This window comes from Megalobrama amblycephala, linkage group LG13 (assembly GCF_018812025.1).
Source record: "Megalobrama amblycephala isolate DHTTF-2021 linkage group LG13, ASM1881202v1, whole genome shotgun sequence".
NCBI lineage: Eukaryota > Metazoa > Chordata > Actinopteri > Cypriniformes > Xenocyprididae > Megalobrama > Megalobrama amblycephala.
Window position 1 is genome coordinate 39,011,614 of NC_063056.1, and position 144,179 is coordinate 39,155,792.

General features: G+C 38.9%; 7 protein-coding genes, 2 long non-coding RNA genes and 1 pseudogene across 10 annotated transcripts in view; 3 read left to right on the forward strand and 7 right to left on the reverse strand.

Moving 5' to 3' along the window:
• Positions 1-4,271: 4,271 nt before the first annotated feature.
• On the reverse strand, positions 4,272-14,039 carry LOC125243165 (leukocyte elastase inhibitor-like). The gene is made up of 7 exons (XM_048152575.1): positions 13,659-14,039; positions 13,339-13,515; positions 13,020-13,169; positions 12,816-12,933; positions 12,345-12,487; positions 12,076-12,243; positions 4,272-4,749 (listed from the first exon to the last, which is right to left on the reverse strand). Exons 2-7 carry the CDS (start codon positions 13,504-13,506, stop codon positions 4,339-4,341), a joined length of 1,158 nt encoding a protein of 385 aa, XP_048008532.1. The 5' UTR covers positions 13,507-13,515; positions 13,659-14,039; the 3' UTR covers positions 4,272-4,338.
• Positions 14,040-19,156: 5,117 nt separating this feature from the next.
• Positions 19,157-27,361, reverse strand: LOC125244228 (autotransporter adhesin BpaC-like). Its single transcript, XM_048154276.1, has 4 exons — positions 26,275-27,361; positions 21,926-22,057; positions 21,602-21,709; positions 19,157-21,518 (listed from the first exon to the last, which is right to left on the reverse strand). Exons 1-4 carry the CDS (start codon positions 26,462-26,464, stop codon positions 20,359-20,361), a joined length of 1,590 nt encoding a protein of 529 aa, XP_048010233.1. The 5' UTR covers positions 26,465-27,361; the 3' UTR covers positions 19,157-20,358.
• A 1,263-nt stretch (positions 27,362-28,624) lies between these two features.
• On the reverse strand, positions 28,625-33,803 carry LOC125280824 (annotated as a pseudogene).
• A 749-nt stretch (positions 33,804-34,552) lies between these two features.
• On the reverse strand, positions 34,553-40,838 carry LOC125244032 (putative uncharacterized protein DDB_G0282133). The gene is made up of 5 exons (XM_048153947.1): positions 40,744-40,838; positions 40,531-40,662; positions 36,147-36,269; positions 35,834-35,941; positions 34,553-35,750 (listed from the first exon to the last, which is right to left on the reverse strand). Exons 1-5 carry the CDS (start codon positions 40,790-40,792, stop codon positions 35,230-35,232), a joined length of 933 nt encoding a protein of 310 aa, XP_048009904.1. The 5' UTR covers positions 40,793-40,838; the 3' UTR covers positions 34,553-35,229.
• Positions 40,839-47,058: 6,220 nt separating this feature from the next.
• LOC125243453 (leukocyte elastase inhibitor-like) lies at positions 47,059-50,181 on the reverse strand. The gene is made up of 8 exons (XM_048153134.1): positions 50,056-50,181; positions 49,722-49,898; positions 49,009-49,164; positions 48,720-48,857; positions 48,516-48,633; positions 48,140-48,282; positions 47,866-48,033; positions 47,059-47,521 (listed from the first exon to the last, which is right to left on the reverse strand). Exons 2-8 carry the CDS (start codon positions 49,887-49,889, stop codon positions 47,129-47,131), a joined length of 1,284 nt encoding a protein of 427 aa, XP_048009091.1. The 5' UTR covers positions 49,890-49,898; positions 50,056-50,181; the 3' UTR covers positions 47,059-47,128.
• A 6,380-nt stretch (positions 50,182-56,561) lies between these two features.
• LOC125243813 (uncharacterized protein C1orf232) lies at positions 56,562-63,045 on the forward strand. The gene is made up of 5 exons (XM_048153651.1): positions 56,562-57,117; positions 58,578-58,580; positions 59,566-59,643; positions 59,869-59,972; positions 60,979-63,045. The coding sequence occupies exons 1-5, from the start codon at positions 57,037-57,039 to the stop codon at positions 61,325-61,327; spliced, it is 615 nt and encodes a 204-aa protein (XP_048009608.1). The 5' UTR covers positions 56,562-57,036; the 3' UTR covers positions 61,328-63,045.
• Positions 63,046-63,151: 106 nt separating this feature from the next.
• Positions 63,152-78,426, forward strand: LOC125243760. Of its 2 annotated transcripts, none has more exons than XR_007179114.1 (4): positions 63,152-63,411; positions 73,741-73,936; positions 76,618-76,781; positions 77,582-78,426. It is a non-coding gene; the product is annotated as an uncharacterized LOC125243760 (long non-coding RNA). The 2 variants fall into 2 exon arrangements; XR_007179113.1 differs by having other exon boundaries at positions 77,634-78,424.
• A 3,270-nt stretch (positions 78,427-81,696) lies between these two features.
• On the reverse strand, positions 81,697-100,322 carry fam110d (family with sequence similarity 110 member D). The gene is made up of 2 exons (XM_048153684.1): positions 100,169-100,322; positions 81,697-85,551 (listed from the first exon to the last, which is right to left on the reverse strand). The coding sequence occupies exon 2, from the start codon at positions 84,883-84,885 to the stop codon at positions 83,599-83,601; it is 1,287 nt and encodes a 428-aa protein (XP_048009641.1). The 5' UTR covers positions 84,886-85,551; positions 100,169-100,322; the 3' UTR covers positions 81,697-83,598.
• Positions 100,323-124,347: 24,025 nt separating this feature from the next.
• On the reverse strand, positions 124,348-128,742 carry LOC125244206. Its single transcript, XR_007179249.1, has 2 exons — positions 128,318-128,742; positions 124,348-124,506 (listed from the first exon to the last, which is right to left on the reverse strand). It is a non-coding gene; the product is annotated as an uncharacterized LOC125244206 (long non-coding RNA).
• Positions 128,743-139,013: 10,271 nt separating this feature from the next.
• slc9a1a (solute carrier family 9 member A1a) overlaps positions 139,014-144,179 on the forward strand; it is a 48,307-nt gene continuing 43,141 nt past the window's right edge. Inside the window, exon 1 of the mRNA XM_048151752.1 lies at positions 139,014-139,991. Coding sequence (XP_048007709.1) covers positions 139,742-139,991 — 250 coding nt within the window. The 5' untranslated portion in view covers positions 139,014-139,741. The remainder of the gene's footprint in view (positions 139,992-144,179) is intronic.

Genomic DNA, 144,179 nt, shown 5'->3' on the forward strand with positions numbered 1-144,179 from the left:
TTTCATTCGTTATGTACTTATCCATTCCGAGAGAGCCCACCCACGTGCTCTTCTGATTGGCTGTGGTTTTTGATCGACTTTATCATGTCTCATAGTCGTGTCATATTCAGACTTTTTTTGTTTTTGTCGCAGGAATCTTATTGCATCGCATCTGGTCAGGACACTATGGAGCCCCGCACATGACATGCAGGAAAAAAATAGGCTAAATCGTGCGCACAACTTAATAAATCGAGGGAAGGAATTAGTAAATAAATGTCTACCCACTTGAAATTAGCTCAGTGCTTCCCACAGGTTTGAAATATACTTGCGGTTGCGGTGGTAGCCGGGCGAAAAATCCTCCTATTACCCACGGCACAAAAATGGTCTACTACATGTGACAAACAAATAATGTGTGATTTTTAACAGTATTTTTATTCATTGAAATTAATTTTAATTACATAGCATATTACATTTAATAACATACTAATATTATGCATTATTATGCATTGTAAATTATGCAAAATTACAGCATTTAAATGGTTCACCTTTTCCTATGTTCTCCTTGCTGTCATATAGTGTCTCTCTCAGTGAATGGGACACAGACTTTACTAGTAAAATTTATAAAATGAATAATAGGCTGTATGTGTCAAATAATGTTCTTAGTCTTTTCTTCCTGTGGAAGAGACTACAATAATTTAATATGAATTAAATGGAAATCAAATTAAATACAATTTATTGTGTAACCAAAATACCAATATGCCTAAAAGAAAAAGAAAAAATTTAGCGTGTGACTTTTAATTATAAACAAGCCCGAAATACACCGGGACTCTTATTTTGAAATGTATGTACTATTGCAGGCTGATCCTTCAGATTCTTACAATCGTCTAAAACATTTTATATAAAGGCCATAAAGTAGACTTTGTAATTATTCATTAACTTGAGTTCATTAGCAATCGCTTGGCATAAATCTGCGCTTTTCATTGATTGAGAATCACTTTGAAGCAGTCTGAAGCGCTGTTGCGCGAGCTTGTAGAACGCGCAACAGCGCCCCCTTGTGACTTTGCAAAATGCAGCACCTGTGGGAATGTCTGCGGGAGTAAACAGTTCTGACGCACACGTAACGAGCAGGTATGAAACGACTAGTTTATCGATCGCAGATGGTTTCATTATCTTGCGCGGATATAAAAGTATAAGAGGATAAAAATAATAAAAGCAAAAATGTGTCTCCAAATATACTTGGGCGGCCATTATACGTGGGCGGCCCGCCCAAGTAAAGTCTATGTGTGGGAAGCACTGGAGCTGCTTTTATCAGTATTTGAGAGATCTCTACAAACCTTTTCACTCTGCCACAATCATGATCTGTTGGGATCCTCTGGATGTTATCAGGCTTTCCATTATTCAATCGTTCTGAATAAATCAAGATTTTATTTTTTTGCCATATCACCCAGCCAATGTACATATAATACAAAATCCACATTTGTAGGGACTAGGAGCCATTAATTAGGGACATTAATAGCAATATCCTTTTGAGAAATATCGAGCTAAACAAAATAACAAATAATGCACATGATCAAAGACACAATAACGAATGAATTCCTGTAATATTAGAGGGGAAAAAACAGTTTTATCCAACAAATATTGAACCCATAGGATCCTGCCCTGACAGTCTTGTCTGTGTTGTCTTTGTTTAATGTTTCTTTGTTTGTCTTGTGTCTGAGCATATGGCTCTGTCTTTGTTGGTGTTGGCCATGTGCTCCTCTTGTCCCGCCTCCTTGTTTCCTGTTACCACGCCACACTAATTGTGCTCACCTGATCCTCACACACACACACACACAAACAAACAAAAGTTATGTAGTGTACAGACAGTAAACCGAACTCTCCCTCCATCTAGTGATGAAAGTGTGATTGAACATAACTCACTCATCTCTTGGTTCAGCATGCACAGGCACCTTCAAGTTACAGTTTTTCTCAATCAATTTGACACATTTCTCCAAACTCGGATCACTGTTCTCAAAACAGTTTACTCAGTGATCGGAACACTTTGTAATTGTCCTAAACAGATTGTAAGTTTGAAAAATGTGCAGTTTTCATAATAGTTCATACATCCAACCAAAACTTTAATAGCCTATCAGGAAAAAAACAATCACATCTATTTTTATTGTCTTTACACAAATCTAGCATTTGTCCAAACACAACAAACGAAACTCTGGAATTTGTCATATTATCAAAAGCACATGGTATGTTTTCAATTATCTCCAAACTGATATCTTCTTGAATAATAATACATTCTGAATTCTTTTTTTAATAAGAAATTATATTTATAAGAAATTCAGGATAAAATACTGTGGCATAATGTTATGTTTGAATATACATATAAACACATTTTATAAATATCTGTAGTTTTAAATCTGTTGAGATAACTGAAAAACTTTTGCCTGGCAATGTGTATATTCTCAAATGTCAGGGTGGCACAACTGCAAATATTTTATTATCAACTGAGAAGGTAATAATGGAAAGATAACATCCAGAGGATCCCAAAAGATCATTGTGGCAGAGTAAAAAGGTTTTTAGAGATCTCTCAAATACTGATAAAAGCAGCTAATTTCAAGTGGGTAGATGTATATTACTAACTCCTTCCCTCTATTTATTAAGGTGTGCGCACAATTTAGACTATTTTTTTCCTGCATGTCATGTGCGGGGCTCCATAGTGTCCTGACCAGATGTGATGCAATAAGATTCCTGCGACAAAAACAAAAAAAATGTCTGAATATGACACGACTATGAGACATGATAAAGTCAATCAAAAATCACAGCCAATCAGAAGATGGGGTGGGTCGGCTCTCTCGGAATGGATAAGTACATAATCCAATTCATTAATATTACACAATTTTAACAGTATTACAAATACATATTGAGCTACTGAAACAAACTCTGTCATAGAATACACTTGTCTGTTCATTTATTTTGAAGCTCTGATCAGGTGAATGTCCATTGTTGCTTTCAGTAGCCTACGGCTATAAAAGACACACAAAATTATTTCAAACTCACATTAGATGCTTTTAACATAAAATAAAGCACATAAACATTATCATTGCCATATACTTTGTGTCCATAGCCTACTGAAAGCAACAATGGACAATTCACCTCAGATCTTCTAAATAAATGGAATAAAGAATGTTGAACAGACAAGTATATTCTATGACAAATTGTTTCAGGAACTCTGTATGTATTTTTAATAATGTTTAAATGTAATATTCATGAATTTGATTATGTACTTATCCATTTGGTCCATTTTGCCCTGGAGCTCACAGAGAGAGCCCGCCCACGCACTCTTCTGATTGGCTGTGATTGCCAAGAACGTTCAGTATACTTAAAGTTATGGAGGACAGAACTATATCAGTAGCATACAAAAAACTAAGGACCAAAAAACTCCCAAAAAATCACACCAAAAAACTCTTTTTACTTTACTAAAAACTCGCGCCAGCGCAAACTCTCTTTTGCCGTAAAAAAAAAAAAACTGTTACGATTTACTAGACAGTGAAAAAATAGCGCTGAAAAGGCATGGACAGGGTTATTTTTGCGGCTGACCTTATTGCATATGCATTTGTAGGAGTTTCCCTTTCAGAAGAAAAAATGATGGCAGGAGAATATTTAAATTAATCATGCAAGGTGATTTACTAAAGTTTGCACTAGTCAATTTACTGGTATTTGCACCAATATTTACTACCCAAAAAAGCATGTCTTAAACCAGACGCTAACTTGCGCTGCTCTCTGTAGATTGTGATGGTCATTATGGAAATGATCCGTCTGCGTCTGTTCATTAATTTGCGTGTCGTCAGTAGATCACACGCAGAAATGGGAGCTTTAGCGGAAGTTCTACCCGGAAGACTCTAATGCACGTCATTGCTCATTATCTAACCAATCATTGCACATCACCTGAGTATATAAGTTCTGTTCCCACCCATATTGTGTTCGCAGATACCATCACCGGCGTTCACCCCCATCCTCCCCACCACCACCAGGTCGGTCCCTGTCATTTATCATTGATATTTACATTCAAACTGTTGAATAAATCGTATTCAAACGTTTCTTTGCTTCCCGAGTCTTTCTGGTAGAACTTTCCACTCCCATTGGAATTACGCTTCCACGCTAATTTGCCCTGTTTAGTAAATGTTCAACAGATCAATCCAGCGTAATTATTTTTACATTCTTGTACAGAAAAATATCTCAAAAATCTTAAATGACTTAAATGACTCTAAAAGTAAATGCATACAGACAATTTCACTCAATTATTTACTAGTGACTTTATTTATGAGAGGAACACAGTCATCTAGAATGATCACTTTATCATCACTATCTTCAAGGAGAACTCAAGCGTCCATAGAACAGAATGGCTTTGGAGGGATTATGCCGGATGAAGAACAGGAACGGGTGGTCTGCAGTAAAGGTTTTTGGGGGTGAGGGTAATGAGGCTGTCACATCAACATTGGCAGTGGCTGCAGACGCTTCGGTTCCTTCCTCATTGACTTCAACAAAGGCTTTATGAACCACCTGCGACAGCACCAGGTCGTTGTTGGAGGACATGCCTGAAAGGTTCACCTTCAGCGGGTCAAAAACGTCCTCCATTCCCATGCTGATCAGAAGTCTCCTCATGTCGTCATAGGTTACCTCAATCTTAAATTTGGGCAGAGAGACTTGAACTTTCTCTAGATTCATCTTGCTGGGTTTGGTCCACTCCATGAGCTTCTCGTAGGTCACTGCCTTTTCAAGCTGGATAATAACAGAGACATGTTAATGTTTGTGTATTTGTATAAACTGGGGTCTGTTTGTACAGCATCAATGATGTGATGATTATTTCAGCCATTTCATTCAAACTTGAATACACCTCTTCAATGGCTTAGATGTATGCAATATATACCCTGTAAAAGCTGATATATGAAATAATTTTAAACGGAACAGTTTATTGACATTTATTAAGAATATTTTTTTAAATAAAAAAGGTTTCATCCAAAAATAAAAAAGTGCATATGTGTGAGTATCATAATTTGATACATCAGGCTTTTATGGCTCATATGATATAGTGAGAATATGGAGAAAAAACAGCTCACTTTTATTCACAGGCCCAATTATGCAAAAATATGCCATTTGGTGCAGATGCTGATATTTATATGGCCAAAAAATAAGATGAAATTTTGATGCTTGTAATGTAAATCAGTGCGATCTTTATAAAAGTACAGCAGACTACTGACATGAAATGCATTTAAATATCAGTCATACTCTACAATATGTCTTAGTAGGATGATATTTAAATGCATAATTTTATAATTAAAGCTCTGTAGTTTCAAAACATAATGAAATGCAATACAATGACTGAGATGAACAAATAAACGCTCATCAAAAGCTTGATGGATTATATTTTATACTTGTATGATTTTTTCAAAAAAATAAAAGAGAGAGAGAGAGAGATTTATGGATAATCAAGTAAACCTAAATTGCTTCAGTCCAGTAAGTGTTCATCGAAAACGTCTCGGTTACGTATGTAACCCTCGTTCCCTGAAGGAGGGAACGGAGACGTACGTCAGTAGTGACCGACGAATTGGGATATCGCTTAGAGAGCCCTATCAGCTTCGTGTGAACTAAAACAAGCCAATGGAATTGGCGTGCGATATTTGCATAATGCGCACCGCCCCCGACAGGTGTATATAAATAGGAAGCGGATGCAATCGCACTCTGTTTTTCGCTGAGGAGACAACTGGTGTCCGCACTACAGCGAGGGTACAGGAACTGTGGCGACGGGACGTACGTCTCCGTTCCCTCCTTCAGGGAACGAGGGTTACATACGTAACCGAGACGTTCCCTTTCAGTCGGTCACGTTCGACGTACGTCAGTAGTGACCAACGAATTGGGATCCCAACTAAAGCGCCACAGTTACGAAACCCCTTCCAGTGCCCAGCGCAAGCTCGGCTACCCATAGCACCAGCTGGAACGGTGAAGGGGCGAGCTTACGCCGAGAGAGTTTACTGCTGTCTTACCGAATACCCACTAAGTAAACTAGACTACACTGGGGAAGCGAACCCGTAAGGGACGCTGCGGAGGCCACTACCTACCCAATGGGGGAGGAGTTTACGTGGAGAATACACATATGGACTGGCCCGGGGGGCAGTACGCATATGGGGTCCCTGGGATGGCTCCACCTGGGTAGGGGGAGACTCATCTGACAGGTGACAGCAGAGCTGGCTCTGCTAAGGGAAAGACACGGGCTCGCCGTAGGGAGTTTAGACCCGTGGACAATTACACATATGGGACCGCTCACGTAGAGGAGTCACGACATATGGGCCCCAGCCAACAGACAGCGTCAGCGACGGATGTAGGCCTGGCATCAGACACTCCGCAATGTCCGAGCCGAAGGGGGAGGCGGAGGAACTCGACAGGGTTCGCCAAGCGGGGAACACGACTGGAGCAAAGTATGCACGTATCCGGCCCAGGGGGCGGGAATGGCATTGCAAGCCGACACTTAGAGCGGGTACAACACGTCTACCGACTAGTGGCTGCGAGTACACGTGAAGATACCGGCTCTACACGTAGGCTATAAAACCTAGCGAACGTGTTAGGTGTCGCCCAGCCCGCAGCTCTACAGATATCTGTCAGCGAGGCGCTATGAGCCAGCGCCCAGGAAGAGGCCACCCCTCTGGTGGAGTGGGCTCTCAACCCGAGCGGGCAAGGCACGCCCTGGGATTCATACGCCAAGGCGATGGCATCCACTATCCAGTGGGCCATCCTCTGCTTGGAGACAGCCTTTCCCTTCTGCTGGCCTCCGTAACAGACAAAGAGCTGGTCTGAGGTCCTGAAGTTTCGCGTTCTGTCCACGTACACACGCAGAGCGCGGACGGGACAGAGCAAAGCTAGGGCTGGGTCTGCCTCCTCCGAGGGCAGCGCTTGCAGGTTCACTACCTGATCTCTGAAGGGAGTGGTAGGAACCTTGGGCACGTATCCAGGCCGGGGTCTCAGGATGACGTGAGAATCACCGGGCCCGAATTCTAGGCACGCTTCGTCGACCGAAAACGCATGCAGGTCCCCTACCCTCTTCAGGGAAGCCAATGCGACCAGAAGGACAGTTTTTAGAGACATTACTTTCAGGTCGACTGATCGCAAGGGCTCAAAGGGATGACCCCGGAGAGCTGAGAGAACCAGGGTCAGATCCCAAGAGGGTACGGAGGAAGGGCGAGGAGGATTCAGTCTCCTCGCCCCCCTCAGGAACCTGACGATCAGATCGTGTTTCCCCAGGGACTTACCCTCAACTGCGTGGTGATGTGCAGCGATAGCGGCAACATACACCTTCAGGGTGGAGGGAGACAGCCTTCGCTCCAACCCTTCTTGCAGGAAGGAAAGCACAGATCTGACCGAGCATGATTGGGGGTCCTCTCGGCAAGAGGCGCACCATTCGACGAACAGGTTCCACTTCAGCGCGTAGAGACTCCTAGTGGAAGGAGCTCTAGCGGAAGTGATGGTGTCTACGACCGCTTGCGGGAGATCACTCAGAACCTCCGCATCCCGTCCAGGGACCACACGTGGAGGTTCCACAGATCGGGACGCGGGTGCCACAGGGTGCCCCGTCTCTGAGTCAGGAGGTCCTTCCTCAGAGGAATCGGCCAGGGAGGGGCTGTCGCGAGGAGAATGAGGTCTGAGAACCAGGTCCGAGTGGGCCAGTACGGAGCCACTAACAGAACCTGCTCCCCGTCCTCCCTGACCTTGCACAGGAGTTGTGCGAGAAGGCTCACTGGGGGAAACGCATATTTGCGTAGACCCGGGGGCCAGCTGTGTGCCAGGGCATCCGAGCCGAGCGTGCCGCCGGTCAGGGAATAGAACCACTGGCAGTGGGCAGTTTCCGGGGAGGCAAACAGGTCTACCTGGGCCTCGCCGAAACGCTGCCAAATCAGCTGAACCGCCTGGGGGTGGAGCCGCCACTCGCCCGCAAGTGGAGGCTGCCGTGACAGCTCGTCGGCCGCACGGTTGAGCACACCTGGGACATGAGTGGCCCGAAGGGACCTCAGATGCTTCTGACTCCACAACAAGAGATGGCGGGCGAGTTGCGACATGCGACGGGAGCGTAGACCACCTTGATGGTTGATGTACGCAACGGCCGCAGTGCTGTCCGAACGGACCAGTACATGCTTGTCTGACAACAGCTCCTTGAAGCGGGCCAGAGCAAGACGTACTGCTAGCAACTCGAGGCAATTGATATGCCAATGCAGCTGAGGCCCCGTCCAAAGACCCGACACTGCATGCCCGTTGTACGTGGCCCCCCATCCCGTGGCAGAGGCATCTGTGGAGACCACAGCATGCCTGGACACTTGTTCCAGGGGTACTCCGGCCCGCAGGAACGAAGGGTCCGACCACCGGACAAGGGTGCGGCGGCAGCTCGGTGTCACGGGGACACGGAGCGTGCCGCGCTGCCACGCCCATCTCGGGACCCGGCCGCAGAGCCAGTGTTGAAGCGGTCTCATATGGAGCAATCCGAGCGGCGTGACCGCGGCTACAGATGCCATATGCCCCAGGAGCCTCTGAAAATCTTTCAGTGGAGCCGCTGTCCTGCGCTTGAGCGAGCTCAGGCAGTTCAACACCGACTGGACGCGCGCCTCGGTGAGACGCGCAGTCCGTGCGACCGAGTCTAGCTCGAGACCGAGATAAGAGATCCTCTGCCCGGGGGCGAGTTTGCTCTTGTCCCAGTTGACCCGAAGACCCAACCGGCTGAGGTGAGCTAAAACCATGTCCCTGTGTTCGCACAACTGCTCTCGCGAGCTGGCCAGGATCAGCCAGTCGTCGAGATAGTTGAGGATATGAACGCCCTGTTCCTTGAGGGGAACAATGGCCGCCTCCGCAACCTTCGTAAAGACGCGGGGGGACAGGGCCAGCCCGAAGGGTAGGACTTTGTACTGATATGCCCGACCCTCGAACGCAAACCGCAGGAAGGGTCTGTGTCGAGGCAGAATCGAGACATGAAAGTACGCGTCCTTCAGGCCGATTGCTGCAAACCAATCCCGGGGATGGACGCATTCGAAAATGCGCTTCTGCGTGAGCATCTTGAACGGCATCTTGTGGAGATACCGGTTCAGGATGCGCAGATCCAGGATTGGCCGTAGCCCACCGCCCTTTTTCGGTACAATGAAGTAGGGGCTGTAAAACCCCGACTTCATATCGGCTGGAGGGACCGGCTCGATTGCATCCTTCGCCAGGAGGACAGCAATCTCCGCCCGGAGAACAGGTGCACTGTCCAACGACACCTGAGTGAAGTGGACACCCCTGAAGACCGGGGGACGCCGGGCGAACTGAATTGCATAGCCGAGTCTGATAGTGCGAATGAGCCAGCGGGACGGGCTGGGAAGCGTGATCCACGCCTCCAGACTCCGAGCCAGCGGGACCAAAGGCACCACAGACGCACCGGGGGTGGGGCAGCAAGGTAGAGTGGGACCCAACTTGGACGGCATGGGAGCGGCCCGGAGTGTGGTCGAACTCTGGGAGGCAGCAGTGCGTATGGGAGACGGCGCACGGGGCGCGGGCTGCACCATCACACTGCCACCTGCTGGCGAAATGGGAGGGGGCTGCGAGTGGCGAAGCGGGGCCTGGCACACTGGCAGGCGCACCCTGTTGTGACCTGGAGTTTGAGGAAACTGCTCTTTTTGTGATAAAGTGGGTACCGCTGGACTCCGGGGAGCCAGCGGCGGTAGATGGACAGACATCACAAATTCCCCCCGGCCCTCCTCCGGGGGTGGGAGAGAAGGTGGAAAACTCTCCCGAAGAGCAAGATCCTTCCCCTCCAGGTTGCCCGTCTCAGGGCCGTGACTTCCTTTTGCGTTTGCCACCTGGCTTGGCTGAGACGGGCTGGGCACCACGTCCCCGACCGGCACCCTGCTGCTTGGCTGGTGTAGGCTGCTGCTTTGCCGAACCAGCAGGGGCGGAGGACGACGCAGGCGGGCGCCCTCGGCGACGGGCGGGCTGAGGCTGAGCCACGGGCGGGTGGGTGGAGGCAGCAGCGGACCGCCGTGGCATGACGTGTTTGATAGCCTCAGCCTGCTTCTGTGCGGCGGAGAACTGTTGGGCGAAGCTCTCCACCGCGTCGCCGAAGAGGCCGACCAAGGAAACCCGGGGGAATTCAGGAACCGCTGCTTGTCGGTTTCCCGCATGTCCGCCAAGGTCAGCCAGAGATGGCGTTGCTGGACTACCAGGGTAGACATCGCATGACCAACAGCGCGTGCTGTCACCTTCGTCGCCCGGAGGGCAAGGTCGGTGGCAGCGCGCAGCTCCCCAAGCAGTTGTTGGTCAGGCCCTTCCTGGGGCATCTCCGACAGCGCTTTTGCCTGGTAAACCTGCAAAAGGGCCATTGCGTGCAGGGCTGAGGCAGCCTGCCCACAGGCGCTGTAAGCCTTCTCAGTCAGACCGGCTGAGAACTTACAGGCCCGGGACGGGAGACGCGGCTCACCACGCCAGCCAGTGGCCGTTGGACACAGCTGCATCGCAACGGACCGCTCGACTGGCGGGATCCTCGCATACCCCCTGGCTTCCCCGCCGTCCAGGGAGGTGAAGGCGGACGAGGGACCGGGCCTTGCACGAGCACTATACGGTGTTTGCCAAGACCTGGTCACCTCATCGTGCACTTCCGGGAAGAATGGCATTGGGGCGGGACGCTGGACATGACCAGCGCGACCCCCCCCAAGTACCAATCATCCAGCCGAGATGGGCCGGGACAGGGTGGAGGGTTCCATTCGAGCCCGACACACAAGGCGGCCCGGGAAAGCACAGCCGTCAACTCGGGATCCGACTCGGCCACCGCTACCGTCCCGGAGGGCGGCAGCGCGTCCGGATCTTCCTCCCCCGAGGACCCTGGCTCACCTTCCGATGCAGAGATCGACATCCGGTCCGCCGCAGGCGCACCAAAGGTAACGGCTGGACAGTCCGTAGAGGGCCCAGCGGAAACCAACGGCGGCACGACGGGTTGCGGTGCTGATGAGGCGGCAGGGGCCCGTGGAGCGTTTCCGCTCGGCGGGGAAGCTCTGACCGTAATCCTCAGGTCACCCTTCCCATACACCGCCGAACCGTCATTCCGGCCCGGGCCGGAAAAAACGGTCGAACGGGGCATAGGAGAGGGGACCCCCGCTTCCTGAGACCTCAGGAAGGAGAGTCTAGACCTCAGCACCGCGATAGTCATATTCCCGCAATGGGAACATGAACCATCCACAAAAGCTGCTTCAGCGTGCTGAACGCCCAAACACGAGATGCAGCGATTGTGCCCATCAGCAGGGACCAGGGAACGACCGCACCCAGTAACGCACAGACGAAATGACATACTGTCAGGGTTCGTCTGTAAAGCTCTTTTAGAAGGGGAAAGATCAGCTCACTTGTGCTGAAGCACACAGGGAGTGACGCGATGTGCTCAGGTACACCACTCCCTGAACACACCGAGGAACCAGCCCAAATCGCAACACGCACACACACTTTTAGAGTGTTGCTGTTACAACAGCAGTTGAGAGCTTATAGCTCGGCTCCTCGGAAGCTCGCGACCTCACTGGAGTGCCTTCACTACCAACACAAACAGCGCGCTGTTAATCCTCTTCTGAGGCAGTTTTAGTTTCAGTTTAAACAAAGTCTGAAGCAGGACACCAGAGTATGGCTCCGAAGCGAAAGACAGAGTGCGATTGCATCCGCTTCCTATTTATATACACCTGTCGGGGGCGGTGCGCATTATGCAAATATCGCACGCCAATTCCATTGGCTTGTTTTAGTTCACACGAAGCTGATAGGGCTCTCTAAGCGATATCCCAATTCGTCGGTCACTACTGACGTACGTCGAACGTGACCGACTGAAAGGGAACATATGACTTTATAAAAATCAGTAAAGATTTCACAATAAAAGACACGTGAACCACGACCTGAATGATAATTTTCAGCAAATTTTTGATCATGTTGGTCATTTAAAGGCCTAGAGGAAGAAATTTGCATTAGAAATTTGCATTAGAAATATGACACAGCACATTTTACAGGGCTAAACGGCAACTACAAATAATGAAACACCCCATACTAGCAGAATCTGTGCTGTCTCACCTTCTGAAGGCCAGTGGTGTCGTCTTCCATCTTATTAGGAAGGATGATCAACATACTGAGATTCTTCCCAACATACGGCAGCTCCAGAACCTGACTGTTCATCTCTGGGATGAAGGCCAGAGGAAACTTTTCCTCTTGATGCATCATCTTCACTGGTTTAGTTTGAATCTGCCAAACATCAGTGGAAACACTTTATAACCCCTCAGACTTCATCATGACTGTTAAAAATATATATATATATTTTTTTTTTTTAAATCACAAAATCTCACCTTGTTTATCTTAAACTGCCCATCTCTGGTGGCTTCCTTTGGGAATTTGTTCTCCCAGTTCCCCTTGAAGTAGATGGCGTTCACCAAGACCAGTTTGGTCGATCCATCGACGCTTCTTGGTGGCAGCAAGTCCTTGATCTTCTCTAAATTACAAATGGACATTGTTCACTTTAAGCAGTGATTTGAATTGATTCAGGACTAAATGAATTAAACACTATATTGTTACTTAAAACTAATTCAATAAACACCTTTAAAGCATCCGTCTCAAAGTTCTTATGGAAATGTAAACTTAATGGCCAAATAAAAAGTGTATTAAAACTTTAACCTCCAAAGAACTATATAGCTCAACTCAGGAATAATATAAAGCTGAACATGGCTCTTGAAAAAACATTTTGCTTAACTTAAAAAGCAGCAAAAAACAAAAAACAAAACAAAAAATTATTTGTAGATTAAGTTCATGCTGGATTTCACCTTGTGTTTTTTTCTCCACCCATTTGTTGATGGTGACACGAGCAGCCTCTGATTTGGTCTTGAAGTCCACCTTCTCCAGTCCGGCTTCATAGTATCTTTTTGCATCATTGAGGAATTTCTGTAATACAGCAAATCGATTGAGGTGCAAATGATATTAGAGCTGAGAACATTTCCAGAACCTCCAGTGAATAAACTGAGTCTCACCTCAACAAACTGGTAGGATTGCTCTCCGTAGAGGCGGTTGGCAACACTCAACACATACGGGACTCCTGGTTTGTTCAGCTCACTCATAAACTTGTTGAAGCTGGAATGAATTTGGTCCTCTGAATGATGAGGATTTTTAAAGCCCAAGACCTGCACAGCATTAAGATAACCTCACTCTTCTGTTACGTTCAACATACAGTAGTATTAAAATACAGCATATAATAGTTTACCTTTACTGAACATGATGATGCATCAAACATGCATAAATTGTGTTTTTTGAATTACCAGCCATAAGAAATGTGCTTAAGTGTGAGATCACCTTAAACATCTGAGCTGCTGTGTTTCCTCTTGCACCGAGCGACACCATGGCCAGAGCCGAGGAGATGCTGACAGGAGAGTAGAACACATTTCCTGATGCGTTTCCTCCGCTGATCTTCTTGAACAGGTTGAGGGAGAACTGAGTGTTTGCTGCAGACAAAACCTCCATTTTCACAAGCTAGAAAAAAATAGTAGGTGGACATGCCTTCAACATCATGACACACAATTTACTTCTATTAGATCTGTTTTAATCAACAAATTTTATTACTGTGTGGGTTACCATTTAAATTGCATGCATAAAAGTACCTCAGAAAGCATTACCTAGAGTAATCTGTAGAAACGATGAAGCTTCAGTGTGTCCGTCTGTCCGAGGTGAATGAAGCGATGGTTATGTGTGTCAGTCTAATAAATGATGCCTCACCCTAAAACGGCCAGCCTTTAGGCCAAATCAGCTTGTAACATCCCTTAAAATTATTAAATGAATGTTTATCCACCAGGAAATGCATCAGACTAAAATTACGTGATTCATTCTTCATTTGTTTATTATAAGTAAAACAAATAAAACTGTATGTACCTGAAGGCACTAACCTGAACTCAAGAGAGATGCATGATAATTGCACTAATCATACTTAGTCATTCTTAATGTGTACAACCCAAAAATGGATTAGCTGATAAGGGTTGGAAGTAGGTGTCAGGTACAAAAGTAGGTACAAAACATAATAGGAACATAACAAAAATAATTATCCTCATTGCCACACACCCAAAGTAAAAAATACTTGTCCAAACAATGTTTGAGTTACAGTTATTAGGTGTTCATGTCAGTTGGTTGCATAAAACAGGTCATGTATAATATAACCCAATAATTATGTATAAATAATGTGAATATATATATATATATATATATATATATATATATATATATATATATATATATTAGACTATATAATATATGTATTATATATATACAAAGATCATGACCACGTTCCTAATGTTGTGTTGGTCCTGGTTTTGCTGACAAAGCAGCCCTGACCCCTGAACTCCTCTAGACCCCTGAAGGTGTGCATCTGTAGATGTTAGCAGCAGATCCTTTAAGTCCTGTAAGTTGCGAGGTGGAGCCTCCATGGATCGGACTTGTTTGTTCAGCAAATCCCACAGATGCATGATTGGATCGAGATCTGGGGAATTTGGAGGCCAAGTCAACACCTCAAAACTCGTTGTTGTGCTCTTCAATCCATTCCTGAACAATTTTTGCTTTGTGTCAGGAGCATTATCCTGCTGAAAGAGGCCACAGCCACCAGGGTCACATGGTCTGCAGCAATGCTTAGGTAGGTGGTACGTGTCAAAGTAACATCCACATGGATGGCAGGAGCCAAGGTTTCCCAGCAGAACATTGCCCAAAGCATCACACTGCCTCCGCCGGCTCGCCTTCTTCCCATAGTGCATCCTGGTGCCATAAGCTACGCGCACACACCCGGCCATCCACGTTATGTAAAAGAAAACGTGATTCATCAGACCAGGCCACCTTCTTCCATTGCTCCGTGGTCCAGTTCTGATGCTCACGTGTCCACTGTTGGTGCTTTCGGCGGTGGACAGGGGTCAGCATGGGTACCGTGACTGGTCTATGCAGCTCCATACTCAACAAACTGATGCGCTGTGTATTCTGACACCTTTCTATCAGAACCAGCATTAACTTCTTGAGCAATCTGAGCTACAGTAGTTCATCTGTTGGATCGGACCACACGGGCCAGCCTTCGCTCCCCACGTGCATCAGTGAGTCTTGGCCGTCCATGACCCTGTCGCCGGTTCACCACTGTTCCTTCCTTGGACCACTTTTGACAGATACTGACCACTGCAGACCGGGAACACCCCACAAGAGCTGCAGTTTTGGAGATGCTCTGACCCAGTTGTCTAACCATCACAATTTGTCTGTCACGGTTGCACACAGAAACAAGATGGTAAGATCCAAGTGCAGTGATGTTTATTAAAGGGAACTCCAAACACGTAATCCAAGACACAGGCAAAGGTTAACTCCACAAAAACAGTCCATAAAACAGAAAGCCAGAGAACTAAAGTGCACGTAACATTAAAACAACAAACCACAACTGAGGACAGAAACAACTGAGATTAAATAGACAGACACTGATTACAAAATACATGACAGCTGGGTGTAATGTGATAAATGGATAATGAGTCCGGCAGTGCGTTATGGGTAGTGTAGTCAATGGGGTGAAAACAGTCCAGGATGGAGTGCCCTCAAGTGGCTAATTCGGGCACTCTCACTGACGGTCGTGACATTACCCCCCTCAAAGGAGCGGCTACCAGACGCTCCACCAGACAAAACAAAAACGAAAAACACAAAAACTCAGGAGGGAGGTGGACAGGAGGAGGATCAGGGGGAGGGATGGTGGGCCAGGACCAGAGTCTCCAACAGAAGGCCAGGGGGGAGCCGGGGGAACAGTCCATGGAGACTCTAGTGGGGTCAGGGTTCTGGCAAGTTGCCAAGGCGGTGCTGGAGGAACTGACCAAGCGGGTGTCAACAGACCTGGGGTCCTGGCCGACAGCCAGGGTGGCGCTGGGGGAACCGACCAGGCTGGTTCCAGTGGTTCTGGAGTCCTGGCTGAGTGCCAGGGTGGCGCTGGAGGAACTGACCAGGCTGGTTCCAACGGTTCAGATGGCCTGGGCAGTGGCGGCAGGGCAGAAAGCCTGGGCGGCGGCGGCGGCAGGGCAGAAGGCTTGGATGATGGCGGCAGGACAGAAGATCTGGGCGGTGGCGGCAGGGCAGAAGGCTTGGACGGCGGCAGGGCAGTAGGCTTGGACGGCGGCGACAGAGCTGGCCAAGGGTGCTTCGTGGCCGTATCAGGGAGAACGAGCAGCTCGGTGACGGCCTCCGTGGCCGTATCAGGGAGAGCGGCCAGCTCGGTGACGGCCTCCGTGGCCGTATCAGGGAGAGCGGCCAGCTCGGTGACGGCCTCCGTGGCCGTATCAGGGAGAGCGGCCAGCTCGGTGACGGCCTCCGTGGCCGTATCAGGGAGAGCGGCCAGCTCGGTGACGGCCTCCGTGGCCGTATCAGGGAGAGCGGACAGCTCGGTGACGGCCTCCGTGGCCGTATCAGGGAGAGCGGACAGCTCGGTGACGGCCTCCGTGGCCGTATCAAGGGGAGCGGACAGCTCTGTAACGGCCTCCGTGGCCGTATCAGGGAGAGCGGAGGACTCAGGGACGGCAGCGGGCTCAGACTGGAGCTGCTCAGGGACGGCCGCGTGTTCGGGCTGGAGCTGCTCTGGGACGGCCGCGTGCTCGGGCTGGGGCTGCTCTGGGACGGCAGCGTGCTCGGACTGGGGCTGCTCTGGGACGGCAGCATGCTAGGGATGGGGCTGCTCTGGGACGGCAGCGTGCTCGGGCTGGGGCTGCTCTGGGACGGCAGCGTGCTCAGGCTGGGGCTGCTCTGGGACGGCAGCGTGCTCAGGCTGGGGCTGTTCTGAGAGCATCCTCCAGGCACGTAAGACCGCCAAAACATAGAACGTGAGGACAGCCCTCTTGGCCATCACCGGACTGATAGGGAGAGCATGCCGTACTGGAGCGGACTCACTGGCTGGAGCGGGCTCTGGAGCGGACTCACTGGCTGGAGCGGACTCACTGGCTGGAGCGGACTCTGTAGTGGACTCACTGGCTGGAGCGGACTCTGTAGTAGACCCACTGGCTGGAGCGGACTCACTGGCTGGAGCGGACTCACTGGCTGGAGCGGGCTCTGGAGCAGACTCACTGACTGGAGCAGACTCACTGACTGAGGCGGGCTCTGGAGTGGACTCACTGACTGAGGCGGGCTCTGGAGTGGACTCACTGACTGAGGCGGGCTCTGGAGTGGACTCACTGACTGAGGCGGGCTCTGGAGTGGACTCACTGACTGAGGCGGGCTCTGGAGTGGACTCACTGACTGAGGCGGGCTCTGGAGTGGACTCACTGACTGAGGCGGGCTCTGGAGTGGACTCACTGACTGAGGCGGGCTCTGGAGTGGACTCACTGACTGGAACGGGCTCTAGAGTGGACTCACTGACTGGAACGGGCTCTGGAGTGGACTCACTGACTGGAGCGGGCTCTGGAGTGGACTCACTGACTGGAGCGGGCTCTGGAGTGGACTCAGTGACTGGAGTGGACTTACTGACTGGAACGGGCTCTGGAGTGGGCTCACTGACTGGAGCGGGCTCTGGAGTGGGCTCACTGACTGGAGCGGGCTCTGGAGTGGACTCACTGACTGGAGCGGGCTCTGGAGTGGACTCACTGACTGGAGCGGGCTCACTGGCTGGAGACTTCTTCCTTCTCCTCCTCCTCCCTTTACCGGGGTGAAGCTGAGGTTCAGTGCCCATCTCCTCAATGCCTTCTGAAACAGAATTATGGGCTGGAGCATGCAAACTGGCTGGATGATTCAGTGAGGTCCATTCCCTCCGACGGCGAAGATAGGCGGCGAATCTCCAGAAATCTAAACTCCGTAGCCCTTCCATCTCACATTGAGGTAGAGGATCGTCGAGGCAGCAATTACACAAATCCTTCAAAGCCGCGTCATTGTAACCCAGCCCCACCGCCATCGTCCAAAAGACCTTAGCGAAGCATCCTACCTCCCACCCCTCCTGGCGTAGAGCCCTCAACGCCCGTAGTTGATCCCAGCGCTCCCTGGTAGTGGCTGGAGGAAGGATTCGGAACCCCACACTGCTGGATCCTTGCATGGGTGGTTTGTTCTGTCACGGTTGCACACAGAAACAAGATGGTAAGATCCAAGTGCAGTGATGTTTATTAAAGGGAACTCCAAACACGTAATCCAAGACACAGGCAAAGGTTAACTCCACAAAAACAGTCCATAAAACAGAAAGCCAGAGAACTAAAGTGCACGTAACATTAAAACAACAAACCACAACTGAGGACAGAAACAACTGAGATTAAATAGACAGACACTGATTACAAAATACATGACAGCTGGGTGTAATGTGATAAATGGATAATGAGTCCGGCAGTGCGTTATGGGTAGTGTAGTCAATGGGGTGAAAACAGTCCAGGATGGAGTGCCCTCAAGTGGCTAATTCGGGCACTCTCACTGACGGTCGTGACATTGGCCCTTGTCAGACTTGCTCAAATCCTTACGCTTGCCCATTTTTCCTGCTTCTAACACTTGCTGCCTAATATATCCCAATCACTAACAGGTGCCATGATTGGGATATATCATAGAGAGATATATAGAGATAATCAGTGTTATTCACTTCACCTGTCAGTGCTCAAAATGCAATGCCTGATCGATGTATATATAAATACATATATATACACACACACTGAATGTACATACAAGCCAAGTCAGAAAGTCAACTTTATTTCTAAAGCACTTTATACAATATAGATTGTTTCACAGGAGCTTCAAAATAGTAACAAATTCAAATTCTGCTGTAAAGCATCTCTAGCAAGCCAACAGTGTCATTATACAGCTCAAGTCAGTTCAGTTCAATACCTGTGTAAAATTAATCAGTTGTGCATACATACTGTATATACAGTGTATTTGTGCAAATGTACAAGTGAGTGCTATGACAAACTCATGTACACAATTGTTTTACCAAGTTCAGGATTATGTTTGAGGATAATTCTCAGAAAACTGCATTTTCTGCAAGCTTTTTTTCAAGGCAAATTAAAACTACTTTTTTTTTTTTATGAATACAGTGCAACAGCATATATATATATATATATATATATATATATATATATATATATATATATATATATATATATATATTTAAAAAAATTTTTTAAACATTCTTTATCTTCTGGTTACCAACATTATTTAATATCTATCCCTTTAAAAACAGGGAACTATCCCTTTAAAAACAAACGTTACATCATTTTAAATAATAACAATTAACTCTCACTAACATACTTGTGTGTCACCATAATCATACAGACTGTTGTTCTTAAAACGCACAACAATTGGGCAATCAAAGGGTTAGTTGACCCAAATATGAAAATTCTGTTCCAAACCTTTTTCTTTAATCTTTTATCACCAATGAAGATCTTTTTGATGAAATCTAAAAGCTTTCTGTCCCTCCAGACCACCTACATAACTGAAACTTTGATGCTTCAAAAAGTTCATAAGAGATTGTAAACGTAATCCATATGAATTGAACAGTTTAGTCCAAATGTTCTGAAGAGTCTTGATTGCTTTATATGATGAATAGGATTTTATTCACAAAATCATTCATCAACTCACACATCAGTTGTGGTAAATGGAAGCTCAAGCATGATTGCTTGATGCGTGCGAGAACCAATGAGGTTCCTTCTCGTGTTGAAGCACGTTTGAGCTTCATCAAGTTTTGTTCTTGCGTGTCAAGCAGTTTTGGTTTAGCTTCTGTTTATGTGAGTTGATCAATGTTTATATGTGAATAAAAGCCTAAATTCAATCTGTTCATCAGTTAAAGCGATCAAGTCTCTTCTGAAAACTTGGACTAAACCAGTTTTACCATCTCTTATGAACTTTTTGTAGCGTAAAAGTGTCTGTTCCGTAGCTGTGTATGGAGGGACAGAAATCTCTCAGATTTCATCAAAAAGATCTTTATTTGTGTTCTGAAAATAAACGAAAGTCTTAAAGGTTTTGAATGACATGAGGGTGAGTATAATTAATGACAGAATTTCATTTTTGGGTGAACTAACCCTTTAAGGTTACAGATGTTCTTGTTAAATGGGCTCTGATGATTTGGCCTTTTTGGACATCTGACAAGTCACCCATTTCACACATGGTTTGTACTAAACACTACTGAAAACCACTTATATGGCACTCATATACAAACTAGAGAATTTAAGAAAAGATAATTGCAATGTTTGTGTTTTCACCAAATTTAACCCTTATAATAATAGGTGTTCACATTATTTTGTCCAAACACCGTATTTTAATTTAAAAAATGACACATCAGAACACTAAATGTAGTTTAGAGAAAATACAAGTTATATATTCTGTACAGCATATAACAACATAGAATTTGAAGAGCTGCTGCATTCAGTGCAGCAGGAAGTAGGAGAACAGAGAACAGCAGAGGAACAGGAAGCTCTGGGTGACACTCTGAGCACTGTTATGTGTGGTGTGCTGGGTGACACTGTTATTAACGTTATGTGTGATGTTCTGGGTGACACTGTTATTAACGTTATGTGTGATGTTCTGGGTTACACTGTTATTACCATAATACGTGGAGCTCAAGGTGACACTGTTATTACCGTTATACGTGGTGTTCAGGGTGACACTGTTATGACCATTATACGTGGAGCTCGGGGTGACACTATTATTACCGTTATACATTGAACTCGGGGTTACACTGTTATTTCCGCTATACGTAGTGTTCTGGGTGACACTGTTATGACCATTATACATGGAGCTCGTGGTGACGCTGTTATTACCGTTATACATGGAGCTCGTGGTGACGCTGTTATTATCGTTATACATGGAGCTCGTGGTGACGCTGTTATTACTGTTATACATGGAGCTCGTGGTGACGCTGTTATTACCGTTATAAGTGGAGCTCGTGGTGACGCTGTTATTACCGTTATACGTTGAGCTTGGGGTTACACTGTTATTACCGTTATACGTGGAGCTTGTGGTGACGCTGTTATTACCGTTATACATGGAGCTCGTGGTGACGCTGTTATTACCGTTATACATTGAGCTTGGGGTTACACTGTTATTACCGTTATAAGTGGAGCTTGGGGTGTCGCTGTTATGACCGTTATACGTGGAGCTCGGGGTGATGTTATCACCGTTATACGTGGAGCTCGGGGTGACGCTGTTATCACCGTTATACGTGGAGCTCGGGGTGTCGCTGTTATTACCGTTATACGTGGAGCTCGGGGTGACGCTGTTATTACCGTTATACGTGGAGCTCGGGGTGATGTTATCACCGTTATACATGGAACTCGTGGTGACGCTGTTATTACCGTTATACGTGGAGCTCGGGGTGATGTTATCACCGTTATACATGGAGCTCGGGGTGACGCTGTTATCACCGTTATACATGGTGTTCAGTGTGAAATTTGTATTGGCAGCACCGTTACACAGGTTCCCCTCACAACATCTGATGACTGTAACATTGCTAACCGATGTTGAGAAATTACAAAAAGATTTAGAGATACAGCCTTTTCCAACAACTGATTGGTTTCCGGAAGCCTCTGATGAAAAGAAAGAAAACAAAGGTTAGTCTGAGCTTTACTCGTCTTCTTTGTTCAGTCTTCTTCCTTTTCCAGATTCTCACCTGTTTGTGTGAAGCAGTGGTCTTCACTCCCTGAACAGTTCAATATGTTTGTGCAGTTCTGCCCATCACAAAAGAAACATATCTTTCCATTGGGGACATTAGAGGGATCTACAGGAGGGGGAAAAGTATTTTTTTTTTTACGTTATATTCTGTACAAAATACAAAATATATCTGTTGAAACACCACTCCTGGTCACTGCTCCATTCAATCAATACACGGCAAACAAGAAACACTCTGTATTTTATTTCCTGATTGAATGTCCTTTTGAAGAACTTTAGTGTTGACTTTAAAGAAGATAGTCATTTGATTAGGAAAGCACAATACCTGGAGCATCGTGTTCGTTACACCGGTCTGTGTTACAGCAGGAAGAAGTGTTCTTTACAATGCCTGTGTTTATGGATCCACTTTGACAGTCATCAGCACAACCTTTAAATTTCAGCTCTGAAGTATTATTACCTACAAACATTAATAATACAGGAAAGACGAGTTTAATTGCACATTATTTTGATGGAAAATGTACTTATATATACACTGTAAAAAAAAAAAAAAAAAAAAAAACACTAGTAAATTCTGCTGAATTAACAAGGCAAGTTGGTACTAATATCTATTTTGTACTATTTTCATATGCTGACATCCACCATAATAACACTGGTGGTAAAGATGAAACCACAGGATAAACCAAAGTTCCATCAAGACAACTCTCGAAGTGTTTGGCATGGTAATGTCATGATCACCAGCTGGAATGCCTGTGAATGCCACCAGGGGGAACTCCACCAAGGACTTTCACCATTTCAACAAGGACTTCATTTCCCATCATCCTTTGCCTGGACTCATCTACTATTATTGTTTTTCACCTGTGTCTCATTTTGTATCATTACTGTATCATTACCCTCATCAGTTCTGCCTATAAAATCCATGTCAACTCAGTCACTCTTTGCTAGATCTTTTGCACTCTTTGCTAGTCACTCTTTGATATCCGGTCAAGGCGGAGCCAGAGGGACAAGGGAGCCCGGTGAGATTTGAACAATACAAGCCAAGTGTACTGTACGTTATAGAAAATCCACCATCATGCATGAGGCAAAGAGATGACGATTCAGCCCCCCTCCCCCATCAGATCTATCACCAATTCATGTGTACTGATGCTGCTCCGAAGAGCCATAGGAACCGCCCACGTATATATGCTATCTATGTGTACCTGACCCTTTAGTTTTGTTTGAGCATAAGAAATGGGGCATATGCTTGGTCTTGGTGGACTAGATCTGCCTGCGCAGTATTCCCTTTAGCACAGGCACGCCGTTGGCACGGAGGACGGGGGGTCAGGACCCCCGCAGTTTTGAAAAGACAGAAATCGACCCCCGCACTTTTGATAAGGGCTGCTTCAATCAGTCACAATATATCATCTTTTAGCTTAGGATATTTTCTTTCAAATGAGACCATTTTCACGTTTCTGTGAGCTTTTGTTCGTAAATAATCAACTGTTTTGTCGCAGATGTGAACAGGAAATGCGCTCTCGAATGGATAAACGCAATCTCCAAGCAATCGATCACAGCGTGCTAACGTTTTAGGACAGGTCGATGGTATATAAATCGTGGCCGAACGTTAGCGTTTGTCAATCAAGCCGAACCATCCATTTAGAAACCTAGAAATTTGACACTTTAAGGTAATGAGGCTGCTCAGGTTGACGCGTGAGCTGGCTTGTTTTGATTTCGGTAATTACATCTAGAAAGTTAAAAGCATATGGCATCTATAAAAGAGATATCTAAAAGCGAAACGAAAGTTATTGCCTCGACCGGCAACACAGTGGGGAGGACGCACGAGAGGAGACCTGCGTGTTTAATTGGTGTATACTGTAATACTGTAATTCGGTAATTGGAGTTCGGTATGCACACGTGCACCGTCCGTGTTCATAACAATCTCAATCCCCCCCCCCCCCCCCCCCATTTTTTTTTTTTTGAGGGGTATCCCTAGTGATCTACCAATGTGGTGTTATCTACACAAAGAGTCTGGGGAACATAATACAATCCATGGAGGAGTGGAAGGTGGGAGGAGCCAGTAAGGAGCCAGGAGCTGGAGGAGCTGGATGTTGAGCCACAGGCTAGCTAGGACGAGGCCCCAGGGTGGAGTCGAAGGCAGGAGGATCCATGGTGGATTCGACTTGATGGAATGACCGATGGAGATGACGGCCCAGATGATGGAGACCCAGGTGTAGCCGATAAGCCAAAAAGCCCACGTGACACTGATTGTACTGGAGACCGAGATGGAGCCGCAGCGATGAGTGTCCGAGGTGGAACCGGTGAACAAGAGGATAGAGGTCGAGTTGGTGGAACAGAGGACAAAGGCAGAGGCGGGGAAGGGCATAGAGCCAGATGGAGCCAAAGGAGCAGGCAGGACGATGTCCGGCCAAGGCAGAGCCAGAGGGACGAGGGAGTCGGTGTAGCCATATGGCCGATGGTTTTCGGTGGATCCGAGGGAGGGAGAATTAAAGGCAGAGTCGATGTGTCAACAGGCCAAGGTGGAGCAATGGGCACGGAGGCTGGAGGCGGAGCCAGGGGATCCTCTGTGCTGGATGGAGCTGGTGGCCTGAAGACACTGAGCCGGTCTTCACAGTATGTGAGAGATGCAGAGGGGCTAAAGGGCACCAGCGGAGGTGGGGCTGAGGAACTGGCTGTTTGAGGAGGCGGGAGAGGGAGGCTGGATGGGCATTCTGGAGATACAGGGGTCACTGGAGAAACAGGAAATGTTGGAGATACAGGGGACACTGGAGATACAGGAGCACTGGGTATAACCTCTCCTACAACCTCTCCAAAAAAGTAAATTAAATCCTCCCCAAAAATGTCTTGGAGTTTCTCAAAATAATTACCAGAGGCCATGTTGAGCTCACACACAGCGGCGAGGTAGTGGGCGGGGCTATCCAGAAGCACTCCCTCTGCGATTTGCGGTGTTGCACCTGGTCAGAAACATGTTCTGGAACGGGTTCCGGGGTGATAACTACTTCCAACATCTTCCTCGGTTGGGGCTCGTCCATTGTGGCAGGCCAATCTCCACAGTCTCCGGTGGGCATATGTGTTGTCTTGTGTCGCAATGAAAAAGTTGGTGAAAGGCTGTTCTCTGGCGGTGCTGGAGTAGGGCTGGTGGGGATCTCATCCTCTATGGGGCCGATGGAAAAAGGCAAGTTGTTGTAAAAGCAAAATCCCGCTTAGGACCGTCCACGAGAACATGTGCCTTCGACCGCTCACTCAGACTGGCATGGTAGAATACACAGTATAGTACTAGTATACACAGTATGATAATAGTTTCCGAAAACATCATGGTTTCACGGTATACCGTATTAAATTAAATTGTTATTACATCCACCATCTGGAATGCCTGTGATCTTCTAGACTCTTGTACTCTTCTAGACTCTCATTACAAACTTCATTCATCCTTACTCCCAGGTGGTGGTGGTGGTGGTGGGGGGGATTCATCTCAAAATTCATCATGGGCATACAGCAAAAACAACAACAACAGCAGCAACACAGAGGGGTTAGTGTAGCCCCTCCAGTTCGCACCTGCGTGATCCAAGCGGGATGCAAACCCTGGCCCGTCCGCATGGGAGTCGGACACTCTAACAAGGAGGATAAAGGCTGCAACCTCTAGTGTCAGTCGCTAGAGCATCTCTTGAGATCAGAGGAGTGAGGTTTATTCACACAGTGACTACTAGCTGGCCTCTGTTACACTTACTCCCCTAAACCTCACTCCCATCCGGGTCACGGCACCAATGTAGCCCCTCTAGTTCGCACCTGCCTGCTCCAAGCAGGACGCGAACCCTGGTCTGTCCACATCGGAGTCGGATGCTCTAACAAGTAGGCTAAAGGCTGCAACCTCTAGCGTCAGTCATTAGAGCATCTCTTGAGATTAGAGGAGTGAGGTTTACTCACACAGCGACTACCATCTGGCCTCCGTTACACTCACCCTCCTAAACCTCACTTCCATCTGGGTCACGGCACCAATGTAGCCCCTCTAATTCGCACCTGCCTGCTCCAAGCGGGATGCGAACCCTGGCCCGTCCACATGGGAGTCGGACACTGTATCAAGGAGGCTAAAGGCTGCAACCTCTAGCGTCAGTCATTAGAGCATCTCTTGAGATCAGGAGTGAGGTTTAGCGACTACTAGCTGGCCTCCATTACATAAGCAATAAAGATGTTGTCTTATTTACAACATGACCGCCGTGCTGGAATACTGTCTCTTCTGAGGCAGTGTCAAAAATGTAGGAGCCTGGTATGCATGGCTTTATTCCATCCTGTCATCTCCATCGGTCTCAAAACATTGTGATTTGGAACAATAGAACAATAGAACTTTGTTTCTGCAACAACTTACACAACAACTCAGCATGTTTTGTATAACAACATCTGACATGTTTGTGTTTTACATGGTTTGAGAAAGTGACATAGGTTATACCACGGAAAATTTGATCAGTGCAAACTTAAACGGATTTCCAGAAATGTGATTTGAATAAATATATAATTTGAAAGCAGTAATCTATATAGAATATTCTGTGATATTTTTTTAAAATTCTGCCAGCAGTTACTGTGTGTAACAAGTTAAATTTACTGTGTTTCAGCACCAGTAAATAATACCAGCATCTCCATCAGTCAAATATAACAGTCCAATTGAATTTATCATACTGGACTTACCATATTGTGACACTTCTGTAGAACTCACACACTGAGATCCATTGGAGCATGTTTGTACCGTTTGAATTGCGCAAGTACCGTTCAGACTCGTGCAATTATAACAGCTGAGAGAGTGTCCTTCAGGAATAAAACAGACACAGTGAGACATCAGTGATCTGCATTTGTACTTAAAAAACATTACAAACACCATTTGTCTTTGTACCTGCAGTGAAAAGAATGAACAGAAGAAAAACTGAGATTTGCAGATCCATCTTTGATCAGGAGGTGAATGAAAAGACGCTTCTGTTTCAGTGTCCAATTTATAGCTTACCTGAAGGGGAGGGTCTTCGTGAGAAAATGAAAGTTACATATTTCTTGGAGCAGAAACCTCAGTTTACATAATTTACTTGCCAGTAAAGGTAAATAACACCCTGGGGTAAATATACAGATTTTCAAGGTTCAATGTTTAGTTTTTACCTATTCAGTGGTGAGTTATTGAGAAACCAGATTTATTTATTTATTTTTTGAGTGAGCACTTTAACCATACCTATAACCCACTAGGTCCCAGAACCCAGAGGTGGAGCTGGTTTAGGTCAAACTCCATCCATTAAGTCCAGAGAGGGGGATCTGGATGTCATTTGGCTCTGCGGTGAGCGCCACTTGTTCCTGTTTGCCAGATCTGGACCACAAGCAGGCCACAGCAATGCCACTTGTCAGTCAAAAGCAAAGCAAATAAACCAGAGCTGGACCTTATCTGAGCCACAACACCTGTGTATATTATAAAGTAATCTCAGCCTTAAGCAGATTCGCTTAAGGAATGAAGAGAACAGAAAAAAGATATGAGCAGAAACACAACAACTTCCAGCCACACAGCCTTAGTTCAGGGTTAAAAAAAATCAGTCGGTTCACTCTGAGGAGAATCACTATTTTAACATTTCTATTAAAATTCATGCATTTCTTCTGTAACATTATCGTTCTCAAAATGGCTTGATTAGGAAAAACAACGGTTAATAACATTATTTTTTATTATTTATTGCCTATAGCTTGAATTGAAGTTTATATTAAGAGCTTGTGACTAAACCTCGTAACTCAAAACTGTCGAGAAAACAGCAAAACTCATACAGAAGAATAAGTACAGTGTTTTTTATTCAAAACACGATATTTGTAAAGGTTAATGTTTTATGTATTTGGGGAGCAGAGAAAAGCTTCTTTGGTATTTGCCGTATAGTCATAGCCAATACAGCTTGTGCGTAACACTTCATCTTTTTTAACTCAAGCTTTTTGCCAAATATTGAATGACAGTAAAAATTTAGTGCCCACTACAATAAATTTGGTAACCTCTAAGTTGAACTCTAAGGATAAGTTCACCAAAAAATTAAAATTCTCCTTAGACAGCAATATAATCACCACTTTCAAGGTCCAGAAAGGTACTAAAGACATCGTTAAAACAGTCGATGTGACTGCAGTGGTTCAACATTAATGTTATAAAGCGATGAGAACACATTTTGTGCGCAAAACCAAAACAAAAATAATGACTTTATTCAACAATATCTTCTCTTCTGTGTCATTCTCGTACACCATTTACATTCAAAGCTTCCAGGTTCTACGTCTGAATGCGGACTCAGTATTAGCTGATGATTTAACGTCACGTGAGCAGCACAATCCTGCGATCCTACAGCTAATTCAAGCACATTCCCTTGGCATCTGCCGGAAGCTAGTGATTGTAGTCAATAAAAATAGTCTACAAAAACCCATCGTTTTGCTTCAGAAGGCCTTTATTAACCCCCCGGAGTCATATGGATTACTTTTATGATGGATGGATGCACTTTTTTGGGACTTTAAAATATTGAGTCCCATTTCCTACCATTATACAGCTTGGAAGAGCCAAGGTATTTTTTTAAATATATCTCTGATTGTGTTCATCTGAAAGCAGAGTCATGTACACCTGGTATGAGGGTAATGGGGCAATTTTCATTTTTTGGGTGAACTAACCCTCAAAAGCTTTTATGTGTAATGCATTTTAAAGGAATTCATAATGTATTTCTTGATTTAATGTTCTTTAGAAGTAGAGTGAGTGTTGACTTTAATGAGTCATTTTCACATGGTCAGTAAATAACAATACCTGGAACATCTTAGGTGTTTCAAAGGTCAGTGTCAGCAGAAATAACATCTTTATAATGCTGAAGTTCGTGGAACCACTTTGACAGTAAACAACACAACTTATAACCTTCATTTTAGTACTAGTAGTCACCTAAAATATATGAATGATACAGGTAAGACCAGTACAACTGCACATTGTTTTGATGGAAATTTTAATTCTAAAAATGTGAAACTAGGAAGCAGCAGTGAGAGTGAAAAACAAACATATGAATCATCTCACAGCTGCAAAGCAGAAGAGAAAAGACACAATTTAGCTTATTTTAAACCATTTTAATACAAATGATATTGCAAGCAAAACAATCTGAGTGAAAACAAATTGCGATTGTACTTGAACAATTCAGCACAGAAATCAAGTAGCAATTGTGACAAGTTACATTTTCACACTTACAGCATTATATAACACTAAATTTCAATACTGGAGTCACCAGGTTGCGTTGCCAGTGCCACTGTTAGCTTGTTAGCCTGTTAGCTTCACTTCCTGTCACCTGCCATAACCTTCATCTGATTGATTTTTGAAGGCATCATAAACATATTATTCGCTACCTTTGATATCCCACAGTCCTGTTAAATATTTCGGGAACATGCTAATTTTTCTTAAAGAAACAAATTGCTGTAAACTGAGGGAACTTGGTACATTACTAAAATATTAAAGGTTAAAAATAACAACAGAGCTCAAACTATCAAATTCAATTATTTATTTTCACATAGTAATCAACAAAACCTTAGCTCTATACAAACATTTACGAACAACTGCATATAAGGCAGAATCCACATGTAGGCTATAAATAAAACATTTTCCTGAGTTAATGAAAAAGGGAAGTCTCAGTTTGTTGATGTATTTAATTCACTGGTGCTTAATAATATATATATTTTGTTTTATTTGACTAAAACCAGGTAATTTATATTTAGATAAATTACCGTTTTTGTTACCTGTTTTATTGGCGTCTTTCCACGAATGAGACCGGACGATTACATGAAACATAAGACATTTCAGTAAGTTGTATCTTTCAACATACCTTCTGACCGTGCATTTATGTTTGTGTTTGAACCCCCTCTACAGGCAAAAAAGCTAAAGATGATAAATCTGTCAGCGCAACTCAAGGCCACAAGAGGGCGCTGTAGGTGCATACAGTCTTTCCCATGCAACATGGACTTTCTCATTGTTCAACATTTTTGTTTGTTTGCATGTGTCAGACAGCTAACATCAGTAACTCCCACAATACTTTTCAATTGTTTTGCCACTACAAAAAGTATTTGCATAAGGTGACAAATTTGATATCACTATTGAGATAATGGAAGGCCATTATTAAAAAAAATCAAATTTTACCACTTCCTTCCATACAATTAATGTTGCTTTATCAATATAAGTTTGTATGTGTATGCTTTATCAATGTAAGTTTAATGTAGATTAACTTTCTTGGTCTGTTCCATCTGGTTGATTAGGTGTTGTATACTGACTGTATACTTGTATGTGTTCATGTTAGGCTATATACCAACTTCATGTAAAGCGTCCTTGGGTTCTTGAAAGGCGCTAAATAAATAAAACATATTATTATTATTAATATCAGTGATGTGTAGTGGTGTTCTGAAATGAGGAGGCAAAGTCCTTACAGTTTATTTATATACTTATTTAAAAATCAAATGCAAATTTGTGCCCGTTACTCTTAATGTTGTCACATTTTTCCCGTTAAATGAACATTACATTACATCAAAAAATAAACCAAATACCATTTTATTTTGTATATTTACAATGCCAATATAAGTAGGCCAATGTTCTATTTATTAAAACCAAGTCAGTCTCATCAGTTTAGTGTTTTAAGCATTTTTACATTTATTCCAAAATAATAACTAAAGGCAGTAAGAAGTTGAACAATATATTTTATTTATGTATTGATGTTCAGCTGTTCTTTTTAATAGTAAACTTACATCAGTCATGCTCAGAAACACCGTCTGTCACAGACACGAAAATTAATTTCACCAAGCTGATTGCTCACTAAAACCCCCCGCAGTCACCATGTTTTTTTAGGTCTTTTCAAGTTTGATTTTGACGTGACATAAAGCTGTGATATCTAAGCGGGTGAGCTGTTTACTTACTTTTTAATTTTCTGTGAGGTAAGAGGAGGCACTAGAGACGCAGACTCCCGCTGTAACTTCACCTGCGGGTGTCGCTGTTGGACAGTGTTCTTTTAGAAAAACGAGTGTCTTGTACAGTTATATTGCAGCCATTTGCTAAAATCATTTAAGTTCATTTTTTTCCTCATTAATGTACACACAGCACCCCATATTGACAGAAAAACACAGAATTGTTGACATTTTTGCAGATTTATTAAAAAAGAAAAACTGAAATATCACATGGTCCTAAGTATTCAGACCCTTTGCTCAGTATTTAGTAGAAGCACCCTTTTGATCTAATACAGCCATGAGTCTTTTTGGCGAAAGATGCAAGTTTTTCACACCTGGATTTGGGGATCCTCTGCCATTCCTCCTTGCAGATCCTCTCCAGTTCTGTCAGGTTGGATGGTAAACGTTGGTGGACAGCCATTTTTAGGTCTCTCCAGAGATGCTCAATTGGGTTTAAGTCAGGGCTCTGGCTGGGCCATTCAAGAACAGTCACAGAGTTGTTGTGAAGCCACTCCTTCGTTATTTTAGCTGTGTGCTTAGGGTCATTGTCTTGTTGGAAGGTAAACCTTCGGCCCAGTCTGAGGTCCTGAGCACTCTGGAGAAGGTTTTCATCCAGGATATCCCTGTACTTGGCCGCATTCATCTTTCCCTCGATTGCAACCAGTCGTCCTGTCCCTGCAGCTGAAAAACACCCCCACAGCATGATGCTGCCACCACCATGCTTCACTGTTGGGACTGTATTGGACAGGTGATGAGCAGCGCCTGGTTTTCTCCACACATACCGCTTAGAAATTAAGGCCAAAATGTTCTATCTTGGTCTCATCAGACCAGAGAATCTTATTTCTCACCATCTTGGCAAACTCCATGCGGTCTTTCATGTGTCTTGCACTGAGGAGAGGCTTCCCTCGGGCCACTCTGCCATAAAGCCCTGACTGGTGGAGGGCTGAAGTGATGGTTGACTTTCTACAACTTTCTCCCATCTCCCGACTGCATCTCTGGAGCTCAGCCACAGTGATCTTTGGGTTCTTCTTTACCTCTCTCGCCAAGGCTCTTCTCCCCCGATAGCTCAGTTTGGCCGGATGGCCAGAGGAAAGGAATGGGTGGTCTGCGTTAAACATTGGTCCAAATGAACGAGTTTCGACGACGGCACCGGTGGCTGCAGCCGCTTTGGTTCCTTCCTCATTGACTTCAACAAAGGCTTTATGAATCACATGCTTCAGCACCAGGTCTTTGTTGGAGGACATGCCTGAAAATGCCTGTGTCAAAAACATCCTCCATTCCCATGCTGATCAGAAGACTCTTCATGTCGTATTTTTCCTCCATCTTGAAGCTGGGCAGAGAGATTTCAACTTCCTCTAGAATCATCTTGCTGGGTTTGGTCCACTCCATGAGCTTCTCGTAGGTCAGTGCCTTTTCAAGCTGGATAAGACAGTCATGTTAATGTATGTTTTACATAAAAATTGAATAATTTTTTTTAAAACCATATGAAACTAACATGAATACAAAGAACTTGTATTTGCCATTAACCAGTAATAAAAACAACACACCATTTACAAGCTTAAAAATAAAGGGTTCTTTATTGGCATCGACGGTTCCATTGAAGAACCTTTAACATCCATGGAACCTTTCCATTGCACAAAAAGTTCTTTATAGTAGGAAAAGGTTCTTCAGATCATTATTCACACTAAGAAAAACAAAAAACAAAACAAAAACAAAATGGCTCTTCTGTTGCATTGCTGCAAAAACTCCCTCTTGGAGCCTATTTTTAACACTCTATGGTATGCAATATGATATCAATGAGGAAAAAAATATTTTTGTTGTTTTTCCTTCTTAAAAATTGGAGTTAAAATCAAAGTTATCATATCCATCTTCATCCTCATCTCCATCTTCTCTCTCACCCTCACTCTCTCCCTGATGGACTGTCACTATGATTTCTTCTTCATCATCACAGTATGACCCCTCATCATCATCATCATCATCATCATCAACTGGCAGTGTCACCTGTGTTTTATACCTTTTTAAAGTGCTATAGAAAATGTGCGGATCATAATATATGCAGATATAGTATGTGAATTAGTATTCTTATAAGTGCATTACAAACTCATGTGAAAATGCAAATATATTTAGATAATTCTAACTCTTTTCCGTACAAATATAATACATTTGTATTCAAACCTATTATGCCTGTATGTCTTTATGCGATTCCATTATGGTACAATGTTGCCTTGCGGCAACACACAGTTTGTTGTTATTTTCTCTAAAACATTTGATGATATATAATGTAAAGTTCTTGAAAATACTTCTTTACTTGCCAGTGAAGGTGACTCGTATTTTTTGTGGATGATTAAATGGATACAAACAAGTGAAAAAAGCACTTTTTATAGGAGAAAATATGGAGCCATGTGCACATGTGCTGAAACAGGACACAAAATGGACCCCTGTTGGTCATGTTTTGGTGTTTTTTGCACTTTTATTGATTTGTATTTGAGTTCTTCCATTCAGAGATATGTTTGATCAATCAATTGGTGCCTTATTTTATTAAAAACAAACTAAAATAGAGCATGTTGCCTGGAGGCAACACCGTATAGAGGGTGTTAAAAGTGTTTACTAGCAGAATCTGTGCTGTCTCACCTTCTGAAGGCCAGTGGTGTCGTCTTCCATCTCGTTAGGAAGGATGATCAACATACTGAGATTCTTCCCAACATACAGCAGCTCCAGAACCTGACTGTTCATCTCTGGGATGAAGGCCAGAGGAAACTGATCCTTTTGTTGCATCATCTTCACTGGTTTAGTTCAATTCTGCCAAACATCAATGGAAACACATTATAACCTCTCATATTTCATGACTGTTGCTGCACAAACAATTAAAAATACTGTAGAAAAAACAAGAGCATGAAATTTAAACCTGATTAATCTTAAACTGCGCATCTCTGGTGGCTTCCTTTGGGAATTTTTTCTCCCAGTTTCCCTTGAAGTAGATGGCGTTCACCAAGACCAGATTAAATTTTTATATATATATATATATATATATATATATATATAAATTTTGAATTCTGAATTGACTGGCCATAAAAAAATATGCTTAAGTGTGAGATCATCACCTGAATCATCTGAGCTGCTGTGTTTCCTCTTGCACCGAGCGACACCATGGCCAGAGCCGAGGAGATGCTGACAGGAGAGTAGAACACATTTCCTGATGCGTTTCCTCCGCTGATCTTCTTGAACAGGTTGAGGGAGAACTGAGTGTTTGCTGCAGACAAAGCCTCCATTTTCACAAGCTAGAAAAAATGTCAGTAGGTGGACATGCCTTCAACATCATGACACACAATTTAGTTCTATTAGATCTGTTTTAATCAACAAATTTTATTACTGTGTGGGTTACCATTTAAATTGCATGCATAAAAGTACCTCAGAAAGCATTACCTAGAGTAATCGGCAGAACGATGAAGCTTCAGTGTGTCCGTCTGTCCAAGGTGAATGAAGCGATGGTTATGTGTGTCAGTCTAATAAATGCTGCCTCACCCTAAAACGGCCAGTCTTTTGGCCAAATCAGCTTGTAACATCCCATGTTATTCATGAATAATTATTTCTCTAGTATGAAAGACTTTTTTACACATTTAATTTCAGCCAGGATGTTGTAAAATAATTTTGATCTGTTAGTTTTCTGGTCATTTATGATTATTTTAGATAAGAAGTGAGTCCAATCTATACATTTTTTTGAGACTGTAACATCTAGCTGATTAAATATTTTAGACGTGAGCAAAACTAGAATTATATTCATGGACTGTGTGTGAGAGAGTATGATTTAATGCTAAATTGACATATATTAGGCTCTGAAAATACAAACTTTTATTTTAGATGTGATTAATAGTGATTAATCTAATTGACAGTACTAGTCAAAGTCTAATTTCATGCAATTTTTTTTGCCATTCACGCTTTCTAAATATGATCGGATCCCAATTGGATATGCAAAAAAAAAAAAAAAAAAAAAAAAAAGATTTGGACTGACAGTCTGAACAAGGCTTTTAAAACTCTGTATTGTGGCCACATATAAATGCTAAATTGTTAAAGAAAAAGTTAACAGAAGGAAAACAAAGACATAAAACATTTTTGAAGGCTTGAAACATTTTATATAAAGGTAATTGTTTTACAAAGTTCAGGATTAACCACTGACTTCCATAGTAGGAAAAAAAATATTCAATGGCTACCGTCAACTGTCTGGTTACCAACATTCTTTACAATATTTTCTTTTGTGTTCAAACAAAGAAAGAAACTCACACAGGTTTTGAACGACATGAGGGTGAGTAATTAATGACAGAATTTTTTTGTGTGAACTAACCCTTTAATGTTACAGATTTTCTTGTTAAACAGGCTCTGATTATTTGGCCTTTTTGGACATTTGACAAGTCATCCATTTCACACATGGCTTGTACTAAACACTACTGAAAACCACTTATATGGCACTCATATACAAACTAGAGAATTTAAAAAAAAAGATAATTGCAATGTTTGTTTTTCACTGTAGACAACACAAATGATATTAACCCCTATAATAATAGGTGTTCACATTATTTTGCCCAACCTCTGTTTTTTATTTCATATGTCACATCAGAACACCAAATATAGCACAGAAAAAATACAAGTTATATATTCTGTACAGCGTGTAACAACGTAGAATTTGAAGAGCTGCTGCATTCAGTGCAGCAGGAAGTAGGAGAACAGAGAACAGCAGAGGAACAGGAAGCTCTGGGTGACACTCTGAGCACCGTTATACATGGTGTTCAGGGTGACACTGTTATTACCGTTATACGTGGAGTTCAGGGTGATAGTGTTATTAACGTTATGTGTGATGTTCTGGGTGACAGTGTTATTACCGTTATACGTGGAGTTCAGGGTGACACTGTTATTACCGTTATACGTGGAGTTCAGGGTGACACTGTTATTACCGTTATACATGGTGTTCAGGGTGACACTGTTATTACCGTTATACGTGGAGTTCAGGGTGACACTGTTATTACCGTTATACGTGGAGTTCAGGGTGACGCTGTTATTACCATTATATGTGGAGTTCAGGGTGACGCTTGTATTGGCAGCACCGTTACACAGGTTTCCCTCGCAACATCCGATGACCGTATCATTACTAACCGATGTTGAGAAATCACAAAAATATTTAGAGACACAGCCTTTTAAAACAACTGACTGGTTTCCGGAAGCCTCTGATGAAAAGAAAGAAAACAAAGGTTAGTCTGAGCTTTACTCGTCTTCTTTGTTCAGTCTTCTTCCTTTTCCAGATTCTCACCTGTTTGTGTGAAGCAGTAGTCATCACTCCCTGAACAGTTCAATTTTGTTGTGCAGTTCTGCCCATCACAAGAGAAACATGTCTTTCCATTGGTGACATTAGAGGGATCTACAGGAGGAAGAAAAGTATTTTTTATATGTTATTTTCTGTACAAAATACAAAATATAATCACCATTCTTTGTCACTGCTCCATTCAGTTAATACACGGCAAACAAGAAACACTCTGTATTTTATTTCCTGATTGAATGTCCTTCAGAAGAACTTTAGTGTTGACTTTAAAGAAGATAGTCATTTGATTAGGAAAGCACAATACCTGGAGAATCGTGTTCGTTACACCGGTCTGTGTTACAGCAGTAGGAAGTCATCTTTAAAACCCCTGTGTTCTTGGACCCATTTTTACAGTCATCAGCACAACGTCTAAACTTAGTAATATTACCTAAAAATAGGAAAAATACAGGAAAGACCAGTTCAACGGCACATTATTTTGATAGAAATTTTATTTGTGTGTGTGTGTGTGTATATATATATATATATATATATATATATATATATAGAAACACTGGTAAATATACTGTTATACTGTTATATAAACACTGATAAATCAAAGAGGATTTTTCTGATGAATTAGCAAGGCCACATTGCTACTAATATTTTGTAGTTTTATCATATACTGACATCCATCATAATAACACTGGTGGTAAAGATGAAACCACATGATAAATCAAAGTTCATCACAAGAAGCTTTTCAACAAGTGGAGATAAATTCTAATATATAGAGGGTGCACAGTGTCAAACAGCCATGGCCAAAACTATTGGCAGTGACAAATTTTGTGTTTCGCAAAGTGCTGCTTCAGTATTTCTATATTATTTTTTCATATGTTTTTTGTGGTATATTGGAAAACAATAAGCATTTCATAAGTTTTAAAAGCGATTCAGAGTGCATTTCTATACAGCAGTTTCTCTTATAATATACATTTTAATTTTGCATTATCAACATGAAACCTGTTTCAACACACAGTTAAGGACACATATGTATACACAATATATACTGTATCAATATAATAATGTACACACACACACACACACACACACACACACACACACACACACACACACACATATATTAGGCTCTGAAAATACAAACTTTTATTTTAGATGTGATTAATAGTGATTAATCTATTTGACAGTACTAGTCAAAGTCTAATTTCATGCAATTTTTTTTGCCATTCACACTTTCTAAATATGATCGGATCCCAATTGGATATGCAAAAAAAAACAAACAAACAAAAAAAAGATTTGGACTGACAGTCTGAACAAGGCTTTTAAAACTCTGTATTGTGGCCACTTATAAGTGTCACACAGTATGGTTTTGGGAAACACACATAGACAATGGAGCTCCAATCAAAAGGACATTAATTAACAAATGCAGGAGATCAACATACATGGCACAACATAGATGTGAAATAATTATATAACTAAGATGACAACCGACCAAGACTGAGGAAGAACACAGGGAATATATTCATGTCAGACAAAGGGGCAAACAAGGCTAATTAACAAGGGACACCTGAGACTAATGAACTCAATCAGGGTAACTAAGGGAACAAACAAGGGTGGAAAAACTGAGAACAAAGTGACCAGGGAAACAAACACAGAACATTGACATTACTCCCCCCTCCCAAGGCACGACCACGCGCCTCAAAAAAGTCCAACCGGGGAGGGAGGGTGGGTACTGGAGGCTCCCCATCCTGAGCCACACCCTTACCAGCCTCCAGAGCAGCGCCAAGGGGGGGGGTCAGACAGTTCGGGGGCCATGGGGGGGTCAGGCAGTTCGGGGGCCCAGAGTGTCACCGTTAACTCAGGGGGCCATGGTGGTGCAGCCTCCGTGGCCTCGGCTCCTATGGCCACGGGTATATGGTGCCCCCCCAAAAATTATTGGGAGGAGCTACGGGTCTCTGGGCTGGAGCGGGGTCTGGAGCAGGCTCGCAGACTGGAGCGGAGTCTGTAGTGGACTCAGGGACTGGAGCAAAGTCTGGAACTGACTCAGGGACTGGAGCGGAGTCTGGGGTTGACACGGGGACTGGAGGCCTCTCTGGACTCGGGACAGGAACTGGAGCCCTTTTTGGAGGGTGGAGGGTGTCGCCTCTGGACGGAGGTGGGTGTCGCCACGGGACGAAGGTGGGTGTCGCCTCGGGGACTCGGGGCGAAGGTGGGTGTCAACTCTGGACTCAGGACGAAGGAGGGTGTTGCCTCGGGACGAAGGAGGGAGTCGCCTCTGGACGAAGGAGGGAGTCACCTCTGGACTCGGGACGAAGGAGGGTGTCGCCTCGGGACGACGGTGGGTGTCGCCTCAGGACTTGGGACGAAGGTGGGTGTCGCCTCTGGACTCGGGACGAAGGAGGGAGTCACCTCAGGACGAAGGTGGGTGTCGCCTCTGGACTCGGGACGAAGGAGGGTGTCGCCTCGGGATGAAGGAGGGAGTCACCTCAGGATGAAGGTGGGTGTCGCCTCTGGACTCGGGACGAAGGAGGGTGTCGCCTCGGGATGAAGGAGGGAGTCGCCTCTGGACTCGGGAGGAAGGAGGGAGTCGCCTCTGGACTCGGGAGGAAGGAGGGAGTCGCCTCTGGACGAAGGTGGGTGTCGCCTCGGGACGAAGGAGGGAGTCGCCTCTGCACGAAGGAGGGAGTCGCTTCTGGACTCGGGACGAAGGAGGGAGTCGCCTCTGGACTCGGGATGAAGGAGGGAGTTGCCTTGGGTACTCGGTACGAAGGAGGGAGTCGCTTCTGGACGAAGGAAAGAGTCACCTCAGGACGAAGGAGGGTGTCGCCTCGGGATGAAGGAAGGAGTCACCTCTGGACTCGGGACGAAGGAGGGTGTCGCCCTTTAGGACTTGGGACGAAGGAGGGAGTCGCCTCTGGACTCGGGACGAAGGAGGGAGTCACCTCAGGATGAAGGTGGGTGTCGCCTCTGGACTCGGGACGAAGGAGGGTGTCGCCTCGGGATGAAGGAGGGAGTCGCCTCGGGGCGAAGGAGGGAGTCGCCTCTGGACTCGGGACGAAGGAGGAGGTCGCCTCTGGACGAAGGAGGGATTCGCCTCTGGACGAAGGAGGGATTCGCCTCTGGACGAAGGAGGGAGTCGCCTCTGGACGAAGGAGGGATTCGCCTCTGGACGAAGGAGGGAGTCGCTTCTGGACTCGGGACGAAGGAGGGAGTCGCCTCTGGACTCGGGACGAAGGAGGGAGTCGCTTTGGGTACTCGGGACGAAGGAGGGGGTCGCCTCTGGACTCGGGACGAAGGAGGGAGTCGCCTTGGGTACTCGGTAAGAAGGAGGGAGTCACCTCTGGACTAAGGAGGGAGTCGCCTCTGGATGAAGGAGGGAGTCGCTTCTGGACTCGGGACGAAGGAGGGAGTCGCCTCTGGACTCGGGACGAAGGAGGGAGTCGCTTTGGGTACTCGGGACGAAGGAGGGAGTCGCCTCTGGACTCGGGACGACGGAGGGTGTCGCCTTGGGTACTCGGTACGAAGGAGGGAGTCGCCTCTGGACGAAGGAGGGATTCGCCTCTGGACGAAGGAGGGATTCGCCTCTGGACGAAGGAGGGAGTCGCCTCTGGACTCGGAACGAAGTGAGTTACAGTGGTCAAGACATGAGGTTATAAAAGCATAAACTTTTGGGGTGAGAGCAGGCCACAGTCGGGTAATATTACGAAAGTGGTAAAATGCAGTCTTGGAAATAGTTTATGTAACTGAAATGTAAGTGAAGGATCAAATGTAACACCCAGATTTTTAATAGTTTGAGATGGAATTAATAAAGCCCCATCAATTTAAAAACTCAGTGTTGGGGAAAGTTACTTTTAAAAGTAATGCATTACAATATTGTGTTACTCCCTAAAAAATTAACTGCGTTACTTAGTTACACACTGACTCACAACCGCTCCTACTGAATACCAACCTACTCCATACTGATACAATGCAGAACCCGGCAAACAACTCCCTTTCATGACGTAAAATGACACGTTGTTAAAAAAAGCAGTTTTCAAATGGTCACTTTTTCTACTAAATTTGTGCCCTCATGTCCTGTAAAACATTTTTTAAATCCTGCATTAACTTTTCATGGTATTTTCGTACAAGGTTTTATATTTATTTCGAAAAAAAAAAACCTGCAATGTGCTCTTTAAGTGTTTATTTTAATTATTATTAATGTATTTTATATTTAAGACATATTCTTTTTTTAGCAGACTCAAATAAATTAAGTTCACAGTACTAACACTGTATAAATATTAGTTTTAAAACTTAATGATTTGAGGCAGTCAGTTTCCCCAAATGAAATGAGTTAACTTCCATGGTATTATTATGGTAATATTCCATAAGGAAGATTACAGTAGGAGAGCTATACATTAACTGTAAACTACTGGCAACCACTGCTGCCGATATTTTACTGTTATTTTACAGCACAAATTTTGAAGGGAACTGTTAACAAATTAACATTTTTTTTCTGTAGCATTTTAAAGTCTTTTACAGTTAAAGTACAGTTAATATATTATATAAACATATATTATAAATTTAGCATTTCATTTTAAAATATTTTTTAACACAAATACTGCTGTTAGCATAATCTGATAGCAAAACAATTTAAAAAGCTGTAATCTATCCATCAGTCAAATTTAACAGTAAATTTGAATTTATCATACTGGACTTACCATATTGTGACACTTCTGTAGAACTCTCACACTGAGATCCATTGGAGCATGTTTGTACCGTTTGATTTGTACAAGTACCGTTCAGACTTGTACCGTTCAGACTTGTGCAATTATAACAGATGAGAGAGTGTCCTTCAGGAATAAAACAGATACAGTGAGACATCAATGATATTTGTACATGAAAACATTACAAACACCATTTGTCTTTTTTACCTGCAGTGAAAAGAATGAACAGAAGAAAAACTGAGATTTGCAGATCCATCTTTGATCTGGAGGTGAATGAAATGACGTTTCTTTTTGAGTGTCTAATTTATAGCGTACCTGAAGGGGAGGGTCTTCATGAGAAAATGAAAAGGGGAGGGTCTTCATGAGAAAATGAAAGTTACACATTTCTTGGAGCAGAAACCTCATCTTACATAATTTACTAGCAAGTTTGAATAAAATACAAATTTCCAACCTTCTTAAAGAGATAGTTAACCCAAAAATGAAAATTCTGTCAACTTTATTCACCCTCATGTAATTCAAAACCCAACTCAAAGCATGATTTCTTTCTTAGGACACAAAAGTAGATATTTTGAATAATGTCTTTGTGTTTTGTGTGTGTGTTTTTGTCCATTAATGGAATGCCAGTGGGATTCATTGTTGTTTGGGCATAAACATTCTTTAAAATAAAATTTTGTGTTCTGCAGAAGAGAGAAAACCATACTTCAGTTTAAGAATGCTTTATGCAGGGCTCGACATTAACGCTTGTCTGCTTGTCCAGGACAAGTGGATTTTTTGAAAATGGCCAAGTGAAAGAGAATTTTACCTGATTAAAACAAGTAAAAAAAAATCACCAGGGAAGCATTGAAATGTACTGCCTGTGTCTTTGTGAGAGACTTTCGTGGAGAAACCAAAACAAATGAGCACAACAACACACATAAAGAAACTCATAGAAGAAACATACTGAGGTAAAAATTCAAAATGTTCACCAACGAAAATAGTTCCAAACAAACATCACAGCAGAACTACTGTGCAAGTATTTTGTTACTGAATGATTTAGTGTTTTGAATGAATCGGTTGAATGAATGATTCAATGGTTCACTCATTAAGTCACATGTCGCCACCTACTGGCAGTTTAGATTCATGTTTAAAAGTATTGTATTTTTTTCAACATTTCTTATTTGTATATTCAAAAAATTATTTAATTCAATTCAATTCAATTCAATTCAATTTTATTTATAAAGCACATTTAAAATCAGCCTGAGCTGGCCAAAGTGCTGTACATAGAGTTAAACGAAAAGGAAAAAGAAGAACATAAATAAAAAAGAACACATACAAATTGTCAACAATTAAAAGCACAGGAAAAGAGATGTGTTTTTAGCATGGATTTAAATTCAGCAAAAGTAGAAGCAGTTCTGACTGGTGGTGGCAAGCTATTCCACAGCTCCCCTGCATTGCAGACGAGATCGTGGTACCAGCAAAAGATTTAAAACTTTAATCTCATAACATTATTTACTGCAGTTGTAATTTTGCATTTTAAATTAGTTAATTTGATTGTAACAGCCCTAAAGTGTCTTATAATTTAATTTATTGATCAAATGTAAAATTTGACATGAAAGGTAACACATACATTTATTAAAATTAAAAAATGTGCATTTAAGGTAAATAACACCCTGGGGTAAATATAGAAAAAGTGCAGATTTTCAAGGTTTGATGTCAAGCCCTGCTTTGGTTATTACCTACATTCAGTTGTAAGCTATTGAGAAACAATATTTATTTTTTTCATTTTTTGAGTGAATGAGTGCATTTATTAACATTTCTTTAAACATGCCAGTAATAGGCAATAGGCTAATTTCCAAATGTTGTCCTTTGTCCAGTTGTTAAGAACCATAAAAAACATTAAAATGTACAACTATAAATACAAACAAACTGTACAGACAAAATAAAAAGAGAAAATTAAATAATTTTCTATGATCTTTTGCATATTTACAATGTATTGTTCCAACTAAATAAAATGTTTACAATAGGTATGACCTACACCTACATTAAACATCCTTTTTAAACAACTCAGATCCGGCTCACACCTGACATGCCGCACGGAATGATGACACTTGGGTGCTTCGCTCCTGTTGAGAGGCTGCTCACTGCAGAGCTAGACGTTCATCTCCCCCTCTCTGGTAATGGGTGGAGCTTGAGGGTCATACTACACCATAACCCTATCTATAACCCATTAGATCCACAGAGGTGGAGCTGGAGTAGGTCAAACTCCATCCTTTACGTTCAGAGAGGGGGATCTGGATGTCATTTGGCTCTGCAGTGAGCGCCACTTGTTCCTGTTTGCCAGATCTGGACCACAAGCAGGCCACAGCAATGCCACTTGCTGTGGCAAAAGCAAAGCAAATAAACCAGAGCTGGACCTTATCTGAGCCACAGCATCTTGTGTTTAAACTGTAAACATCTAGGAAATAAACTATGGCCCTTTGGGTGTTTATGAACTGGATCTCCATCTCCATTTCATCTTGGAAACTGCACGACAATACAGTAAAAAGTGATCACTGAAACAGGCACATATTTCCGTTCATTTTTTAACTGCATCAGGTACAAAAATTTCTTTAACACAAGGGAGCAAGGCAGGCAGAGACAAGGAAGTGAAGGATATTTAAAATGAACAGGAACCATGCAAAATGAAGGGCAAGAACACAAATAAATACAGCAAACAGTGTGGCTTATATATACAGAGAAAACTAGATGAACAAGACACTGGTGTAAACAATCAGGCAATTAACAAGAGGGAAACCAAAACAAAGTCTGGGACACACCAAGCAGACTTCAAAGAACTAGCAGCAACAAAAACTAATGCTGTTGTCGCCTTGTGTTGGCTGCGTCTAGCCCAAGTGTGTTGCACAAGTCCTGAAAAGTGAAGCCAAAATGATCACCCCCAGGTGGCTGGATGTAATGTAATCTGTATAATCTAATGGGACGTGAGACAAACTAAACAATAAAATTACACTTCAAATAATTGTTTTTATTCAGGGAGTGAAGACTGCTGCATTATAGTTACATGTGAGAATCTGAAAAAGGAAGAAGATTTAAGTTTCATCAGTAGTGAGTCTTATTTTTATCTCACGACCAATTTGTTTGTATTTTACAAGGTGGCTAATTCATACAAATTCGTACGACCTCACATGTACAAATTCATATGGTTTGTCGATACCCCAGTAACGGGTTGGTTTAGGGGCGGGGTTAGAGGTAGGACATTCACAGTTTTGCCAAGTCGGAATTGGGCTACTTTTACGCTGTTGCCGCGGGTTGTTTTTCATCTCTGTTGGTTGAAGTGACGTCAAATAACATGATATTTAGCCCCTGGAATTCTGGGGGTTAATGTGATTGGGCTAGTTTGAGGGTAGTTTTGAGTAGCAATTGGGCCGGTTTTGTTTTGAAAACCTGACAACCCTGGTCATTCGTATGAATTCATGCGAATTTGGCAACTCGTAAAATACAAGTGCTTTAGCAAAACATTCATATGAATTAGGCAACTCGTAAAATGTGTACGAATTGCCATGAGATCGGGTTGTACAGTTCATATATACAGTGCCTTGTAAAAGTATACATACCCCTTCATTTTTTCTCATAACAATCCACACCCCACAATGACAAAACAAGGGTCAGAAATGTAATAATTAGCAAATTTATTAAAATGCAAAAGGCTAAATAATTAAATTGCATAAATATACGTTTTTTGGGTACGTTGCGACAAACTTTGCACATCTGATTTTTGGGGGTTTTCTGCCATTCTTCTCTGTAGATCCTGAGAAGAATCTCTGTTAGGTAGGATGGGGACCATATGTGGACAAGCATTTTTCAGGCTTCTTCAGAGATTTGTCACAGGTTAACTCCAATCAAAGTGTAGAAACATCTCAGTGATGATCAAGCAAAAAGAGATGCAAAGCTAAATTTTAAGTGTCATGAAAACTTCAGCATTGTAATTATTTATGGAGTATGGAGTGTGTGAAAAAAATAATCAAACACATTTTCTGCAACAAGACAAAATGTGAAAAAGAAGGGGTATGAATACTTTTGCAAGGAACTCCAATGTTCAGACTAAGCTTTGTTTTCTTTCTTTTCTTTTCAGCAGAGGGCACTCTTACCACTCGCTCTTACCACCATCATGGACTCAGTTTCATCAGTGTAATCATCACCTCATTCATTCTGTCTCTTTGCCTATTTATACCAGTTTGGTTGTTTGTAACTTTGGCCAGTCTTGACTTATGTTTCACAGCGTTTTGTTCTTCTGTTGTTCCTGGTGTTTGACATTTGCCAGTGTCTTGGATTTCTCATTCTTGCCTTGCCCTCTGGATTTGTATGTTTTATTGGACTGATTACCTGTGCTCTGATCTACTGCTTGTTTTATGCACTGTGACTTTGGATTGTGCTCTCAATAAACTGCATTTGGATCCTCAATCACTGTGTCCAGTGCTGTCCATAATGCATACCTTCTGATACCCAAAGATGATAAATCTGTCAGTGCAGCTCAAGGCCACAAGATGGCGCTGTAGGTGCATACAGTCTTTTCCATGCAACATGAAGGTTTTTTGTGTGTGTGTGTTGATGTGTTCCACATTTTTGTTTGTTTGCAGCTAGCATCAGTAACTCCCAAAATAATTTTTTCAATTGTTTTGCCACTACAGAAGGTATTTGCATAAGGTGACACATTTAATATTGCCATTGATATATTATGTAAATAGAGGGTAAAAATGCCCCTTTTAGCTGCTTATACAACAGCTCAAATCTGATTGGCCAAGAGGTCATTCCAGCCATGTTATATTCTACCAGTATGGAGAACCGTTTCCATCTAACCATTTTAAATCACTCTGTGTCAGCATTCTCAGAGCGAGTGTCATGGTGCATGAGCAAACCCACCATATTTTTATAGATACTACTGTTATTTTGTAATGGAATGTAGTTTTAAGAGTTTTTTAGGCTAGAATGTAGTTGTTTAGACCTCAGATATGCGATTTATTTGTAAACATAAAGCACCTATTTGAAAATGTGCTCAGACACTTTCGGAGATGTGAGCTACACGCCGTCAGCGGCTGTTCAGCGCTCGTGTACCCGCCGAGAACAGCTTCATCTCAGCCAGTCCTTCAGGAATTTGCCGCTGGCTCTTATGTAGATAGTGTTTAAAAATGAGGTATAATTTGTTTTGGGGATATCAAACAGGCAATCTTTGGTTTGATTAATCTGTTAACTTGTTCTGGATCTAATAGATTTGGCTTAAGGGCTATATTAAGATTCATAACTTTATATTTACATTGAAATTAAATCCTGTACTAACTAGAGTGCTGCCTTTGTACATTTGACTGAACTGCTTGCTTGTGTTTATTTCTCATTTTACTTCTTATACTGTTATAATGGCTATTGTTATTAATTTAAATGTTATTGTTCAATAAATAATATTTTATATAAATAACATGCCACATTCTTTGGTATTGAGAAGAGTCCGTTAAAGATTACATTAATACGCTATTAGATGGCAGCAAAAACTGTCTTTATGAGTGAGTCAGTGACCGACTTTTATATTGAAATGGACTGGAACAAGGAAACAAGGACATTGTTTTTACTTTAAACAACATATTACAAGACACAACTGACAAATGCATTGACTAGCGCTGTCATGGGAAATCCTCTTAAATGGTAAAAGGGCAAAGATATCGTTTTCCTCAGCAGACATTTAAATTTTGTGATTATGAATATAAGATTGCCCTGAAGAAAATCAGCTAGATGCAGGTAATACACTCGCTTAGTCGATCTCTCTCTCTCTCTCTCTCTTTCTCTTTCTCATAATACTGTGAGACTCAGCGTTCCTTCGTTACTAGTTCTAAAGTGACATTTTAGAATTAATAACGAGGCTTGGACTAAACTGTTAAACTGTTTGGATCCGTGGCAGAAGGAAGTAGTTCCTCACAAAAGAGGGTTTTTAAAGACAATCCGTTGTTGTTTCTCATTTATTTACACACTTGTACCGTGGAACTGTTGTATAACTGCAATATCACACTCGTAGCCATATCACTCTATATCAGCATGGCTGTGATTACCTATGGCTGAATTACAGCCGTGCTGATATAAAGCGCATGGCTACGAGTGTGATATTGCTTGTTGATATATTATATAAAAGAAGGGGTAAAGGCCCCTCTAGCTGAATTTGATATATATATATATATATATATATATATATATATATATACTGTTGTTCCAGTTGTCACTGTAACATATTTTGTAAGTTACATAAGAATACATACAAGTTTCTCATACAAGTCTCTCATAAATGACAACTTGTTTTTTACTGTCTTACTAAATATAATTGTGAGCATACACATGACATTTAACATTACATGCAAAAATGTCTATATGCAATTATTATACCTTTTTGTCAATAATGTCCTTTTTTAAAATGGCAAGTAAATAAGTAAATGTGTAAACAATTAGCTCACATGATTTCAAGAATCAATGCTGTGAAAGTAAATGCATACAGAAAATTTCACTCAATTATTTACTAATGATTTTATTTATTAGCGAAACACAGTCATCTCTAATGATCACTTTATCATCACTATCTTCAAGGAGAACAGAAGCGTCCATAAAACAGAATGGCATTGGAGGGATTATGCCGGACGAAGAAAAGGAACGGGTGGTCTGCAATGAACATCGATGCAGATGAACGTATTGCAACAATGGCACCGGTGGCTGCAGCCGCTTCTGTTCCTTCCTCATTGACTTCAACAAAGGCTTTATGAATCACCTTCGACAGCACCAGGTCGTTGTTGGAGGACATGCCTGAAAGGTCTGCATGTCCAAAAACATCCTCCATTCCCATGCTGATCAGAAGACTCTTCATGTCGTATTTTTCCTCCATCTTGAATCTGGGCAGAGATACTTGAACTTCTTGTTGACGCATGTTGCTGGGTTTGGTCCACTCCATGAGCTTCTCGTAGGTCAGTGCCTTTTCAAGCTGGATAGGAGAGTCATGTTAATGTATGTTTTACATAAAAATTGAATATTGTTTTTTAAAACCATATGAAACTAACATGAATACAAAGAACTTATATTTGCCATTAACCAGTAATGAAACAACACACCATTTACAAGCTTTAAAATAAAGGGTTCTTTATTGGCATTGATGGTTCCATGAAGAATCTTTAACATCCATGGAACCTTTCCATTGCACAAAAAGTTATTTATAGTGGGAAAAGTTTCTTCAGATTCACAGAATATTATGTACACTAAGAAAAAGATGGTTCTTTAAAGAATCCAAAATTGCTCTTCTATTTACAAGCAGAATCTGTGCTGTCTCACCTTCTGAAGGCCAGTGGTGTTGTCTTCCATCTCGTTAGGAAGGATGATCAACATACTGAGATTCTTCCCAACATACGGCAGCTCCAGAACCTGACTGTTCATCTCTGGGATGAAGGCCAGAGGAAACTGTGCCTTTTGATACATCATCTTCACTGGTTTAGTTCGATTCTGCCAAACATCAATGGAAACACATTATAACCTCTCATATTTCATGACTGTTGCTGCACAAACAATTAAAAATACTGTAGAAAAAACAAGAGCATGAAATTTCAACCTGGTTCATCTTAAACTGCGCATCTCTGGTGGCTTCCTTTGGGAATTTCTTCTCCCAGTTCCCCTTGAAGTAGATGGCGTTCACCAAGACCAGTCTCGTCATCTCATCGACAGCTCCCTGTGGCACCAAGTCCTTGATCTTCTCTAAAATACAAATAGACATTGTTCACTTTAAGCATTTATTTGAATTGATTGGTTTGATATTTTTACTATATAGCTCAACTCAAGAACCCATGAAGCCAAACACGGCCTTTGAAAAGACATTTTTGCTGAACCGAAAATGTTGCAAAAAAACAAAACAAAACATGACATTAACTTTTATTTGTAAAAATGTAGAGTAAGATTAAAATTCAGAATAAGCTCATGCTGGACTTCACCTTGTGTTTTTTTCTCCACCCATTTGTTGATGGTGACACGAGCAGCCTCTGATTTGGTCTTGAAGTCCACCTCCTCCAGTCCGGCTTCATAGTATCTTTTTGCATCATTGAGGAATTTCTGTAATACAGCAAATTGATTGAGGTGCAAATGATATTAGAGCTGAGAACATTTCCAGAACCTCCAGTGAATAAACTGAGTCTCACCTCAACAAACTGGTAGGATTGCTCTCCGTAGAGGCGGTTGGCAAGACTCAACACATACGGGACTCCTGGTTTGTTCAGCTCACTCATAAACTTGTTGAAGCTCAAATGAATTTGGTCCTCAGTTTTTGGGCCCGGTACCTGTGCGTCAACAATATCAATCAGCTGCATTAAAATTGCAAGATCAACCAAAAAACCCAAAGGATACATGCATCTCTACAGCAAATACAGCAATTATTATAATCGTAAAGTCATGAGTTTATAGTGTTTGATGAAAATGCTCATTCTGAACCTTGAGTGCGGCAGGTATCTCAAACTTCTGGGTTTGTTGTGTCATTGATGGTTCATGTTGACCCTTGACGCCACATGTTATCTGGGGTTTCTGGGTTAGTTGTTGAGGTGCTGGAGTCGCAGCGTCGGGTTTGGGAGGATTGTTAAAGCCCAAGACCTACACAGCATTATTATGGCAGAATTATTAAAGATAATAATAACTTCAAAATCTGATAACTTCAACATCTATTGTGAATGCACTGCTGAGATAGTTTAAAATACTGAACATGATGCATCAAACACATCAAAGCCATATACATTCTTATTTTGTTATTTATTCAATTCAAATGACACAGATTAAGCATTAAGTCAGACCTGAAAACATAACAATCCAAACAGCCCAACCCATAATGACCATATTTTTCAGTGCCCCGCCCTTTAGTGAAACTGCAACATGAGACCATGCTGGTCGTGTCTCTACAGGCACAAAACTCATCATCACAGGAAAAATCACACATCAGTCACATCTCAGAACAGGATTGTGGCAGCATTCTAAATGGAATTGCGAATCCTGGTGTGAATTCCATTTGAATGAATGCAGAATTCCAACACAACAAATTATATTAATAATCAGTGTTTGATTCATTCCATGTAAAGAAATCTGTCCTGTTGATTAAAGGAAAAACAACTGGCTGTAAAAAAATAAAATAAAAAAGTGCATAAATGTGAGATCACCTTAAACATCTGAGCTGCTGTGTTTCCTCTTGCACCGAGCGACACCATGGCCAGAGCCGAGGAGATGCTGACAGGAGAGTAAAACACATTTCCTGATGCGTTTCCTCCGCTGATCTTCTTGAACAGGTTGAGGGAGAACTGAGTGTTTGCTGCAGACAAAGCCTCCATTTTCACAAGCTAGAAAGAAATAGCAGTAGTTTGAATAACAACAAATTTGAATGTGAACATGTCTTCTTCATCATGACACACAATCTAGTTCTATTAGATCTACATTTTATTACTGTGTGGGTTACCATTTAAACTGCATACATAAAAGTACCTCTAAAAGCATTACCTGGAGTAAACGGCAGAAATGATGAATTTTCCCAGCGTGCCTGAGGTGAATGAATCTCTGGTTATGAGTGTCGTTCTAATAAATGGTGCCTCACCCTAAAACGCCCAGGCTTTAATCCAAATCCAGCCCTCCTGTAAGATTGAAACAGTTTCTGTTATTGATATATTCACAGAACACTGACAAATTCAGTGACATGGCATAATTTACTCTTCAGTACAGTCTTTAAAATATTGCCTGTAGCTCATTCTTACTGTTATAGTCAATGCTGTAATTCTTTTACCCTTCATATAACATACAGTACATATCAGTTAATTTTATCTGACTGGCTCCATTGTCATTGCATAAAAAACAATAATTTCATGCTTGTATAATCTGACTTGATTAGAAATGATGCACAATTAAATAATCTGTGCACAAGTGATATTTACCTTGATCACAATTAGGAGCTCTTCATTGACAATTGTTTGGTAAACAACCAACCAAACAAACAAACAAACAAATCATTATTAGCGGAAACGTGTTGGTGGTGATGACACCAAAACTACAGATTAATGGCATTTGAAAATAATTAAAAATAAATTATGAAAGTATGTTTCAATAGAGATTTAATCTGACAATAATTAAGTTGAAATCTGTTGATATTATTATATTCAGCCGACAAGCTCTCATGACAACCTGTGATTCTGGGAGAGTGGAGACTCCATTCCCGGCAATCCAGCTGATTTGAAGACACTTTGGAGCTGCACAGTTTGACCTGTTTGCCTTTCCAGACATGTCCAACTGCCAGCTGTTTTACTCCCTGACCCTCGGCACAGATGCACTGGCACACAGCTGGCCCCTGGGCATAAGAAAATATGTTTCCCCCAGTGAGCCTGTTCACACAGATGCTGTGCAAAGTCTGGAAGGAAGAGGAGCAGGTCTTGCTAGTTGCGCCTTACTGGCCCAACCGGACCTGGTTGCTCCTCACAACAGCCCCTCTGTGGCATATTCCTCTGAGGAAGGACCTGCTTTCTCAGAGATGGGGCACCCTCTGGCACCCGCATCCAGACCTCTGGAACCTCCATGTGTGGTCTCTAGACGGGATGCGGAGGTCCTAGGTGATCTACCCCAGGTGGTGGTAGATACCATCACTTTGGCGAGAGCACCCTCTACGAAGTATGCTTGCGCCCTAAAGTGGAACCTATTTGTTGCTACCTAACCTGTTTGTTGTTTGTTGGTGCTCTTCTCACCGGTAAGATCCCCAGAGATGCCCGATCAGAGCTGCACTTTCCGTCCTCCAGGAAGGGATGGAGTGAAGGTGTAACCCTAAAAGTGTATGTTGCTGCGATAGCCACACATCACAATCTTGTAGATAGCAAGTCTCTGGGAAAGCATAACCTGGTCATCAGGGTCCTGAGGGGTGCGAGGAGACTATATCCTCCTCGCTCTCTCCACATACCCTCTTGGGACCTCTCATTGGTGGTTGCTTTGTCCCGTCTGCACTTTGCGCCTGTACGTGGACCGAATGCAGAGCTTCAAGACCACAGAGCAGCACTTTGTCTCATATGGAGGCCAGCAGAAGCAAAACACTATCTCTAAGCAGAGGTTGGCCCCTGGATAGTGGATGCCATCGCTTTGGCGTACCAGACCCAAGGCATGCCGTGCCCATTTGGGTTGAAAGCTCACCCTCAGTGTGTGTTGCTTCCTCCTGGGCACTGGCGCATGGCGCCTTGCTGACAGGTATTTGTAGCCCAGCCCAACAAGTTTGCTAGGTTTTATATCCTTTGTGTAGAACCAGTGTCCTCCAGTGAATGCCGGGGACCCGCTCATTGTCTCGCTTGCTGCATTATTCCCCTCTACGGACCGGATACGTGCTCTTATTTCTGTGCCTGAGTTGAGTTCCCCGGATGGCGAACCCTGTTGAGTTCCTTCAGATGTGGCACAGTGTCCGACACCAGGCCTAACACTCGTAAGTACGTCCATTGGTTGACCCCTGTGGTACGCTAGGTGACCATATGTTGTGATCCCTATGATGGTCCCATATGTATATTCTTCCATGGTACGGCTTCCCTGTCGGTGAGTCTGTGTCTTTCCCTTGGCAGAGTCCACTCTGCTGTCCCTGGCACTGTTGACTACCTCCTATCTAGGCCGGAGCCACCTCAGAGACATTCCATATGTTGCACTGCCCTAAATGGCCAGTCCATATGTGTAATCTCCACATGTGGGCAGGATGTGGTTTCTGTGATTTTCCAGTGTTATTCAGTAGTCTTACTGTATGGGTCAAGCGGAATAACAGTAATAGACTTTCTTCCACCCCAGAAGATGCGGGGGGATCAGGTAGCTTACAAGGGGTGTTGGAAGGGGCAGCAATAGTGGTGCTTTGGTAGGGATCCCAATTCGTCAGTTCAGTTCTGACGTACATTGACCATGACTGACTGAAAGGGAACGTCTCGTTCCATGAAGGTTCCATGTATGTAACTCTCGTTCCATGAAGGAGCGAATGGAGACATTATGTCCCGTCACCACAAATGCTGTATCAGGAGAAGAAGAAGAGAGCTAGTTCAAGATGAGCATTTCTGGTTAAAACTTATGTAATTTTCAAATTTTTTCAGAAAATGAGCGATGGTTTCACTAGATAAGACCCTTATTTTTCATCCGGGATCATGTTGAACAATTTGAAGCTGCAGTGAAACTAATTTTGACCTTCAACTGTTTGGTGCCCATTGAAGTCCACTATAAGGAGAAAAATCCTGGAATGTTTTCATCAAAAACTTGTATTTCTTTTTGACTGAAGAAAGAAAGACATGGACATCTTGGATGACATGGGGGTGAGTAAATTATCAGGAAAAGTTTATTTAAAAGTGGACTAATCCTTTAAGCTTTTTCCGTAAGTTGAATAGGGAAGGCGTAGGACGTAGCGTAAGCTTTTTGAACTGCAAGAGTTTTACACTTTCTTTGTACATTGAATTCAGACGGCGGTTTGGAGGAAGCTAAATATTTTACTTCATAACTTATTAATTATGGATTTTTTTTTTTTTTTTTTTTTTTTTTTTTCCCCGGTTTGCTTCAGAAGGCCTTTATTAACCCCCCAGAGCCATGTGGAATATGTTTATGATGGATGGAAGCACTTTCTTCAGCTCATACTCGTTGGTCCCATTGACTGCCATTATAAAGCTTGGATTTGTCAGGATATTTATTAAAATATCTAAGATTATGTTCATCAGAAAGAAGAAAGTCATATACACCTAGGATGTCTTGAGGGTGAGTAAAGTAATTTTCATTTGAAAGTGAACTAATCCTTTAAGGAGTTAGTTTTAACGTCCAGGTATTTTGCTCTCTTCAAAGCAAGCTTCCATTTTGATGATTCCCACTGAAGGATCCACTTTTTGCTTCCGCTTTTTCACTGGACATCAAGTGCACTCTTGATGTCTAAAAGTGTTTTTTCACAGTGATGTTATAAAATATGTCCCGAAAGAAACTTTCAAAGAAAGAACATTTTTTTAAGTATAAAGAACCCCTTTTCACTATAAAGAACCTTTTGACCAATGGAAAGGTTCCATGGATGTTAAAGGTTCTTCATGGAACCATTGATGCCAATAAAGAATCTTTACTTTGACAACCCTAGACAACAGACCTGCAACCCCATTTTCTGCCACGAATCACTAATAAATTCACATGTATGGATTAAAATATTGTTTTATTCACAAATATTCAGGGCGTCATTAATAAGAATCTTGTTTTAAAGTTACTTACTTGTTTAAATAAAGGTGAAATAAATTAAATCAAATAAACACTTGAGTCATCTTGGGTGTTGCTGTATCTAAGGTCACATTTAGGTGTGAAAACATGATGCTTGATAGGATTTGTGCCAAAAGCTTTGATTTGAAGCCAAAAAAGTGTTCAAATTTTGACTTTACAAAACCTTCTTTGAAAAGGTTTCAAGCATTCCTTTAGTCGTTCTCCTTAGCTCTTTGGTAAGACCATAACTGATTGGAAAGTTTTAACAATGACATAAATATCATCATTCAGAGATGATGATCGGGGTTCAAACGGGCAAAGTATGATGTCAAGGCTGTCAAATGTAATTCTTCTGATATATGTGGAGCTTTAAGCATCTTGTTAGTGCCTATACTGTAAGTCATGCTCAATCCTGTCAGTGAAAGGTATTAAATTACACAATATGTACACTTATATCGGCCCTTGGGTTTGTAGGGCCCCACCTGCAAACTGGAAATGGCATTAGCTTGCTCACACCCCAGTCTGAGGACTAACAAAATGACTACATTGTATGTTAGAGGTTTCTTCACAACTGTATGCAATAAACCCATCTAAAACATAACTCGAACTGCCAAATGGTGACAGAACTGTCATGTTTGAGTAAACAGTTCATTTAAAGTAGTTAAGCTGGTTTTTTGTTACAACTTGCAAATGAAAGTTTGCATGCAGATTATTTGATTATTGGATGTTCACAGTTGCCTGGGCTGTCGTTGTGATTGGTTGATCTGGTTGCGACAGGAGGAGGATTTGGTTCCCAGGCTTGAATAGCCGTGCCAGAGTCCTCTGAATAATGGAAACCTGTGAAACTCAATGCAGCACATCAAGAGTGCACGTTCTCAGAGAGATCTGCCAGTTCTGAATGTGATGTGAGTCTCTCTCTGAAATACAGGGTTTTAACTCATGCTGCTTAAAAGATACCACCGTGATGGTTTCGAGTCTTAAAGAATCTGGTTTGCTTTAAAAGAAAATGTTGAAGTCACTTAAGGCACTGAAATGGTTTGAGACTTGAGCTCCAGGTTCAAATATATATCTCCCAGATGTTATGTGTCAATAAACGTAAAGGCTGTGCATCTATAAACAATAAAATGAAAAGCAATAAATCATCCTCCAGTGCTCGGCAACTATGTTCCAAAGGTAAGTGACACCTCAAAAGCATACATTTTTAATAATGTCTGTCTCCATATATTGCGTTGGATACTTCAGATCAGGTTAACAAGAGGAAACTAATGTGTCAGGTGAAATTACACAACAAACATTATCGTTCGGGTAGCTGGATTGCATGCGCAGGCCCTTATAGTAATTATGAAAGCGCAGGTTAGCGACCCCCTCCTCTGAAAACACACAGAGGTTGAAGGCCAACTTTAAACAACCCTCGTTTTGATCACAGCTGTTTTTAGACTTTTTTTTTCCAGATGTTCGTCTATTGATCTGTGGCCATTAATATTTTCAAATGAATAAGTCACACAGGTATATTTGTAGCAATAGCCAACAATATGGGTTAAAATTATTGTTGTTTCTTTTAATGCCAAAAATCATAAGGATATTAAGTAAAGATCATGTTCCATTAAGATATTTTGTAAATTTCCTACTGTAAATATATCAAAAATGTATTTTTGCGAGTGGATATGCATTGCTAAGGACTTCATTTGGATGACTTTATAAGAGATTTTCTCAATATTTTGATTTTTTTTTTTTTTTTGCACCCTCAGATTCTAGATTTTCAAATAGTTGTATCCAAATATTGTCCTGTGTTAACAAACTATACATCAATGGAAAGCTTATTTATTCAGCTTTCAGATGATGTGTAAATCTCAGTTTCAAAAAATTGTCCCTTATGATTTTTTTTTGGTCACATTTGTTAAACTGTCTTTAATTTGATTAAAATAAATAATTTTATTATAGTAAATTTATAGTAAAATAATTGTATTATTTTGTATATAGTAAAATAATTGTGTTATTTTAGTATTATTTATTATTTATAATTTTATGTGCTTTGGCAGTTTTATTAATTTTTAATATTTCAATTTATCTTTAATTTTATTTTCAGTTTCAGGTTTCATAATACTTTTAAAAAAGTTTTTCATCTAATATTTATATTTTGCTGTATTTCAGCTTTATTTGAATTAATGAAAAGGAACAAAAAAAAAAAAAAAACTCTCAAAAGCAAAATGTGTGGATAAATTACAGTGATGAGAATTTGGGTAAAATATGTCTTTCAAATAGTGAAGTTCTGATGCATCCCAGACAGCAGGTAAAATGCATATAATAAAATGCAACTAGCATCATGCATACATAATCCATCAAAATAATTAGTCTTATTAGGTTCTAAAAGGGAGGAAAAAACTCTCTCCTTATCATTTATTGTTGACTTCACATCTGCTGCTGTAAGGATTTACAAAACTAAAACACATTTTCTGATAAAGTTTCAATAAACAACATTTTAGTGCTGTTGCATCACCATTTGATATCTAATGTAAAATCTGAGTCCTAAAATAAAAGCAGTTGAGAACTGCTGCATTTACAGTAATGAAAATTTGGGGATAATGTGCTTTTGTTTTGTTTAAGCTATATTCTCTTTTATTACTTTCATTTCATTTTAGGGTAAAATATATAACCCGGACATGTTCACCTGTCAAGGTTTGTGTTTGTGTTTAAATCCACATGCCTGTTTTGGTGTTTTCAAAGAACAATTATTGAATATTTTGAATAATAATATCATAAAAAGCACATTGTCACAACCAAAGATCTGACCTTATTGGTGTCTATATATGTTCATTCTCCAGGGTTAATGTTACACGGCATGCTCTTCTTAAAGCAGCCAACAATGAAGCCTCAACTATTAGCGGAGCTGCTTGAAATATTCAGTAGGAAACCCACACCTGTTTCCAGGTAACCGATGCTGGGCTTCTGAGCCGTGTCACAGTGTGTGTGTGTGCGCGCATTCACCGCTGAAACTGCCTCTTTCATCTACTTCACACTGAATTCAAGGACTCGACTAGCAGCCCCGTTTCTCTTTTCATTCAAAGTGTCAGCATAAAGACGATGAGGAGAAGCTTGTTGTCATTTTGCACTGAAAACTGACTGTCTCTTACAGATGGAACAGGAATATTGTTAGAGATTTAGATCTAAACTAAGGCTGGGAGTTTGTTAATGGTGCCTTAGAGATACCTTGGATTGTTTTATGAATTTTTGCACACATCTGAGGATTTTTTGAAGGTGTCCATCATGAATCCCATGTGGAAAGTCTACAAGAGTAAAGTCTTGAAGACCCTCAACCCAGATATGGAGGAGGATGCGGTGGAAGAGGTACATCTCAGAACAGCATGTAAAATATGGTCGTCAGATATGGGTGAACAAGCACTGAAATATATTTAGGCCTACATTCAAGATTTGTGTATTTGAATTGCATATAAAATCTCCATCCATCTGGATTACACAGTTTTAACATAAACAAACTAATAAACTTAAAGTGATGCTTGTTTGTCTGTCATACTTCAATGAAACAGGTAAGATTTGTGCTCTTGGATTACTGTGTAATCCAAATGGATGGAGGTATTAAATGCAATTCAGATATATAAATCTTGAATTTAGGCCTAAATATTGTTAAGTGTCTTTATCTGGCAACTTTTTCTAATAAATAACTGCTGTTTGCAATGAGAGAGAGAAACCTTAAGTAATTGCTCTGAGTGAATCGTCAAACATTTAAGGACAGAACAAATAAATCTAAAGTTTCAGCAATGGCAAACATTTATGCAGTTTTTTAATGATAATGGCGATACCGATATCTAGAAAAGCAGGATTCCCAATGGTGTATAAAATGTCAATATATACATAATACAATTATATTTATAATACATCAGCCTGTCCAGTATATCAGTCTATTGCTATACTGGGCCTCTGAGCATGTGATCACATGAATATGCATGCATGCACTGTAAAAAAGAATTGTTGATTTAACTTAAAAAAGTAAGTTTACGATTTACTATTTCGTTATCTCGATTTATAAATCATGCGCATGCGAATTAGTAAATCGTGCACACAATTTAATTTTTTTTCTTGCATGTCATGTCCGGGGTTCCATAGTACTCAACTTTAGATTTCTCCCAAATTTACCCCAGAAATAATGTCACAATATATCTTAATCAAACATTTTAAGTGCATTGAATGACATTAATATAAAATAAAATAAAAGACCCAGCTATATGACTATCAGTTTATTCTTGTGGATTCAGGATTCTTTAGAGTTTTTTGTTCTCTGTTCCTGTACTATGTTGATTGGCTAGAGCATGTGTTTTTAAATAGCTAATAAATGCTTTTCTGGATGCATTTAAATATTTGAAATATTCTTTCAAGTATCTGATCAAGGGAAACCTTGACCCACTTTTCAGAGGCCCTGTAACTGGATCTATGATAGGAATAGGGTGGCATTCCAGTGGTTGACTGGAGACGGATAACATACTCTAGGGTGTGCTGGACTCGTTGGCAGATTCCCCACAGTTCTCGCCTGTCTGTGTGACCTCTCGCTTACCAGTGAACTTGCATAGTTTCCATAGCCTGCTACAACACACAACAATGCCAACAGATTACAGCATCTTATTCAAGATAAACATCGGATACATGGTTTTATTTCTTTTTCAGTGCTGACTCTTTTTAAATGCATATAGTGAATGCATGTAACTTTGAGAGAGTTGCTCCAAATTCATTACAGTAATTTATTGTTTACATTTTGCATTTATTCATTAGAAGGTGGTTTGCTCGTCATGAAGCAGGTTTTCACTGGTCAAGCTGGACTAGTTTGATGGCTTTACAGGAGCAATAATAACATGTTTGTTGGAAATCAAATCCCACTCACTTTAGTTGGCATGAAACATAAATTGCAGTAGTCTTTTCTTCCCTATTGTGACGTATATCCGAGTGAAAGCTTCTCAAACAAGAACAAATGTAGGGCGGGGCTTGATTTTGTCTGTGGGGAACTGAGTGGATGGTTGTGGTTTGCTATTGGTGGATCTCATGTGAGTGACAGGTTGCCCCGCCCTCATCATCAGAGAAGAGATGTTGCTGCAAGTGGGAGGGGAAGATATTCTGATGAAAGATTACGAGGCACATGAATTGACCAAAATAATGCTAAAAACATCATTTATAATGAATACTGCAATATTCCATAAAAAATCAATTGTCAGTAGGTGTAGTTTGACTAAACCACAATAGTACATCCATAGCACTATAAGAAGTGGTAATTGCACCTGATTTAATGGATAAAATGAGTTTTGCTGGTATAAATCAATGTATTTAGGTGGATTCAATGATGTTAAGTAATATTTTTGACTCGAATAGAACCATTTTGTTCAGTGTACAAATGTTGTAATTATGTAAATTCACCCTCTGAAACTCATTTTATCCATTAAATTTATTTTTACCTCTTACTCACCATTAAGTCACCTTTATTTATACACCGCTTTACAATACAGATTATGTGATTACAGGAAAATGATTCAATGATGCAAACAGAGTTCATTTCTGCTGTCATTGTTCAGCTGAAGTCAGTTCAGTGTTGATTGAGTTCCTTTGTAAAGATCATCAATTATTAAATGATTTAATTTCATCTATAAAGCAGTTCTGCGGAAAACAGTGAAGTCATCGTCTAGCTCACTTCAGTTTTCATCCAATAGTGTCAGTGCAGTCAGATTAATAATACTGTTGAATATTAAGTGTCCCCATTATAACTTTGTCTTTGATTCATTTTTGTCAATGAAGGTCAGTGATGCGGCTGAAGATATAATACCCATCCAGTCTGATGAAGGACCCAGTGCAATGACACAGCTCGCCAAGAGAGTAAGCCTGGAAACATATATATATATAATTGTATTAAATAAATAAAAAATCTTCTGCAAACTGCAAGTGTGTGCTTCAAATACATGTACAGGTGTAGTTAATAGTTGTACACAAACACAAATACACTTTTTCAGATAACCTCACACTACAGGACACTGTTTGTTAACAGCATATAGTCATACTGATGTTTGTTGGATGTGTGATTGTGTGTATATTCCTCCTCAGATGCAGGGAGCCGGAGCGAAAGGTTGGAAAAGTGTTTCATCTCTATTCACCAAGGATGATGAACACCAGCTTCTGGAGGCAGAGAACCAGCCGGCAGCAGATCAGTGAGTGTTATGATGCATTTCGTTCAACTCGGAGAGCCAAGTTATCTTCTTACTTGAAAAGCAGGTTTTATTCACTAATTGTTCTTTATTAAAACTGCCTGCAGCAGATAGGAAAATTAAGTACAATTTCACACTCTTACACAACAGCTAAAAATGGTCAAACATCTCACATTTTTTTGTGATTCAAGCTACTGTTCAAAAAATATGTTTTCAAAGAAGTCTCTTCTGATCATCAAGGCTGCATTCATTTGATCAAAAATACAGTAAAAGCAGTAAAATTCTGAAATATTCTTACAATTTAAAATAATTGCTTTCCATCTGTTGAAATGCTACATTTTCAGCATCATTACTCCAGTCTTCAGTGTCACATGATCCTTCAGAAATCATTCTGATTTGCTGATTTGCTGCTCAAGAAACATTTCTGATTATTATAAATGCTGAAAACAGTTGCTTCATATTTTTGCTGAAACTGCAATCTAAAAAATGCTGGGTTAAAAACAACCCAAGTTGGGTTTAAAATGGACAAACCCAGCAGATGGGTTAAATGTTCACCCAGACTACTGGGTTGTTTAATTTAACTTAACTATTGATTAAAAATGACTATATGGCTGGCTTAAAATGAACCCAAAAAATTTAAAATTAGACACATAATTACTAGAGGCAACAATAATAATCAAAAGGTGAACATTTATTAATAAGCAATTTAATAAATGTTTATTGTTTAATTATTCTTCATTAAACTTATTAATAAATGTTAATTTCCTACATACTTTGCGCTCATTTTAAGCTCATTTTTAAACAATAGTTGGGTTAAAACAATACAGTTTGTCCATTTTCAAGTTGTTTTTAACCCAGCATTTTTTAGTGTGTAATACATTTTTCCCCCATAGGATTCTTTTATGATTAGAAAGTTCAAAAGAACAGCATTTATTTGAGATAGAAATAATTTGTAACCTTATAAACGCCTTTATTGCCACTTTTGATTTATTTAAATGCATCTCTACAGTCCATTGGCGGTGAAGCCGGAGGAGCCTCCACGACCCAACAAGCGCAACACTGGATTCTGGGATAACTTCGCGACTAAGTGGCACCAAGCAGCTGCGATGAAGCAAGCGGAGGCGGCGGAGGCAGGAGGTGACGGCAGCCAGGAGGTGGAGAATGAGAGCGGAAGAGCCGAAGACTGCGACAACCAGGTCGGGCAGGAGGGCGAGGAGGGCGACGGCGGCGCGGGCAACAGCTTCTCCAAGTACGCCACACTCGGAGGAGGAAGTGAAGACACACCGGCCTTCAAGTGGAACTTTGTCACCAGCAAACTGGCTGAGCTGAAGACCAAAAGCATGGCCAAGAGCAACTAGCCAACAGCGGTTGTAGAGAACTAGAGAAGGGTTATCACAGTTCAGACCACAGGGGCCACAGTGCTTCATATGAGCCTTATCGTGCAGATGTGATCGCATTTCACCCGTTTAAAAGCATCGACCGTGACCGACACTGTGGCCTCTTTTGGCCTGGACTGGTTGGCATTCGTGTGGGAACTGCCGGTTACGGGAAACTCACACAAACGTCTGTTATTAAAGGTGATGTGTGTCATTTTAAGAGATAAAATACTGAATCTGAATTTGAAGCAGCAGAAATTGCATTCAAAAACACTGTAAAACATCAGGAAATATTACTTATTAATATCTGAAGCCTGTAGATAAAAAGTTTATACAAGTTTATATATTTAATAATAAAGTGAGGCTTATTTAACAAGTGAAATCAGTTCAAGTTAAGCACAATAATAACACCCTAGAAACAATTTATAATCATTATTATATAATCATATAATCATTATTGTTGAGCAGAAATTACACACTTCACTTTAAAGCTGCAGTCTGTAACTTTTGGCGCTCTAGCGGTTAATAAACAGAACTGCATGTATTTGGCGGAAGAACATTGTAGCCGGAACTACTTCTCTCTGTTTACGTCTATGACGAGTCACGCAGGTACTGTGCTACTCCGCAGCGGTACGACCCGAACCAGTCTGAAATAGTCAGAATATAAACACTTATTATAGGTGTACCGTAGTGATTCAGGATAAGACAAAAACACGGTTTGGAAAATGGGTTCATGATGTACTTGCTCATTATAGCATTTTTTTCACATTTTGAACACAAAAAAGTTACAGACAGCAGCTTCAAAAAAAATAAAACACTGTAAAACATCAGGGAATGAATGAAGAGAATGAAGTATTAATATCTGAGGCATAAAATTTAACTTTTTTCTTTTTGTCAAGTGAAATCAGTTCCCTACAAGCAAGGTTAAGCTCAATAATACCACATAGAAACACCCTAGCAACTGGCCAGAATAGCCTAGTAACACCATAGCAACACCCCATCAACTATCTTGAACACCCTAGCAACGTCTGGCAATCAGCCAGAGCACCCTAGCGACCAAAGACTGCAACTAGCCAAGTGATCTAGCAGAAAATGATTGATGTAAATAAAATAAAAAAATACACATCTGTGTGTCCTTTTTTTATTTTCATTGATTTATGTCATAGGCAATAATAAAAAGCCCAACATCAAAATGAAATGTGATCTGAAAAAACCTAGAGGAACAATCTCACCTTAAGAAAAGAGTAGTATTGAAATGAATGATTTTGCTATTTTATATAATGTAGATCCTACAATACTTTTTATGTATTGTATATTTAGAAATGCAATTGATAAAGTTAGGGGTATTTATCATTTAATTTTATTTTATAGATTTTATTCTATTTTATTGGGTGAAGGTTTACAGAATATGTGTCCGGTGTAGTTCATGCAGTGTTCTGATTCATAATGTTTTGTTTTGCGTCTCCAGTTGAAGTCTAATGTGATGAGTGTATATGCACGATATCTCAAAGGTGCTTTGTGTCTTCTGTCCTTCCTTGTGTCTCCCTGCCTTTTGTTCAAAGTTTGCTCTGTTGTCAAAAGTCACATTGATTGATTGATTTTTTTTTCTGCTTTGATGTTTTATTTTATGATATAATAAAGTTCTGTTGCAAAAACATGTCATGAGATTTTAATATATTTATCACAGGGGTTTGAGAGGGTGGTGGGTTTCCCTGCTATTACCAGTAGTGAACAGCAGATGTCAGTGCAGGCTATAACAACACCATAGAAACAAAATGAGAATGTTGATCCAGCTCGCTAAAAAGAACCGGTTCAAAAGAACGATTCGCTCACGAACCGAACATCACTAAAGCTAGTTGCTGCGATGGTTTAAACACAATTATATTCTACCAGAAAGCATGTGTTTTATTCATAAGGTCTACACAAAGTCCTTTTAAAGGGCATATAGCCATTTTATATATAGCCATTTTACAGCTCACTTGACCTGGTCAAACCAACTAAACCCTATTGTTCACCACGTAAAAATGGTAATAAATGTATGGGGCCTCCTTCAAACAATAACATAGGTAAGTGAGCAGAATCTTTCTATCAGCTGGTTTATGACAGCATTTCCCTAGTTTTATTTTGGTGAACACTATGGCAGAATGACTCCATTAAAGGTCAATTGTTGTCTTTGAATCTAAGGCTGATGAAGGCAGGTCCATGAGACATACTTGAACTCCAGTTTTTATTGTCTCACAGTAATATAACCCGCTCTAAGCCTGTCATAACATATGGCTCCATGCAGGATCTGGTCGCTTCGCTTACATAGTTTATGGCCTGCAGGTATGTTTCTCCTCATACAGGTGTTTGAGAAAAGCTTGCAGCCATGCACCAATAGGCTACCTCATTACAGCAGATTTTTGTTGACAGATAGCGCTAATGGGAACTGAAGTGATATGAGTCTGGATGTATTGACTTTCAGGTTAAAGGTAGGGTAGGCAATAATAGAGAGGCTAGCGATGGCAAGCTAGCTAGCTTTGAAAGCATGAGGTACCACCCTTCCTTCAGAGCGCTCTCCACACACATACACACACAAAACTCAATGGTAAAATGTTTGAATGCATCATGAGAATTTTGGGGTTAAATGTGCTTAATTGTCATGAACATAATGTCAATGCATGCAAAAACAAATTTATTAGGGCTTTAAGCACGTAGCGTTGAAACCCTATTGTAATTGTTAAAATTTCCAAGGATCAGCATTCTCCCCTAAAAGTGATCGGGCAGACCAAACCGTAAGTCGAAGACACTTAAAACTTTGAGGGTAGTACTCACACCTTCTACAATGTAAGCAAAGATCACCCCAATCGGCCTGACGGGGGCGCTACAGTGGTCAAATTTTCGGGTATTTTTTTTTTTTTTTTGAAAAACCTGCTTTTGCGAACTAGTCCTAGGTTTTTGGCCTGATTGCAACCAAACCAGTGCAGCGAGATTCTCCGGAGTCTAATTGTCAATAATTATCAAAAAAAGTTGAAATTTCAATTAACGGTCCCTAAGGGCCGCCAAAACGTTCGAGGTGGGTGGAGCCACGATTACTAAAATTGCTATAACTCGTGAACGGAATGAGATATTTTCACTAAACTCAGCACACTTATGTAAGGGCTCACTATGTGGTCGGCTGAAGAACAATGCGGCGACTGGCCACTTGGTGGCGTTTTAACAGCAAAAATTATGAAAATGTCTATAACTACTTCACCGTTAGTCTGATTGACTTGAAAATCAGCATGTAGTGTCTTTAGGCCGGAACACACCAAGCAGATGCCGACGAACTAGTGGCGACAAAAGCAGACTGTTAGGGTTGGCTCACGTCGGCAGCGTCTGTGTCCAAAGTTGGCCTGACACACCAAACCAACGCTCGACAGCCGACGGCCAAGTAGCATGTCAGTTCTGCAGCTGCATGAGATGAAATGCCTTTCCGAACCAGCAGGTGGCAGTATCTGAACAGCCAATCAGAATGATCAGATGGCCCGACGGACCGACGAGCTCCGACGCCGATTCAACTTTTCAATGCAATGATTGTCTGTGAGGACATTGATGTGCCTCAAAAAACATGGCTGCCACTGGCCAATGAAATTTGAGCAGCTATCAGACAAGGTTAACGGAGGCCGATCGGAACGAAACTCGCTGGGTCTGTTTGACTCACGGCCCTAGAGGCCTGTGAGAAATTCAAAAGAAATCAGGCACTGAGTGGCACCTCATGTTTTTCACGGGATAGTGTATTGCGCAAATTTTCGCATGCACCCACGACATTCATATCACATGGTAGAACTCCTCATTCTGAGCAATTTTGCCTCTTGGACCGCCGCTGTCCACCGAATCGTTCGTCAAATATTGGAGATTATTTCAAAAACCAACTTTGGCGAACTAGTCCTAGGTCTTTGGCTCAACCTTGATAACTGTTAAAAAGCTTTATAAACCATAAATTTCCTATGATAAATTGCCTGTATTGGCTGTAAATGATTTTTTACATCTATGATCTAAGTGCTTGCTAAATAAAACATAATACCTTTTTATGCATGTGCTTAAAGGCCTTAAAGCGCTTGAACCCCGATAATTGCTGCTCGCAGCTATATATATTTATTTATTTATTATTAGTATTATTTGTATTATTATTAAAAATAAGCTTTTCTTGTTTATGCAAAATATTGCATTTATTGCAATATATGCATTTGCTATGTTTCTTTTTGATTTTAGATGAAATGGGCATGCATTTCCTTTTCTTTCAGCCTAGAGTTTGTTGATGTCTCTGACTTTTGTGAGGTAAGACATCACCATGAGTGAAATTATAAGACAACCATAATAAAACACATACCAGCTCAGCCCAGGCTTTAGTCATCTGCACGTAAAAACGCCCTCCGCTGCAGACAGACATGCCTGCCAGCACCTGTGGGTGACAGCGGCTCGTCTGCGAGGGGCCCGTGACTCATCTGTGCAGGCAACAGGTCCATCTGGAAGATCTCTGTCTGAGCAGCACCACACAAACACATGCATATGCCTTTTACCTTACAAATACAGAGCCGCCTGAGGCCAGGTGTAGTTTCCCATGATACCAAGACACACACAGACACAAATACAATTACTGCGGAGTACTACGGTGAGCAAATGCTAGCTGTGACTAAGGGAAGTGTTGACCTCCTCACCTGCGCTTCTTCTCTGATGTTGCACAATTGCCCATTTGTTGCCGTTTGATGTCTGAGTGAAAGGCAACTGGACTAAACATGCAGGTTACTCTTTAGTGGCTTTCCTTTCAAATAAGCTGTAGATGTGATTTTTAGGGAATAGCTGAACGTGGGAAGAAAATGTGTTCATTATTTATGCAGCCTAGCCTGCAGGCCACAGGAGCCTCTTCCTGAGAAATTCTCAGCTACTTTTTTGCTTGTTCATAGATTTCAAGAGATTACCGGCTCTTTCATCCCCCCACATAATATACAAGCATAAAGATTACAGAAATTTTAGAACAGAATCAAAGTGCTGGGAAAAGAAAAGGCCCTAAGGTGCATAGTATTTTCCCATGAATCAAAAATCATTTGGGATTTTCATATAAAAAATAAAGTAAATTTAAAAGGGAAAATGGGTTCCGAGAATGAATTTTGAGCAAATTGTAATATTATTACATGGATTAAAGGCCCATTCACACCAGGAACGATAAAAGTATGTTAAAAATAACATTGTTTATTTTAAGCATGTGCTGCAGTTTTGATGTCTGTCGCTTTAAATGTTCGAACTCTCAAAGCAGGATGGATTCTGATTGGCTGTCAATATTTTTATCATTTATCAGCTGGAAAAGATCGATCGTTCAGTGTTATTGTTTCTCTTTTCCGTTATCGTTACAGTTGTGGTGTGGACTATTCTTTTACATTTAGAACTATATATTTATCGTCATAGTTATCCTTGGTGTAAACGACCCTTAAGACTATTGCTGCCTTCACGTCCTGTCGGAAATTTGTTAATTCCCACTTCTGAAATCGTGATTACGAGCTCATTGCATTCAAGTTTCTAAATGGGAGGGCTTTCATATGCAATTTTTGTCTATGAAACTACCTAGGAAATCATGTGAAGGCAGCATAAGTTCTTTACATAGGCCTAAATGAAGAGAGGAAAGTTATAGACTGAAGAACAAATTGTGAAAGTGAGAAGTGGCAAAAACGTGTCCTAAAAAACTCTAAGCCTCTGCTTCTCTGGAAAATGTGACCTAGTTTACGTGCAAGGGAGTCGACAACATTTCAAATTGATTTCTCGGTATGTTGTTATTAGTCAATTTTACTGTCATGGATGTCAGGCTCAGGATGGTGCTTGATGGGAAGTGAAAGGGAATCATGGGAGGCCTGCTTTTTTTCCCATGACACTCATTCACAAATCAATATTGATTTTTGCATTGCCTATGAACATGAATATGGATGTGCTCTTATACTTACATGTGCGCTTAGACCTGAAACGTGGAAAATGTCAGTGTTGTTTTTGTTAACTAAAACTGTAACTACATCTAAAACTATTAAAAATAATTTTCAGTCATTAAAATAAAGCTGAAATAAAATACAATTTTATAGGATGAAAAACTCAAAAATTACAAATGTTGCCAGAAACTGAAATAAATAAGTTTGAGATGCAGAACTAAAATTACTGAAACTAAAACAAAAATAAATTGAAGGTATATTAAAAATTCTAAATATTTCTAAATGCTGTTATTATATAAATAATAAAATAATACTGCACTCAAAAAAAAGCCTTTTTTTAAGATTTACGCATTTCAATTAATAGTAAAATTCCATCAAATTGAATTGAATAATCCTTATGTAAAAAAAATATGTAAGGATTATTCAATTATTCAATTAAAATATGAAAGGATTATTGTATTCATGGAATTCAATTGAATGGATAATTGAATGGAATATTACTATTAATTGAAATGTGTAAATCTTTAAAAAAAGGGTTAAAAATATTTTCGACTTTGGAACGTGAACACATGCTTAAAGCAATGAGATTCTGTGCATCATCGTGAATTGTGTTTCATTTTCTGCATTACCTGAGGGGGCGCTATAGTGAGCTTTAAAATAAACTCTCTTCCTCTATAGTCTGTTTTCTTTTACAGGTCAATTACTGTCATATCAGAACAACAGTAGAACAGGAGAATCTTGCTGATGGCATTTGCATGCTTGTGCAAAGTATGTTCACGGCCTTACATGTGACCATGGTTTCGTCATGCGCTAGTGTCATGAGCAGGTACAGAAAATGTTGTCCTGCCCATTTTGTTGTGTGTTTGTTTATTGTATATCAGGATGAGAGTGTGTCTTTGACCCTTCTCCCCACTGCTTCAAATCCATGCTGGTGTCCGTTTACTGTTTCTACAGCTGTTTGGGATGTTGTCTTTACTTTGCACCCGTGCTGCCAATATAGCTTCAAATCCCCTTCCCCCTATTTCCTACAATCCTCTAAGGCCCGTCTAGAGTCAAAATGAGACCTAGTAGCATGGGTCTCACTAGTGACTAGAGTAGGGTGGCCATTTCTATAACACCAAAAAGGAGGAGGATAAAGGACTGAAAAATAATTCCAAACCAGAAACAGAAATAAGCTTTTCTTATTATAGAAGGGCTGATACCAATCAAATGAAATCAGTATATTGATCATTGTACTGCAGAGGTGGCACAGAAGCTGCATTTAAAGTGGCATTTAGGTGTATTTACACAGACTGTTTAATGCAGGTCAGAGATGCCATGAATGCATTTACACAGCAATTACATTTGCATAAATAATATTTGAAGATTTATGTTTTAAATATAAAATATATTGAATATAGAACTATGAAATGATTCGTTAAACATAAAAAGTCACTGTCTTTATGAGCATGTCAAGGGCTGCGTCAAATCGCATACTCTCGTAAGTAGATACTAATTTTGAATAAGTACTTACTTTAAAAAAAAGTGCCATTCACAAATCATCTCCCGTGGCCTCGTGGGATAGTAAAGTGTCCATCATAGGAAGTAGTAGGTCATCCGGGTACTTTTTGCCTACTCTGTGAATTCGGACACACTTCTTTTGTCACATACTGTTTTTCACCTACTATATAGTAGGGAAGTATGCAGTTTCAGACGCAGCCACTAATTTACTCATTCAACCGTTTCGTTTGATTGAGATTAATTTAGGAATGAGGCATATTATTATGAATGGCTTATGGAATCATTGACTCACCTGAGTCGCTCTAAAACGCTGAATCATTTAGGAAAGAAACACCACTGTTTGTTGATTGGAGACGCAACGGTTCTGTTGCGGCTTTGTTTGTGCATTTAGAATACTAATTCCAATCTAAATGTATGTCATTTAATATAAACTTGAACTTGAACCATAATGCCCCTTTTTCAAGATGTAATATAAGTCTCTGGTGTCTCCAGAATGTGTCTGTGAAGTTTCAGCTCAAAATACCCCACAGATCATTTATTATAGCTTGTCAAATTTGCCTCTATTTGGATGTGAGCAAAAACACGCCATTTTTGTGTGTGTCCCTTTAAATGCAAATGAGCTGCTGCTCCCGCCCCCTTTCCAGAAGAGGGCGGAGCTTTAACAGCTCAACAACAACAAAGCTGGAGAATCTCACGCAGCCAAAATGAGGATTGTCAGTAACGGTGTTCAGCCTTACATTGTTCAAACCGGAGTCGACACTGATGGAGAGACTCAGGAAGAAGTTACAACTTTTAGAATGAAACTGGACGTTTCTGAATGGTTAGTGGATAAATTTATTAGGGATGCACCGAATATTCGGCCACCGAAAATTTTGGCCGAAAATGGCCCGAAAGTGCATTTTTGGTTTTCGGCCGAAAGACTTTTATCACCGAAACAATACGGCCGAAATGTTGTGATTACGCAAACAGAAACCGCGACCTGCACGTGCTTGTCTGAAGCAACATGTCTGCGGTGTGGACATATTTTAGTATTTAATGTACACATGAGTGGGGTCAAGTTAAACATTTTAATTTGAATTTTATTTTATACTGTGCATTGTTGTAATGTGCTAAATAAATATTTGCATAATTTGTATTTGATTTATTCTTTGAAACTTTAATATTAATTTATGCAATTGCAATGCCTTGATTTTAGTAAAGTTAGTACACAGTCATAGCCATAAATGCAATGGTACTAATAATTGGCATAATTTCTTTCGGTGTTTTGGTTTTCGGTTTTCGGTTTTCGGTTTCAGCCAAGAATTTTCATTTCAGTGCATCCCTAAAATGTATGTAGTTGCTGTGAGGACAAATGAGCGTCCAGCTCAAGCCTGCGCTGGTAGGTGGAATGGCTTTTCAGAACAAGATTGTCTAACCTAAAACGGGTTGAATGGCCATTAAAGACAGGAGAAGACTTCTTTATGCTTCTATACACCGTACTTGGCAGTGCCTGGTGCTGCACAGCGTTAAACAGAGGGAAGATCTCAACTATCTGCCTCTATTTTCACCTACCACGATCTGCTCAGGGTCAAACATTCCCTCCTGTCCGGCCTGTCAGCAACAAGTCATTACAAACAGAGTTCCTTATGAAATTCCTCTGGGCTCAAACTCCCATGTTTCTATTTGAGGTGCCAGCCTGTGTGTGTTTGCAAACTCAGCGGTGAATTAGGGTTAATTTGATATGAAAATCACCTTAGGATGTTTATTCAAAAAAGTTCACATCTGATATTCTCATTAGAAATCGCTATAATTAGCCATTTATGTCCAGGTGTCTGACAAAGCCCCCGCTCAGCGCCTCAGGTGACAGCAGCCTGTTGTTTGTGTCGTAGACAGATTAGATTGAGATAACAGGTCTTTTTTTTCTATGTGGCTGGTATGATTGACTTTGAGCTTATAAGTGTTTGTGGTGTTTTCCCCCACAGAGTAACTGACCCTGAAGTAATACACACAGCTCAGTTTAGCTGTTCAAAGGTGGCTCGTTTTACTTGATTAATCCTTAGAGACCAAATGCATTCATTATGTTATTATTCTCTAATTTTCCCGAACAGCATAAAATTGAAGTCATAACTCAAATGTGACTTTTGAAGCTGGTCTTTAAAAACATAAAAACTACAACAAGGATGTAAATTTATGTGCTTCATGAATTGGACAACAGTTGTTTTATACCTTATATGGCAACTACTAAGGATATTGGATATTGGTTACAAGTAATGAATTCTTACTCAGACTGCTAATGAATTTCCAAAAGCTTGTGGTCTAGTGCCTACATACACTGCGTTCCAAATTATTATGCAAGAGACAAATCAGTAAGATTTCTGTACAATAAACATTCAGATTTTAGTTTTTCTAAGAAAATGTTTGTTCGTTTATTTATCCATGTCTTTTTAGATAACTGGTATCAATCTCAGACAAAATAATTTGCCAGATCTATGGAAACCCTACTTAGAGGTTGTTCCACATTATTAAGCAAGTCACAGTTCTCATGCAATATGGGGAGGAAGAAAGATCTTTCTGAAGATGAAAAGCATGAAATGGTGCAATGTTGTGCAAAAGGCATGAAAACAACTAATATTGTGTGAAACTGAATGGAGATTATCAGATTATCATAAGATTTGTGAGTGATTTAGAGCACAGCAGAACTCGATCAGATAAAGGTTTATTGAGGAAAGTTCCTGTCAAAAAATGTAATTGTATTAAAAGGGCAGCTATAAAAAAAGCCAGTGTTGAGCAGCAAACAGGTATTTGAAGCTGCTGGTGCCTCTGGAGTCTCAAGAAGCTCTCCATGCTGGCTGGCAGTTGTGCGTAAAGATGCATTTCAGCCACTCCAAACCAAACCTCACAAAGAGAAACATTTACAGTGGGTTTAGAAATACATGAAGACTCATTTTTAAATAGTTTTATTCACTGACTAATGCCGTACTACAATGGATGGTCTAAATGGATGGATTTCTGGATAGTTGGTGAATGGCCACCACGTTCCAACAAGACTGTGACGTCAGCAAGGAGCTGGTGGGTGATTATATGGGCTGGAATACTGGGAAGTGAGATGGAGGGTATTCAAATTACTTTTGCAAGATATGTGGAGCTCATAACTGGCCATTTTCAGCTATGGTATAAAAAGGAGGATAGTGCATAGTACAATGCACTATTTGTACAATGCACTATGCACTATCCCATGCTGAAAAAAAACACCACAGCAATAAAACTGTTTGAAAATGTATTTCTACACCCACTGTTAATGTTTCTCTTTGTTAGGTTTGGTTAGTGGTGTCTAAAATGCATCTTTACGCACAACTGCCATCCTGCATGGTGAGGCTCTCAAGACTCCAGAGACACCAGCAGCTTCAAATACCTGTTTGCTGCTCAACACTGGCTTTTTTATAGCTGCCCTTTTAATACAATTAATTTTTTTGATAGGAACTTTAATTAATAAGCCTTTATCTGTTCTGATAAGCCGAGTTCTGCTGTGCTCTAAATCACTTACAAATCTTATGATAATTTGATAATCTCCATTCAGTTTCACACAATATTAGTTGTTTTCATGCCTTTTGCACAACATTGCACCATTTCATGCTTTTCATCTTCAGAAAGATCTTTCTTCCTCCCCATATTGCATGAGAACTGTGACTTGCTTAATAATGTGGAACAACCTCTAAGTAGGGTTTCCATAGATCTGGCAAATTATTTTGTCTGAGATTGATACCAGTTATCTAAAAAGACATGGATAAATAAACAAACAAACATTTTTATTTTTTAACTTAGAAAAACTAAAATCTGAATGTTTATTGTACTGAAATCTTACTGATATGTCAATTGCATAATAATTTGGAACGCAGTGTATAGGCTGGACTCAAATTAACTATTTTTATATTTAAAGTCCCTCTGTAGTCAATAATTTTATCCCTTAAAACTCCTCTTTGATAACCAAAATTACATATTTAAATGTTTTTTCCTTGATGCCTTAAAATAGCTTGAATGTAACTCTACACCCTTGCCTCATTTAGTATACCCGGTTCTATGAATATGCAAATTAGCCCCGCCTCCACTCACTCACCAGCTCGGAGATCCACTCGTTGACAATCACACTTTGACGTAATTGGTTACAAGGTAGTTTGTGACGTCAGAAACACCCGGGATTCAAGAAGAAAATACTCAACAATGGTGTTGACTTATGAGTTTGCACATGGTTTGTCTTATTAAAAACACCACATAGACATATAAACAACATTAAAAACTTGATTTTTACTACAGGGGGACTTTAACTCTATATTTAAATGTAAGCATGCACTGACCTAGTGTGATTTTTCAAAATTATGTTTCTTAAAAGTAAGTGCAATTATCATGCATATCTTTTGGTATGCACCTTCATTATGCCTGTGATGTCTTAAAATACTCCCTACATAGGCAGCTCACTAGGTTTTAGAATAGAGCTGATGTCTTTCTCATTATAAAGGGCAAATAGACCACCATTTGAAAACGAATTGGAAGAGCAAGTCACCTGTTTCAACCTGTAGCTGCTGATAAACTCTCATTCATCACGGCCCAAATGGCACCACGACTCCATAATACAATCATAAACATATTCTGATTGTGATAAAGCGTGTTGCTCTAGCTGTCTGCCATCAGGGGGTTTGTTTGAAGCTCTGCGCTGTGGCGGAGGGATGCACTTCTGTATCACGCTGACCAGGGTTAAGTACAGAACTGCTCACCCCAAAAACTGTGGGCGAGGTCACACCCCTAACGAGTCTTTGATGCGTCTCTTTTCTCATTTGAGACGCTGGGAGTGCAAGCAGGGACACACATGTGCACACAAACAAACACAGATGGTCTTTTCCCTTGGAAAACATATGGACTTTTTCCAGGTCTTGGAGCTAAACTGGCTAATTCCCCTTATCTCCTGTCCATCTGATTTAACCTTTCCAGAAGTACCTGATCCCTGAAGAAATACCCTTAAAGCCCAGCGTGACCGGCCTGTAGACTGTGGGAACTGCACTGTTGACTCTTGCCCCATAAAACTGCTTACAATTACAGAGAGAAGGACAACCAGCCGTAAATTAGACGGAAATCCAGCTGCCCATCACTGCACAGTGCTTTATAATCAAGCACATCAGACTTTGAGGTTAGTAGGAGAGGGCGGTACTACTTACTTTCTTTTTGATCCCATACCATGTACTATGATGACCAATATCACTTTATATAATATATTGATAAATTTGATACACTCTTAAAAATAAAGGTTCCAAAAGGGGGTTTTCAGAGCAATGCCATAAAAGTACCACTTTTGGTTCTCCAAAGAACCTTTCAATGAACAGAACCTAAAAAGAACCTTTTGTGGAATGGAAAGATTCCATGGATTCGAAGGTTCTTCATGGAACCATTGATGCCAATAAAGAACCTTTATTTTTAAGAGTGTAATTTAAATATAAATTTTTTTATGATTTTGAAAATTGGAAGTTAAAGGATTAGTTCTCTTCAGAATTAAAATTTCCTTGTAATTTCCTCACCCCCGTGTCATCCAAGATGTTTATGTCTTTCTTTCTTCAGTCAAAAAGAAATTATGGTTTTTGGGGTTGAAGGTCCAAATGTCAGTTTCAGTGCAGCTTCAAAGAGCTCTACATGATCCCAGACGAGGAATAAGAGTCTCATCTAGAGAAACGATCGGTCATTTTCTAAAAAAAAAAAAAAAAATTATATACTTTTTAACCACAAATGCTTGCACTGCTTTAATGCACCATGCATTACATAACCACGTTGGAAAGGTCGCGTATGACGTAGGTGGAAGTACCAATCCAGTGTTTACAAAGCAAACGTGCAAAAACTAAGTCAAACGGCCTTTACAAAAAAAGGTAAAACAACGCGGTACTTCTGCCTACCTTTGTGACCTTTCCAGCGTGATTACGTAATGCGTGGCGGTGCAGAGCAGTGCAAGACGAGTGTTTGTGGTTAAAAAGAATATACATTTTTATTTTTTACAGAAAATGGCTGATCATTTCTCTAGATAAGACTCTTATTCCTCGTCTGGGATCATGTAGAGCTCTTTGAAGCTGCACTGAAACTGATATTTGGACCCTTAACCCGTTGGTAACTGTTGAAGTCCACTATATGGAGAAAAATCCTGGAATGTTTTCCTCAAAAACCTTCATTTCTTTTCGACTGAAGAAAGAAAGACAGAAAGATCTTGGATGACATGTAAATTATCAGGAAATTTGAATTCTGAAGTGAACTAATCCTTTAACATTAAAAAGCCATTAAGAATATAATAATATTATAATCAAATCATTTTTTATAATAACTATAGAATGTGATCAGTCCTTTAACTTGTTTAGTCAGACTTACACAATTATTATTTTTCAACTTTGAAGCTTATGATATGCACAAATTGTCGTGCTCAATAAAAGAACCTCACAATCCTCTCTATTTAAAAATATAAGTACATGATCGTAAGTACACAATCTGTTTTCTGTGATAGAAATTAGTACTTTTTATTCATTAAGTAAACATTTATCATTATTTATTCATTAAGTATAAATTTATCAAAAGTGACATTTATAATGTTGCAAAATATTTCTCAAATGATTGATGTTCTTTTGAACATTCTATTCATCAAAGAATACTGAAACAAATGCCTCCGTTTAGAATAAGAAGCAACATTGGTAATAATCAAACGTTTCTTGAGCAGCAAATCGAAAAAAGTAGCTTTTATAAATGTGCTTTAGAAAACACATTACTGGTGTGAATCTTGAGACAAAACAATGTCACTTACATATTTTAAGATATGTCAGAGCAAGTTGCTTTCAGTTATAACAGCTCAAACATGCATTTTAGTCTGGGACTAGCTTAAGCCTCATCTGTGAAACCGGACATTAGTGTATTAATATTTCAAGTAGGATCCATCCGTCTCTCGAGGTCAGTGTCTGAATGCTCTTTTACCAAGAGATGCCTGAATCACCATCATTATACATGCAACATTTGCACATGTTTTGAGAAAAAAGGCAAATCTGACATGAAATTTGAAATAATGTGTTCACAGTTGAAAACGTATAGTGCGTTGAACACGGAATAAACATGGCACAGCTGTTGGCCTGATGTTCCTCCTGGTTTGCCACAGTGTAATTCGATCACTTCACTGGAGTCTCTAAATCTCCGCCGACGGCAGCGCCCGATCGCAGACCTGCACATTCATCTGCCTGGTTACAGAGATCGCTTATTGTTTTTTACAATCAGGGATCATATTGATTTACACAAAACATGGAACACAGTAATGTGAAGGATTTATTTGTAATGAAATTCCCTTGTTAATTTGCATGGAGAGCTTATACACAAACTTTAACAAGATGGGAGTAGGTCGCTTGTACAGAGACGTTAAGCATCACGTTACTCTCGAGAACTTTTACCCTCCATAACATCAAAGTGTGTGTCACGGCCTTCCTCTCGTCCAGATTCACACAGCTCTGAACTCTCTAACCTTATGCTAATACCTTTATTGCCTATATTGTTGGTCCTTTTGGCGTTTGTGCCTCTGCAGCATGTTGTAAATGTGTCTTTTTGATAAGTAACATTTGTAGAAATGTCCTTTGACAGAACCCAAACTAACTAAGTTTTATTATTATAGTGCTCAATGTCAGATTTAGACAGACAAACAGACCCAAACCCAACTTCTGTCAGGTTTACCTGTGATTTTCCACCGAACACTTTCTGACCTTCATTCTCAGGTCCGTCCTGATGTCAGGAGGTCATAAAAAGAGCCGTAATTCACATGCCATGTTCCCACAGAGCCTCTCTCTCTCTCTGACCCCACAGAAGGAGGTTACGCCTGAGAGACTGAAGTGAAAAGGTCTGTCCTCTGATTTATGACCTTCTGCTGCCATCGGATCTTCTCCTGCACCGGGATGGTTTTTTGTGAAGCACTGAAACAGACCCTCCCAGAAACCCCCAAGAGTTTTAGGTTTCCGAAGCCCATCGAAGTAAGTTGTGAAGCTTTCGCACACGTGCAACGACAGCCATGATTTCAGGGACTTCATTTTACACTGTGGGCATTTTTAATAACTAGATTTTAGGTTAAAATACACTACTGGTACAAAAGATTTCAAATAAATGCTTTTTCATTTATCAAAGAATCCTGAAAAAAAAATGTATCATGGTTTCCACAAAAAATGAAGCACTGTTTTCAACATTGATAATAATCATAAATGTTTCTTGAGCAGCAAATCAAATGATTTCTGAAGGATCATGTGACACTGAAGACTGGAGTAATGATGCTGAAAATTCAGCTTTGATCACAGGAATAAATTACATTTGACTGTATATTCAAATAGAAAACAAGCTATTTAAATAGTAAAAATATTTCAAAATTTTATTGTTTTTACTATATGTTTAATTAAATAAATGCAGCCTTTGTGAGAAGAAGAGACTTCTTTCAAAAACATTTAAAAATCTTACCAGCCCACATTTTTGAATGGTAGTATATATAATATATTTTGAATGGTAGTATATCTGATATATTATATAGTGTATATATGATATATATCATATATACACTATATAATAGTGTATATATGAATACACAGCAGTATCATTTATTCAGTTCTCATGAAAGTCAATATTATATTGTGCCTAATACAGTATTAAAAGATAAATGTCAGGATGTTTTCTCTATAAAACACCTATTTTTAGGTTCAAACTAGTTTCTTTTGCAGGTGCATGTCTGTATTTCTTCCTGCTGTAATTCTGTGCTCTATTTAGCACTGTTATTTTACTCCTCCAGCCTTCCTCCACAACACCATTATCATGCATTATTTTCATTTGGATTATCTTAGTTCACTTCCATTCAAGTTCTCCTCCGTTCCGACTGCAGTCCTCGTCATGTTTATGCCGAAGGAGGGGACAGATCATTCCGGCCCGTTATCCGTCCTGACTCATGCACGGCACTGGCATATTGGAGCTGCTGGCCCAGAAGAATTAGGCCAGATTTGCCACACTTCACAACCCCAGCCGGGCCTGATGCACATTCCCTCAAAATGCACGAGGACGATTGTGAACAGAGTCTCATTATACCACCGTGGTACAATGGAGGTGGAAATCTTGGCACGCTTCTTCTTTACAAATCCAAAAGCCTTTTCAGACAGAGTTCAGATGTGTGTAGTGCTCTTTGTCTGATGAATGCTTTGTAGGCTTCTCAGACTGTATAATTGTGCTTTTACAGTTATTACGAGACCACCCACGACACCCCAGCATCAAGACTCAAACCTAAACTTACCCCAAACCTGATCACTATTCCTCTGCTGCATGCATTGAACACAAGTGCTGTATGCAAAGCTTCAGTTTTTTGAGGGAAACACGTTTCCTCTGCCTTTGCTCATAATTTAGAAATAAAAGGCATTTTTCCTACCCTGATTTTAGCCCTCTTATTTGAACGCTCTGTTTTAAGGGGCGTGTCTGCTGTGAGACTTCAGTGTAAACGCCCACTGCTGTGATTGGCTGACATCTTTCCAAAATGAAATAGCTACGTATTACTCTCTCGAAAACTTTTAGCTTGTTTTTACTATTAACTCTCAAGGTTAACTAATCATAAAAAGTGTTGATTATAGCATTAAACTTAAATCTATGGCATTATATTTAGATTGTGGCATGAAATGTTGCAGTGATGAACATTGTAGCCGATCACAGACATGTTGTTGAGATCATGAAAGCAGTGATCTCGTCAATTTCTGCACACTAACAAATGCTTTCATCATAACTAACAGTGCAAACATGATGTAACTAAGAGATTCATTGAATAAAACGGGAGTTTTGGCACGAGTCCAGAACTCAGTCACTGATAAACTCATGCTGTTTGATTGACAGCTCCAGCGATTGTAAAGGGAGCGTTCTTTGATCGCTTTCTATATATAATTTAATCACTGTTTAAATAACAGATTATTTTCATCTTACTAAGAGAAACAAGGTGAAGTTGAGTGTTTAGTCACTGGTTTGATTTACTGACACACAGACAAAGATCATCTGACTGTACATGAATCATTAATATCAGATCAGGCATTAGAATGAACACAGTTACTGACATGTTGTTGCATTGCTGTCGAGTCCATATATTAAAGTCTGAAATGTGATTGATTTACCAAAGAATCCACAGTGAAATGTACCGAATACAAATAAATAAAGCTCAACTGAAAATAAATAACCATATTCCTGCATTAGGATCCTTTGAAAGGTAATGTTATTTTAGTCCTGTATCGCTCTTCTCTCCTCCTCATCTCACTAACACACCAGTGGGTGGGCCTAACGTTACAATGATGAAGTAGACGTTGATTTCTTCTGTGGAGGCGGAGTTTCAACTATCTATATGCACATTATGGGACGAGTTTTTCACTGGCTCTGGTGTCAATAAAAGCTTTTATTGGACTAACAAGGTAGTTTCAGCATATTCTTAAAGTACGATGACCTCTTATATATAAAAGCTCAAGGAAAAGTTGAGTGTTGAGTCAATCTACTGTGGCTAAATTTGTGAATGCACCGCTGACATCACACACTTACAGATAAACTTGGGTAGGACCGAGACAAGGATTGCAAACATGATCTCTCGGCCCGTCCACCCCCGCAGCAGCTGACCGAGGGTGATGTCTGAATACGAGGGAGGAGAGGAGCTGTTTGATAACCAAACGTGTAAAAACACTATGGACAGGACCGAAAACAGGATGTCACAGCAGGCTACATTTGGAAGTCAGGAAGACGACTGCTGTTTCATTCACATATGTATCTGAAGCAAGAGAGGAAAGAGAGAGGTGGGGAGGAAGAGGGAAACCTGAACAGCCCGGCAAAAGAGTAGTTTTTTTTTTTTTTGTAGGTTTTAACTCTCAGAAATCCCAACATGGATGATGTTGATACAATGCACTTTTGATCTTTTATTTAAATTTAAAAATTGTACCATCTCTAAAAATGACTTTTCTTTTTGGATGTAGTCATCAAGAGTCCATTCTTATAACGACCACTTTTGACCTTCCAATCAAATCCTGTTGGATAAAAGTCAAGCCCTGCCCTACATTTTTCACACTGAATATGCCGTTTCACTTAGAAATGTCACGTTATGTAAGTAATATGGCTTGCAAACAGTATTTTTTTTTTTTTCCCATGTTGATGAGGTGCATTTCACTGCAGTGCTTAACATGTTGTGCAAATGCTTTCAGAATAACAGGCACTTAAGCTTCAGTGAGAAATGAGCTGTGTGACAAGAAAATGGCAGGATTTCACTGAGGTGAGACTCAAATGAGGACCTATTCAAAAATATGTAGTTTTGTTGCTCCCCATTTTGCGCAAAAGTTGTTTAGCAACAGTGTTTTTAACAACATTGAAGACTGTAAAGAAATGTAAGACTGACAAGTGTGTAATCATCAGCTCTGTACTACAGGCAGCACTCACTTCACAGTATTTTGATTTATAGCATTACACAGTTGGACTGTGCAATCATTTTTATTTCCACTGACATCATCTACAGGGTTTCCACACCTTCCACGCTTATCTAGTTTGGGAAGTATGACACATCCCAGGCTTTTGTCTGTGATTACTGGATAATGATTAGAAATATTAATCTTACAGACTGCGCTCACCAAGAGCAATTTCTATATACACTACCATTCAAAAGTTTGAGATCAGTAAGACTTTTTTAAAGAAATTATTATTTTTATTTTTAATTGATCACAAAGTGACAATAAAAAAGGTTATGTTACAAAAATTTTATTTCAAATAAATGCTGTTCTTTTGAACTTTCTATTTATCAGAGAATCCTGAAAAAAATGTACTGCGGGAATCACAAATATTAAGCCGCAAAACCCTCAATATATTGATAATAATAAGAAATGTTTATTGAGTATCAAATCATCATATTAGAATGATTTCTGAAGGATCATGTGACACTGAAGACTGGAGTAATGATGCTGAAAATTCAGCTTTGATCACAGGAATAAATTACATTTTAAAATGTATTCAAATAGAACACAGTTGTTTTAAATCGTAATAATATTTTACAATATTACTGTATTTTTGATTAAATAAATGCAGCCTTGGTAAGCATAAGAGGCTACTTTTAAGAAATATTTTAAAAATCTTACCAACTCCAAACATTCATATTTTATGTAGACTTTTAGACTTGGAAATCTATGCCCCTTTTCACAAGATGTAATATAAGTCTCTGGTGTCCCCAGAATGTGTCTGTGAAATTTCAGCTCAAAATACCCCACAGATCATTTATTATAGCTTGTCAAATTTGCCTTTATTTGGGTGTGAGCAAAAACACGCCGTTTTTGTGTGTCCCTTTAAATGCAAATGAGCTGCTGCTCCCCGCCCCCTTTCCAGAAGAGGGCGGAGCTTTAACAGCTCAACAACAACAAAGCTGGAGAATCTCACGCAGCCAAAATGAGGATTGTCAGTAACAGTGTTCAGCCTTACATTGTTCAAACCGGAGTCGACGCTGATGGAGAGACGGCATGACAACAACACTCTACTACAACAACTCTTCCTCTTCTCTAAAGCAGCCCAACATGGCCTCACCACCTTTGTTGTGTGTTCTCGGGGACAGGGTATATGTAAATTTTAGGGTTAGTGATGTCACCAACCTGGGAAGGAGCTTGTTGTAGTCCCTACCAGCCGTTTGTTGTAGTACTTAAAGAGTGAATTCTTTAAAAGAAAATATCGCACTTTGCATTGAACTTTGAGTGTCGTAACTTTGCAGATGTTGTTTATGATCAAACAGCAACATTACACACTAACTAAAGTTAAAAAAATGAAATCCTAATTAACCACCCCTTTATAATTCCCAGATATTTCCAGGTTTACCCTGCATCCAACATAACATAATTATCTCACACAAAACTCAAAGAACTACAGCCATTCAGAAATAGGACTTTATTTGGATTTAATCTGTAATATCTCTTTGGGTTGAAATCTAAATTCTTCTTTATAGAAACATATACAAACTTACATGGAGTGTAAACATGCAAGAGAGAGATTTCGGGTGCTCGGGAAGACTGAATGCATCTTGGACGTTGGGGATGAAAAAGTTTAGGAATTCTGAAAGGAAAGATCACCGTTCTTTCTCTGCAGGCCGCAGTCTGACCTGTGCATGCCGCAGTGGACCTTTGCTTCATTTATCAGTGGTATCATAGAGACTGATTCATTACCACAAAGGAGAATCAGTGTCTGATTGATGTTAGCGTGTTCAAAGGTCTCCGTCAATATGAGAACACATCAGCATCTCCCACACTGGGAGTGAGAGTCCGTCCATCAGATCTCTTGCTGTTATGTCTTCCTCTGCTTTGCTAAACACTGAACATTCATGAGTTAAAAGCAGTATGACCAAGTGCACACTGAAGAATGCTTGCAAAAGGAACGGTCATTTGCATCGAAAATATGCTTTTCCTTGAGTCAAATGTGCAACCAACCATGATTTATCATCACAGTAATCAAAGTAACACCAATATTTACCAAAGATGGGAATGAAATTGAGCAATTTACATGATTTAGTTCTCAATGAAAGACCAAAATAATGGCCGTTCCAAACCCTAGTGTGCTGCTTCCCTAGAGATTGCTGGTTTTTTAATGTCTGATTCTTAAAATTTTACCTTTGGTCCCCCTTAATAATGAATATTTGGAGAGACCTTGCTGTTTAGAGCAAAATGACAATGCTTTTGGCAAAAAATCTAATTAGCACAACATGCATCCTTCCCAAATAAGGCAATTGCATTGGGATGAGAACAGGAAAAAAAAACAAATCTAATCTAAATATATAAATATATTGTGTTCTGTACTTGAAAATATCGATTAAAAAATGCCATTTCACCCAGTATTTATTAAGCATGATTCTCTAAGCAGCGCAATAGGGTTTGGAAAATAATGTACATTAGTACGCAGCACATTTCTTTGAAACAAGTTAATGAAACTCAAAATCAGGTTGTCTTTAAGGCCCTGCATATTTATTTGCATACACTCATTGTTAAAAATACGTTTCATATCAGTATATATAGCTCTCGCTCCGTCTCTTTTTCTCCAAATCAGTGCATTAATATCCCCACAGGGGTGCTCTGTGTGTTTGTTCCAACGCCTGCGTTTAAGGAAAAAAGGCAACACAGAAACTAAACTGGGACAGTTGGGAAATGAGGTACACATGGTTCATTTAACACTCATGCATTGGGTTTTCCAGCCCCAGAGAAAAGCTTAGTGGTTTTCAATGTTAAATTATTCATCAGATGACATGTTCTTTAAGTTACGCTCAACAAATAATTGTTTCTGAACAGAAGTAACAGGACGGACTCATGTCTTTCTATATACATAGAACAAGAGATGACATCACTATCGCCCCTATACCCTTACACAGTGCTCTAAAATATCAGAAATGGACATAATTGAGTGCACTCATTCAATCCCACAATGCACTGCAATAATAAGTGTACAACCAAACTATTTTCTAGCCATGCAATGTGAGCGTGAGAGTCTCCCAAAAGTTGGCGTCCACAGGAAAATTCGCTCACTTGTTTTCATTCAATATACTTTATTAGTATACTAATGTGTGGAATAGTGAATGAGGGTATAAGGGGGCGATTTCAGACACAACCACAGTGTAGGTCATGACAAGTGTCGGTTTGCAGCTTTATGTGTAACATGAATGTTCTCAAACTGGCTGTGAAAAGCCAGACAAATCTCTTAAATACAAATGTCCCACATGAAATAAATACAGCATAGTTTTCCGTTTTGGAACACGGCTCCGAAAAGTCTTCAGTTTAGTCACCGTGATAATCAAACAGTAGACTCTTTTGGACCCTCCTGGACTGCGTTTCTGCAACCGTAGAGCCACTTTATGACACGTGCATTTCTCTCGATAATCGAGACACCTGTGGAGATCTGCTCGGCCAGTTCCTCCTGGAAAATCCCTTCCCCGGAGTGTCGGGAAAACTCACTGGGCTCTGAGCCGCCGCCTCCGACGCTCCTCAGTAGCAGCGAGAGTGTGTCGACTGAACTTGCCCCTTTTAGAAAGTTCTCCGGTCCGAGCCTCTCCACCATATCAAAGTCCAATCCGCAGTAGTCGAAGAAGCGCTCCTGCTCGGACATGGCTAGCGAGCAGCGTAGTCGCAATTCTGACTTGGAGCGTTTCAAATCGGCCCGCATCCTTGGAACGACGGGCTTCCATGGATCCATGTCATTATTGTTGGAGTTCCCAATGCTGTTTCGTAAACTGTTGATCATGCCGTTCTTAGATTGCTTCTGAACACCAGTGTTGTTTTGAGTCTCCGGCATTGAGTGCTCTCGCTCGGATTTGCTCGATCGTCTGGTCTCGTTTCCTCCGTCGACAGTGTCTTTATCATTGGACCAGGACATTCGCGAATCCCCGTCTCGAGAGGAAGACGCCTTCTCCTCATTTATCACCATTTTATGAGCCTCGGTACCGCTGCTCTTTTCACGCATGGATCCCTGGAAGAGCCGTCGTACGAAGCTGTAGCCCTTGACCTCCATGTTGGTGTTGCCGTTTTCGCCACCACTGTTGGGACTCTTGCACTCTTTCTTCTGTCTGTAAATGACTAGGGAGTCCGGACGCAGCATGCGCTTGCCGTTGCTCCTGCGCATTATCGGAGCACTATGTGGGGCGACTAATGGAGCAATGGTTGGAGTTCTTGGGGAAGGTACGGGAGGCTTATTTGCATTGTTGCGATTGTTGGTTTCCACATCAGTTTCATTCTGACAGTTCTCTTTCCTGGAGTCATCCTCATTTTCATCCCTCAAGAACTGCGGTGCGGAGAAAGACGCCATTTGATTTCGAGGTGGGAGAACGGGTGTTGAAGGAGTGGACACAGTGAAGTTTCGACGAGGCAACGGTGGAGGGGTTGCACAGGGCACTAATACGGGCTCCTGCTTGGTGTTTATGACCTGTTGACTCTTGACGTACTTCGCCTTGTCTGCTTCCAGCCGCTCTACCGCACTAATTGAACTACCCCTGCTTCCGGCATCCATTTGCCTGCGAAGGTAATCGGGCCCCTTGTTTAGGAGCCGCAGTGGAGAAGGTGAACCAATGGGAGTTAAGGGCTTCATTTTGGAGTTCTGGAAAAATGCATCCAAACAGAAAGGACAAAGCAGTCGCTTTGCCCTACAAAGAGAAGGAAACCCTCTGGGAAAGTACCGTTTCAATGCTTCTTCAAGATCTGACGTGTCTCAGAATGATTTTGATCCATTTATAGGACCCCTATGAATGTAGATTTTTAGGCATTTTGAGAATCTGAGAATCTTTAAGCGATAGAGTTGGCTGTTGTGCTTCACTATAATTAGTCTCTTTACTAGGCGCTTTTGGAAAAAGGACAAATCTCCATGCAGTATTCACACAGGCATTGCAATAAATGGGCAGGGCATGAAGAAAACCTTTTTCTGCAATCCAAAATCTCAAATCCCAAATGAGATGTTCCCTTCACCACAGAGTATCAGAAATAGCTGCCAGTGTTCGTTTTTTTCTCCGTCTTTTTCCCCCCTTTGTTTCGTCCTCTTTAACTTCCTCTCTTCTGTTGGTCTTTTCAGAGAAGGTCGTTTTGGGGGAAGAGAGCTAATGAGCTTGGTTATTTGCTTTTTGATAGCCGTCAAAGGTCTTCGGGTTGGGCTCCTATTGTCCTGCGATGTTACGGTTGGGTTGACCTATACAGCTGGCACCGGGGCACTTCAGAGTTTGATAGACAGAGGTCCTGTGCTTCTCCCTCTATACCTGGAGTCCTGTGAAAACAAAAACGGTAGAGACACAGTTCAGACTTTTTTTTTAGCATTTCTCAAGGGAGATCCGATCTCCCAAGGCGTAGGCCATATGGCAGCGTGGTTAGAAGTCCCTGTAGCTTTTTGTGATCCGATGCAGTTGGCAGAAATGCATGTCTGGAGCCACAGGCAGTGCCATTAGCTCATGCATGGACTGAGTTGACTTCCCAGTGCTCGCCCATTGAACTAGTCCTAAATAACCGTTCAATCGTACAAATGTGTTGTACTGCACAAATTTAGCGCATTTAACTCTGAACGAATATGCATAATACACAGTGAAGTCTGGATTGACATTATAATTTTGCAAGTGGAATTTTACCAATTTAACCTCAGATGCATTTAGAAAGTCTATTAAAGGAAACTGTAGACTGCAGAGGTAATGGCCTTCACCATCAGCATTAGCTTAACCCACATGCCACATTTGCATTCCTTGAGGGCTTTGCTAAATAATGCATGACTGTGTCCATATTTTAGAGACCCCAAAATCAGCTTAATAACATTTCCTTTAAAGACGTTGTAGGACCATTTGCTGCATTTAATTTTGAACACACTGCAGTGTTTTTTACAACTCTGCATGGATTTACTGCTTACTAATAGAACAGCAGAATATGATTGCAAAGCAAGAATTCTAGCTTAAAACAATTTTGACTGCATGGTTGGTTCTGAAAGGGAAGACATTCAAAACATGATGCATCAAAGTGCTATTTTTGTATCCCCTTGCAGGGAAAAAAAAACAACAATACACAGCATTTTAAAGTGAATATGTCCCTGTGACCTAGTAAACGGGAATAACCGCGGTACTTTTTTTTTGTTGTTTGCCAGTTTCACTATGAAGAGCAGTCATTTACTGCAACTAAAAACAGGTGTGAGCGGCTAAATTGTGAACTCTACCTTTTTCAATATTCAGACTTAGTGGGGAAAAAAGCAAATGCACTACAAAGACAAAAAAAATCCCTAAGATAAAAGAGATCTCATGCACTTACAAGATGACTTTCTACCGTACAAATATAGCACCTCTCATGTACCTCGACCCCCCTCTCTGAATCCCTTCGCTATAAATCCAGTCAAAAGGGGAACTGCAACATTTTCCAGATGTCAGACAGTCCGGGAAAAGCAGCAGCCATTGTTTGGGAAAGTTCCGGGAAAGAATTCTGAACAGGTGTTGAGCATGAGATGGTTCTGGATTTAGGGACTTTCAGAAAGTGGTGAGCAACAGGGGGTCCAAACTCAGAAAAATGCTTGTTTAGTCAGTTGGGCTGAGCAATACAGCTAAAACAGACTTGATATTTTTCACCCTAATGATTTTATGATATTCAAAATATATATTTGTTCTAAAATGGCTTAAAACAGATCTTAATAGATGAACCATCAGCCAAATACACTCAAAATGTTTAATACAAAAAAAACTAATCTTAAATTATTTTCATTTATATGCAATGCATAATAATAATAATCAGCAATATTTACCATCCTATATCTTTACTAAATCATTCTAATGCATTAAAAAAGTCACAGGGAGTGACAATCATGATCATGTTTGAGTGTTGATTCAAATGAATCACTGAAACAAAGTTTGAATTGATTCATTAAACATTATAATTTGCATGGATAACCCGCCAGGTTAATGTCATTTGAAACGTGGTGCACAGTAGTAGTGTTTCATAATTATCACACTCTATTATTAGCCGTGTCTACATCACTCTGCACTTAAGGCCATTATTGGCTTGTAGATGCATTACATCAGTAATATAGATCTTTCCAAAGCAGCGTGACAGCTATTTGAGTGCTGGATCACTGTGTTTAGGACAGAAACAAGGCTAATAATAGCTAAGCAGAGGCTTAAATTAAAACATGCTCACATCTCTGTGAAATTTACCGACTGGGAAATTCTCCATCAGGCACCAAACATCCCCAGAACAGGCTTTCTAAACATTTAAATATGTAAATTAATATGTAATAGGTTTAGCGAGTCATCTGAGCTGATTCAATGAAGAAATGACTCGTACAGATGACTCCTGTGATGTGATTCAAAAGAACCACATCATTTAGCCTATTTGTGCATGAACTGGAAATTCAAATCTCAAGCTCATAACTCATCTAAAACAGTGTGAGACTAGCTGAACATTTAAAAAAAAATGTAGAGATAAGTTTCCGTTTAGCACTGATCACCACGTTACAGTCACTTCACACATTCACACCATCACCTCTAGCGTCTGCTCCTGTACAGTGACCTCTATTACTCTCTAAAGAGGCAAATTAGTGACATGAAACTTTGTCTGTGCTCCTCTCTCTTTTGAAGGCTGAACTGCGCTGGTAATAGCAGCGGCTCGCGATGGCTTGTAATTAACCCCTGCTAATCCAGCCTCCTCTCATCTCAATGCTTTCATTGCATCTCAGTGAAGCTGGTGGGCAGGTCGTCTGCCTGCAGGGGTGGCCAAAACAACCGTCCAACAAGGTCAAAGAGAAACCAGATGTTTTCTGTCACGCTGCATCTAAGCTATGATCTACTGAAGACTTCAAGCAAAGTAGGAACACAACCTTAAAAGGCTGGTTGAATATCCTGAAATATGTTACATTATGGAAGGGAGGTGATTCACAAACTTTAATGTTTAAAGTTGCATGTGTTGTTTGGTGTTAACCAAATCTTAAATGCTGTTCATAATAGTGCTGCTTGATTATGGTAAAAAAAACATAATCACGTTTATTTTGGTCAATATTGATATCATGGTTGTTTAACACGATTGCTCACTGACTTTGGAAAGAACATGCATTTACTGAACTATATATATTTATATATATATATATATATATATATATATAATATAAATTAAAAGAAAAAATCATAAATTAGGGATGCACAGTATATCGGCCACCATATCGGTATCGGCCGATATATGTTCATTTTTAATGTTATCGTTTTTGTAATCAGGCTCTTAAAAATTGTATAAAAATTTTGATTCAGATTTATTAGCCAATATATCGGTTATCGGCTTTCAAATATAAACAATTATCGGTTATCGGTATCGGGCAAAATGTTCATATTGGTGAATCCCTATCATTAATCTAATTTATAATAAGAAATAAAAATATATAATATCAATATACACATTTAAATAAATAATATAAAACAAAAATAAATTAGATCAACAATAATTTTGTTTAATCTTGATTCATAATAGTTGGAAACCAAAAGCTTAATTGAAAATAAAAATTAATCGCACAGCCCTAGATTATGAACCATTATCCTTCCATAATCTTATCAAACAGAAGTTTCAGTGTGAAAAATGTAGGCAAGGATTTTTTTAAAAAAATAATGAAAAGTGTGTAAAATTAGAAGATTATAATTATGAAGGCATAATATTTTTTCCCATTATTTTCTTTGAAACAAATATATATAAAAATATTCCAAAGGAAAAAAAAACAACATATTATTAATTGTATAATTAATAACAATATTATTAATAAAAAATACTGTTATTAAAAAATAATAATTAATCATTAATACTACTAATAATATACAAAAAACTTGCTTTTTAATAGGACAAAAATCATTAATCAAATACAAAATAAAAAAATAAAATATCAATATACACATTTAAATAAATAATATAAAATAAAAATAAATTAGTTCAACAATAATTTTGTTTAATCTTAATTGTCTTAACTTCTTAACAGTGGATTTCCTACAAATGAATATGAAAAAAAAAATCAAAAATCAAATAAACAATAAAATATACATAATATCAATATACACATTTTAACATTATTAGATTATAACTATGAAGGCATAATCTTTTTTTTTTTTCAATATTAAAATGTTTTTTATTCCAAAGGGGAAAGAAGCATTAATTATTATTAATAAAAATATTATTATTAATAAAATAATATTATGAATAATAATATGCAAAACTACTTGCTTTTTAATAAGACTTTTTCTTATTTGTGTTGGTAAATATTCAAGTCACTGTCTGTATGAATTACATTTTAATGTTTTGGGAATAATGTAATAGTTCACACAATAAAACGAGCCTCTGCTATAAAATAAAATTGAAAGTTGTTGCATCCAGTTGATGAAACTTAATCAAAAGCATCTGCAAACGTGTCTGTCCCACCCAGTCTGAGCAGCCCAATTACACTCAAAATGTCCCGTGTTGGACTGTTGATATAAAACTACAAAAGGTTCAGGACGTCCATCACAGACCAAATCCTGCATTATTTATCGGCGTTGACAATAGACCCCTCTGGCTCTGGAGATAAGAGGCTGGACTGAATGCCGCGGCTCATTAGTAAGAAAAACAGGGAGAAAGAAAACACATGACAATAAAACTCAACAGACACAAACACTCTTAACAACACAAAGGCAGAAGAAGCATATATCTCCTCACCATAGAGAGCTCTTGAGTGCCATTATGTGGTTGATGTATGATGGGTGGGGTGATGGACTGGCATACGGGCCACAGGACGGTCACGAGGGAGCTCTTTAAAGCACAACAGACCCCCCTAAACCCTCTCCAAATTATGTGGTGGACACTTAACTGACCCTATTGTCATTCAGATGTCACAAATGTGAGTCGGTGGATTGCCGGAGACTTGTGATGGACAGACGTTCTTTCAAATGATCACAGTTTACACCTGGTATTATTAACGCCCGTCTCGGCTGATCCCATCACAAATGCTCAGAGATGAATACAGGTGTAAATGGGGTCTGGAACGTTCTGTGATCCAATCACTCAAACTAAATCCAGAGCGCTGTTATTTTAGCTGGAAGCCAAAAGATTAATCGTACAGCCCTAGATCATGAACTACTATCATTCTGTAATCATATCTATTTCAGAATAAAATATTGTAGTATCATTGAGATAATATTATAGTTTTTTAAAGAAAAAAATATTTTCAATTGGTTTATGTTTCCATTTTAATGTTAAATTTGTAGTAAAAAATGTTTTTGTAATTTTTACTGTTTTTTTTTTTTAAATATGTATAGTTTTTACAAATTTTTTATTTAGTTTTAGTTATTTTAGTACATCAAGTTAAACTAAATGAAAACACGAAATGCTTCTTTTTGTAACTAGCTGAATATATATATATATATATATATATATATATATATATATATATATATATATATATATATATATATATATATATATATTTATTTATTTATTTTTTCAGTTAACATTTATTATTTCTTCAAGCAACAAAAATGTTTTTTTTTTTTATGGTTTTAGTTTGTTTTATTATTATACATAATCTTTTTATAATCTTTTCCCCCCATATTTATTTTTTTTTTCAAAGAAAAAAGTTAATTACATAAATAAATAAAATAAAATTATATTTATAAAATATTATTAATACAATTAATAATAATAATACTTTTTTATTTTTATTTTTCATTTTTATTATTATTATTATTATTATTATTATTTAATATGTCTATAGAGTTTTACTCATTTTTATTTCAGTTTTAGTTATTTTAGTACATCAAGTTAAACTAAATGAAAATACAAAATGCTGCTTTTGGTAATTAGATTAAATAAAATAAGAAATAATAAAACATTTTTTATTATTATTTTATTTCATTTAGCATTTTTTTTTCAAGTAACATTTTTTAATGGTTTTAGTTTGTTTTATTATTATACATAATCCATAATCTTTTTATATAAATAAGATTAATAAAATATTATTAATAAAAATTATTATTATTATTTGTATCATTAATTTTATTTTGTTTTATTTTTTCATTATTATTAGTGTTTTTTTTGTCTATATAGTTTTGTTTTTACTAATTTTTATTTCAGTTTTCAAAACTAAATATTCAATAACAAAAAATAAAATAAAAATATTTTTTTATTATTATTTTATTTCAGTTAATGTTTATTTTATTTCAATTAACAAAAATGTTTTTTTATGGTTTTAGTTTGTTTTAGTTAACTATAATAACTGTTTCAGAGGTTGACAGAAACATTTGCCGAGTGAATCTCATAAAGTGACCAGGAATATATTTAATCTTAAAAGCCATAAAAAAAATCTAACAATTCTCCTCCAAAGTTTTCATTACTGTAAAAAAAACAATTTCCATTAAATGTAAATTCATAGTTAAAATGCAAATGTGTTCTAAACAATGACAAAAGGTGGTTTATTGACCTATAAATGAACCATCAAGCTAAAACACAGTTTTAAAAGAACTGATTGCTACATCTGGAGAAGCGTACACATATACATTTACACCTATGAACTGTTTCTTTGGTCTTTTAACTCAAAATGTCTACCTGTGGATCACCAAATGTCAAATTCAGGTGAGTACTGATTCAGAGCTGAATGTGAACGTGTGATGAATGAAAGGTGTGTAGTTCTCAGGCTTATCATCTATTCAGAGGCTCACACCTGGGGAAAATCAATTTAAGATAAACATTACTGTAAAAATACATGCTCCTGTTATCTGTGGCACACTTGCTCCGCAGACGTTTCCGCTCTCTCTGATCTCATTTACTTGTGTTAATTAGTCGTCTGTTTATGCAGCACTTTAGAGGCTCTCCTCACTTGTGACTTTCTCAAAATGTAAATCTCATTCAACAACCATAACAAGCAGAATGTAGGTTCTCATGATCATTTACCGCTCTCTCTTTGACCCTTAGATTTAAACAATGTTTTGCTACTGCAAATTTAAGCAAATTTGCTTTATGCGAAATACCCGGTCAGGAACGAATACCATTTCATGAATGCAATAAAGCCATAAAGCCTGATCAATATCAAATATGATACAAAAAATTAAAATATTTTGTCTAAAAGTTCAATAAACTGTTCCAATCCATTCTGACTATTAGTCCATATATCAGGCTTTACACTGACGCATTACATCAGTGGACTTTACCCTGCTTTTCCATTAGTTACGTCATAAACCGCTTTGGGTCTGTTTTTGAGCCCTGATAAAGGAGCTATAAATTTTCTCAGTGTACAACAAAAAACTCTCCAACACAAAGTACAATCCTCCTCTGAATCTTCAATAAATGCATGAGACCTGGACTCCATCCATGGAAAAAGTTAAGGCAGGAAGTGAAGGAGTTGCCTTGAGTCATGAGTGAGGCGCTAACGGTTCTGCATGTCTATTATAGCCGAGGAGAAAAACACAAAGAGGCATGGAAAGCAACGTCTTGCATTTCCTGAGAGAAAAGCACAAGTTTTGTGTGTGCAATGACAGGAAAGGCGAGGTGCCCGGAATCAGGTTCTGACCTGGGCTGGACGATATTGAAATTAAGACTGTGATATGAGAGATATATTGCGATATGTGAAAATACAGTTTCACCAGATGACTTGAATAGTTCTATTTAGAAATATCTGAACGTTCTAGAATGATTTTGTTGGCGAGTGCATCTGCATAGAACATAAAAACTATTTTAATAAAAAGAAGATTTTTTTAAAAGTGCGAAATACTTGAAAAATTGGTTTTCATACTTGGGTTTACTCTTTACAAGAAGCAAATCAAACCATAATGTGAGATTTTTTTTTCATTTGAGTTTTCATAGGCCACTGTATTTGACCAATTCAATATGACTGAAATAATAATAATTATTAGGATTTTCTTAAATATATTAAATAAGAAATATATTGTAATAATACTATTGTACTGTAAAATAAAGAAAAAAACATGTTTATTTTACTGTAAGATTACAACATAATATTTACATCTTAATTTCTTCATTTTCAAATGTATACACTTTTATTTTGCCAGCAAATAAATACATGTATGTTCATTTACATGCGTGCCGCTGACAGCGTCTCAGAACGACTGAAACAATTTATGATTAAAGGATTAGTTCAGTTCAGAATTCAAATTTCCTGATAATTTACTCACCCCCATGTCATCCAAGATGTTTATGTCTTTCTTTCTTCAATCGAAAAGAAAATAAGGTTTTTGAGGAAAACATTCCAGGATTTTCTCCATATAGTGGACTTCAACGGGTTGAAGGTCCGAATGTCAGTTTCAGTGCAGCTTCAAAGAGCTCTACATGATCCCAGATGAGGAATAAGAGTCTAATCTAGTGAAACCATCGGCCATTTTCTAAAAAAAATAAAATTTATATACTTTTTAACCACAAATGCTCGTCTTGCACTGCTCTGCGATGCGCCACGCATTACGCAATCATGTTGGAAAGGTCACGCGTGACGTAGGGGGAGAAAATTAGCCTATGTCACGTGTGACCTTTTCAACCTCATTATGTAATGTGTGGCGCATCTCAGAGCAGTGCAAGACGAGCGTTTGTAGTTAAAAAGTATATAAATTTTATTTTTTTCTCTAGATGGTTTCTCTAGATAAGACTCTTATTCCTCGTCTGGGATCATGTAGAGCTCTTTGAAGCTGCACTGAAACTGACATTTGGACCTTCAATCCGTTGGTAACTGTTGAAGTCCACTATATGGAGAAAAATCCTGGAATGTTTTCCTCAAAAACATTAATTTATTTTCGACTGAAGAAAGAAAGACAGAAAGATGAGTATGCATAAGCTATATATGTACAGTCAAAACAAAAATTATTCAGACATTATAATATATATTTTTACTAAGGATAGCAAAAAGTAAAACTAAGTAAAAAAGTAAAAAAAAGTAAACTGTGGCATATTATACCCAAAAATTCTTCATACAGTGGACTACCAGTAAAATTGATACAAATTTTTAACCAAAAATTATTCAGACACGTGACCATGTTTTGCTTAAGCGTTATCTGACATAATTAAGATTATTTTTTTCTGACACAGTTTAACTCTGAGATCTTGTCATATTTTATTACCATTTTTTAAATAATAGTGAATAAACTGAATGAAGGTGTCTGAATAAATTTTGGTTTGACTGTATATGTATGTGTGTGTATATATATATATATATATATATATATATATATATATATATAAATAGCTTATGCATACTCGTCTTTCTGTCTAAGTGAGCGGTTTGTGGCTAGAATAAGATAGAAATTGTGCTGCAAGAGACTAACTTTGTCTTAACTAGATCTAGAGAGTCTCTGCACACTACTGCTGCTGGAAGATTGTCTAAATTATTAATTTCTGAAGCCAATCCAAATGTTCACACTGCAGAATAGTAAATCTGCCTAATTTTACTATGCATATAAAGTTTACCCAGGGAGTTACTGTGCCCATAATAAAGGTTTGCCGTATGGAAAAGTTCTCTAATAAAAAGCGTCTGACGTGAAATACTAATTTAATATATTCTAGGCATGTAAAGGAGAAGTAATCTGATCTACATGCAGCCTTTTAAGAATCAACAAAACTGAACTTTACAGACTGTCAGTGAAGCAAAGGGCAAAAAGAGCTATTTAAACGCAGTATAGTTCAGCTGATCAGATTACATTACAAATCATTTAGAAGTTTAAGTCTTAACTTGATTGCCATGATCCAGAAAAAAAAAAAAACGCTCTTGTGGGATAAAAGTTGTTCAGTTTATTCCTCCAGAGTCTTGTTTTCTCAAATAAAGTGGCTGTATATTTTAAGCATGTTTTCACAGCGCTTGCTGACTGTATGCCAGACACATGTTAAAGTCACTGCAGACCCAAGTGTTAACAGCAAAGGTTCAAACAAACGTGACTTGTGATGGGGTCAAATGGGTGATGGGCTGATGGGGGAGGGATCCAGTCCTCCTGACTAACATCCAACCATCAAATGGGACACAACAACAATCCTGAACCCTATTCTCGATCATTGACAGCAAACACAAAACACTACCAGTGATATTGCATTGATTACCCATTGTGTTTATGAGGGTGACCTGAATCTAACAACTGACCCATCAAAACGCTTAACAAATCAACATAAGTAGGCAGTACAAATATGTATGGGAGAGTTCATATTCAAATAAAATGATATATTCTGTCAGCCTTTTCTCAACTTAGAAGAAACTCATACTTCTCAGAAGTTGCTCTTTCTACCTCAGGAGACTTAACCGAGTTTGAAGGTGAGTAAATAATGACTGAGTTTAAATTTTTCCTCTACTAAAAATAAAATGAAAGCCAGCTAGGGTCTCAATCACTCTCAAAGGCCATGTGATTCACTGCCATTTCCTCTTGCTCCATAACCTCCACTGAACCTGTCAGCTGTCCTCTCTCATTAACCGCTAGTCTGGCTCGTTGGTCGCAAACAGGCCCAAAGTGCCACAGAAATAGCCCCTAATCTCCCCTCAAGCCCCCCCACCACATCAGCAAAGCCAGCGTTGAGTTGAGGGAAAGATCATTGGTTACCGGCCCTGTCAGAACAATGTCTTGTGAGCGTGACAAAGGATACAAGCCCCTTCATGTGCGATGAAGGATCCTGGCGGCAGCGCTAGGTCTGATTGGACCTGGCAGGACGGCAGTGGTACCTAGCCGAGCCAAGGACAATTAACGAGATGTGAGACTATGAGCGACCCGCTCACACAGCTGTCAGTCGGACCCGCGGGGACGTCCCGTGAGCATCGGGATTTGAACATTTAATATTAATACTAAAGTGAGTAAATAAATCATGAAGGGGAAAAAAGACTAGATGACTACAGTACACAGGGAGTGAAATTCATCAGTCAGTCCATAAAACACACATGGAAGCTTATTTCTGCCATGTAATAAATTATAAAAGTAATTTTGACTTTATCTCACAATGTGCATTTCTGAGAAAAAAAAAAATCAGGAATGTGAGAGATAAACAAGATAAAGATAATTGCAACAATTAGCCTACCTTTTTTTAATTCAGTGACGGAAACGAAAAAAAAAACAGAATTGCGAGAAAAAAATAAAAATTGTGAATTGTAAACTTCTGAGGAAAAAACTCTTTTTTATGAGATGTAAACTTGCAATTATAAGTTTATAACTTGCATTTTTTGTTGTTGTTTTTTTTTAATTCTTTGGAGCAAATAAACTTTCATGGTAACACTTTAGTTTAGGGTCCAATTCACACTATTAACTAGTTGCTTATTAGCATGCATATTACTAGGATACTGGCTGTTTATTAGTACTTATAAAGCAGATATTAATGCCTTATTATGGAAGCTTGTTTCTGCTGCTCAATAAAAAAAAATTAAAAGGTAATTGCAACTTTTTTTTCACAATTGCGAGTTTGCATCTCACAATTCTGACTTTATTTCTCTCAATTGTGAGATTAAAACTCGAGTTTTTCTCACAATTGTTTTTATCACGCAATTCTGACTTTATATCATGTAATTCTGACTTTATATCAGACAATTCTGATTTTATATCATGCAATTCTGACTTTATAACTCGCAATTCTGACTTTATATCATGTAATTCTGACTTTATATCATGCAATTCTGACTTTATATCATGCAATTTTGACTAACTCGCAATTCTGACTTTATATCATGCAATTTTGACTTTATATCAGAAAAGTGAGATAAAAAGTCATAATTACTTTATACAATATTTTTTATTTCATGGTGGAAACAAGCTTCCATATCTTCCATATCTTATTCTGCATGACCATATTCTACATCCCTTAATCCTACCCAATACCTAAACTTAACACCTACCTTACTAACTATTGATAAGCAGTAATTAGGAGTTTATTAAGGCAAAATCATAGTTAATAGTTAGTTAATAGTAAGAATTGGACCCTAATCTAAAGTGAGACCGCTTCCATATACAAACAAAGTGATGTCACTTTAAAGAATCTGCAGGATCTTTCAGCCTCTAATTAGTAACTTGAGCTTCATGCTGTTTACACGCAGCCACACATTAGCGCTACAAATGCAAAGTTTTCTTTTGGGGGAAATGACTGTTTATGTGATTGCACTCGAACGGCTGAAAGAAGAGCAACATTTGGCTTTATGGAGTTTGTGCGACAAAACAAAACAGCTGTTGCCTTTCCGTCCCAGACCCATAAAAGACATTTGCGGGATACAGTATCACAGCAGTTGAGACTGATGTGGTCACACCGGGATGATTATGTGTTTGTGGAATCTCTGAGAAGGAGGAAAAGGCTTGGAAAACAATTGGTCAGAAGCTTGATCCCTACATAGGGTTCACTTCCAGTCAGTAGGGGGTTACCACAGCAGTGTGGGCATCCCGTCAGCCGGAGTGGCTCAGCACTCGCACACGATCAGACAAAGGTCATTGCACGCGGCCCGTGGGCTTCTCTTTTCTGTGTTTAGAGCGTCCGCCCCAGTGGTGATACAAGTCCTTTCGCATTTATTCATCTCAACGTGGTTGTCAGCACCTCAGATGAGAGATGCAGCCAGCTCAGATCTGCTACTATATATAGTAAAGAAAAAACTATAAATTACATACATTTTTTTCTCTCTTTTAATAAATGACAAAGAAAGATAATATATGTATATATTAATCGTTAAAAGATTGCAATCTCAATTCAAACACCCATGCAATCTTATTCCTAAATGACAATGATTCGGTTATGTCTATTAACGCTTTGAAAAGTACGATCACAGCGAATATTCAGATCAGCATTTGCTCTGGCGCTGAGCCATGAGTCATGAAACAGCGTCATAAACAGTCTTTTCAACCACACAGGATCATTATTTCTGTGTTACAATTAATTCAAATGATCACAGAAGTACTGGGAAAAAAGGTTATAGTTCGGTGATAGTACAGTGATGCCTGAGGCCCTTCACTAATAATAAAAATCATGCATTAAAGCAGGGTCGTAACTTTTGCAGTGAACTTCTGGGCATAGATCGAATGGATTTAATGCATTCAGCAACACTGCAAAGAGTTTACTTAAGTTTGCCAGTAGATACTGGACCTCAATGTGCCATACAACATCTAAAACATCTGCACAATGACAGGAAAGCCTGCAGAGGAGCATCGTAGCCCTCAGCATCATGCTGATGTTTACATTTTACATGCATCGACGCATCAGAGAGATGACACTGCCACAGACACGTGTTTATTTTGGGGCTTGGAAGACAATACACCAGTATGAAGAGACCTCACTTATGGTTCAAAAGCAGGTGAAATCTCTGCGTTTGGTCTACTTTTTCGAGTGTTTAGACTGGTTCTGAGTGGTTAATACTGCTGACCTTGCGGAAAGTTAGTGCATGGTCTGTGCACCTAACCTAAGTAAAACTCTTTGGTGGGGGAGGGTTACGAGCATTATACCCATTTACACATAACATAATGCAATAAAGCCATACAAGTTGAGAAAAGACTCTTAATTAGTTAGGAAACTGTCTGTTTGGCTTGTTGGAAATTTTCAAAAAACACATGTGGTCTCCTCACTTTCCTCCACCTGCCGTCTATTCTTTTGTTTAAAGCTTCTCCTACTTTGTAAACTTCAGGTAATAAACTTACATAATTTCCTAGTAAGTCTAAATGAGAGCAGAGGTCATACTCCATAATGCACAGCCAATTCTCTCTCTAAAAATGTTGTATTTAGGTCTATATCTTGCCTTTTGTCATAGTACTTTCTCAATTAATACTTTCTTCTATATCTGTTTAATGAGCAGAAACGACTGTGGCTCTGTTCCAAAACCTAATGAGGGTTCTTGCTGTCTACGCTGCCTTTTAAGGCAGCATCCTAAATGACTGTAAGAGTGATTTGGGACACCCTAGGCAGAACCTACAGTCATGAAATACGTTCTTCATTCAATGCAGTAGAAGATGAAGGTATGAAGATTTAGTCTCAGCTAGTCTTTATTATTGCAATTCGGTTTGGTGCCACTAGAGGCGCAGGAATTACATACTACCTTTTTTTTTTAAAAAAATGTTTACACTTTACTTTAAGGTGTCTTTGTTACACTGTAATTATACATTTAAGTACTGAGTAATATTAAATAACTACATGTACTTACAATAGGTTTAGGATTAGGATTTGGTTTGGTTTAGGTTTAGTTGCATGTAATTATGCATAATTTATAGTTATTACAATAGTAACTACATGTAACATATGTAACAATGGCACTGTAAAATAAAGTGTTACCAAAAATTTTTTTTATTTTATTTATTTATTTTTAAAAAAATTATATTGAGTAAATGATCAACCAGACTAATTAAGTTATTACAGACATTAATATTCACTCATTTGAGGAATATATAAAAGTCAATCATTATAATGTAATGTAAATAAACGCAAATTACATTAAATCACCAAAACATTTCGTTTTCAAAACTATCAATATTATTCCATTCATGCATATACAAAATAGTTTCTTTATGGCCATTTCTCATTTAGTCTATATGGAAAAAAAAACTATAAATGTATTTATCTTTTTATTTAAACATATTCATAATTACTTTTGCCCCATATCTCCAAAAGTATCCACATAAACCCCAAAGAAAGATGCAGTGACATCAATTATTTACAGAAAAAAATAATAATTATCCGATTCATACATACATAAGCTACTGGAGTCCTTAAACTGAACTTAAAACAAATTTTAAGATCAATGACCCTTTATATTGAATTTACACAAACTCTGTTTGTTTACACACACACGAACATGAATTTACTTAAAAACGACGCGACTTCAGATTCGACAAGACTCTTAATGAAGTCGCTATAAATGCTGAATGAACATTATCTGATCGGATATTAGTCACTAGTCGTATACTGAGTGCTAGATTTGCTCTTACCGTGTGTCGTGATCCGTATCCACATGTGAAAGCTCTGGTAATCTCCGTTTACTGTCCAGCAGGAGCTGTGTGGATTGCGGCTCATTGGTTTCTGAAGTGAATGCCGGAGGAGCGTTTGTGTCTCGTGGATGTACCGGGATCATCCCACTGCGATGGGCGGGCAGGTATGAGTGTAAACTGACCCCATCACAAACACGACAGCAGAGGGGGATTGTTTGGGGGATTGACCTGCACTACAACACGCAAAATGCTTGAGACATCAGTGTTTAAACAGGTAGATAATATCTATATACTGGCGACAAGCATTGTTATTGCATTAGATTAAAAAAAAAAAAAGCCTCAATATCAAGTTTTTATAAACACATTTTATATTTCTCAGGATGGGTTTCACAAACCTTAAAAGAATTGACTACAAATGTGTTTCTGAACCTTTCCATTGTTATTGTCCTGGAAAAAAAAGATAGCCTAGAGTTAAAAAGATACAAGTTTTTTTTGTTTGTTTGTTTGTTTTTTTAACAACATACACCAAGTCTAGTTGTTGTCACACACCCCCTATGGTTTCCCTGCCAATAAATAGCCTATTATTGGCTTTTTAGTGAAGTGTAAATGAAATGATTAGCCTAGTTTGAGGACAGAAAACATTCAGTGAAAACAGCACACATTCAAGCAATTCTCAAAAGCAGTTTGAAATGATAAAACAAAAGATCTAGAGTTAAAAATGATGACAATTTATTCAGCCACTTTGTGTTTGTGGTGTTTTGATTTAGTGATTGTGGACATTTGAAGTGCACAAGTACTTTTTAACGTCACTGTACATGACCGTCAATACATTTGCAAAACATCTTGAATATTAAAATTGATTGGATATCAGGGTTGCTTTTGGCTTTTTGTCAACATGCATATAATTACACTCAGCAATTATAATGATCTAAATATAGACTACTATTTTTTGTTTTGCACAAAGCCTGGATGGTGAATAGATAACTGCATATAAATGGATAACCATGATAAGCTATCAGCAACGGCTCCTCCTCCAGAAAACATTACTCAGAAACCCTCACGAGCTCAGCATTGAGTGACCGTCTACGTCTGAGCATGTTGTTCATGCAGTAATGAAGAGAATGTTAAGATTAGATTAGTGTTCAATGTTTGGTGAACCTTGGCTCTATAATGTTGTTGTGATTGCACAAAGGTACCCTTCAGGGGATCGTCAGGAAATCTTTTTTCAGAGACTCTGAAAATAGTGCATGAGATGCATTTATTAATTTCATAATTCATTCCTTATGGAGGATAACCAGGTTATAGTAACTTCTTGAAATAACAAAACGTTAACTGAAATAAAATGTATATAAAAAAGGAAAATACAAAAATAAAAACAAATTACTGCTATGTCTACATTAATTTGACAGTGTTTTTGTTACAAAACACTCTCCGTCCACACTGGTGTTTTAAAGCATTTTCCAAAAGTTGCTCGTTCACACTGGAACTGTCACAAAACTGCAGGCAGAAGGTCAAAACCACAGGGCAAACAATTCAGATAGCAACAGAATCCAAGACACAGGGAAACAGGCAGAAGATGGAGACCGTAATACGGGAACCAGGATAAAGCGCTCAGAATTGCAGTGTGACACTAAACTAGACTTCGCAATGAGTGAGTGAAAACACAGAGCGTATATAAACACGAACACAGACTAGTTAATGACACACAGGTGGAAGTAATGAGTCCAAGCAAAGGTTTATGGGATGTGTATCATGATGGGAAAGCAAAGGAGATGGGAGGAGTACCTTCTAGTGGAAATCAAGGGCACTTCAGCTGGTGGATGTAACAGAAAAATTGGAAAACTCTTATACGTGCCCTAGAATTAAAAATTTAATTTACCTCGGCATAGTTGAATAACAAGAGTTCAGTACATGGAAATGACATACAGTGAGTCTCAAACACCATTGCTTCCTCCTTCTTATATAAATCTCTTTGTTTAAAAGACCTCTGAAGAACAGGCGAATCTCAACATAACACCGACTGTTACGTAACAGTCGGGATCATTAATATGTACGCCCCCAATATTTGCATATGCCAGCCCATGTTCAAGGCATTACACAAGGGCAGCCAGTATTAACGTCTGGATCTGTGCACAGCAGAATCATCAGACTAGGTAAGCAAGCAAGGACAATAGCGAAAAATGGCAGATGGAGCAATAATAACTGACATGATCCATGATATCATGATATTTTTAGTGATATTTTTAAACTGTCTTTCTAAATGTTTCGTTAGCATGTTGCTAATGTACTATTAAATGTGGTTAAAGTTACAGTTTCTTACTGTATTCACGGAGCCAAGACTGTCGTTATTTACATTTTTTAAACACTTGCAGTCTGTATAATTCATAAACACAACTTCATTCTTTATAAATCTCTCCAACAGTGTGTGATGTTAGCTTTAGCCACGGAGCACTATCAAACTCATTCAGAATCAAATGTAAATATCCAAATAAATACCATACTTACGCAATTAGACATGCTGCATGACGAACACTTTGTAAAGATCCATTTTGAGGGTTATATTAGCTGTGTGAACTGTGTTTATGCTGTTTAAGGCAAGCGCGAGCTCCGGGAGCGGGGAGCACTAGAATTTAAAGGGACCGCAGCCTGAATCGGTGCATATTTAATGATGCCCCAAAATAGGCAGTTAAAAAAAATGAATAAAAAAAATCTATGGGGTATTTTGAGCTGAAACTTCACAGACACATTCAGGGGACACCTTAGACTTATATTACATCTTTTGAAAAGACATTCTATGGCACATTTAAATCATCTTAAGCCCTGGATACACTGCACGATTTTAGCAGTCCTATAAGATCATTACTTTATCACACTGTACGACATGGAGCTACTAATGTTGGGTACGACATGCATGTAGACTGTACGATGATGACACCTGTTGACTCGTAGGCTACGATGCAAGTTTCTATAGAGGAATAAAACGTCATTAGCATGCACTACTGGTAAACAAAACTGGTGAATGACACTTTGGCAGTTGTAGTTTTTATGTGTGCTGAAAATAAAAAGGAAGTGGCAAAAGAAGAAGGGAAAAGAGCTTGAGGTAAGCAGTTTTAAGTTTTAGCGCCATGTTGCTTTGATTTCATGACGCATTTTTATTGGCTGGTCAGTAGACGGGGGTCGTAGCAGCAAACACACTGTGCATTGATCATGCAACTATAGTAGGCTATCTTTGGTCGCAATACTGGGAAAACGGCTGTCTTTCAACCTCTCTCACGTACGACATAGGACCACTAATTAATAGCCACGATCACAGAAATCGCCACGATTGTTTCACGATGGCAATCTTTCGTCTGGGACAGCCAAAAATCGTGCAGTATATCCTGGGCTTTAGGGGTCGTTCGCAGAGACTGTGCTTTTCCATTCCACTGTGCTACTCCAACCCTAAAAAAAAAAACCTCACCTGTCTATAGCCTTAGTAATCCTGAAGAGCTTGATTAGCTTGTTCAGGTGTGTTTGATTAAGGTTGGAGCTAAACTCTGCAGGACAGCGGCTCACTAGGACCGAACTTGCCTACCTCTGCACTAGACGGACGTCTTTAATCATTGCGTTCGTGTCTTTTGCACATAACGCTGCATTCTAAAGAACACACTCTTGAGTTAAAAGTAGCTCTGTCATGACAACTCTCTGATTGTTTGGCATGGAAATAGATATGACAATGTTGATATGTTTGGTCTTGGTGGAATAGATATGTTACTGTTGCTGTTATTGCTATCACGACACGCTGCTGTGAGCATGCAAGAGCTGCTGCTGTTGTACAATATAGCATGAATTACCTGTAGCAGAGCTATACAGGTGGAGCTGGGGAAGGTGGAGGGTTTCTGAAAGCGTGCTGCAGGGTTTCCAGGCTTTCACAACAAAAACCGCCCAATTTGCTATTTAAAACTAGCCCAATCACATATCAGCGGGGGTCCCCCGGTATAAATCGCATTCCAGGGGGTAAAATCTGCATTTTTGGTGGGGTTCCCCTGATAAAATTTGCATTCCAGGGGCTAAATATCATGTTATGTGGGGTCGCTTCAACCTGCGGACATGAAAAACAACCTGCAGCAACAGTGTTAAAGTAGCCCAATTCCACGGGAAAACTGCGGACTTGGTAACGCTAGCATGCTGCAACTGCCACAAATGCTGACCATGTATTTGAAGGTTGAGCAGCGAGCTCATTGGCTACTGCTACAGCAGGAACTAATCAGCTGTGCCCTATAGAGAATGATGTGATTGCAAGCAGATTGAGTTAAGGACATATTATGGGAATATAAGGACAGAATATTGTATTTAAAAAATGCATCTCTTTATGTTTTTTTTCCTGTTACACTTACCTGCTTTTCATTTTTTCATGTGTTCTATGTGAACCAGCTCTTACTGTGCATGCATGCAACTTCAAAAAAGCTAATTGAGATGATACAGATATAATAAAGTGAAATGCAATTCTTCTGGCACAATCATTTTATTAGCAAAATATATCCCACCGCTTGGTGTGCATCTTTGCAGGAATGTAATATGACAATGAATAGCAAGCACAACAATGCCGGTATAAACATAGAAAGAACATGCATTGTCATTTTCAAATATCTCCATTTTTTAATACAGTCCATGCTACAGTGTGAAAATAGTGTTTTCAAATGTATCCACTTGGGAGAGCGTGTTCAACAGCTCAGTTTTCACAAAGACAAAAACTCCATCTTAGTGTGGATTAAAGGCCAAAATGTAGAAAAAAATATTATGCGTTTTCAAATGTATCCGTAGCCTAAAATAAAACCGTTCCACGCACACATGCACTGTGTGCAATTACCTCATTACAGTACAGTAGACTGTAGTGATGGTCAAAGCACATATGCCATTTTTACAACACCTCTCGTTGTTCAGAGGTCCAGTTTCTCTGCAGCATCTCAGTACATCTGAAGGAGAAACCCAACACCATTTAACCCCGGTCCTGATACCGCTGACCCTTGGCCTAAACCCGAGGGACTCTGGAAAGCAGACTTCCTGTAGGCCACCATGTGTGTGGGGTGCCAAGGGCCCTGACCTGTTTGACGCCATCACTGGCATCGGCTCCCCAAGGGATTGAATAATCTTTTTAACGTCAGTCGAACACAGCAGGTGATGAAATCCTCATGTAATTTGCGGTGCCAGACAGCTGTTTGGTCTCTTATTATCGAGTAGTGTTAATCTCTGAGACTCTGTCGTGATCACGTAGGGAGGACGGGCCGGTTCCAAAGTCTCAGTAAGAGAGTCTTTCGGAATAATGTTTGACATGGCCTGAGGGGCCACAACGGCTGATAAAGTGGTAACTGCACTCTGTTTTCTTGTTATGTCCCGATAGGCAGTTTATGATAAGATTAGTAGTCAACCAATATGAGATTTTCAATAGCTGATAGTGATACTGATATCTAGAGAGCAAGGTGCCTGATGGTCTTTATAATGCAGTATATGCCTCTATTTTGCTTTTTAATGCACTTTTTATTATACATTGTATTTTTAACGTATGAGCATTTGCAGCCATTTGTAACTTGAATGTACGAGGCTTATTTTTCTACTCCAATTCATTTTTGAAATATAACCATTTACACAGTTACTGTCATAACTTGCTTTCATGACAAATTTATTTAAACATATATTAAATAAGACATTACTAACAGGTAAAGTAAATATAATGAATATATAAGATAATATAGTGCATATATTCCCCTCTGGAGCTTATTTCTCTAGTGAACTAACATGCTGCGGACACTAAATGACTTGCCTGAGGTAAATGTAATGCTACGTGAGATATTATTCTCAAGCTCTTTTACTGATGTTTTTCCGTGGTTGAAACACTGTGTGGGAGATTACATGTACACATATATGTGCATACATCGTCTGTTCTTCTTCTTCTGCTCTTTTTCCTGTCGTGGCGGTTAGTAAATAGCATTTAGCTACAGCGCGCGCCTTCTTGATTGGAGTGTGGATCGCCTGTGACTGACTGCATTCATCGTTTGACTGTATGAACCAAACTGTGACGTCCGTACGGTGACTGTTCAGGACGAATACATGTACCGTTACACCCCTATATTATCTTGATTCATTATCATAATGATAAATTGGTTTGTAGTGCAAATAGTTTTACAGTTTAGTGCACTTTGTTATTCTTCTAATTCATTCAAAGAAAATAGCTTACTTCTGCGTCGCAAAAAAAGTTTGGATCTATCTATCTTTGCCAATCTAATGACAAGGTTGTTGGTAGATATTCTTTGCTAGATCTAATTGGCCATTTGGACGTGGTTATCAGCCATTGAGAATGATCTCAAAATGGCCAAACACTGTCTGATTAATCTACCTGAGTAATACATCGGTCTGTCACTCGATAAGACAAGAACATTATATAAATATTTGGCACTTTTGTGTATTACTGCTGTGAACATGCACGCATGCACACGCTCCGTTCAGGTCAAGATTAATGACACACCTTCAGGGTAGGAAGTCAGTGTAAACCCAGCTTCCTGTCTGAATGCTGGGACCATTTGCGTCTTTGCGTTTGAGGCCCCATACGTTTGAAGCATACGCTGGCTATTAGAGGATCAAGCACGTAATCACATAGACCGATTGATGATGTCCGGTGGGGTTCATTTACTTTTGCTAAACAGCCTTTTAATCAGTGAAAGAGACTGTCTTACCTGAGCATGTGCCCATTGCTCCACATCTGTGCATATATACGCCATCTGTGACTTTATAGATTTGGTTTGGAAATGTGCCAGTTAACTTGAAAAATTAAGGATTTTTTCTTTCTAACAGCAAAGTTGCCCAACAGAAAGGGGGGAAACATGCATTCTGTCAGATTCAGCATGTTTTGTGAAAACCAGGTCACATTTCACAAATTATGTTGCATAAAGAAAATTAAGCATTGTGCATTTTTTGCATTGACATTTTCATGTCCATTCAACATATTTTCTCCACTTATTCTCATTTTGTTCTTTTGATTTTGTAGAGGTTGTATGGAACTTAACCAGACAGTACTATAACATTTGTAATCTTTTTACTGGTTGTTTTCAGTTTTGGGTCTCTCACATAGTTTAAAATGTGGTTTTCTGTAGATCTTGGACTCTGGTCTCTTTTACCTTTCCCTTTGCCCTGACCTTTGACCCACCACACTCCCTACCGACCTCATCACGACTCTTTTGTTTAGAGTCTACATCTGGTCTGGAGCTCCGTGCCCTCACGTTGTTTTGTTTAGCGTTCGTAATCTCTCAGATGAGACAAACAACCAGAAGAAAATCCTTCTTTCATGTCTGTCTTGGATTGTTAACTTCTTCTTTCTGTCTGTTTGTCCTTCTGTCATTCTATCATTCATCTGAATTGGACATTGGAGTCTTATATATCATATTGTTTTTTCTGACAATTTATGAAAGCAGATATTTTTTCACAGTTTAGCCATTCTGATTCACATCGTGTCTAAAAACATCCCTCAACTCTGTTAAAAACACTATGACTTCTGAAATCTTCTTGATTTATTTAATGATATAAGACCGAGAGTGGCTGATTTGATGAATAGACCATTCAGAAGAGCATTTATTTCAAATGGAAATCTTTTGTAACATTATAAATGTCTTTACTGTCAATTTAATGTGTCCTCGCTGAACAAAAGTATCAATTTCTTTAAAAATAGGGTAGACCAGGGCTATTTGTCACACTTTTACTTCCGTAATTGTTTCTCAGTGTATCATTGACTACAGGTATATATTATATACAGTATATATCTTTTATTATAACCACATTTATTTACAGTATGTGGCATTATCATCACTGTTCTCTACTCTTCTTATAGGGCACATATGATTGAATGTTTTCTAAAAGGATTGCTGGAATTTTGCCAACTCAAAGTCTACATCGAAGCTGTAAAGCAAGCTTGGCAACACATAAAACAGACATCAAAAGTGTCTTTATCAGAGATTTAGTTTTGTTTCTGTTTTTATTCTAACATATTACTTCCACAGGAGCACAATCTCAAACAGTTGAACAAACGGCTTTTTATAGATTAGATGTCTGTGAATCTTCACTTTATATACTGTAACTACTGTGCTAAAGTTAGACTACATTATGTGCATTGATATGCATGAATGTGGTTTCACTGTGTCATGCCTAAATTTGTCACAGCAATGGCCATTAAGGGAACTCTTTTACCCTTTAGGTAGCATTCATTTGCACTCTTTTCCTGCAGTCCAGAGAAACTAGTAACCTGCTAAATGTCAGTTGCACAGTTCTGATGCTTTAGTATTTCAGAGCAAAACAAGCTTTAATCAAGTGTTAAATACACTAGTTTATTTAATGCACTTGTCGTTATTGTAGCACAAATTGTCGTTTGCAGCATAAAATATATTGTTTTTAGTGAATTCCCCCTAATATGTTTAGACTTTGGTGGTCTGTCTGACATGTCCCATTGTCATGTCTTTCTCCGGTGGCCTCTCGTGGTCTTTGTGCCGGTCAGGAAACGCATCCTCGGCTTCCTTTCTTCCATTCAGCGTGATGTTTAGATGTCGCTGTGGTCAGGTGAAACCCTTTGGAGAAACTTCACCACCTGTTGCATTTCCAAAACATGTTGCTAAGTGGACCGGGCTTGTAAGGACAAGAGATCAGGAGATTGCCACTTGTTCTTGTGAATTTGTGTCCAGTTTCTCCTTTTCTTTCACTGGTGTGTGACAAGCTCCCGCATTCATCAACGTTTGGGTCTGAGTGACAAGGACGTGGCCACAAACACAGGAATCCTGAGTGCTATTTTGGGGTTGCATATCTCAGATGCTCTCATGCATGTTTTTTGAGGTTTATTATGATGTTTTTAATACCGTAAATTGTTGAAGATGAATTTAAAGTTGGCATGAAATGTTAATTGTGATAATCTTTTCTTCTCTATTCTGATGTATATCTGAGTAAAACGGGCTTCTCAAACAAATTCCATTAAAAATAAGAATTGTGAATCCAGATGCTTGTTTTTTTCCAGCCTGTCAAAATGTTTCCTGTTTGCTTAGTCAGATTTGCCTTGACTGAATATAAACAAGAAGAAAAAGGAAACTTGTATAAGGTGTTGTCAAGCATTCATAACCTTTAGCATTCTTCTGTTCTTTCTCTAACAACACTAAAAGTTAGGGGTGGGAATCGGAGGGTACCTCACGATACGATACGATCACGATAAATGGCTCACGATAACGATAATATCGCGAGTCAGCGATTCTGCGATAATCGATATATCGCTAGACAATCCTATAATGATACATCGCGATATTGGTCTTAATATGAAAACAAAATGCACGTGAAAAGGTTAAGTGCAGGTTAACGGATAAATCCGATCTTATATGTACATTTATGCGTCTGCGACTTACTTTCACTTTCATATGCGGCAGTTTGCGCGTCAGCTTGCTGAAGAGATCTGCGGCGATGTGTGATGCAGTAGCGTTGTCATATCTGACTCTCACATGTTTCAGTTTTAGTATTTTTGGGAGAAGTAAAATTTACATATGTAGTTTCAACAACCAGATGCATTTAGACTGAGCATAGACAGTTTTGACTGGAATGCGTCCCAGACCATCTCCTGAAGTGGTTTGAGCGATCGGATTTAAATCCGTCTCAAATGCGTTTTTAGGCATTTAGGCATTTAGACCTGGTCTTTTCACGATCGGATAGCTATCCGATCAGAGAAAATGCATGAAGTCACCAGGTGCAAACAGACCCTTTGACGCTCTTCAAGCGCTTAGATATACACGGGAGCGTTCGAAAGCAGGCGTCTATCAGAGGATCCCTAATATATGCTTTCAAATGCTCCCGTGTATATCTAAGCGCTCGGTGAAGAACGTCAAAGATATCTACGACTGTCACATCAATGGTATAAAAGTGCGTCAAGACTTTGAACTTAAACGTGGCTGGGGCATCTATTTTACTCACACTGCTGTCCGCCATCCTGTTAATAACCTCTTTTTCTTAGGCTAGTTAACTTAAGTTCACGTTTCCCTCATTCATGTGTTGAGCGCCGCCTTGAAGTAGGACGCTTTGAGCAAAGAAATCTATATATAGCGCTTTATTTTTTTAAATTAAAATATCGATATTTGGCGCAGCGATACGATTCTCGTATCGCACAGAGAAGGATGACGATATATGTACTAAAAGTACATTGTGTGTCATTTCAAGAGAAATTCCTCAGTGTTTGACTTGCCCTGTGACCTCTTTATTCATCTGTCTGTCATTCACTCTGTCTGGTCCATCCTTCTATCAATCTATCTCTTTCACTTTTTTTATTTCATCTGTCTTTCATTCATTCCATCTGTCTGTCTGTCTGGTCTGTCTGTCTTTCATTCAGTATTTCTCTCTGTAATTCTGTCTGGTCTATCTATATATCTATCTGTCTGTCTATCTATCTATCTATCTATCTATCTATCTATCTATCTATCTATCTATCTATCTATCTATCTATCTATCTATCTATCTATCTGTCTGTCTGTCTGTCTGTCTGTCATTCATTCCGTCTGTCTGTCTGTCCGTCTGTCATTCATTTCGTCTGTCTGTCTGTCTGGTCTGTCTGTCTGTCTGTCTGTCATTAATTCCATCTGGTCCGTCTATCTATCTATCTATCTATCTATCTATCTATCTATCTATCTATCTATCTATCTATCTGTCTGTCTGTCTGTCTGTCTGTCTGTCTGTCTGTCATTCATTTCGTCTGTCTGTCTGTCTGTCTGTCTGTCTGTATGTCTGTCTGTCATTCCATCTGTCTGTCTGTCTGGTCTGTCTGTCTGTATGTCATTCATTCAGTCTGTCTGTCTTTCATTCTGTCTTTCTCTCTTTAATTCCATCTGGTCCGTCCGTCCGTCTGTCTGTCTTTCATTCCATCTGGTCTGTCCTTCTATCTATCTATCTATCTATCTATCTATCTATCTATCTATCTATCTATCTATCTATCTATCTATCTATCTCTGTCATCCATCCATCCAACCAACCAACCAACTAACCAACATTCAAGGTTCAGTTTGTGAACAACAGGTTTTCAAGTTGCATGGACCTCATGACCTGTTCTTCATGCTCACGTCAAAGTGTCGTAACACTCTTAATTCTTTTGTTTTGCTTTTCAAAAACATATTTATTCCATTCCAAGACCTTTTTAAGTCTTAATTATAATCATATGAAACATCTTTTATTTTTGCCCTGTAGGGTCTCTGATTGAAGCCACGCAGTATTACAGCCGTCATTGGGGTCAGAAAGCCGCAGCTGACTTTGAAGTGCAGTTGCTCCCGTCAGAGGTTTTAATGTTCTCAGTCATGTGAGTGTGGTCTTGGTTTCGTGGCACAAGCTGACCTGCGTCCGGGGGTGAAGTGGTCGTCTGAAGCGGGCCGTCACTCTGGCACCATTCTTGCATAACCCCAGGGTTCGCTGTGACACGCTGGTTAGTCTTTGCGACCGCTATTACCCTGCAGGAGGGGTCAGTTTTGACACCACAGCCCACCTCACTGGTGCCCTTTATGTGTTCATTACAAGGCCTGTTGGTCAATGTCTGTGTTGGGCAGTTGACATAATGGGATTCTTTGATGGACCTTTAGGGCTGTATTAAGCCAACAGGTCACAGGGATTGACCAGCTTGAGGGGGTAATGGTGCGTGACAGCGTGTCCGTCATGCTGTGGATTAACTCTATTGGCCTGCGACACTATGAAGGGAATAACACAGTGCCCCTTGTCTGTCTGTCTGTCTACTTTTTGCCTTTTTTGTTTGACATCTAAATATACTACACATTTGTAAACACATACAATAGGTATTGACATTTGAAGGGTGGGGGACATGATAATTGTCAGGAAGACAGTATAATTGTGGGAAGGAGAGCAGAATGACACATCTTGAGGGTCACATCTTGATAAGCATGCATGGTACCACCAAACTAGTCAAAAACAGGAACACTCAAACATCTTTCAGTCGCTGTGTGATTGGTGATTGGTATAATCCTCTCGTCCAATCACCATCTGCAGTTCTGCATTTGAATCTGACCTTGAGTGTACAGGACAGCATAGGGTTGAATAAATAGACCGCGTCCGGTTCTGGAACCAACTCATGAGGGGAAATAACGGCACACATCCTGTCCTTTATGAGCTCACTTCCTGTTAGGCCCAAGTAAGATGAGAATTTATCACACTTTTATTCAGTTCCCTGAATCTATCACCACACAGAACAATAACACTGATTCATTTATTTAAGCAGAATCGAACAAAGCATCTGACTAGTCTCAGTGAATTCCTTAAAGGAACAAAAATATTTTTCATTATATACTCATCCTCATATTATGTCAAACCCATATGCTGTTATTTTGTTCTGCAGAACACAAAAGGAGATGATTTTTGATTGCACAAGCTCTCATATGAATTCAAAAGCTCACAAGTCATATGGACTGTTTTTATGACACTTTTTTGGTGTTAAAGGATTAGTTCACTTCAGAAGTTCCTGATAATTTACTCACCCCCATGTCATCCAAGGTGTTTATGTCTTTTTTTCTTCAGTTGAAAAGAAATGAAGGTTTTTGAGGAAAACATTCCAGGATTTTTCTCAATATAGTGGACTTCAACAGTTGCCAACGGGTTGAAGGTCCAAATGTCAGTTTCAGTGCAGCTTCAAAGAGCTCTAAATGATCCCAGACGAGGAATAAGAGTCTTATCTAGTGAAACGATTGGCCATTTTCAAAAAAAAAAAAAAAAAATGCATATACTTTTTAACCACAAATGCTCATCTTGCACTGCTCTGCGATGCGCCACACATTATGTAATCACGTTGGAAAGGTCACGCGTGACGTAGGCGGAAGTAATGAGCGAGTGTTTACAAATCGAACATGCAAAGACTAAGTCAAACTGCCTTTACAAAAAATGTAAAACAGCGATGTCGGACGATTTTTAAGTTTTAGGAGAAAATGAGATGGAGATTTTCACCCTGCCGCGGTACTTCCACCTACGTTTCCAACGTGATTACGTAATGCGTGGCGCATCGCAGAGCAGTGCAAGACGAGCAATTGTGGTTAAAAAGTATATAAACTTTATTTAATTTTTTTCTCTAGATAGTTTCTCTAGATAAGACTCTTATTCCTCGTCTGGGATCATGTAGAGCTCTTTGAAGCTGCACTGAAACTGACATTTGGACCTTCAACCCGTTGAACCCCAGTGAAGTCCACTATATGGAGAAAAACCCTGGAATGTTTTCCTCAAAAACCTTCATTATTTTTGACTGAAGAAAGAAAGACATAAACAACTTGGATGACATGGGGGTGAGTAAATTATCAGGACATTTTAATTCTGAACTGAACTAATCTTTTAATATATCATTTTTGAAGCTCGACATCACCTGTTTCTATTCATTCTTCTTTTGTAGACCATAGACGAAAGTTCGCTGGTTCGTTTGGTCCTGTGATGATCCAGAATATAAGTGCACAAAGATGTTGTGCTGAAAGAGAGAGGTATGCTTATTTGTGTAGTGCATTTGTCACACGTTGGTAATCTATTTGTTTAGGCTAATTTATAATGTTCTTTATAATGATTGCCATTATTGTTTGTTTTATACTTGTATTATTGAATACCACTGAATTTAAAAAGTTGTTGTTGAGTGAGGGGAACTAAAATACATTTATCGTGTTTATGTTTGTAATGTATTATATACTGATATTTTACATTATTTTTTTAATGTAATTGTAGAATGTGACTTATGCAGCAATGCAACTTTTATGTGCTTTTATTTTCTCTCAGCAATGCAATTTCGACCGTGTGACAGTCAGGTGTGACCTAATTTCCAGAAAATATGGTAATTAATAACTTTGCGACCATTAAAAAGTGTGCTCTATATAGTATGAATATGGGTAGTAAGTAATTAGGAACTAAGTAATTCAGATGTACTACATCCGCCCTGTTGTTACTGTCATGTGACCTACCAGCGTCAGTTGCGTCACTCCACTGACATTCACAAATCCTCTCCCGTGGCCTCATGTGATAGTAAAGTGTCCATCGAATGCAAACTTCAGAATTTCTGCGAAAGTAGTAAGTCATTCGGGAACATTTTTCGCCTCTTTTGGTGTACTGTTTTTCACATACTATATAGTAGGGAAGTATTTGATTTAGGAATACAGGAATACTTCCAGAAAACATTGTCGGTGAACACAATCCACCGTGTCATTCGCCGCTGCCGGCTAAAACTCTATAGGTCAAAAAAGAAGCCATATCTAAACATGATCCAGAAGCGCATGTTTTCTCTGGGCCAAGGCTCATTTAAAATAGACTGTGGCAAAGTGGAAAATTGTTCTGTGGTCAGACGAATCAAAATTTAAAGTTCTTTTTGGAAAACTGGGACGCCATGTCATCCGGACTAAAGAGGACAAGGACAGCCCAAGTTGTTATCAGCGCTCAGTTCAGAAGCCTGCATCTCTGATGGTATGGGGTTGCATGAGTGCGTGTGGCATGGGCAGCTTACACATCTGGAAAGGCACCATCAATGCTGAAAGGTATATCCAAGTTCTAGAACAACATATGCTCCCATCCAGACGTCGTCTCTTTCAGGGAAGACCTTGCATTTTCCAACATGACAATGCCAGACCACATACTGCATCAATTACAACATCATGGCTGCGTAGAAGAAGGATCCAGGTACTGAAATGGCCAGCCTGCAGTCCAGATCTTCGGGAACATTTTTCGCCTCTTTGGGTGTACTGTTTTTCGCATATTATATAGTAGGGAAGTATTTGATTTCGGATGCAGCAAAAATGTTTGTTTTATTTGGGCTGTACTATTCCTTTAAGAACAATGACACGATAAACCCACCTGTGAGTTTTCATGTTCTTGACTCTTGTAACACAAAAATTCCAGAATAGCTCCATTAAAACCTACTTGGCTGAGCAGATTCAGCCTCTCACCTCACACATGGAGTCTGTTAGAGTTCACAGCTGCATCAGCACAAGGAGAATAATAGGGGAGGAACAATAAACGAGGGATGAAGTGAAGATAAGGTGGAGGGAAAAGGAAATGCAAGGGTTTGTTTGTGTTGGACTGTCCCTTCCTCTCCTCTCTGTTGTAGTCCCTGAGGGCTTTGCCTCTAATGTGAGTGTCTGTATGCGCTGGCGTGAGGGTCTCCGGTGGTTCCTCTTGAAGCAGGAAGGAGTCACAGCGTCAGACACAGAGCTGCGGGCTGCTGAGTGAGGAGTTTTACCTCCTATTAGGTTTTATGGGTCTGGAGCGACGACTCCCACTGAGGCACAGACTCCACTGCAGCCTCTGATCTTGTATTTTGAGGTCATTGTTTCAAAAAGGACAAGAAACACCATAAAATTACTTGTGCACTTTTTACCTATAAATGTTCTGAAGACTGAAAACTCCAGCCCAGATTGGTTGTCTTATGACAAATGTTCTTTTATTTTATAAATAATATTTTTAAGTGCCTTTTTTTTTTTTTTTTAGCTGAGATAAGACACACGTCCTCCAGCTGTTCACACGTGTCATTGGCAGCACACAGAATCATTGGACACTCCTCCAGCGCTGCTCTCATGATGTCTGAAGGTCTGTGCACTGAAACAGCCTCTGTAAATATAGTGCTGTGGCTCTCGTGGAAATCTGACCTAGAAAAGGAATCCTTGAATAAATTATTTTGGGAAGTATTTTTATCCCAGCAGTGACGAACCATGAACATGCTTGCAATCTGCTGCCCTGCTAGTCATGAAAACCTCTTTAAATTGACACAGTTAAGATACAATGACAAGAGAGACATATAAAGTGTGATTGTTTGGAGTCATTCATGTTGCAGTTGCCATCGGTTGACGAGTTCAAACAAACCAGGTGCTGACTCATTCAACATCAACCTCAAAAATCATAATCATGGTTACTTTGGTCCATATGATAACTTATTTAGTCCTTGATTACGTATTGACTTTGGATACGTCATTTATTTATTGAACTGTAAATTTTTTTATTTTTTTTTTATGGTGGATTTCCTTGAACTTTAACTCAAATGAAAATATAAAATTAAAATAAATGTATGTGTGTGTATATAATATATAATATATATAATAAATTGCAATTGTGAATGCTGACCGTACATGCATTTTGTGTGCTATTGATGAAGAATGGCGATAAAACTTGGAAGAAAACACCACTTATTTACAAACCTGATTCCAAAAAAATTGGGACACTGTACAAATTGTGAATAAAAAAGGAATGCAATAATTTACAAATCTCATAAACTTATATTTTATTCTTAATAGAATATAGATAACATATCAGATGTTGAAAGTGAAACATTTTGAAATGTCATGCCAAATATTGGCTCATTTTGGATTTAATGAGAGCTACACATTCCAAAAAAGTTGGGACAGGTAGCAATAAGAGGCCAGAAAAGTTAAATGTACATATAAGGAACAGCTGGAGGACCAATTTGCAACTTATTAGGTCAACTGGCAACATGATTGGGTATAAAAAGAGCCTCTCAGAGTGGCAGTGTCTCTCAGAAGTCAAGATGGGCAGAGGATCACCAATTCCCCCAATGCTGCGGCGAAAAATAGTGGAGCAATATCAGAAAGGGGTTTCTCAGAGAAAAACTGCAAAGAGTTTGAAGTTATCATCATCTACAGTGCATAATATCATCCAAAGATTCAGAGAATCTGGAACAATCTCTGTGCGTAAGGGTCAAGGCCGGAAAACCATACTGGTTGCCCGTGATCGTCGGGCCCTTAGACGGCACTGCATCACATACAGGAATGCTACTGTAATGGAAATCACAACATGGGCTCAGGAATACTTCCAGAAAACATTGTCGTGAACACAATCCACCATGCCGTTCGCCGTTGCCGGCTGAAACTCTATAGGTCAAAAAAGAAGCCATATCTAAACATGATCCAGAAGCGCAGGCGTTTTCTCTGGGCCAAGGCTCATTTAAAATGGACGGTGGCAAAGTGGAAAACTGTTCTGTGGTCAGACGAATCAAAATTTGAAGTTCTTTTTGGAAAACTGGGACGCCATGTCATCCGGACTAAAGAGGACAAGGACAACCCAAGTTGTCATCAGCGCTCAGTTCAGAAGCCTGCATCTCTGATGGTATGGGGTTGCATGAGTGCGTGTGGCATGGGCAGCTTACACATCTGGAAAGGCACCATCAATGCTGAAAGGTATATCCAAGTTCTAGAACGTTAAAAGTCGTTATTTTGTTTTTTTTTGGTGCACTAAAAGTATTCTTGTCACTTTATAATATTAAGGTTGAACCACTGTAGTCACATGATCTGTTTTAAATATGTCTTTAGTAGCTTTCTGGGCATTTGAAAGTTAATTATCTTTCTGGCGATGCAGGCCTCACTGAGCCATCGGATTTTATCCAAAATATTTTAATTTGTGTTCTGAAGATGAACGAAGGTCTTACAGGTGTGAAATGACATGAGGGTAAGTAATTAATGACAGAAATTTTCATTTTTGGGTGAACTAACCCTTTAAACCAGCTTTTATTCAGGTAGCAGCTATACGTTTCTAAGATTGTCTTGAAACTGTGGCTGAGGACTGATTTCTTTAAATGCTGTCAAACTGTGATATTGCACAAGTACTTGTTTGTCTTTGTCTTCTGGCTCACAAAAACATAGACACAAACAAACACGATGACAAAAGGCTCTGTCTCCCACTCTTCAGGAGTTGACGTCATCGCACAATACTTCACATTTTCCTACTGAACAATACAGATCTGTTCACTTTTTTCTGGCTGTTGGTTTTATAACCACACAAAAGCATGACGGTGGCCAATTGTACATGTCGTTGCTGTGCTCTCAGCCACATATAGCTAAATAATTTTGCCAGTTTTGGCTTCTCACATCATTTGAGTAATGGCAGTCAGCTAGAGAGACGTTCCTTTAATCTTCTTTGAGGTCGTGCAATTTGGCGCGGTGAAGCACGTCTAGGAGAACCGGCTGTGACAATGTGTGCATTGTGAGCGGTTCAAGTGGACCTGAGAATATGATGTTTTGGGCTGGAATATAAATATGAGGGGGAGATTTGAGGTCGATCCACTCCTGCTTTGTGATGACAGACAGACGGAAGAATGCGTCTTACTCTCGTGGCAGTTCATGGGCGTCAGACGCACAGCTGTTCTCTCTGTATCTGTCTCAGTACTCTGGTTCTTACTCATATGTGTTCGGTCTGACCGCTAAAAGCAGCGGCTTGACTCAAATCTGAAACGTCTTCTGCGATGTGTCTCACTTCTGCCAAATGTGCCCTCAGCATTTTCATTTCCACAAACTCCGGCCATCTCTCATTATGCCATCATTGGTCATCACTGGATGTACCAGGGATTTCCCTTGATATAAATGACATGCAGGCTTTAACCCACTAGTGCCAATGTTGCCGTCATAGTTTGCTAGAGAACATAATAAACTACAAAATAAGTAGATAAGATAAAGAGAGACAATATATTTTTTTAGTTTTTATTAAAACAAATACATTTTTTATTTGTAATATTAATTACCATTATGTGTCCGACGTTGTAAAAAGCGATATCATTGAGCAGCGTTTAACTTAAAGTAAGTTGACCGAGTGGATCTCTGAGCTTGTGTGAGTGAGTGGAGGCGGGGCTAATTATCATATTCATAGATCCGCATATAATAAATGAAGCAAGGGTGTAGAGATACATTCGACCTATTTGAGGCATTAAGATTTTTTTTTTCACTGGAAAAAAACGTTTAAATATGTCATTTTGGTGATCAAAGATTAAAGGATAAAACTGACTACTGGTGGGCTTTAATTAAATTAACTAAAATATTTGTGATGTTACACAGCTCAGATCTTAAAGAAATTATTTTGTATAATATTTCATTTATTATTTTGTATTATAATATTTCAAATATTTATACATTTTCACATATTTAATATCATATTTATTTTTAAGAGACAAAGTTTTATAGTTACAAATGTGTGGTGTGTGTAAATTACAAGTGTAATAAATCAATTATATTTATATATTTTTATTTTATACTATTTATTATTTTGTATTTATAATATTCATTTATTCTTATATTTATCAGAGACCAATTATATATATATATATATATATATATATATATATATATATATATATATATATATATATATATATATATATATATATATATATATATATATATATATATATATATATATACACAGTACAGTCCAAAAGTTTGGAACCACTAAGATTTTTAATGTCTTTAAAAGAAGTTTTGTCTGCTCACCAAGGCTACATTTATTTAATTAAAAATACAGTAAAAACAGTAATATTGTGAAATATTATTACAATTTAAAATAACTGTTTTCTATTTGAATATATTTCACAGTAATTTATTCCTGTGATGCAAAGCTGAATTTTCAGCATCATTACTCCAGTCTTCAGTGTCACATGATCCTTCAGAAATCATTCTAATATGCTGATCTGCTGCTCAAGAAACATTTAATGTGTACAATTGTACAAAATATTTGTGTACAATATTTTTTTTCTGGATTATTTTAATGAATAGAAAGTTCAAAAGAACAGTGTTTATCTGAAATCTAATCTTTTGTAACATTATAAATGTCTTTACTGCCACTTTTGATTGATTTAATGCATCCTTGCTGAATAAAAGTATTAATTTCTTTAATTTCTTTTCAAAAAAATAAAAATAAAAATTCTTACTGTCCCCAAACTTTTGAACGGTAGTGTATAATGCTACAGAAGCTTTGTATTTCAGATAAATGCTGTTCTTTTGAACTTTCTATTCATCAAGGAATCCTGAAAAAAAAAAAGTACACAACTGTTTTCAACATTGAAAATAATCATAAATGTTTATTGAGCAGCAGATCAGCATATTAGAATGATTTCTGAAGGATCATGTGACACTGAAGACTGGAGTAATGATGCTGAAAATTCAGCTTTGATCACAGGAATAAATTACTTTGTCAAATATATTTAAATAGTACACAGTTATTTTAAATTGTAATAATATTTCACAATATTACTGTTTTTTACTGTATTTTTAATTAAATAAATGTAGCCTTGGTGAGCAGACAAAACTTCTTTTAAAAACATTAAAAATCTTAGTGGTTCCAAACTTTTGGACTGTACTGTATATATATATATATATATATATATATATATATATATATATATATATATATTTTTTTTTTTTTTTTTTTTTTTTTTTTTTTTCAGTCAAACCAAAATTTATTCAGACACTGTGAACATTTCATTCATTATCACAGTTTATTCACTATAGTTTAAAAAATGGTAATAAAATATGACAAGATCTCAGAGTTAAACTGTGTCAGAATAAAAATGATCTTAATTATGTCAGATAACACTTAAGCAAAACATGGTCAGGTCAAAGTATTTGAATAATTTTTGGTTCCAAATTTTTATCAATTTTACTGGTAGTCCACTGTATGAAGAATATTTGGGTATAATGTGTCACAGTTTACTTTATTTTGCTATCCTCACTTACATAAATATCAAAATATCAAAAATGTCTGAATAATTTTTGGTTTGATTATATTTTGTATAATATTTAGTTTATTATTTTGTATTATAATATTTCAGATATTTATATATATGTTCACATAATAAATATCATTTTTATATTTTTAAGAGACAAAGTTCTATAGTTACAAGTGTGTGGTGTGTGTATGTGTAAATTACAAGTGTAATAAAATATGTTTATATATTTTTATATTATACTATTTATTATTTTGTATTTATAATATTCATTTATTGGTATATTTATCAGAGACCAATTATATATATATATACAGGGAGTGCAGAATTATTAGGCAAGTTGATTTTCTGATCATATTTTTTTCCCAAGCACATTTTACCAATTCCAATCCACATCAATCTTAATAACTACTATTAATATTGTTTTTAATCATTTATAAGTGATATATAATTGTTCATGAAGGCTGGAAATGAAAAATGCCTTATATTCAGGTGTGCAGAATTATTAGGCAAGTTTTCTTTTACAGGCAAAATGAGCCAAAAAAGAGATTTAACTCAGACTGAAAAGTCAAAAATTATTAAATACTCATGAGAAGGACGCAATACTAATGCAATACTAGAAATTGCAAAGTTAAAGCATGACCAAGGGACAGCAAAATGCTCATTGGGTCAGCGGGGTCAGACAAAAACAGGTGGAAAAGAAAAGACACATGTTAACTGCAAAATAATTAAGAATTAAGGTGAAGAATTAAGTGTGAAACCATCAGGAACCCTTTAGTCTCCAGCGCCACCATTTTCCAGAGCTGCAACCTACCTGGAGTCTCCAGAAGTGCAAGGTGTTATGATCTCAGAGACTTAGGTTAGCTAAAGAATCCTAAAAAATGACCTGCACTTGATAAGAATTACAAGCTGAAGTGTTATAAAATACATGAAGACTGGGTTTTAATAGGGCTTATAGACAGACAGCTTGAGAATGACTCCTGATGGACCAGCACCACATCCTCTTGTACCACTGTTTGAAGAATTTATCCAGAATCTGGCAGTAAGGTGTTTGAGTTCACTTTTAGTCCATCTCTTATCCTGAAATGTCTGTCTTGCAGAGATGGACTAAAAATGATCTTCCAAAACTTACTGCCAGATTCTGGAAGATAAATTCTTCAAACAGTGGTACAAGAGGATGTGGTGCTGGTCCTTCAGGAGTCACTCTCAAGCTGTCTGTTTATAAGGCCTATAAAAACCCAGTCTTCATGTATTTTATAACACTTCAGCTTGTGATTCTTATCAAGTGCGGGTAATTTTTTAGGATTCTTTAGCTAACCTAAGTCTCTGAGATCCTGAGACCTTGCACTTCTGGAGACTCCAGGTAGGTTGCAGTTCTGGAAAATGGTGGCGCTGGAGACTAAAGGGTTCCTGATGGTTTCACACATAATTCTTAATTATTTTGCAGTTAACGTGTCTTTTCTTTTCCACCTGTTTTTGTCTGACCCCGCTGACCCAATGAGCATTTTGCTGTCCCTTGGTCATGCTTTAACTTTGCAATTTCTAGTATTGCATTAGTGTTGCGTCCTTCTCATGAGTATTTAATAATTTTTGACTTTTCAGTCTGAGTTAAATCTCTTTTTTGGCTCATTTTGCCTGTAAAAGAAAACTTGCCTAATAATTCTGCACACCTGAATATAAGGCATTTTTCATTTCCAGCCTTCATGAACAATTATATATCACTTATAAATGATTAAAAACAATATTAATAGTAGTTATTAAGATTGATGTGGATTGGAATTGGTAAAATGTGCTTGGGAAAAAAATATGATCAGAAAATCAACTTGCCTAATAATTCTGCACTCCCTGTATATAGGGATGTAATAAATTATGGGGATATCCATAAAAGTTTTGTTAATTTTAATGAATAATTGTGCTATAACGATCATCTTTGCCATGACTTCATCTCTCGGTGCAGGTCTGCTTCAGAGTCCAGCTCCTGGCAGTGAAGGAGGACAGATTCTCGGGCCTGTGGTTTTGGAGAGCGTCCAGGTCTGTTCCAGATCCTCCACTGCTGTCTGCTCTCCAGAGGCTCCTTATCATGTCAGAACAGAATTGTTGGCCTGAAGAAGAGCTTGTGGTAAACCACAGGAGAAACATCTGAAGTTCAGCTTGTGATAAGTGCATCAGTGAGTTGTCTTTTCCCTTGTATAACCACGGTCAGAGATCATTTGTACCAGCATTTAGAAAACTATAATTAGTTTAGTTTAATGATATTGCTGAATGCTGGGAAAAGTACTGTAAAAGTACTGTAATTTATATATATATATATATATATATATATATATATATATATATATATATATATAAATCTAGGAAATCTTAATGTATCTAAAATCAATAACTATTTTGTTATGATAGATAGATAGATAGATAGATAGATAGATAGATAGATAGATAGATAGATAGATAGATAGATAGATAGATAGATAGATAGATAGATAGATAGATAGATAGATAGACAAAGAAAGGGAACTGGATTTTTAGCAGAGTTGTACTGTATTGTTATTGTAATACTGGAGTCAGTCAGTAATCAGACGTGACCCGGAGCAACAGCGCATCCAGACGCGTGTTTAATGCATCAGAGGCGTAATAAATGCAGTGAGGCAGCTGGACATTAAACCCTGCACTGATTTGGCCACGCAGGAGACCACTGAGTGTGCTGAAAGAGATAGACGTCTACAGGGGGTTTAGGAAGGGTTTGTGCTTCTAATGCGATATTTAAATGGCTTGTTTGTCTGACGCAGTGTTGCCTGCTCCCGCAAGCCATGTCTTCTCTCATATCCGTTCGTTCTGATGCACGTGCCACATACGTGTACTCATCCCCGCTGATGTGCAGCAGTGCACACTGAAAAACATCAGTCGTTATCTGTATCTTTATTGTTTCTCAGTAAACATACATTTGTTCAAAGCTGAAGTGTGCCATTGTGTGAAGTGTCATTGGTATGTTCATTTGCCAATTTCAGATATATTAAACACTGTGACTCTTGGGATATTTTCAGTCAATGCTTTGCTTGTTTGGCCAATTGTGTGAGTTTGGGGCGGGACTTGCTGTTTGTTCAACCAATGGCACTCTTCCTGAGTCTCTCCATCAGTGTCGACTCCGGTTTGAACAATGTAAGGCTGAACACCGTTACTGACAATCCTCATTTTGGCTGCGTGAGATTCTCCAGCTTTGTTGTTGTTGAGCTGTTAAAGCTCCGCCCTCTTCTGGAAAGGGGGCGGGGAGCAGCAGCTCATTTGCATTTAAAGGGACACACACAAAAACGGCGTGTTTTTGCTCACACCCAAATAGAGACAAATTTGACAAGCTATAATAAATGATCTGTGGGGTATTTTGAGCTGAAACTTCACGGACCAATTCTGGGGACACCAGAGACTTATATTACATCTTGTAAAAAGGATATAATATGTCAACACGACCGTATACAAAAAATCATTTGAAAGAAAATGGGGGCTTGTCCTTTAACTTTTGAAAATTCCATGTTTTTCAACATGATTTGGAAGTGCTTTGTTTTTGTTTCTGTTCAGTTATTTTGTAAGGAAATTCAACATGTTGATTAAACTAATTTAATCCCGGACGAGCCCCCATTTGTCACGTCCGGCTCACAAGCCGCGACAAAGAAGGATACAACATGTTGGATCACGATCAAAAAGGAATAACATTTATTAAAGTAAGAATAAAATCTGAAAAAAGAACGAAAACGACACGAGAGCAGAAGGGAACTGCTTAAATTTGCCGGCATCAGCTCCAACATAGGTGTAACTCCTCAGTCATGATGTCACTCACCCTAACTCCATCCTGCAAACAAACAAAAAACCAAGCAACCCACAAATATGACCCATACTGGGTTCATAACATATAGAATAAATGGTAAACACAAAACTTCATCCTTTAAATGGAGCCACCATTTACCTGATGTCCATTCTCTGCTCACATTGCACATTAATCCACATTTAATTAATACATTATTAACGGTTATTCGGTTTATGCTGTCCCGCACAGCATTAGCCTCTTGGCCCAGTTGAGTGTGCAAAGCACAGAGGCGGGACTTTAAAACTGTGTTTTATTAGTATTTAGGTTACCCATAAACAGCAGACTGTTCGCTCAACTCGTAGGTAACATGTCTGCAAACCTTTTGGCCTTTGTGAGAACTGATAGGCCCGTCACGGTCTCACGTCTCTTATAAACAACTCTCAGTAATCCTGTTGTTCATGTTCAACTATATAAAACACGTCTATAAATCTCAGCCTCACCCTTCAGCACACGTTCTGAAACCGAACCTCCAGAAATAGAAATCCCTTTATTTTACCTTTCTATGTTTAGAGGATGCTTCTGTTTAGATTGTGGTCATCTCATGATGAAGAGCGCACCATTTATAGCTCTCGGCCTGCAGCGCGTCTCTTATGTGGGCTGTCATGGTAAGTCAGCGACGGCAGACTTTCGGGATCTCTGCGGCCATCATGGTGCCACTTTCACGGGCGGAACTCAGCAGCGGTTTGATTGAAAACATCCGTGCTCGCGACTGATAGGCTGCAAAGCCAAAAACTCCTGTGATGTTCAGCAGGACTTAACGACTTCCAGGCTCGGCTCCAAAAACATAGTGAGCTGCCTACATAGGCAACATTTTAAGACATCATATGGCAGTTCCAAATGGTTGGCATCTTAATTATGCTGCCTTTCTGTTGACCAAATACTAAGGCATCTTGATCATTGAAATCTTCAAAAAAAATACTGCCTTCCAAAAGTTTGGAAACGCCCTAGAAAAGTGGGGTTTTGGACAATATTGGCATGAATCCTTTTTAATTTGTGATAATTTTGCACTGATAAGGGACAACATAAACTACGAAAACATATTTTATTACATAAACTTAAATTTTCGATTCCTCAAAATATCCACCATTAGCAGCTATCTGACCTAAACTGGGTTCTATCTAATTGGTTCATTGTATTCTAAACTTAAAGGTGCCCTCGAATGAAAAATTGAATTTATCTTGGCATAGTTAAATAACAAGAGTTCAGTACATGGAAATGACATACAGCAAGTCTCAAACTCCATTGTTTCCTCCTTTTGATATAAATCTCATTTGTTTAAAAGACCTCCGAAGAACAGGCGAATCTCAACATAACACCGACTGTTACGTAACAGGCGGGGTGTACGCCCCAATATTTGCATATGCCAGCCCACGTTTCCAACATTATAAAAGGCATTAGACAAGGGCAGCCAGTATTAACGTCTGGATATGCACAACCAAATCATCAGACTAGGTAAGCAAGCAAGAACAATAGCGAAAAATAGCAGATGGAGCAATAATAACTGACATGATCCATGATAACATGATATTTTTAGTGATATTTGTAAACTGTCTTTCTAAATGTTTCATTAGCATGTTGCTAATGTACTGTTAAATGTGGTTAAAGTTACCATCGGTTATTACTGTATTCACGGAGACAAGAGAGCCGTCACTATTTTCATTTTTAAACACTTGCAGTCTGTATAATTCATAAACACAACTTCATTCTTTATAAATCTCTCAGTGTAGCATTAGCCGTTAGCCATGGAGCACTATCAAACTCATTAAAAATCAAATGTAAACAATATAACAGTATACAATACTCACATAATCCGACACATGCATGCCGCATGCATGATGAACACTTTGTAAAGATCCATTTTGAGGGTTATATTAGCTGTGTAAACTTTGTTAAGGCACTGTTCAAGGCAAGCGCGAGCTCTGTGGGCGGAGAGCACAGGATTTAAAGGGGCCGCAGCATAAAATCGGCGCATTTATAATGATGCCCCAAAATAGGCAGTTAAAAAAATTAATTAAAAAAAAATCTATGGGGTATTTTGAGCTGAAACTTCACAGACACATTCAGGGGACACCTTAGACTTATATTACATATTTTTAAAAACATAATCTAGGGCACCTTTAACTGGCAATCAATTGTTGAACCTATTAAGGTGTGCTGACCCAAAAATCTTTTACAAACCTGGGCCAAGTTTAAACCAGCATCACAGCTGGCAAAGGGGCATGTCTGACTTTGACATGTATATATTGCCATTATTATGTAATCAAAATGAAAATTATAATTGATGGTCATCAATGATAATGTCAAGTTACTTTAATGTACTTGCACCAAAAAATGATAAGGATTTATGCTGATATCGTCCAAAACCACACTTTGCCAGGGGTGTTTCCAAACTTTTGGAGGGCAGTGTATGTAAATACTTATTAGGGTATCACAAAGCAAGGCGGCTCACTAGGTTTTGGAACAGATCCCTAGTGTCTAATTTAGCTGTTTTAAAAATAACGCAGTACACTACTATATTTTGTAGAGGCAAAACGTCTTGCCAGCACATAAGCGGATAGTAAGTTAATTGTTATCATTGTTCTGGACAATGAAAGAGCACCAATAAGTTCCCATATGAGCTGTTCTCATGCTGCGTTTGCACTTTCCTTTTTAGAACGCTGACGGAGCGGCAGCACAACGTCCTTCTGTTTTACACGCTTTCCTCGCTGCTGCTCTAAATGAGAGGTTATTTCATTTAATAATATATGGAGGAGCCACTTTTGCCCCTGTGAATTATATATGTGCACCTCAGCAGTGACTCAGAGCTCCAGCATGTGGAGGTGCATGTTGGTACATCGCTTCACGCTGTACAGGACAGACATGTAAGAAGCCTGTAAACTTTACTGTCTGGAGTGTTCAGTGTGCTGATATAAGTATAAACAGATCAAAGATCAAAGACTTGGAATAGTGCATGATGGACTCATATAGAATAGATTTATAGTATTTTTTTCATGTGACATGGCTACTAAATTGAATGAAAAATGTGTGTTCCCACAGAAAAAAAATAAATGCATATGGGTTTGAAATCACATAAACAACAAGTAAATAGAAAGAATTTAAATTTTTTCAGTGAACTTTTCCTTTAAAATTCACCCAAAGATGATTTTAAAGATCATCTGCTGACTTTTAACAGGAAGGTCCACTAGTGGACATTTTTAAAAATGCAAATGCATATTTGTTTTCATTAAAAGTTCATTTTCAGCATTATAAATCAGATTCAAAGCTGTTGTAAAATGCTTATGAACACACACCTGTGACTGACTTTAAACACTATATTAATACACCAACTTGCTAGATTGCCTGTCAGCTATATAAATAATACTTACACTGGATTAACTGTTTAATCCAATTATTAGAGATAATAATTTTAGAAAATAAAATGATAAAAACGATTTACTCTTTTACCCATAATTTATATATTTTTGTATGTGTATATGTACCATTCATATGAGTTCAGTAAGATTTTTTAAATTATTCAGCAAGGATGCATTAAATTGATCAAAACTGACATTTATAATGCCACAAAATATTTCTGTTTCCAATAAATGTTTGAACTTTCTATTCATCAAAAGGATCCTAAAAAATGTTTTCACACATTGATAATAATTAGAATGATATATTTTAATCACATTTTGTCCCTGCAATTTCAAATACAAGCAATTAGCCCCTCACGGCCTTATCCAAACCTTTACTGCTGTTTTTACATTAAACTGCAGATCTTTGAACAATAGAGTGCAGCAGGTACAGTACCACCCACCTTCAGCATGTTTTTCAGACTTCAAAGGATTTTCTGCCGCTTTCCACAAGAACCAGATGTGTTTCAGGAACCTTTCATCATTATAAAGTGAGTATACGGGTCACCCTGGAGGTCCAACTGCCTGGAACAAAGAAACACTTTCTTTAAACTACTACCCAGAAAAAGACAATTAAGCATTATAGTCTACCAAAGCCTCGCCTTCCGAACTCCTCTGAATCACAAATATGCTCTCTTTCTTTTTGGCTACTCAGAGCATGACATTTTTATTGCTGATTCAGAGGTGTATTTATTAGTAAAACTAGTTAGTAATAGGAATATAAGGTGATTTGGAGCAAATGTGGTTGTGGAGCAATCAGAGAAAGCAAAGTGCTTCAGTTTGGCTGATTTGAATTAGTAAAAGCAGCTTGATTTACTATAAAAATGCAGGACAGCTTCCCATCGTTTGACTAACTCCCAAAGGTAGACAGCGCCATCTGCTGGAAAACATGCATATAACATTTAAAGAGATAGTTCACCTAAAAATGAAAATTCTGTCATCATTTCCTCACCCTCAAGTTGTTCCAAACCTGTATGAATTTCTTTCTTCTGCTGAACACAAAAGAAGATATTTTGAAGAATCTTAGTAACCAAACAGTGATGGTCCCCACTGACTTCCATAGTATGGACAAAATCATATGGGGAAGTCAATGGGGACCAGAAACGATTTTTATCTATCAATCAATCTATTAATCTATCTATCTATCTATCTATCTATCTATCTATCTATCTATCTATCTATCTATCTATCTATCTATGCACAGTCAGAAAAATTGTGCAAAACTTTACTTTTAGGGTTACAACAGCTTGTCACTGAGGCGCGGTACCCTCAAAGTGACAACTTTGTACCTTATATACCCCTAAAAGGTGCGTTTTAGTATCTTAGACTATATTACACTTAAAGGGTTAGTTCACCCAAAAATGAAAATTCTGTCATTAATTACTCATCCTCATGTTCCACACCCGTAAGACCTTCGTTCATCTTCAGAACACAAATTAAGATATTTTTGATAAAATCCGATGGCTCAGTGAGGCCTGCATCGCCAGTAATAACACTCCCTTTTTTAATGGCCAGAAAGCTGCTAAAAACATACAGTACAGTCCAAAAGTTTGGAACCACTAAGATTTTTAATGTTTTTAAAAGAAGTTTCGTCTGCTCACCAAGGCTACATTTATTTAATTAAAAATACAGTAAAAACAGTAATATTGTGAAATATTATTACAATTTAAAATAACTGTGTACTATTTAAATATATTTGACAAAGTAATTTATTCCTGTGATGCAAAGCTGAATTTTCAGCATCATTACTCCAGTCTTCAGTGTCACATGATCCTTCAGAAATCATTCTAATATGATGATCTGCTGCTCAAGAAACATTTAATGTGTACGATTGTACAAAATATTTGTGTACAATATTTTTTTTCAGGATTATTTGATGAATAGAAAGTTCAAAAGAACAGTGTTTATCTGAAATCTAATCTTTTGTAACAATATAAATGTCTTTACTGCCACTTTTGATTGATTTAATGCATCCTTGCTGAATAAAAGTATTCATTTCTTTAATTTCTTTTCAAAAAAATAAAAATAAAAATTCTTACTGACCCCAAACTTTTGAACGGTAGTGTATAATGCTACAGAAGCTTTGTATTTCAGATAAATGCTGTTCTTTTGAACTTTCTATTCATCAAGGAATCCTGAAAAAAAAAAGTACACAACTGTTTTCAACATTGAAAATAATCATAAATGTTTATTGAGCAGCAGATCAGCATATTAGAAAGATTTCTGAAGGATCATGTGACACTGAAGACTGGAGTAATGATGCTGAAAATTCAGCTTTGATCACAGGAATAAATTACTTTGTCAAATATATTTAAATAGTACACAGTTATTTTAAATTGTAATAATATTTCACAATATTACTGTTTTTAAATGTTAATAAATGTAGCCTTGGTGAGCAGACGAAACTTCTTTTAAAAACATTAAAAATCTTAGTGGTTCCAAACTTTTGGACTGTACTGTATTTAAAACAGATCATGTGACTACAGTGTTTCAACCTATTATAAAGTGACAAGAATACTTTTTGTGTACCAAAAAAAAAAAAAAAAATGACTTTATTCAACAATACCTATAGTGCAAAACACTGCTTCATGAAGCTTCAAAGCTTTACGAATCTTTTATTTCAAATTAGTGGTTCAGAGTGCCAAAATCACGTGATTTCAGTAAATGAGGCTTCATTACGTCATAACTTCAAATAATTCATGTGACTTTGGCAGTTTGATACATGCTCTGAACCACTGATTTGAAATAAAAGATTCGTAAAGCTTCGAAGCTTCATGAAGCAGTGTTTTGAAATTGCCCATCACTAGATATTGTTGAATAAAGTCGTATTTCGTTATTTTTGGTGCACAAAAAGTATTCTCTTCTGGCCATTGAAAAAGGGAGTGTTATTGCTGGTGATGCAGGCCTCACTGAGCCATCGGATTTCATCAAAAATATCTTAATTTGTGTTCTGAAGATATGGGTGTGGAACGACATGAGGGTGAGTAATTAATGACAGAATTTTCATTTATGGGTGAACTAACCCTTTAAGGTACTTCTATGAGACTTTTAGGGGGTAAATACGATACAAAGATCCCTTTAAAAGTACAAGTTTTGCACATTTTTACTGAGAGTGTGGGATGAATGTGAAGCATGTAACAGAACACACTGTCCCACAATCTAGTGCACTTAAAGTGACCTATTTCCACTGTGATGAATGAATCGCAAATTTGTTGATCATACTGTCAAATGTTAACATATTTGAGGTTAAATTAAGGTTAAAAAAAATTCAGACTTGACTCACTAATTTAAACAGGCAATATGATGAGGTCATGTGACAAGCGTTTGAAACATTTCTCATTGCATGCTGTTTCTGTTGCATTCTGCATACTCAATTCACATATGCAGTTATGAGTTATGTTTATTCAGACATTACAGCATGAATATAATCATGTTGTCTGTTATTGTCAGAGACATTTGTCATAATTGTCCATGATATCATCAAAACACTTTGCTTTGATCCAGGGCGAAGTTAGTAACTATTTTAAGATGCTGATAAAGGCTGACAGTGTTTGTGTGTTGAACACATGCCTTTAATATCCGCATGTTTTTAGTCGCGTTCCTCCTCTTTCTGCACAGTGGTGTCGAAAGCCAAACCATTCAGTGTTTATTGCAAGATCACTGCGGTAAAAAACAGGCACTTCAAAATAACCATTTGACCTCAATATGGGTCAGAAGGAAAAGGTTTTACACACTGTTTGTTTCATCTCACAGCTCTTACATGAGTCTTTTAGTTTAAATTGTCACTTGTTTGTTTTTTAGAATCTAAATGCTACTTGCAAGTGGGTCAGTATTTGTTCTCAGTAAGACAACATTGTTCAACCTCTCTTTTTAACCACAAGTGCAAAAACAAAAAAGATCAAAAGCAAAGATATATCGCACTATATATTCTGAAAGTTGGCAGCAGATTAATACCTCTGTGGTATTAGTAAACATGCGAAACTTTTCACAAGCCTCATATCAGTATTCAGTATGTCATATCAGTGTTCATCTCGAGATGATCTGTAACAGTGTTCAGAATTTCTCATAGCTAATGTCACATGGACGTTTCTTCATTTCCTGTTGCTCACAGACGGCCTTTTAAAGACAAAAAGATGCATTCTCCACGTTCCCGAGGGTCCCGACATCATCCTGTGAATAGAAGACTTTTTTTCTGAATATTACAAAAATGCAGTGTGGGTCTTAGTGCTCAACCATTTCATCTTTTAATGTTATTCAAAATGTTCTTTCAAACTTCACAACAACACAAAATATGTATAAACATCATTTTTTATTTCATTTTTTTCAGAGTATTTCTAAAAACATTTTATTTACGTAATAATAATAACAATTAAAATACATCATGAATGTATTGATTACAGGTCTTTGAGGGTAGAATAGATGATGAAGTGAATGTTGCTCATTTTTTTGCATGTTTGTTTCATTTTTACTTTCCTTTTGTAATACTCTGTTTCTCTGCTCTACCAACCTCAAACTTGTGGTATTTTAGTAACATTGATATACTATTATACACTGTAAAAAAAAAAAAGGTCTAAAAATAGGGCACAATGTACAGTATAAATATGAAAGAATTTTCCATATTTATTTTATTTATTTCTTTTTTAAAAACAGGTGTTTTACCTCTATTTTGAATTATGCATTGCATTGTGTTGTGTTTTAGGGTTAATCACAATTTCTGTAAAATTACAGGATAATGTCCTGGCAGAAAATTACCAGTACATTTTCCAATTTTATTTTTTACAGTGTAGTTTTTGTAATTTTATTTTTCTACTGTCTGTTTTCATTTTAAACTGTCATTTTTACAGAAGAGGATTAGGGCCAAGCAATAATAAAAAAATAAAACCATCTCGAGATTAAAGTTGTTAAATTACGAGAAAAACCTCGTTAAATTTCGAGAAAAAAGTCGAGATAAAATGTTGAGAATAAAGTCATTAAATTCAGAGAAAAAAATCGTTAAATTACGAGAACAAATTCGTTAAATTATGAGAAAAATGTCATTAAATTTCAAGAAAAAAGTCGAGATAAAATGTTGAGAATAAAGTCATTAAATTACTAGAAATAAGTCGTTAAATTACGAGAACAAATTCGTTAAATTATGAGAAAAATGTCGTTAAATTTCGAGAAAAAAGTCGAGATAAAATGTTGAGACTAAAGTCATTAAATTACGAGAAAAAAGTTGTTAAATTACGAGAACAAATTCGTTAAATTATGAGAAAAATGTCGTTAAATTTCGAGAAAAAAGTCGAGATAAAATGTTGAGAATAAAGTCATTAAATTACTAGAAAAAAAGTCGTTAAATTACGAGAACAAATTCGTTAAATTATGAGAAAAATGTCGTTAAATTTCGAGAAAAAAGTCGAGATAAAATGTTGAGACTAAAGTCATTAAATTACGAGAAAAACGTTGTTAAATTACGAGAACAAATTTGTTAAATTATGAGAAAAATGTCGTTAAATTTCGAGAAAAAACTCGAGATAAAATGTTGAGAATAAAGTCATTAAATTACGAGAAAAAAGTTGTTAAATTATGAGAACATTTCGTTAAATTATGAGAAAAAACTTGTTAAATTTCGAGAAAAAAGTCGAGATAAAATGTTGAGAATAAAGTCATTAAATTACAAGAAAAAAAGTTGTTAAATTACGAGAACAAATTCGTTAAATTATGAGAAAAATGTCGTTAAATTTCGAGAAAAAAGTCGAGATAAAATGTTGAGAATAAAGTCATTAAATTACAAGAAAAAAGTTGTTAAATTACGAGAACAAATTCGTTAAATTATGAGAAAAATGTCGTTAAATTTCGAGAAAAAACTCGAGATAAAATGTTGAGAATAAAGTCATTAAATTACGAGAAAAAAGTTGTTAAATTATGAGAACATTTCGTTAAATTATGAGAAAAAACTTGTTAAATTTCGAGAAAAAAGTCGAGATAAAATGTTGAGAATAAAGTCATTAAATTACGAGAAAAAAGTTGTTAAATTATGAGAACATTTCGTTAAATTATGAGAAAAAACTTGTTAAATTTCGAGAAAAAAGTCGAGATAAAATGTTGAGAATAAAGTCATTAAATTACGAGAAAAAAGTTGTTAAATTACGAGAACAAATTCGTTAAATTATGAGAAAAATGTCGTTAAATTTCGAGAAAAAAAGTCGAGATAAAATGTTGAGACTAAAGTCATTAAATTACGAGAAAAAAGTCATAGCCATGTTTGTCTACATGTTTTTTAAGTTTTATTTTTATTTTTATTTTATTTAGTTATGACATTTTAATGCTTCAACTAAATGAAAATGAAAAATGCTGCCTTGACAACTAGCTGAAACAAAATAAGTTAATTTTTTAATATATTCTATTTTTGTTAATTATTTTATTTCAAATAACTAAAGACTTTTTTTATAGTTTTTTTTTTAACCAATTATAACTTATAATTATAAGTCGTTAACTACATGTCCCAGTTTTCCTGTAATGTAAGGTTAGGCTTATTTTGTCATTCCTTTGGCATTCTGCGTCGCAGTGCAAGACCTCTTAGTCTTTGAATTCAATATAATAATCAAGTCACGAGAATAAACCCGGCATGCATTTAAGACTTGTTCTCAATAAAATCTGATTTTTTTTCTCTGACCACTCCAGCTTGTGTCTATTTATTGTGTGTGTGTGTTTGTTGCAGCTTGAAATCACTGTCAAACTATTTTAGCACATGAAAAGCTCAAGCAGCCACAACAGAAAACAGACAATTGCAGGATACAGAGAAACCTCTTAAATGTTAAAGTCAAGGTCTAAAGATCTACTGGTTGAATATGAGGTCAGCTATTTTTGCCTGGCTTCGTACACAAGCTCAAATTTAAAAAGCACTCACAAAGTATGACATTTAAAAACACATCGATTGAAAATGAATGAATTATAAAGGGTTGACATTGAGTGAATCATGCAATATTGAGGTCATTTCATTCCAAAATACAAAAGACAAAAAGTATGTAAAAACATCTAAATAATCTGGACACGCACACACACATAGAGAGAGAGAGAGAGAAAGAGAAATATTATACTCAAAAAAAAAAAAAAAAAAAGGCTGTTTTTATTCGTTCTGCTGTGAAATGTGACCTGGACTTGTTTTAGTAAGAATTACTCCATTCTGAACTCCATTCTTGGTCTCCTGAAGTCTCTGACCTTTCGATGATGTTTGTGACCTTTTGCATCTTTCCTCTTCAGGTTTCTGTTCCAATCAGTATGTGATATTAATTCTATTGTTTATTCATTTAACTGTGTGTTTTACATTTACCCTCAAGCAAATCACATTAGGGAAGATGTGGCTGGCTTTGTCTGATCACGAGGATGTCATGTTTAGTCAGTGGTTCCCAACCTTTTTTACTCCAAGGCCCTCTCTCTCCAAATCAAACTTTGCAGACATTTTTTACAACTTAAAATTACTTTGTTCAGTACAGTAAGTCAAATAAGCACAAATCAACCTGCCATACCAAACAAGACTACAGGGAGACGCCAAAGGACTGCATATAGCTACTATATGGCTCCATTCAGAATTATTAAACACACCAAAATACAAATAAAAGAACAAGCAATCGTGTCTATGTTTGGAGCAACTGATGCCCATAAACACCACTCATCCTCACAAACTCCTCCAAAACATGCTTCCATATGTTATAAAACACTCACAGTAGTACATTAATTTTGACAACTACGCAAATTTATTGAACTTTGTTCATGCAGAAATACGATGTTATAGCCTAAGGGACAAGGATGAAGACCTTTATTGGATGCCCGTGGTCTTCGATTGGCATGATTGTGTAAATGACATTACTAAATGGGCCCAGGAATACTTCCAGAAACCACTGTCGGTAAACACAATCCGCCGTGCCATCTGCAGATGCCAACTAAAGCTCTATCACGCAAAAAGGAAGCCATATGTGAACATGGTCCAGAAGCGCCATTGTGTCCTGTGGTCCAAGACTCATTTAAAATGGACTGTTTCAAAGTGGAAAAGTGATCTATGGTCAGACGAGTCCAAATTTTACACTCTCGTTGGAAATCACGGACGCTGTGTCCTCCAGACTAAAGAGGAGGGAGACCTTCCAGCATGTTATCAGTGTTCAGTTCAAAAGCCAGCATCTCTGATGGTATGGGGGTGGATAAGTGCATATACAGTATGGGCAGCTTGCATGTTTTGGAAGGCACTATGAATGCTGAAAGGTATATAAAGGTTTTAGAGCAACATATGCTCCCCTCCAGATGATGTCTATTTCAGGGAAGGCCTTGTGTATTTCAGCAGGGCAATGCAAAACCACATAGTGCAGCTGTTACAACACCATGGCTTTGTCGTAGAAGAGTCCGGGTGCTGAATTGGCCTGTCTGCAGTCTAGATCTTTTACCTATAGAGAACATTTGGCGCATCATTAAATGAAACAAGACCACAAACTTTTCAGCAGCTGGAAACCCATAACAGGCAAGAATGGGACCAAATTCCAACACTTAAACTCCAGAAACCCATAACCTCGCTGCCCAGACATCTTCACACTGTTTGACAAGAAGAGGAGATGCTACACCATGGTAAACATGCCCCCGTCCCAACTATTTTGAGATCTGTAGCAGGCATAAAATTTGAAATGAGCTCATTTTGTGCATAAAATTGTTTAAACATTTGTTATGTTATCTATGATCTATTGTGAAATATTGGCTCATGTCTTTTAGTTTTCATTTTATTCAAATGTAAAAAACATCCCAACATTTCCAGAATTTGGGTTGTACATGGTTTGTTTGCGCATCAATAAAAACAGACTCATTCATGCTTAATGTACGACTCCTGTATGTTACTGTAATCGTCTTTACCTTCATTACAATCGTCATCCATCAAAACTTTGTAACATATGTTAGGGATAATAAACAGTCAGCTTATAATAACAGATTTTCTTTAACATGCTAGCTGGGTGAATAAACACGTGGCCAATTGTGTCTAATTATAATAAAAATCTGACCAAACAATGCAGGTAAATGCATGAAACAAACATTAGATCTTTTGTACACCAATGAGTCATTTGAACTTCTTCTTCCTCATGATTATAGTTATCTGAGTTGTTTACTTGGTTCCACTTGTAGACAGTTTGGTCACAAGTCAGCAAGAGGATTATGAAACTACTAGTTGGCTATTTTGGTTTCATTTAAAAACACTTATATCTTATGTCATTTGTCTTTTAGATTCAATAACAGTAATTTAGACACAAAATGCACTTTCCTGGCTGTGTGCCGAGCTGCATTGCAGGTTTTTTTTTTTTTTTTATCTATTGAGTCTCCTTCAGCTGAGAATGAAGGACAAGCAGTTCTGTGCAGTGAAACTGCAGTACATGATGGACAAACAGGAGATTCGAGGGAGTTAACCAAACGGATTCTTGGAAAGCTGCACAATTAGTGTTGTATGACTAACAATGGATTAGGAGTGAACAATAAACCATGAGTTTGTTGAACTGACTGAATCATCCTGTCACAGCAAGCACAGGGTTGCCAGGTCTGCTTGACAATAATACCCCAATACTAAAACTCATTATATATCTACAGAGCCCCACGCATGACATTCAAGAAAAAAATTAAATCATGCACACAATTTAGCCAATAATTTTTTCCTTCATGTCATGTCCGGGGCTCCATATATATCACTTGGAAATTAAAAACAGATATTTTTCACATTATACATACTTAGATTTTTCTTTCACTTACTATATAAGGTATCAGCATAAGAAAATAAAGAAAAATCAAGTCTGATTATCTCTTGATTTACAAAGTAGGCCTATACTACTTCAATTCATTTCAAATGAGATACATTTTAGGGGTTGCTTGAATAATATAATAGACAAGTATAACATAAATTACGTAACTGGATGGGTTATAAGAATTTACTACATTAACTTTGAACAGAATGGCAACTCATAATGAAACTGAATAGGAAAAATACATCATAAGCTTCTGAAAGCTTTGTGTGATGAGCAAAATTGTAATTTCCTGCAAATCTTTCCCTCTGTCCACATCCATTCAAATAATGTACATTCAAGGAATCATGTTTCACAACTATCATTAATGTCTAACCAGTTAACAATGCCATATTTAATTTGAGAGCAATGGCAGAAGGCAATATTTCCTGTATACAGCCTTACATTTCTGTTTATTCATCATATAAAGATATCACATGACTAAGAAGAAGATATTTCGAAGAATATGGGTAACCAAACAGTTGATCGATCCCATTGACTTCCTAGTATGGAAAAAAAAAATACACAACAGTTTGGTTATAGACATTCCTCAAAATGTCTTCTTTTGTGTTTAGCAGAAGATAAATAAATAAATAAAAATTTCCTCATAATTTACTCACCCCCATGTCATCCAAGATGTCCTTGCCCTTCTTTCTTCAGTCGAAAAGAAATTAAAGTTTTTGATGAAAACATTACAGGATTTTTCTCCATATAGTGGATTTCAAAGGTCAAAATTACAGTTTCAGTGCAGCTTCAAAGCATTTTACACAATCCCAGACGAGAAATAAGGGTCTTATCTAGAGAAACCATCCCTCATTTTCTAAAAAAAAAAAAAAATGAAAAATTGTATATGTTTTAACCATAAATGCTCATCTTGAACTAGCTTTGAACTAGTTTGAACTAAAGTTTGAACTAAATTGTCATATACAATATGCAAGTATTTTTTTAGAAAATGAGTGATGGTTTATCTAGATAAGACTCTTATTCCTCATCTGGGATCATGTAAAATGCTTTGGAGCCGTACTAAAACTGTAATTTTGACCATCATCCGTTTGGGGTCCATTGAAGTCCACTATATGGAGAAAAATCCTGGAATGTTTTCATCAAAAACCTTAATTTCTTTTCGACTGAAGAAAGAAAGACATGAACATCTTGAATGACATGGGGGTGAGTAAATTATCAGGAAATTTTCATTTGAAAGTGAACTGTCCCTTTAAGGATTCTCCGATTCGAACACGTTTCTTGGCAACCAGAATCCAGCGACCCTCCTCTCCACTGGATGTCGCTGCAGTCCAAGAAAGAGACCCCTCCCATTGACTTTTCAAAACCTGCCCAAAGGGTGTGTTTTTAAGAGCTGTACATATATTTGTTCTGCATCACGCACTGCAGACATGGGAGAAGGAGACGGTGTGTGTGAAATGATCAGTCGTATCGCTAAAGGACATCGAATAAGTTCGTTAAGGAGCGCTGAAAAGCCCGCGTGACGCCGCCACGAATACAACAACGTCATTCGTAGTTGAAGCGACTTTTCCTGTCGTCTGTATCGGGACAGGACAGCAGGTTGTGATGTTATCAGAAGAGCAAACATGAAGAAAACGTGATTGGTGCCTTTGGACTGTATCGATGAGGAGTGTTTTGGAGTTGTCATTGAGTGTGTCCTTTTTTCTGAGGGGATGATGATGGTGATGTTGGAGGAGGAAGAAAATGAACATCAGTTGTACCTTTTAGTGTAGTGCCTTGAGGGAACACATACCCGCATATATTTCCTGGTCTATATGCAGGTATATTCACACACACCCCTGTATATGTTTCCTGGTTTTCACCTGAAGAGGGTGTTTAAGTGTTTTACTGACGCCAGGAAGTAGGAAAACCTAGAGCCTTTTAGATTTCAGTCAATCCGAAGTTAGAAAATGATCCAGGAATTATCTAGTAGGTTAAAAAGAAACTTCACTATAGAGTTAGTTAAAGCATCGACAGACTTGGTCAGATAATATCGTGTCATTCGTGTATCTGGAGGAGCTTGAGTCCTCTCATCTTGTGAACATGGAGCTCAAGATGTTCATCATTGTCTCGGGGCTCCTGGTGGGCAGTTTGATGCTCCTTGGAGGGGCTGCCAGCTCTCCTGACATGGGCACCGGGATATCCCAGAATAACCACGATCACAAGGACGTGGGACACAACAACACTCACTCCAAGAAGAAGCCCTTCCCGGTTCTGTCATTTGATTATGAGACTGTTCGGTTGCCCTTTGAGATTTCATTATGGGTTCTCCTGGCTTCCTTGATGAAATTGGGTGAGTATGTTTATATTTTTATATTCAGTGGCTTGGTTTTGTGTGTGTGTCTGTTATATACATGCAGTGATGAGCCTAGAGAGACCCCTTAAAGGTAAAGTTCACCCAAAAATGAAAATTCTGTCATTAATTACTCCCCCTCATGTCGTCCCAAACCCATAAATCATAAAAATCTTTTTGATGAAATCTGAGCATTTTCTGTCCCTCCATTGACAGCCTATGCAACTACTACTTTTACTGCCCAGAAAAGTAGTAAAGACATCATTAAAGGGTTAGTTCACCCAAAAATGAAAATTCTGTCATTTATTACTCACCCTCATGCCGTTCCAGACCTGTAAGACCTTCGTTCATCTTCGGAACACAAATGAAGATATTTTTGATGAAATCCGATGGCTCCGTGAGGCCTGCATAGGGAGCAATGACATTTCTTCTCTCAAGATCCATTAATGTACTAAAAACATATTTAAATCAGTTCATGTGAGTACAGTGGTTCAATATTAATATTATATTAATATTATAAAGTGACGAGAATATTTTTGGAGCGCCAAAAAACAAAATAACGACTTATAAAGTGAATATTCTCATCACTTTATAATATTAATATTGAATCACTGTACGCACATGAACTGAATTAAATATGTTTTTAGTACATTAATGGATCTTGAGAGAGGAAATGTCATTGCTCCCTATGCAGGCCTCACTGAGCCATCGGATTTCAACTAAAATATCTTAATTTGTGTTATGAAGATGAACGAAGGTCTTATGGGTGTGGAACGGCATGAGAGTGAATAATAAATGACAGAATTTTCATTTTTGGGTGAACAAACCGTTTAAAGTAATCCATGTGACTTCAGTGTTTAACCTCAATTTTATGAAGCGATGCGAGTGCTTTGTTTGGACAATAAAACATCATTTACCACTTTAAAATGAAAATTCTGTCATTAATTATTCACTCTTGTGTCATCCCAAACCTGTAAGACTTTTGTTCATCTTCAGAACACAAATTACAATCTTTTTGATGAAATCTGAGAGTTTTCTGTCATGCAACTACCACTTTTAAGGCCCAGAAAAGTAGTAAAGACATCATTAAAGTACTCCATGTGATCCAGTGGTTTAACCTCAATTTTATGAAGCAATCTTAGTGCTTTGTTTGTGCAAAAAAAAAAAAACGTGTCAACACAACGCACATGCTCAAATGTTCACGAGAGCATCACGACGTATGCGTTTTGTGTTCATGCGAGAGCTTGCATTGTTGCATCCACGCTATGGATTAGGGCTGGATGATTAATCGAAAAGTAATCGAAACCGAAATTCAGAACCTCTAACCGACGTAATTTTCCCATGTCGGTTATTTCGTTTTTTTAATCCTGTTAATACTTCCCCCTTAAAAACATACTACCGCGTGTGTAGCCATGTGACTCCGCCCTGTCCAGTCAGTGGCATGAAAGCACGCCGAGTCAACACACAAAGACGGCGCACAAGCGGCGAGCCTTGCGTTTTCACTAAACTTTGTCAGTTGTATGTGGTTTAAGGTTTGCCAATTTGGACATTCATGCGATTTTAGACGATCGGATGTGTATTATTATATCAAGCTACTGTGCTCGCGCAGCTGCTTTGTGGCACAAACTTTCATACAAACAGTAGCTGCGCAAAGTGTGAAAATCGCGTGCACAGAGAGGAGTGCAGAAACTAGTTGTCAGCACTGTCCTGTGATTTATCACTAAAGTAGCTTAGAAACTCAAGTTATTGTAGCACACATTTTTCTACTTTTGAAGTAACTATTTACAACCCACAGCTTCACAATTAATAGAGCGACAGTATGACTAATTTGTGCATTTTCTTTATCTGATTTACAACGAGCAGAATCTGTAAGAAATGTTAAGAAGTGTAGATAAAATAACTGCTGTAATTGAGCTGTTATGTCAGATCACTCTTTCAATAGAAAAAATATCCCACCTTTAATAGTCAATCATATTTACAGTATAAACCTTGTCAGTGAACTATGAGGGCAAAAAAAACAAACAAACAAACAAAAAAAAAACCAGAAACAAAATAATCGTTCATTAATCGTAATCGAGGTTTTGATTTTAGGCCATGATCATCCAGCCCTACTATGGCCGATTTCAAAACGCTGCTTCAGGAAGCATCAGAGCACAAATGAATCAGTGTATCGAATCTGCTGTTCGGAGCGCCAAAGTCACGTGATTTCAGCCGTCGGCAGTTTGACACGTGATCTGAATCATGATTCGACACACTGATTCATTATGCTCCGATGCTTCCTGAAGCAGTGTTTTGAAATCGGCCATCACTATATAAGTCGTATTTTGTTTTTTTGGCGCTCCAAAAATATTCTCGTCGCTTTATAATATTAATATTGAACCACTGTACTCACATGAACTGATTTAAATATGTTTTTAGTACATTAATGGATCTTGAGAAAGGAAGTGTCATTGCTCCCTATGGAGGCCTCACGGAGCCATCGGATTTCAACGAAAATATCTTAATTTGTGTTCCAAAGATTAACGAAGGTCTTACGGGTGTGGTACGGCATGAGCGTAAGTAATAAATGACAGAATTTTCATTTTTGGGTGAACTAACCCTTTAATCTCTGGTGCGCATTCACGAGAGCACCATAACGAATGTGTGTTGTGTTGATGCTAGAGCAGACGTTGTTACGTAAACATGTGTTAAATAAAGCGCTAAATTTATGTTTTTTTGCGCAAACAAAGCACTTGCATCGCTTCATGAAATTGAAGTTAAACCACTGGATCACATGGAGTACTTTAATGATGTCTTTACTACCTTTCTGGGGCTTGAAAGTGGTAGTTGCGTAGACTGTCAATGGAGGGACAGAAAGCTCTCAGATTTCATCAAAAAGATCATAATTTATGTTCTGAAGATGAACGAAAGTCTTACAGGTGTGTAACGACATGAGGGTGAGTAATAAACGACAGAATATTCATTTTTGGGTCATTGGGAGTTTCTTCTCTGTTCTCACGCTGCTCCGTTTACCAGTGTAAATATTTCTTTTTCACGCTGTGACCAAGTTGCTCAAATCTCTATGCACATTCCACTTTTTGTGCACGGTCATCAGAACAGTGTTTCTCTCTTGCTGTCAGCATAAAGTCTGGTCCAGATTGCAGTTTATCCTGATAACAGCTGTCTTCTTGGGCAGTAAGACTGATATGTAAAGTGACCAATGGTACACCGTGGGCTCCTGGACAGTTTTGCAACATCAGCCAGCCTGTTTTTGTGTGCATTTATGCCTGCATCAGACTGTCTGTTGGCGTCCTGTCGAGACTGTAACAGTGGTAATGTGAGATTCTTACCTGCCTGCCACTGAATGATACCTTAGTGGACAGTGTCAATTAAACGCCTGACGTACTGATAATTACAGTACTGACCCTAGTGTACATACTGCACTGGGCCTGCTTGATTAGGGCTGTGCATAATATGGATTATTAAATACTGTTTAACTTCCCGAGTGAATTATTATTGGTTAGGAAATGAATGTGTTATTGTGCATGATGTTTTGGGGAAATACAGCAGTCATATGATGCAAGAGGAGAGGAACATGGCGAAGAAGGAAGATGAGGTCAGGCTTCTTCCTGTTTCAGAAGAGCATGTGTAAGCAACAGATGATTTGGCATAACAGTTTCTAGCTTCCTGATGTATGACCCTCCTCGCAGGAGTCTAGTTTTTTTTATTTATTTATTTTTTATTTATTTATTTTTTTTTTGCAAGAATCTTCACCCTGGGGCAAGTTGCATGAACTTCAAAGACTAGTCTTACATGTTTGTCATCACATTTTTTTCTTTAATACCTTTCATGACTCTGTTTAAGTCATTACATAAAAACATAGATCATAAGACTGATTACGCCTAACTAACTGCTGATTGGTCATACTAGTTCATAAGACACAGTCTTAACATAATCGCTATGTTTATATGGCCCCAGATCTTTTCTTTATAGCTGTTCATATCAAGCACATCTGTCAATCATAAATTAGTCCAGAAGACTCATGCACTATAATTATATAGAATAATGTTAGTCTTATGAAGTCAAATATATAGGTTTATGTGAGGAAGAGAAATTTAAAGGATTAGTTCACTTGAAAATTAAAATTTCCTGATACTTTACTCACCCCCATGTCATCCAAGATGTTCATCTTTCTTTCTTCAGTCGAAA

What these genes read in the sequence shown, in the direction of transcription:
- LOC125243453 (XM_048153134.1), bottom strand. Translation starts at nt 49,889, where the DNA reads ATGGAGGCTTTGTCTGCAGCAAACACTCAGTTCTCCCTCAACCTGTTC. An exon ending in GGTGGAGAAAAAAACACAAG is followed by an intron (nt 48,283 to 48,515) that starts GTGAAGTCCAGC and finishes TTTGTATTTTAG; the next exon opens with AGAAGATCAAGGACTTGGTG. An exon ending in CGCAGTTTAAGATGAACCAG is followed by an intron (nt 48,034 to 48,139) that starts GTTGAAATTTCA and finishes GATGTTTGGCAG; the next exon opens with AATCGAACTAAACCAGTGAA.
- LOC125244228 (XM_048154276.1), bottom strand. Translation starts at nt 26,464, where the DNA reads ATGGTGTTTGTAATGTTTTTTAAGTACAAATGCAGATCACTGATGTCT. An exon ending in TACAGAAGTGTCACAATATG is followed by an intron (nt 22,058 to 26,274) that starts GTAAGTCCAGTA and finishes TAATGTTTGTAG; the next exon opens with GTAATAATACTTCAGAGCTG. An exon ending in TAACGAACACGATGCTCCAG is followed by an intron (nt 21,710 to 21,925) that starts GTATTGTGCTTT and finishes CCCCTCCTGTAG; the next exon opens with ATCCCTCTAATGTCCCCAAT.
- LOC125244032 (XM_048153947.1), bottom strand. Translation starts at nt 40,792, where the DNA reads ATGGATCTGCAAATCTCAGTTTTTCTTCTGTTCATTCTTTTCACTGCA. An exon ending in TACAGAAGTGTCACAATATG is followed by an intron (nt 36,270 to 40,530) that starts GTAAGTCCAGTA and finishes TCCTATTTTTAG; the next exon opens with GTAATATTACTAAGTTTAGA. An exon ending in TAACGAACACGATTCTCCAG is followed by an intron (nt 35,942 to 36,146) that starts GTATTGTGCTTT and finishes TTCCTCCTGTAG; the next exon opens with ATCCCTCTAATGTCACCAAT.
- fam110d (XM_048153684.1), bottom strand. Translation starts at nt 84,885, where the DNA reads ATGAAGCCCTTAACTCCCATTGGTTCACCTTCTCCACTGCGGCTCCTA.
- LOC125243165 (XM_048152575.1), bottom strand. Translation starts at nt 13,506, where the DNA reads ATGGAGGTTTTGTCTGCAGCAAACACTCAGTTCTCCCTCAACCTGTTC. An exon ending in CAGCAGCTCAGATGTTTAAG is followed by an intron (nt 13,170 to 13,338) that starts GTGATCTCACAC and finishes AATGCTGTGCAG; the next exon opens with GTCTTGGGCTTTAAAAATCC. An exon ending in ACACCACTGGCCTTCAGAAG is followed by an intron (nt 4,750 to 12,075) that starts GTGAGACAGCAC and finishes GTTATTATCCAG; the next exon opens with CTTGAAAAGGCAGTGACCTA.
- LOC125243813 (XM_048153651.1), top strand. Translation starts at nt 57,037, where the DNA reads ATGAATCCCATGTGGAAAGTCTACAAGAGTAAAGTCTTGAAGACCCTC. An exon ending in TGACACAGCTCGCCAAGAGA is followed by an intron (nt 59,644 to 59,868) that starts GTAAGCCTGGAA and finishes ATTCCTCCTCAG; the next exon opens with ATGCAGGGAGCCGGAGCGAA. An exon ending in AACCAGCCGGCAGCAGATCA is followed by an intron (nt 59,973 to 60,978) that starts GTGAGTGTTATG and finishes GCATCTCTACAG; the next exon opens with TCCATTGGCGGTGAAGCCGG.